The sequence below is a fragment of the Pezoporus flaviventris genome, unplaced genomic scaffold (assembly GCF_033815535.1).
Source record: "Pezoporus flaviventris isolate CSIRO_AGI_PZ_B2104156 unplaced genomic scaffold, CSIRO_AGI_Pfla_v1 ptg000013l, whole genome shotgun sequence".
Classification (NCBI taxonomy): Eukaryota; Metazoa; Chordata; class Aves; order Psittaciformes; family Psittacidae; genus Pezoporus; species Pezoporus flaviventris.
Window position 1 is genome coordinate 38,059,635 of NW_026892561.1, and position 144,179 is coordinate 38,203,813.

General features: G+C 40.2%; 1 protein-coding gene across 1 annotated transcript; it reads left to right on the forward strand.

Annotated features, from left to right (window-relative positions):
- The first annotated feature begins 11,218 nt into the window (after window positions 1-11,218).
- Window positions 11,219-75,118, forward strand: PLOD2 (procollagen-lysine,2-oxoglutarate 5-dioxygenase 2). Its single transcript, XM_061452886.1, has 19 exons — window positions 11,219-11,449; window positions 34,592-34,683; window positions 36,139-36,275; window positions 41,063-41,226; window positions 42,476-42,588; window positions 44,595-44,658; window positions 45,332-45,429; window positions 48,696-48,797; window positions 55,590-55,715; window positions 56,478-56,599; window positions 62,886-62,990; window positions 64,320-64,445; window positions 65,599-65,740; window positions 68,316-68,429; window positions 68,832-68,897; window positions 69,851-69,955; window positions 72,130-72,276; window positions 72,502-72,627; window positions 73,671-75,118. Exons 1-19 carry the CDS (start codon window positions 11,338-11,340, stop codon window positions 73,824-73,826), a joined length of 2,217 nt encoding a protein of 738 aa, XP_061308870.1. The 5' UTR covers window positions 11,219-11,337; the 3' UTR covers window positions 73,827-75,118.
- Window positions 75,119-144,179: the final 69,061 nt, after the last annotated feature.

Genomic DNA, 144,179 nt, shown 5'->3' on the forward strand with positions numbered 1-144,179 from the left:
ATCACCATGTGATGCTTAGGCTATGATCAAGTTTGGTCACCTTCTTAATTCTGCTTGGGATTTTATGAATACAGTGTAATTCCGAAATTACCCTCCCAAAGCCCAGACTACAGGACCAAGATGCACTGCCAATGTCAGGTTTTGACAACCTGACAAGTGATCGTAATTAGTTCATCTTCCTGAGCATTCAGACTACAGAAGCACAGATTGTAGTCTTTGAAAAATTATTTGAAAGATTCACGGTAGCTGTCCTGGCTTCTGTTGAGTGATGTGCTAAAATATAACTAAATTTCCTAAACTTTTGAAAAGAGACCTCTTGAGAATCTATCAGAAGTTCTCAGTTTATTCCAGTCATTCCTTGAACAGCAGACAGGTGAGTTGTCTTGAATGCAGAGTGGATCACATTTATCAAAACTATGCTGGTACTCAGAGCATGTCTCCTCTGTGCCCCTTCCAGTGTAAGTAAGAACAGTCAACCTCCTAGCCTTAATTTTCCTCACTGGCCTAAGAAGCACAATGGAGAAGAAGCATCCAGACTGAATGCATTTCACTTTTACAGTACACAGTCTGAAACTTAGAACTTTTTCATTGCTTCAGTAACTCCTGGCCTTTTTAGTGTTAAATGTCCAAATCTGGTCCACTCTCAACACCCTATCAGTTACAGAGTTAAGTGATTAAGTACACTAGTGCAGGCTAAGTTGTGAACCCTGCTCTGCAGAGAAACTTTTCTAATAGTGATCTGAACGTAACCTCCCTTCATATCCCTTTTTGCCAAATGAAACTATGTGCACAAGCAATGCAAGATGGAGAAGAGGATAAGGGAAAAAAAAACCAACCAAAAAACCCCAAACTCAAAGGCAGTGTTTAGTTCCTAAATGTTTCTAAGCTTCAAAGCATATTCTCCTACTGATTTGGTCATGAGATTTTCTTGCTTATGTCAGGGACAAAGCTCACAACCTCAACTTTCCGGGTAACTGTATTTAACTGTTCATTTAAAGACTGGATTGTTACTTTCCATGCCTTGTTTTTATTGGCTGCCACTTCTTTTCCCCTGTAAAAGGTCTCCTTGTCAAGTTAGGTATTGCAAAGCCATGTGGTATTTTGACCAACCAGTGAGGCACTAAATTAAGATCTGTAGCTATTAGCTTTTTCTTACCTTTCCTGTGTTCAGTCTGCCGCACAATTCCTGCTGAAAAGTGGAAGTCGGAAGGCTCTGTGCAAGGAGACTTCAGCAGCAGCAGCAAAATAACAGCCAGAAAATCTCCTTTCTTTCTGTCTCAAATCCAGTGCCCCAGAATTGCTGCCAGGAGCTCTTCTGGGGCCAGATTCCTCATTTAGATCATACAGGAAGTAGGAAATAAGACTAATTTAATAGCAGTTTTGTTATAAATCAAACTAAATTAAAATTACTAAAAGGACCTACCTGTCAAAATTGGGTTTTGTCAGACAGCAGTTTCTATTTACCTTATACAAGTCAGTTGGAGAGAATGAGATCATTGTGGACAGGCAGAACAGTCATAAAACTCCCAGAGCAGGGGCAGAAAAGAAACTTCGACCAAAACCATTCCAGTAACAGAGAATATGAAATCTGATGTCTTCCCGTAGAGGAATACTTGTGGGACATGCTTCTCTGCTCCAGTGGTTTCCCAAATTACCACTCCAGGAGTCTTCAGAAGGCTTCTTAAATCACACAAAAAAAGTAGGCTTTAGGGTAATTATTGTAAAACACATACTGACCTCCCCTCTTCTATTGGTCATACACGTGACATACTTCAGTCTGTTTAATAGCACAGGCTTACTTCAGAAGATTTTTTACATTACGATCATATGTTGACATAAACACAAACACTCCCAGACTCCCAGTTTCAGATAATTTCATATACACATTTTTCTACAATTTCCTATTAATCCCACTGTAAATGTTTAGAATTTTTCTTTCAGCCGGTTTTCCTGAAAAAGAAACTCTTCCATTATGTTCTTTTCTGCATTCCCAAACTATAACAAAAGCAAGACTTTAAATTAGTCATTATGATTAACTGTCCATTTCAACACCTCCCATTTGAGGCTCTGGGAAGTATTTTATAGTTTATTGGGTGATGGGACAGACAACTTTACAAGATCAACCCTGATCAGCAGGGTTTACAAGATACACTCTGCAGGATTTAATTCTCAGTTTCCTGTGCCTATAAAAATCCCATAAAAATGAATGCAAAGAAAACAAAAATGGAGGTCAGACCTTTGTGTCCATCAGAAGCAGCAACAGATCTAAAACATCTGTTTTGAAGCCAGGTCAGCAGGATTTATTCTCTTATGATGCTCACTGACTTCTGTAGTGCAGGATAGGTCCCTGAGGCTGGAGCAATTTTGTCATAAATACCGAAGGATGGACCGCAGACAAAAACTTAGCATGGCTTTTCATGGGCACTCCTGTCTTGCTGCTCCATCTTGGTAAAGAAATATAACTCTCCTTGTAATTTCAAAGCCACTCATCCAATCTTTTGAGTAATTATGGGATGACAGCTGAGTATACCCTGGAAATACTTGCTTACACTATTAATCTTTTGCTAGGATGTGCTGTTTATAGCTTTAATTGTAAATGAGTGTCGTGGTTTAAACCCAGTCAGGTAATTCGTTCGCTCACTTCCCCCCCTTTCTTGCCCTCCCCCTGCTCTCGGAGGGACGGAGAGGAGAATCGAAAAGAATGCAACTCCCACGGGTTGAGATAAGAACAGTTTAGTAACTAAGGTATAACACAAATCACTACTGCTACCACCAATGATAATAATGATAAAGGAAATAACAAGGGAACAGAATACAACACCTCACCACCCGCTGACCGATAACTCGCCCCCCAAGCCCGACCAAGCTCCGACCGATACCTCCTCCAACCCTGCAGTCTCCCAGCCCTTCCGGCTCACTCCCAGTTACATCCTGGGCATGACGTGCTGTGGTATGGAATACCTCTTTGGTCAGTTTGGGTCAGGTGTCCTGTCTCTGCTTCCTCCCAGCTTCCCCTCCTCCCTGGCAGAGCATGAGGCTCACAAAGTCCTTGGCCAAACCAAAACATCTCTATCAGCTCTGTTCCCGAGCCGAAAGTCAAAACACTGCACTGCACCAGCTACCAAGGAGGAGAAACATGACTACTACTGCTGAACCCAGGACATTATCCACCCCTTATTCCATACCATTCACGTCATGCTCAGATCCCACATTTTCAATATACCATCACTCTTATCTTGGTGCACTCTTATCTTAGTGCATGGACCAGTCCCTATAAAGCTGCTGCGTCCATCTGGTCCATGTCAGGCTCCATCTCTTGTAACAGTCTTCCAGAGCAGGAGAGACTGTGTGCAGTGTTCATACTCGTGAATAACCTGGGCAATAGTGTCCATTGTTAAGTCCACCCCTCGATCATGAGTCCATCTCTGTGTTGCATCTCTGCTCTGATGGCCTGAAGTGCCATGGGCCCACCAGGCTTAAAATAATTCACTGTCCCCTTAAGCAGTTTCTGCAGCTTGTTGCTGGGGACTCCATACAGCTGCCTTCCATCTCCAATGCTTCCAAAGCACTGGAGGGGCCCAGTGGACTAGATACTCGCCCATACTGTCCCACACACCCTGCCACTCATGACTCTCCAGCCTTGGGGAAAATCTCTTGGTCCCCCTATATTGTTGTCTGACCCCAGACAAGACCCAAACCTGACTCTGCTTAACTTTTGAGATCAGACAAAATGGTTGTGGGTAGAACACAGCCTGTGTGTGTGCCAACATGCTGATCCCCATCACAATCAGCAGGCAGGTCCCAAGGATACCCAAAGGCCATTCAGAGCCTTCAGAACTCTCAAACGATGCTGCTGTGCTTGTCACTGGGGCTGGTGTAGCTGCTGTGCTTGCCGGCTCTCCCACCGCCAGCTTCTCTTTTCCTGAGTCCAGCTCTTCCTCCTCTGCCTTGCTGGGAAATGCTGCGTGGTCTCCTGCATCCTCCTGGGGCTCGGCGGGCGGCTTCCGGGGAATGCTCTCGGCCGTCGCAGGGCTCGGCTCCTCCGCGGGGCTCGGCTCCTCCGCGGGGCTCGGCTCCTCCGCGGGGCTCGGCTCCTCCGCCGCCTTCTCCCGCTGCTCGGCAGCCGCTTCCTTCTGCTCCTCGACCGCCCCGACCTCCTCCACCGGCAGCCGTCCCCTCGCGGCCTCCGGCCCCGCTCCCGCCTCCGCCTGGTCCCCGGGGCCGCTCTCCCGGGCCGCTTCAGCAGCCGCCGGCTCCCGGGACCGCTCCCCCTCAGTTCCCCGCAGCCTCACGAAGATGGAGAGTAGGGTGAGGGCCACGACGGTGAAGAGCAGCCGGACGGCCAGGTACAAGTCCACGGCCACGTCCGTCCCGCCCTGCTGCTGGAGCCCACCCGTATTACAAGCCATTGCCATAAAGCACAGTGAGACAAGAACCTTAGCCCAGGCCCCACACTTGATAAACACTATCACAGCAAATACCGGCTCTACGTAAGTTACAACGGTCTGAAGCTGTGAGATCAAGAAGAACAACTCTGATACCCAATAAATCAGCATTGTGACGAATGACTATTAATCCAGTCAAATCTGTTGTTATCTCAACCCTTCGTGCCCCACGTTGGGCGCCAAAAAGAACTGTCGTGGTTTAAACCCAGTCAGGTAATTCGTTCGCTCACTTCCCCCCCTTTCTTGCCCTCCCCCTGCTCTCGGAGGGACGGAGAGGAGAATCGAAAAGAATGCAACTCCCACGGGTTGAGATAAGAACAGTTTAGTAACTAAGGTATAACACAAATCACTACTGCTACCACCAATGATAATAATGATAAAGGAAATAACAAGGGAACAGAATACAACACCTCACCACCCGCTGACCGATAACTCGCCCCCCAAGCCCGACCAAGCTCCGACCGATACCTCCTCCAACCCTGCAGTCTCCCAGCCCTTCCGGCTCACTCCCAGTTACATCCTGGGCATGACGTGCTGTGGTATGGAATACCTCTTTGGTCAGTTTGGGTCAGGTGTCCTGTCTCTGCTTCCTCCCAGCTTCCCCTCCTCCCTGGCAGAGCATGAGGCTCACAAAGTCCTTGGCCAAACCAAAACATCTCTATCAGCTCTGTTCCCGAGCCGAAAGTCAAAACACTGCACTGCACCAGCTACCAAGGAGGAGAAACATGACTACTACTGCTGAACCCAGGACAATGAGTGAATGAAACAAAGTAATTTCTGATTGGGTGGTTTGGGAAAGAAACTGTGACTACTATGAAAGAAAGGATTCACTCAGCGCTCAATAGTGAAAGGTGCTGAGCATCCACTGAAATCAGCATGGCATCAGCACCCCTGAGGAGTGCTCAGCACATCTCGTCAATGGGCTGGATCGCATCCATAATAACAAGACTGGGGCAGCATTTCAAAGAAATGTTCTTATTGAAGTTGAGGATAAATTAAGGGGAGGCAACCAAAGCAAAACTGTTTTCAGACAGAGAGAGTAGAATTTCAGTAACATTTAGCCTGATTCCTTGGAAATAAATTGTCTATGGAAGATTTCTCATTAAGGTTGAAGTACTTAAGAGGCCCTTATTAAAGGCTCACATACACTACAAAGTCTGGGAATGTGATGCACAATTTAAAGCTCTGTTATTGCCAGATGGGCCTTTCCATTCATATCGATGTACTTCAGCAAAAAAAAAAAAAAAAAAAAAAAAAAATCTTATTTTCTGTTTTGTTTTTTTTTAAATTCTGGTTTAAGTCTAGTGTTTTCTTGACTTGTCAAATTAAATGAACCACAAGCATTTAAATAAATATCTGAAGAACCTTTTTTCTCATGACTGAAAGGGATTAAAAAATTCTGTTAATTAAGAATATTGATTTCATCAGTATTTTTATATAACAACAAACATCTATTTTTAGCTAGCCTTGGCTCATGTAAAATACTGGTATGTATTTAATTTATAATTCAAATCTAGTATTTTCTTTTTAGAAATTACAGAAAGTAAATAATTTAACTGGAAAAATATGTATGACATATCCAAAAGTGTTTTACTAATCTAATGATGAACTCAGCTAGCTACTTTGATACAGTAAATTATATCAATGATGTAACAAAAAAAGCCAAACCTTCCGTTTAGTTCTGTAGTTTGTATGCACTTGACCCAGGAAGTGAAATGAATGGCTATGCAATTATCTCTGTACCACAGAGAGGACAAACTTTATGACACTAGAAAGATATTTAAGAGGAAAAGCTAGGATAGAATGGGAGATGAATTAATTTGTTCTTCGTAACAAATGACTAATGACTGCTGCTATTGAAAATATACGGAGAATGACTGACTTTTGTCCAGACAACATAGACTTTTGGTCATTATATGTCAAATTTATTGTCTGTCAGAAAAATGTTTATGATCTGTATTGAAGTAAGGGACTTAGGATACTTGCATGACTATGGTTTTTATTTTATTTTACTTTAATTTTATTTTATTTTATTCTTGGAATACTGCTGCTGGTAAATTGTTGACTATTCGTTTTGTCCCATGGCTCTCCACAGACCAATGTTGTTATTTTTCTTTTGTTTTTATTTCTGTATAATGAACAATTTCAGTATGATCTTTAAGGTCCCTTCCAACCCTTACTATTCTATGATTATAAGATTAGGGAAGTAAGCTTGTGCGCCCAACACTGCTCCATTTTAGCATCTGTGGAAAAAGTATTTTAGTGGGGCTCCAGATGCAAGGTGAGATGAGTTCAAGGACAGACACAGCACAGCAGGAGCATGGACCGTGTGGGTTTTTTTTCAATACAGTGAAATGAAGAGTAGTTAGAGGATGAGAAAAAGCTCTCTTATAAGAAGCTTCTCTAGTTTATAGAAGGCAGCTTGCTATGACAGGACTTACCTGCCTCTGGCTGCAGTGACAGGCTGGCGATGTAATGAACTACATCTGCTTCCATTCCATGTGGCACTAGCTATATGCATTTTGAAATAGAAAATTATTTGTGGTTTGGGGAAGATGGACATTGCCAACCCCATGATGAATCCTGACAGGCAATTAGGAAAGAGATGGGGAAAAGGAGATAGGGATGGGCAGATACAGACAGGGGGTTACTGAGACTGTAAAAGAACTGTTCAGACGTCTGAGGAAAAGGCACCAAGGGAATGGGGATTACTAACAATTCAGGAAGCTGTTATCTCCTGCAAAGGTCCTGTAGAATTTTGCCCAAATATCTGCTAGCTGAATTCCAGGTATTATTGCTGATCTGTAGAAAATGCACTGAGTCTGAAAAAAAAATTAAAAATTAATCTGGCACTTGACTGTGGGGTTGTTGTGGTTTAACCCCAGCTGACAACCAGAGTATCACACAGCTTCTCACTCATTCTCCTCTACTTTGGGATGAGGGAGAGAATCAGTAGAGTAAAAGCTGAGAAAACTTATGGGTTGAGATAAAGATAGTTTAATAGATAAAGCAGAAGCTGTGCACACAAAGCAGGAAATTTGCAGAAAAACAAGGAATTCATTCACCACTTCCTGTCAGAAAGCAGGTGCTCAACCATCTCAGGGACAGCAGGACTCCATCGCACATAACAGTTACTGAGAAGACAAATGTCATCACTCCCAACACGTGTGTGTGTTTGTGTCCCCTTTCTTCCCCCAGCTGTATATGCTGAATGTGATGTCATAAGGTATGGGATATCCCTTCAGTCAGTTGCGGTCTGCTGTCCTGGCTGTGTCCCCTCCCACCTTCTTGTGCACCCCCAGCTTACTCACTGATGGAGTGGTATGTGAAACAGAAGAGGCCTTGGCTCTGTGTTAAGTACTGCTCAGCAACAGTTAAAGCGTCCCTTTATTCTCTACACTGATTTCAACATAAATCCAAAACATAGCCCCATACCAGATACTACGAAGAAAATTATCCCAGCCAAAACCAGCACAGAGGTTAGAAATTACTTTTCACAGCGACTTTCTGAAGTGATGACTGCTACCAGTTGCTCCCTTCCTGGTTTTGCTCACTATTGCTGGATTTTCAGCACAAGAAAACCCCTTGGGCTCCAGTGTTCAACTAACAGTAATGAACTCGATTCCCTCCTCCATGCCTATTTAACCAAAGTGATTTATCTTTCATGAAGAAATTGCCTTGTTGCAAAGGAAAAGGAAAAAGGGTTAATAATGTCAAAAGTCAAAGGAGCGAACAGTGATAATAGCAAGAACATGAGACTTTTTTGGGATATTTGTAGGAATTTTTTCTGGAGGAGACCTCTGTAGCATATGAGCATACTTGCATATTACATTACACACTGTGTTATTCTTTAAAATTATTTTGATTTGAGGGTATCTTCCTACTGAGCACTTCAGAGATTTAAGTGTTCAGTACTCTAGAACAGTTTTTAAGTACTGAAGCAGCCTGCAACAGCATTAGGAGTGCTGAAGACTCTGCTAACCACCAGTTGCCAGTTCAGGCCTTGAAGCTGGTATTTCTGGACAAAAGTAGCTTTTCTAACCCAAGTGCCTGTGGAGGCAGGGCAAGACAGAGCCCTTGGGCACTGCACAGCTGGCGTTGCTCTGCTCTGAAGTTTCACAAGCATTTTCCCTTCCATCGGCCAATGTTTGACTAAAGCCTCTGGGGATAGGAGATGTTTTGGCCACATCTGTCACTTTGAAAGCAGTGTTTTGAGTAACTTTCAGCTCTGCTTTCTCTCTGGGAGCAAAGGCTGTATTTTCTAAGAAGAGCTGAAAATGACATTAGCCTTCAAGAGATCAAGAAAAACTATAAAACGTAAAAATTTATAGTCAAAAGTCTGGGCTTGCACTTACAGGTACGAGCTGCATTTGGATCACAGTTCTCTCAACCCATTTTGCTCATGCATTAGAAATCTGTCTTTGCCAGCTATTTCCTTTTCTTTCATTATTGCGTATTTACAGCCCTCCTTCACTAATGCTTTTCATTCGTCCTTGCTCCTTACATGTACTTTGTGATTAATAAAATGTCTTTTAGGGTTTCTCTCAGATGCTCCCTCTTCTGTATGCTTGTTGGTTTCCACCTAATAGGGCTGTTTCGGGACCTCTGTATTAGTGTCTGGTGAAACTAGCTGCTTATGACAGAGTTGAGGTGTTGGGCTGTGATTTCTCAGGGCCCTGTGCATGTGCGTGATACTCAGCTGATTTATTCTAAATTTGCAGGGCTGAAGCTTCATCTGCTTCCTGTCCTGTCCATGGGAGCCATGACATCATCACCATGGCATTCTGCAATGGTGCCAAACAGTCCTGTCTTTTTCCCCTCAGACTTTATTGAAGAAATCTGTCATTTCTTTCATAGTTGATGGTAGTAAGTGTGCTCTGCATGTCTCTTGGGATTTAATTCCTCCTCATAAGTTTTTATTTTTTCAGCCTTGTAATTATACTTTCTTTACATCTTCAAGTGTTACTGTTAAGCTGTTCTGGATCTGAGGTGAGGTTTGTTCTGTTGCAGACCTCTTTTGAAATGCTTGTTTACCTGTTTGCTATCTGAAAACTACAGCTGTGATTTAGTAACTATTCTTTCCACCTTTGTTTTTCATAGTCCCATTTCTTAAACTTGTTAAAAAAAATAATATATATATATGTAGTAGAAGAAGTACTTGCAGTATTGTCCAGTCACGGCATTGCTTGCTTTCAGCTAATGCAGTCTACATACCTATGTAAGTTGATCTGCAGCAGTAGTGCTGGTTCTTGGAAGAGTGAGCAGAGGCCATTCATGGATGTGTGCATAAATGTGGTCATCTTGTCTATGATCACTTTTGGTGTAGGGACCACACTGCGCATCCACAGTGCTTGTGGACGACTTGCCTGTCAAACACTCCTTATTTGGCAGATTTCCACAAAAGAAACAGTTCGTTGGCTTAATCTCAACACACAAAGCTGTTACACTTTTATCATTAAAGAAACGCCCAATGAATCACCAAATTACTGAAGACAAGCCCTAAGATACTGATGATGAAGGAAGTGTACTGGCCCACCTCCACTCTTTCTTATTGCAATACAAGGTAGATTCAAAATAAAAAAATACCATAAACAATAGCTTAGATGCTTGGAAGTCATATAAAATTATAAAAGCAGATGGCAGGTTATTGGAATCTGTGTGGATTTACACCTTGGAAATATTATTTGAGGACCAAGGGCATAATCCAAAACAAAAATTAGTGCTGAAAGCAGGATTCATGTATTTGAGATCCACCTATATAATCGTCAAATAGACACCTCATTTTTTATCCTAAATGCCTCTATGGGCCTAACAGATGTGCTTTTTTGGAGTCACAGAGGAAAGAATAAAGGGGAAAAGGCGGCAAAATTTGACCTTGGCTACTGCAACCATAAGAGCTCCATGCTTTTGTTTAGAACCCAGTAGAAATCAGAGCCTGCATTATGTGCCCACATGCTTTTACGGCTAATTGAGAAAGCTCATTCTTTCTGGACCAAGCAGCACACACAGCAGGGATGAAGGTAAAGCAAACCAAAGAAAAGGACTGAGTCCTCAGTCAAAGGAGCTCCTACAAGCGAGAAGGACTGTGAAAGCAGCAGTTAGGAAACACTGAAAATGTAATTGTGCGATGCTGAAGCTGCAGTTGCTAACTATAGGAGAAACAGAAAAGACCCTCCAATTCTTGCAGTTACTCATGACCTGCTTTCTCTGCCCATACACAAAAGGGTCAGATTGGTTTTGCTGGCCCATAGAATCATAGAATGAACTAATGGCTTCAGCTGCCCAATCTCCCGAACATTTTTCAGGAATATGCTTATCAGGACATAATGGTGGGCAGCGGAACCACTGACAAAACGCTTGCAGCGGGAGGCAAGTATTCCCCACGTATCCAGCACGTCGGGAGTGTTTCCAGCAGCGGGTCGGAAAGGCCACCTCGGCCCCTCTCCCCGACAGGTACCGAAAGTTGGCGGTTCCGCGCCGGGCCAAGCCAGACCCGACCGACTCCGCTTCATCCCTGCGGAGGCGCGGGACCTCGTGCAGCCCTGCGAATTTACGGCGGCGGCCCGGGCGACGGAGGCCGGGGCGGGGCTTGGCCGCTGGTCCCTCCCCCGGCGGCTGCAGCGGGAGCTGCAGCGTGTACCGGGAGCGGCGCCACAAGGGGCTCCTGTTACGCCGGCGGGTGCCCTCGCTGCCCGGGTCCTCCCACCGCCGTATAAAGCCTGGGCCGGGAGACAGCGCCCTTCGCTCCTGCCCGCTGCGGAGGAGGAGCGGCGCCGCAGGCACCGGGTTTTCCCCCTCGTTTTCCATCCCCCGCCTCCTTTCCCCCCACCCCTCCTCTCGGGGGGTGGTGGCGCGGGGAGCGGCGGCAGGCAGGCGGGTGCGGAGGGGGAAGATGGCGTGGAGCGGCGCCCGGTCGCCGAGCCTCCTCCTGCCGCTGCTGCTGCTGGCCCTGGCGCTGCTGGCGGCGGCGGAGAGGCACCCCGGGCAGGGCCCCGGCCCCGCAGGTGAGGTGCGATGTAGGGGTCGGGGGTGCGGTGGTGAAGTGCTGCGGCGCGGTCCCGCGCGGACCGGCCGCTTGTGAGAGGCGTGTTCGGGCGCAGCGAGGGTGGCGGCGGCGGGGATGCGCTGCTGGCCGGGCGGTACCGGCGGTTTTGTGTCTCCCGGGTCGATAACGTCTGCCAGGAAGGGAAAGACCTCCCGTCTCGGGTGCGGTGGCTGGGAGCCGCCGGTTTCCCAGTTAGTTATTTTTAACCCCGATTGCTTCCTTCACCCCGCACTTAAAAATGCTACGCGGGAGCGGGGCCGGCGGTGCGGAAAGAGGCTGCGACGCCGGCGGGAGCAGGGCTCCCCGGCTGCTGTCGGGGGGAACCGCTTGGCTGAAGGTAATTTAACTGACGAGGTGGGTCGTAGATGCATAATCCCCCCTGGGGAAGAAAATAATTAAAATAATGGGAAGTGAATGTCCATGACTTTTTTCCTTCTTCCCCGTCCTGCACCTCCTCCCTCCTCCTCTTCTTCCCTTTCCGTGAGACAAGGTGTTGATGAACATGTTTTTCCAAGGCTGGGGAAAGCATACCGTCAGTCGCTTCTTTGAACTGTAGCAAACGCTGATGAAGTTTCCTACGTCGTGCAAAAGTCAGCTGGAGGCTTCCGTGCTCCTTCCTGTCCCGTAGGGGCTTGTTGGCTTGTTGTGTTTTGTAGTCACTTTAAGGATTCAAAAGACAGAGGGAAATTTTATCTTCATCATGTAAATAAAAGAATGTATACAGGAAATTCCCTCAGAGAGGTGTCCAAGAACATGTATGCCCAGCTATATACCAGAACATATCTCTTGCTCTAATGCTGTTTTAGAATCTGTATTTCGTACAAAGGTATTTCATCCCTCTAGATCATTACCACATGAAATCCAAAATAGTTTAATTTCTTGGCATACTACTCAAGTAAACTACTCAAGAGTGTAATCAAGTTATTTTTAATACCGAGATTAATTTTCTTCTGATGTGCAAGAGGAACCTTTTTTTTTTTTTTTATTTTGAACAAAGCTTGGTTGATAATTAGTGAAAAATAAATAAATAAATAAAAAGGTGCTGATGGAGACCAGATTCCACTCAATGAATTTCTTATTCCCAGTTTTCTGAATGTTTTGCTGCTTTTGGTCATTTAGAGGATTTCTCTGAAGATTGCGGTATGTGCTGTAGTTGGTGGTCTGTTAGGGGAGTGTGAGCATTACTGATCAGTGTTCACTGTCCCTTGGTGGTGCAGCCTAGGGGGACAGTTTTGGGTAAATAGTTGAGCTTCTGTCTTCAGGGCAGTGGTATTGCAAGTCAGGCTCCTTTGGAAATCAGTTACTGCAGTCACAGTTGAGATTTCTTAAACATATCTATTAAAATAATGCATCTTTTTCAACCTCATACTTGAGATGCAGGATCTCAAGTTGATACAAGTAATAGCTAGCATGGTAAGGATTTTTCTTTAGTCCTGCATCTTGCTGGTGTTCAAAGGTGTGAAAAGTATAGCGTGTAGTCCAGACAGCACTGCATGATTCAGCAAACCCAAAATAAACTGCTACATCTGTATAAATAATAAATATGCTACACAAATTACGGTGCTAGGAAGCACTGGTACATTTATATATAGATGTTCACGCAGGAAGATCTTAGATCTTCTTAATTTAAACATGAGAAGCCTGAATTGTTGAAGGCCCTGAGCTGAAACCACTCCTTGAGTAGTTTCGTGACCCCAGACACTGCCTGCTGTGTTACTTGTTTTTATTCCAGTTTTAACCCTTAAATGTTTTCTCTGAGTCTGTGCTGTGTTACTTGAAGAAGGGCAGAATTTAATTTGCTTCCAGTTCTAGAAATCTGTGTTTTAATTTCTAGTCTTATAATACTTTGTCCAACTTGGTGTAAAGCAGCTGGCAAAGACATAATTTACATATCAGGTTTTAAAGCAGTCCCTTAATGTTACTGCTTGCTTCAGAAATAAGTTGCAACAAGAGTATCTGAAACCAACTGCCAGGCTGCATCTATGTTTCTGAATAAGGTTTTGCTGCTTAACATAGAAAGGCTTAGAAAAGTTAGAGCAAGAGAATAGGCTGTTGCACAGCAGTGGTTACTTGAACAGTGAGCAGCCAGAGGGGCCCTGTGGCAAACTATTTGCTGAAATCCCTCCTGTGCACCTTTCCTGCAGGTTTGTGTTTCAAGCGGTCACAGAGAAGAGCGTCACTGAGCTTTGAAACACTGACTGCTGTATGGTGAAGACACAAAAGCTTCTCTGTTAAAAGAACAGCGTTAAAATCTTTCTGTTGCACCGTGCTTGCTGCATGCGTGTTGCTTATCATGTAATGTAGTCCAGGACATACAAGAGAGCAAGGGGAAAAGACATTTGTTACTGTGCTAGAAGCAGACACTGCTCTTGGCAACAGATGCAAATGATGTTCCCACCTAAAATGTCTTATTAGTCAGCTGTTGGCATGGGAAATGGCTTCACTGCCTTTAAGTCTGTTCCCCAGAGCGGCTGTGGGGACTGGGCCAGGTGGATCGTGGCCGCACTGAGGCGCTGGGGCCGCCGGTTGTAACGGTGGCAAACGGGCAGGTTTTGAGGTGAGCCCTGTGGATCATTTCTGTCTCTGTGGTTTCAAAATGTGAGGGTGGGGAGGTTGGGCTGGGAGGAGGTTTGTCATGAAGCATGGCCAGACAGCATGGGTGGCTGTCCAGAGCCAGCGTGGCAGGCAGTGGGAGCAGCAGCCTTTCCTCCACCCTGGTATCTGTCAGATGCTGGTCACAAGTGCTTTAGGAAGTAATTGCTGAGCTGCCTAGTTGTGCAAGGACCTGGAGGTGTAGCACATACAGCCACTTCTGTTGACTTCTTTGGACTCAGCCAAAATCGTTGCTGTGAGTGACAGTGATTGATAGGCCTTTCCTTTTGAGGCACCTATGTGCAGACAAGGGAATTTGGTCATTCAACCATCTCGACATACTTATTAGAAGTACTAAAAGGCTTGGCCTGCTTGGTGGAGAAGAGGCTATAAGTACCACACTGTATGCCTGCTTCCGTCTCTCTGCCCAATTTTCATGCTGCTTCTCTGATGCAACTTTTGTCCCATCTTGTCACTGCGGTATCTAAAGCTGCTACATAAACCTGTGTTGTTGAAAAGCCTCCTCTAGAACACTTCAGAGTTTTGTGCCCGTTATGTGAGGACTGTATGAACTAGCTGCCACCTGCCCTTACAGGTGAAGAGTAAAGGCAGAGTGATGTACCCAGTACCTAACACACCTTTAAAATAAATGGTGTCCATCTTTGAAATAAGCGGTGAATAACAAACAAAACAGTGTGGTGGGCTATGTGTGTGTTTGGAAATTTGTTAAAAGTAATCAAGTGTGGGTTGGAGGTGCAAAACAGCAAAGTCATTCTTCCATAGTTTTTCCTTTGAAAATGAACATCCCTGAAGACAGCTAGAGTTGGCAGTCTGAGTTCTCCATAGCATCTGGTTTAGAGGCTGCACAATGCCAATCTCTGTTGAAAATATTTTTTTTGTTTGTTTTTTGATTTTTTTTTTTTTTTTTTTTGGCCAGGCTTTTCTTTCTTTCTTTCCTTAGGTGGACAGAATAATTAGGCTGTTGAGGTAGACCACAGTGGTGAATGTGACATTGCTTCTGAGATAATGCGGTGGGGTTGGATAAGATTACTGCAACTTTGACTCTACGGCGTATTTCTAATTAAAACCAAGAAAAGGTAAACCAGTTGTGACCTTTATCATCAGCATTTGATGCTGTAAATTGCAGTGTAAAGGTACAGTGGTATGACCACCATGGATATATGAAGCAGGGAGGTTTTGTGTGAAACACATTCCTGATCTAAACCAACAGATTATTTCTCAAAGTTTTCTTAATATTGGTGCCATGTTCTGGAAAGTAATGATTTATGTGCAGGTTCTTGGCTTTTTCCCTCACTGTTGCTTACTTAAGCAAAAGTGACTTAGTCTCTTCATGGACAAGGGTTTTGTTTGTTGAATTAACACTATTACATTGTGTAATCAAAACCAGTATCTTTCCATTTGTGTAGAGCTGCTAGTCCAAAATACAAATTACTTGACACACTGCTCAAGTGAATTCCCTTGTCATGAAGAGTAAGTACGGTCGTAATAAAGGCTTTTTTTTTTCTATTTATGATGTCAGTTTCTCTTAGTTTTTGAGGGACCACTTGCAAGGCCAGAGAAGTTTGAAAGTGAAGAGTATTTTTGTTCCCTCTTAATTTATACATAGAGGGTGTTTCTTTCCAGCACAAAACGCAACTTGACCAAACAGATGAGTAGCAGGAATGTATGTCTGTGGGAATGTTGTAGCTCTAGAGAATAAATGGCAGTTAATCATCAACGAGTACGTGTTTGCAAGCACAGCCTGATTCCACAAGTAGCTTTAGGTGGCTTAATGGAACTGCTTCTGGAGTATTTCCTCAAGGTGGATTCATTCCACTTTTTTTTTTTTTTTTAAATCGGGAGCTAGAGTTTAATTTACATTTTGCAGAAGGAAAAACAAACAAATGAAAAACAAAGAAATGAGAGGTCCTCTAAGGAAACAGTAAATCTTTCATTTGATGATCAGTGTAACCTGTCTTCATGTTCTCAGTGTGCGTGCATGCCTGTGTGCCTTTTTAATATAATATTTTAATGGTAGTGGTACCAACTCAGCACTGAGACTGCAGAAGCTTAGGTGCCTACTAGTTATTGAAATATTAAAGTTATTGACAAATTACACAGTTGCCATATTTGATTATTTCATTCTGCTTCAGCTTTAACCAAAATTAAAGATACTGTGGATTACTATATAATTTCTTTTAAAATGCATGACTATTTTTGTAATGGAGTACTAATTACAGACCAATTTCCTTAATAGCTTAAGGTTAAGCAGTACAACTCTTCCTTGGCTTAAAACATTCCATTTGAATGTATAGGTCAGTTCTGAAGAAACCCTCTTTATTTTAGTTGTTGACTCACCAGCTTTTATGGTCTGCCTGTTGAAGATATTCCAGGGTTTCTTCTTAGACAAGTGGCAAATCTATCAATCCACTGTGGATTTCTTTAGAAAATAGACACAGGGGAAAAAAAAGGGCAAGGGTGTGGGTATTTCTTTGTGATGATAGTACTGATTTTTGCAATGCAACTGCAGGCATGTTTGTTAAAGCTGACATAGGCAGTATTTGTAATTAAGGCAAACTGTAAAGGGAAAAATCAGAAAAATGTGAAACAAAAATAGGTTTGGCATTTAAATGCCATTCCTCTGACAGCTGATTATGTAACTGTGGGTCTAATTGTTAATGTACTGAATGAGTCCATTAGGGGTTCTTGATGAAATCATCTGTGCAGAAAATAATCGGTATCTGATAGAATTGGATTTTTTTTTTCTATTAGTTTTGTAGTTCACATGAAACTAATACAGCAATGTGTTGCCTTAGGCTATTCTGTAAGCAGTTTACCAATTCTGTTTTACATCACTGTAAAACAATTGTACACGTTAGATCAGCACCAGCCCATAAACTTAAGCAACTGAAGTTGCTGGGTCAAGTGTTTGATGTTAAAAGCATCTTTAAATATGCATCCATATCAGGGTGTCTTGTATCACAAGTAGGACAGAAGGTTTTTGGTGCTATTGCATGATTTGAAGGACTGAATAGTTCAAGTAGGGGCACTACACGTATCTCAAGTGTGGAGTTTAAGTCGCTTGGTCAGTCAGAAGAGGGATCTTTGAAAAGGATGTTTTCTTCCTTTTCCAGGGTTGCGTGGTCTGCGTTTCTGTTTAGAGAATTTTACTTGACTAGTATCTGGACATAGGGCCAGATGTGAAGCTGCAGGGCAGCTTTTTCAAATGAACTGACTAATCAGGGTGGTAGCATGTGCTGACAGCAGGAACCATGGTGCAGGCATGGACAGTTGCACATCATCAGGATGGTTCCAGTTCCCAGTTTCGGCTCCACTTTGTCTCTTTTTTAAAGCAAAGACTAGTCTAAATGTTGTTAGACACTGGTGTTATTAGACATTATTATTATTAGGTGTTGTGTTATTAGACACTAGACTAACTAATCTGTTATTGCAGATGTTACCTGCTGAAGTTCACTGATGGATTGATTAGCTGTCAGAAAATGGACTTTAACAATGCCTAGTGCTGTGTGTGACCACTTTGCTTTAAACAGCTGGAGTTGCTAAACAGCAGCTTAAGAACAGCATGCTGTTCTCTAGATATAAATTTGAGAGAGGGCAAGGCTGCAAAAACGTAAAAGCTGAGTAAACTTTCTCACTTAGACAGCTGATGTTAATTGTGTCCTGCTCTCAGCTGCACAGCCCTGATGACAGTTTATAGCAGGGCCATCCAGTCTGTGCATTCAAGCAAGACCCAGCCTGTGCCATGACTCCATCCATTCCCACTCTCAAGAAGATTTTTGTGGTTTGATTGCTATCTGTATACTAATAAACAGCTGTAACCTGATCTGTTCCCTGCTTGTCAGGAAGTTAGGCAGCTCTTGTTGGAGGAGTTGCTTCATGAATGGCAGCTGACTTTATTTTTTTTTCTTATGTGGGAACTAAGGAAAATGTCTTATCTTTGCTTTACTACAGAATAACTGATTCAGTAAACAGAGTCTGACTGCTGCTGCTTGTATCTGGTTTTGTTCAGCTATCAAAATGGGGAAATTTTGCATTAGAATAGATGTGGGCCTGAGCACTGCTCAGTGCTTCACCCAGGACTGACACGGGTGATTGATGAGTGCACATACCAGTCTTAATGAGCTCTTGTTGACTGTATATTCAGTAGTATTAAAAGAAAAGAGTAAATTGAGAGCTGAGACAGAATCAGCTTTCAAATGTTTTCTGAAATCAGTTGTGTATTAATGTTGGCAATAACATCTTTGAAAGCATGTGAATGTATATACAGAAATATAGTTACAGAGATACAGTATGTGGGAGGCTGTTTATTTTTTTAGAAATGGCTTTATTCAACAGTTGATCATTTCCATGTAAACATTTTAGATACTGTATCTGTGTGATATCAGAAATAATGTGATAAAAGGCAGAAAGCAGCAGCTCAACAGGCTTGCCATTTCAGTCAGTACGCATGGAAGAAGTTAACGCCTGTTTTCATCCCTGTGGGCTGTGAATTAAAGCATGAGACATTTTTTTTCATGTGAGAAAACTCTGGTGTTTTCCTAACAAACTTTAGATTCTGAAATGCACTGTTTCTACAGCACAGTTCACCTCTTCATAAATGGATTTAGATTGCAGATGGCATTTGACAATAATGGTGTGATAAGTCTTGAGTGATAAGTGTCTTTAAAAGTCTCAGAAAACTTTAGCTTGGATTCAGTTAGTAGAAAGGGGTGGGAAGCTGGGGAAGAGGAGGGGATGGTTAGCATCCTGTCCAGTGGCTGTGTGTCAGCAAGTGCTAATATAGCATAAATTTCTATATTATGAGAAAATTCAGAGCAGCTCTTGCTTAATATAATCATGCATTTCTGCTAACCCAGTTTCTTTGTTCCCCTAAAACACATGGGAAGAGGGAGAACCCTGTGACAGGCGACACTTAACTCCAGCTGGGGAAGTTGCAACAATACCAGTTACTCGAAAGTAACTGAAACTGCAGCCGTCCAGCCAATTCCTTATTTACCCGAGTGGTCCATCTGTCAAAGCCATGTTAAGACACGCGGATGTTCTGAAGAGCAGTGTCAAAAGCTTTACACAGGTGCAGGTAGATGATGTCAGTTGCTTTTCCCTTATTCACCAGTGCTGCCATGCTGTCATAGGCAGCCATCAAATTTATCAGGCATGATTTGCCCTTTGTGAAGCCATTTTGTTGTCACAGTCACCTCTTTATTTTCCATGTGCTTTAGCATAGTTTCCAGGAGGATCTCCTCCATGTTCTTGCTGGGCACCGAGGTGCGACTGAATGGCCTGTAGTTCTCTGGTTCTACCTTTTTTCCCTCTTAAAAATGGGGATCATATTTCCCTGTTTCCAGTCAGTGAAAACTTCACTGGCCTGCCACAGCTTCTCAAATATGATGGACAGTGGCTTAGCCAGTTCATCCTCCAGTGTCCCTCAGGACCTGCAGATGTATCTCACCAGATCCCATGGACTTGTGAACCTTCTGGTTGCTTAGGTGGTTTCAAATCTGATCTTGTCTTACAGTGGGCAGTTCTTCATGTCCTGGGTAACCAAGTCTCCCATGTTTTTCTGGAGCAGGCCCATATTTCCCCTTGTCTTGCTTTTATCCCTGATTTGCCTACAGAAGCTTTTCTTGTCCCCCTTAACATCCCTGGCCAGATTTAATTCTGTCAGGAGTTTAGCTTTCGTGAAGTTCTTATTAGGACTTTGAAATCAGCCTGCCTCTCTGAGAAGCAGTTAGATGTGGCATGAGTGGAGGTGTGCAGCAAAGTGTTTGTGCAGAACAGGTGTTGACTGTATAATATAAAAATCAGATTAAAAAAAAACCAGAACTTCCAAATATGAAGTCGTACTGTGTATGCTCCAGTCATCTTTCCCCCTCCTGCAATGTAAAGCATGTTTCTTTCCTGAGAAAAGAAGATGACCATGTTTGCTATTTCAGCGCATTGTCATGTTTCTAAAGAATCCTGGGGGGAAATAAACAACGGTTGGATAGTTCTGTGTTTTCCCTCTCTATGCCAAAAGTTTTATTTGACCACAAATTCTTCTGTTGGCTTACTACTTTCTTTGACCATATGGATATCATAGAAACTGACAGTGGGTAGATATATATGTTTGAGGTTTGTCTTTTTCAGGTTATGTTCTTAAGATCATTTTTGTATTCTGGATTGCATTAATGAAGTATATGTATGTATAACTTACAGTCATGGTTACACTGCATATGATGGGTGTCGTGGTTTAAACCCAGTCAGGTAACTTGTTCACTCACTCCCAGTGAGTGGTGCCAAGCTGACAACAATCAAGGTCCGTGTTCGTCTCCCCCCCCTCCCTGCACCGGGGCTCTCCCCTTCCCCGCTCCCGGAGGAACGGGGAGGAGGATCGAGAGAGTGCAACTCCTACGGGTTGAGACAAGAACAGTCCAGCAACAAATCACCACCGCTACTATCAGCTAAAACAATGATAAGGGAAAATAACAAGGGAAGAGAATACGATACCACCGGCCAAGAAAACGAGTTCCACCCGGAAGCCCCTGTCCTTCCGGGTAACTCCCAGTTACCCCCCACCCCGGGCATGACGTGCTGTGGTATGGAATACCTCCCCGGCTAGCCCGGGTCAGGCGCCCCGTCTCTGCTTCCTCACAGCTTCCCCTCCTCCCTGGCAGAGCATGAGCCTCACAGAGTCCTTGGTCAGGGTAAACATCACTTAGCAACAACCGAAAACATCGGCTTCACCAACGCTGTTCTCAAAACTAGAAGTCAAAACACAGCACTGCACCAGCTAACACAAAGGAAAAAACATGACTGCTACTGCTGAACCCAGGACATTATCCACCCCTTATTCCATACCATTCACGTCGTGCTCAGATCCCACATTTTCAATACACCATCGCTCTCCCACATATATACATCCATATACATACAGACCAAGAGGAAAAAAAATCATTTTCTTAGTGCATGGACCAATCCCTATAATGCTGCCGAGTCCATTCGGTCCATGATGTTCCAAGTTCATTCTCTGTTGGGATGATGGCTGGAGGGAAGTCAGGGCCAGTCACTGGTGACCTGGAGACATCTAGTTGATGGGCTATAAAAGCATTACACAGCAGGCAACAGCATACAATTGAGTTCACTGGCTGTTTTCCCCTAAAATCAAATCCCCTTGAGGTATACATTGGACTTCCCCATCTTCCCGCATTACCCACCAAGTATATCCAGGTCCCTGAGCAAAAGCAATCCCACGAGTGGGTTTGCCTTTACCTGAAGCAGGAATAACCCAGACTGTCTTCCCCAGCAAATTCTTCATATGCACCACGGGAACTTTGTCCCCCTCTACAATATGTAAAAGTTCTGACTGGGCTGGGCCGGCCCTGTTGGCAGATCCTCTGGTGTTGACCAACCAGGTGGCCTTTGGTAAATGTGTATCCCAATGCTTGAAAGTTCCCCCACCCATCGCTCTCAGTGTAGTTTTTAACAGCCCATTGTACCGTTCGATTTTCCCAGAGGCTGGTGCATGGTAGGGGATGTGATATACCCACTCAATGCCATGCTCTTTGGCCCAAATATCTATAAGGTTATTCCGGAAATGAGTCCCATTGTCTGACTCAATTCTCTCTGGGGTGCCGTGTCGCCACAAAATCTGTTTCTCAAGGCCCAGGATGGTGTTCCGGGCAGTGGCATGGGGCACAGCGTATGTTTCCAGCCACCCGGTGGTTGCTTCCACCATGGTAAGCACATGGCGCTTGCCTTGGCGGGTTGGTGGCAGTGTGATATAGTCAATCTGCCAGGCCTCCCCATATTTATACTTCAACCATCGTCCTCCATACCAAAGAGGCTTTAACCGCTTGGCTTGTTTAATTGCAGCACATGTTTCACACTCATGAATAACCTGGGCAATAGTGTCCATTGTTAAGTCCACCCCTCGGTCACGGGCCCATCTATATGTTGCATCTCTGCCCTGATGGCCTGAAGTGTCATGGGCCCACCGGGCCAAAAATAATTCACCTTTATGTTGCCAATCTAAGTCCATCTGAGCCACTTCAATCTTAGCCGCTTTATCCACTTGTTGGTTGTTCTGGTGTTCCTCAGTGGCCCGACTCTTGGGTACATGGGCATCTACATGACGTACCTTCACCACCAGGTTCTGCACCCGGGCAGCAATATCTTTCCACAGTGCAGCAGCCCAGATGGGTTTACCTCTGCGTTGCCAGTTGCTCTGCTTCCATTGCTTCAACCACCCCCACAGGGCATTTGCCACCATCCATGAGTCAGTATAGAGATAAAGTACTGGCCACTTTTCTCGTTCAGCAATGTCCAGGGCCAGCTGGATGGCTTTCACCTCGGCAAATTGACTCGATTCACCCTCTCCTTCAGCAGTTTCTGCAACTTGTCGTCCAGGACTCCATACAGCTGCCTTCCATCTCCGATGCTTTCCCACAATACGGCAAGAGCCATCAGTAAACAAGGCATACTGCTTTTCACTTTCTGACAGTTTATTATATGGTGGGGCCTCTTCAGCACGCACCACCTCCTCCTCTGGTGACATTCCGAAATCTTTGCCCTCTGGCCAGTCCATGATGACTTCTAGAATGCCTGGACGACTGGGATTTCCTATTCGAGTTCGTTGTGTAATTAGTGCAGCCCATTTACTCCATGTAGCATCAGTTGCATGATGTGTAGAGGAGACCCTGCCTTTGAACATCCAGCCCAGCACGGGCAGCCGGGGTGCCAGGAGGAGCTGTGCTTCAGTGCCAATCACTTCCGAAGCAGCTCGAACCCCTTCATAGGCTGCCAGTATCTCTTTCTCAGTTGGGGTATAGCTGGCCTCAGATCCTTTGTATCCCCGACTCCAAAAGCCGAGGGGTCGACCTCGAGTCTCCCCTGGAGCTTTCTGCCAGAGGCTCCAGGTAGGACCGTTCTCCCCAGCTGCAGTGTACAGCACATTTTTTACATCTGGTCCGGTTCGGACTGGTCCAAGGGCTACTGCATGAACTATCTCGCGTTTAATTTGCTCAAAGGCTTGTTGCTGCTCAGGGCCCCATTTAAAATCATTCTTCTTCCGGGTCACATGATAGAGAGGGCTTACAATCGAACTGTAATTTGGGATGTGCATTCTCCAGAACCCCACTGCACCCAAGAAAGCTTGCGTTTCTTTCTTATTAGTTGGTGGAGACATTGCTGTTATCTTGTTGATCACATCTGTGGGGATCTGTCTACGTCCATCTTGCCATTTTATTCCCAAAAATTGTATCTCCTGTGCAGGTCCCTTGACCTTACTCCGTTTTATGGCAAAACCGGCTTTCAGCAGGATTTGGATTATTTTCCTCCCTTTCTCAAAGACTTCTTCCGCTGTATCGCCCCACACAATAATGTCATCAATGTATTGCAGGTGTTCTGGAGCTTGCCCCTGTTCCAGTGCAGTCTGGATCAGTCCATGGCAAATGGTAGGGCTGTGTTTCCACCCCTGGGGCAGTCGGTTCCAAGTGAACTGGACACCCCTCCAAGTAAAAGCAAACTGTGGCCTGCACTCTGCTGCCAAAGGAATGGAGAAAAATGCATTGGCAATATCAATCGTGGCATACCACTTGGCTGCTTTTGACTCTAGTTCATACTGAAGTTCTAGCATGTCCGGTACGGCAGCACTCAATGGTGGTGTGACTTCATTCAGGCCACGATAGTCTACTGTTAGTCTCCATTCTCCATTAGACTTTCGCACTGGCCATATGGGGCTATTGAAGGGTGAGCGGGTCCTGCTGATCACCCCCTGACTCTCCAGTCTACGGATCAGCTGATGGATGGGAATCAGGGAGTCTCGGTTGGTGCGATATTGCCGCCGGTGCACTGTTGTGGTCGCAATTGGCACTTGTTGTTCTTCAACTTTCAGCAACCCCACAGCAGAGGGATCTTCTGAGAGACCAGGCAAGGTGGACAGCTGCTCAATTTCCTCAGTCTCCAAAGCAGCAATACCAAAAGCCCACCGGTACCCTTTTGGGTCTTTGAAGTACCCTCTCTTGAGGTAGTCTATGCCGAGGATGCATGGAGCCTCTGGACCAGTCACAATAGGGTGCTTTTGCCACTCCCTCCCAGTCAGGCTGATTTCAGCCTCCAGCACAGTCAACTCTTGGGATCCTCCTGTTACTCCAGAAATATAGATGGGTTCCACCCCTTGACAGCTTGATGGCATCAGGGTACACTGTGCACCGGTATCTACTAGAGCCTTATACTTCTGTGGGACTGATGTGCCAGGCCATCTGATCCACACAGTCCAGTAAATCCGATTGTCCCCTACCTCCACCTGGCTGGAGGCAGGGCCCCTCTAATGGTCGTCACAGCATTGGACACTTAAGTCGTGTTGAAAGGGATTATTCTTCGTTATCACAGGAGCTGGAGTAAAATCAGCTCTTCCACTCCATCTGGGAAACTGCTCACCAGAAACTGAAGCCGTAGCTCTCATGGGACGATCAGTCTTGGCCCTTGCTCCCCTCTTCAGTTCACTCACCCGTTCCTCCAAAGCTGAAGTAGGTTTTCCATCCCACTTTGTCATGTCTTCTCCGTGATCCAGCAGGTAAAACCATAGGGTACCCCGTGGCGTATACCTTCTGTATCTCCTCTCTTGAACAATAGGACGTCTTTTGTTAATAGCTGAGACGCGTGTTGGTACACGTGAGGAGCTGGATAAATCAGATACATCGTCCCTCAATTTGTCGAGGTCCTGGGACAGTTTTTTCACAGCTGAGATGATGGAAGGAGTGAGATTGTCTTCGAACTCTCGGAGTTTATGAACCATTTCATCCACTGTTAGTGGTACTATGTCATTCCAGGTCACTGTTGCCAATGAATGGGCATATGATGACGGTGCATTCCGTGTAAGTTTTCGCCACATGGGTCGTGTACATTCAACTTCATCTGGATCTATAGGTGTATCCCCGTTATTCGGCTTGATGTGATAGATCATCTCTACGATGGCCGATTCCCTCAGAGACTGGATGCCTTTGTCTATAGTAGTCCACTTGGCCGAACGACTCGTAACATCGTCCTTGTACGGAAACCTTTCTTTCACAGCTGCCAAGAGCCTCCTCCAAAGGCTGAGGGACTTTTTCTCTCTTGCAATTGCTTTGTCAATTCCCCCTTCTCTAGCAAGTGATCCCAGCTGCTTGGCTTCTGTACCTTCTAGTTCGTGACCATCGGCCCCATTGTCCCAGCATCGGAGTAACCAGGTGATGATGTGCTCCCCTGGTTGACGGGTAAAATCTTTTCGCATATTCCGCAGCTCGGTTGAGGTCCGAGGTCGAGAAGTTACCTCTTCTTCTTCTTCTTCGTCATGTGAGGATGACTCCTGATCAGATTCTGGACCGGGTGGTGAATTCATTGGTTCTTCATCTCGCTTCACCCTTTTTGCCTCCTTTTTGCTTGTTCTCTTGCGTACAGGGGCAACCGATATTGGTACGAATTGGTCCTCTGGTTTGGCTGCAGTGATTATCACTGTGGTTTGAGTAGCGACTGTACTTGTTGCTGGGGGTGGTGTAGCTACCGTGCTTGGAGCTGGGGTAACCGCGCTGTCTGTTGCAGTTGAAGTTTGAGCAGCTGCTGTACTTGCCACTGGGGTAGCTGCGCAGTTCACTGCAGCCAAAGTTTGAGTAGCGACTGTCGCTTTGCCCTCAAATCCGCCGACATTCTTTTCCTTTTGAAGGTGCTGGATAGTGTTGAACAAGGCCCTGTAAGCATAGGCCAAGCCCCAGCACGTTGCCGTGATTTGTCCATCTCTGGTATGGCCAGAATGACCACACACCTCATTTAAGTGTTTTACTAATTCTTCTGGATTTTGCAGTTGTTCGGTAGTGAAATTCCAAAATACTGGGGGGGCCCACTGACCTAGATACTTGCCCATACTATCCCACACACCCTGCCACTCATGGCTGTCCAGCCTCTGGGAAAATCTCTCGGTCCTCCTACATCGTCGTTTGACCCCAGACAAGACCCAAACCTGAATCTGCTTAACTCTTGAAATCAGTAGTGGGCAAAACACACTCTGTATGCGTGTTAGCATGGTGATTCCCATCACCATCAGCAAACAAGTCTCAAGAGCATTAAAAGGCCATTTAAAAAATTCGAAACTCTCAAATGTAAATGGTCTGGGGGGACGACTAGGAGGGTAAAAGGATGTCTCCTTCACAGGTTGAGCACCTGAGAAGGAGAAAAAAGATGTGTAATTGCTAAGCACCTCCATCATATACCTCCCAAAGTATAAAGGTGGTGACCACACTGGGAACATAAACCAGATCAGTTTCATGATCAATGATTCTATTGTATTACAAGTCATTACCATAAAGTACAATGGGATAAAAACCTTAGCCCAAGCCCCACACTTGAAAAACACTAATACAGCCAATACCGGATGGACGTAAGATATGGTATACTGAAACTGTGAGATCAAGAGGAAAAACCTTGAGAGCCAATAAATCAGCATTGTGACGAGTGACTATCAATCCAGTCAGATCTGTTCTTATCTCAACCCCTCGTGCCCCACGTTGGGCGCCAAAAAGAACTGTCGTGGTTTAAACCCAGTCAGGTAACTTGTTCACTCACTCCCAGTGAGTGGTGCCAAGCTGACAACAATCAAGGTCCGTGTTCGTCTCCCCCCCCTCCCTGCACCGGGGCTCTCCCCTTCCCCGCTCCCGGAGGAACGGGGAGGAGGATCGAGAGAGTGCAACTCCTACGGGTTGAGACAAGAACAGTCCAGCAACAAATCACCACCGCTACTATCAGCTAAAACAATGATAAGGGAAAATAACAAGGGAAGAGAATACGATACCACCGGCCAAGAAAACGAGTTCCACCCGGAAGCCCCTGTCCTTCCGGGTAACTCCCAGTTACCCCCCACCCCGGGCATGACGTGCTGTGGTATGGAATACCTCCCCGGCTAGCCCGGGTCAGGCGCCCCGTCTCTGCTTCCTCACAGCTTCCCCTCCTCCCTGGCAGAGCATGAGCCTCACAGAGTCCTTGGTCAGGGTAAACATCACTTAGCAACAACCGAAAACATCGGCTTCACCAACGCTGTTCTCAAAACTAGAAGTCAAAACACAGCACTGCACCAGCTAACACAAAGGAAAAAACATGACTGCTACTGCTGAACCCAGGACAATGGGTTTCTCCTGTTTCCAGCTTTTGACATCTTTGCAGAATGTGTGAATTTTCAAGTTTTATTTGACATAGAAGTTTAGGCTATAACCCCTATTTATAGGGGAAATAAAAATCTACTTTTTGAGTAGTCTCATATTGCCTTCTTGAGTGATAAGTGGAAGATCATGTGCAAAAAATTTGGATTTTGAAAGTGCTGTTTGATATTGAAACATTTTAGCTGATTAACAATTTTTTGAGTTTTGAGCATACAGCCTGAGTCCATATAAATAAGGAAGCTGCTGTTGCCACCATCAGGGATCCTCTAGCTATCTGCAGAGCTTCAACATAACTTGCAAGCATATGGAAAAGTTGTTTTTAGTACAGTCATCAAAACTTGTATGGATAGAGAATTGGCTATCATGACTGTATTGACTCCATATAGTGTTGTGTAGCCCAATGGTCCATTTCAGTTTTTTTTTTAATGTTTAATGCTTAAAACTTGTGCTGTATTCTCTTTAAAAGCTCTTCACAGTTTTTCAGTTAGTTGGGAACTCGGACTGTTACGTTATTCAGTTTTATGGAGGAAGCAGCAATTGCTCCTATAAATACATTTTCCAACAAGCTTTGTATCAGACACTTTTTTTGGATCTCGGTAAGCTTCATCTTGTTCAGAAGATACTGTAGAATATACTATATTTTCCAGGATATCTTCTAGAAATACAACTCATCTGTTAGAGAAATTACAGGAGGTTAGTTGTATAGCAACACTGTATTCCTAAATAGTTTTTAAAGTTTTATTCTTCCAAAATGTATCGGTTTTATCATGAGGATATGAGAAACTATATATTACATGCCTGTTACAGATCAATGCCTTAGCATACTGTAAGCTGACCCACACACAGCTCAAACTGCGCTAACTGAATATACTTATCAGGGCAGTGATACTAAAATGGCGTGTTCTCCAAACAGAGCTGGTGACATGCTGGAAAACACCCACCAGGCTTCTGGTGTGGAAACAGCTAGGCTGAGGGCAGAGCTGAGGATTGTGATTTCTCTTCCAGGCACAAAAATATTCCCCTTTCAGGTGAATATAGTGGATGGGGAAGTCAGGGAAACTCCTGCTTACATTTTGTTTCTAACGAGATTACTGTAAAAGTCTCGCAATGTGAGTTTTCTTAATGGAGCATGTGCTTTAGGTGAGCTGCGTAAGGAAGGAAAATAGAACTTGTTGAGGGCAATTCCTCTAGTTCACTTTCTGGTTACTGGCGCAGTGTAAAGTTGGAAGGGAAGGTGGAATGGCCAAGTCAGGGTTCTTAAGTTTGATGATTATACATGTGTAGGTTGCCCCTGCCTTGGATGTGAACAGCCATATGACAACTTTGGTTTGCACTCTGACATCTACTCTTGGTTCCGCTTACTCTTGAACAGTCCTCATTACTGTGCTGTTGAAGCATAAAGGGGAGGAATCCAGGCTGAAAACACTTTCAGTTGTATTGTGTGTTAGTGTGCCTTTCCAGTGATGGAGAAGGGTGCTCCTGTGTGGTGTAAAGGCAAGCTAAATCCAGTCTATGGGTTGGGTTGTTTTTTTTTTTTTCCCCTTTTTGGGTGTGTGTGTGTAACCTGTTGGTCTGCCACATCTCTGGAGGTGTGAAAGACATCGTAACAGGCACAATTACATTACTTAATTAATGGGCTTGGATGCATTCATATGCCTCTTCCAGGTATCTGTCTCTTCCATTTCTCTTCCAAGTATGTGCCCAGACTGTGCCTTAAGGTCATGCAGATCACTGCCAAAGTGACTACCTAACCTTCCTTTGACAGTGTGCATGTATGGGTTTGTGGTTTGTTTCTTTTTTTTAAAGCCACAAAGATATTCCCAGTATACTTCCACTTCCTAGGTTCTTCCATGCTCTCTACCAGTTTGTTGATTTGCTTGCTGGAGACCTTTGGTGAATTGTTTTGCAGGTGTATGCCTCTTTGCTCATTTAAAGGAGAGGTTGATGCACAGTTGTTACTCCATTGAGCAGTTCTGAGAGTGATGTAATCTGCAAAGGAGATAGTAGATTGTTTTATATAGATACTAGAACTGTAAACTGTATTTGTTTACCATTATAAACCACTAGTTTTGAAGGTAGAAATAGATTTTAATGGCATAATGTAGTACCATGCACAGATGTCCTATGATCTTACAGTTTACTCCTACTCCAGAGAAGTCCGTGGTGCTTGAATCCAAGGACCAAATGTCAACTCCCATGCGGCTGTGAGCAACATCCTCAGTTCTGGCTGCTCCGAATCTACTGTACTCGTGCCCGCAACCCCTGGTAGAAGTTATATAGTAATCTCTGTCAGTGTTCATTCAAGATAAATAAGAACCATGTGGGTGTGTGAGGAATGACTGCAGTTCTTTGCTTACTTCTTTGCCAAAGTACAAGGAGAGGGGTTACTGCTACTTAAAGCAATCTTGCCATGTCAATTCCTGGCTGAGACCTTGCCAGGCAATTCACTGACGACAAAGGCATTGGTTTATAGTTCTTATATGTGGAAATAAATATTTGTGATTCAGTCAGATCACTCATGGTAGCAGCACAAAAGACTGAATAAGAGTGAGATGTTTTGATAACCCTTCACTGGATTTCCTAGTAAGTTGCATGTGCTGTCTATGCAGTGTTGTCTTTCACAACTTGAGTGCTAAAGGGTTTCCTAATTTGCATGTAAAAATGAATTCTTTTGTCACTGGATATACTTTTCTTGGCCAAATGCATGCTCTTTCAGGCTTGTTTTCAAAATGGAACAGCTGTTTTGTGACTGTAACTATCAGAAAGCTGTCTGGAATAATTGCACTCTAGTAACTTCAGCATACTCATACCTGGCATGAAGCTCTTCAGAGATGTTTTTCATGCCTTCCCCTACTTCAGTAGAGGGTTTTCATTTCCTTTTTACACAAACTGACTTTACATGTGGAAATAAATGCCAAGCTTGGTAATCCCCCCCAGTGCCTGCCAAGATGCCTCTGGCAGGCTGTGTCCTGGGAGAGCCTGGTCCTGCCAGGCAGTCTGTACCCTCTGTGGCATCCCAGTGCCCTGCAAGTGTGGAGGGCTGTGACCGCCTGCTGTGTTGTTTGTTTCATGTAAATTTGCATTTTGAGGATGCTGTTATTGTTTGTTGAAAAATATTACTAAAAGTGTGTATTTGTCCCCTTATGGGGGGATAGGCAGATTTAAAGATAGCTCAAGTCTACATGTAACACCGTGCAGTACAGCTCCTTAGGGTAGACACCTATATGGAGCTTGGGGCAAGGGTTTGTGCCAAAGAGAGTGGTGAAACAGGAACAGTGTCTAGCTGCAGCTAGAATTCATTGTGGGTTTTTTGCAAACAGAGAGTTTTGTGGCTCACTCCCTTGGGGGTACTGGGCCACAGTGGTAACTTGGGGTCTGAGTAATTGCAGACAGCTTTCTGCTGCTAGGCCTAGGTCTTCATTGCACAGCTGGAGCCCTGGAGCTGGCACACTGATGCTCCTGGGGACTCTGGGCCTGTCACTCAACTGCTCAGAGCAACATATACATGCAACTCAGCCTATGGTAAGGGCTCTGGTGCTGCACTGAACATCTGTACCAGTGGGGCTCTTTGTGTGACCAAACCTGCTTCGCGCAGCAGGGACACCGTGGGTGGCTGCAGCGAAAATAGATATAGCTGAGCACATCCTGAAATGGAAATGGCACTTGGATGAACTTACTCCTCTGGGATCTGTGTTATACTTGCACGTTGACACTCCTGTGAGTTCGTGAAGGTCACTTCGGATTTATGTTATGAGACACAACTGGGACAAGTGTTCTAAGAAGTTGTTGTACCTAAATGTAGAAAATGAAGCATAGGTATTTCAAAGTGAATCAAATTAAAAGGTTAAAAAGAAATAAGCAGAAGTATTTGGTGGGCAGAAGCATTCTCTTCCCTCACTTAGCCTGGAAGAAACACTTACCTCCCATGCTATGCTTGATGGAACTCTGCCAGTAAAACTGGTGCAAGTTGTCACTTGCCTCTAAATAAAGTCACCGGAGCCTGCAGGAATTACATTAATATTTTTGTGATGTCTTACTAGCTAGAAGACTACAGTGCTCTTTCCTCATTTGGTTAATAATGCCCTCTGTAATGTTCCAAGGTAACTATAATTTAGTGCACTTTGCATTGTCTGTCCATACTCACTACAGACAGAGTAAAAAGGATTTTTTTTTTGTGCTCTTTGGTCAGGCACAGATTACTAAAAGCAAGCAAACAAAAAAACCCCAAACCAACCAAACAAAACCCCCCCCCAAATCCAACCACAAAATCAAACTGAACAACCAACCCCACTATCTCCCCAGAAAACCTCAAGAAAGACTGTCGTCTACAAAGGAAATCTAATTCTACATGGACTCTAAGTGCTATAATTACAGTTCTGCTGCACTTAAATAATTTTTAAGTGTCACATGCACCTAGAATTCTGTGATGCAGCAGAGACATGGAAGTAGAATCATTGAATAGTTAAGGTTGTAAAGGACCTTAAGATCATCTAGTACCAACCCCCCTGCCATGGGCAGGGACACCACACACGCTAGACCGTGTCACCCAAGGCTCTGTCCAACCTGGCCTAGATCACTGCCAGGGATGGAGTGTTCACTGCTTCCTTGGGCAGCCTGTTCCAGTGCCTCACCACTCACAGTAGAGAACTTCACCCTTATATCTAACCTAAACTTCACCTGTTTAAGTTTAAACTCATTGCCTCTTGTCCTATCACTACAATCCCTGATGAAAAGTCCCTCTCTGCCATCCAATCAGAGGCTGCTATGAGGTCTCCACGCAGCCTTCTCTTCTCCAGGCTGAACAGCCCCAACTTTCTCAACCTGTCTTCATACGGGAGGTGCTCCAGTCCCCTGATCATCCTCGTGGCCCTCCTCTGGACTTGTTCCAACAGTTCCATGTCCTTTTGATGTTGAACTGCACACAGTACTCCAAGTGAGGTCTCGTGAGAGCAGAGCAGAAGGGCAGGATCATACCCTTTGACTGGTCACACTCCTTTTGATACAGCCCAGCCTCTTCATCTGTAATTTTAAAAAATAGACCGTTGGCAAGTATGCTAAAAGGAAACATTTCCAATGTGAATCATACATTTATAAAAATAGCTTCCTGTTTTGTGACTGTCTGCAGACGTAACTGAGGCAGCCTACTTAGAACGCTTCATTGGCTGTGAGTGTAATACAGGTTCTTCTGCAGTTTCATGTCAATATAAAGGATGTTATTCATCTGCTCATCTTTGTCCATTTATATAGCTCAGCTTGCAAATCTATATGATTAGCACATCATTATCTTTCATCTTATTCCACAAAACTCAAGTAACATACCAGGATTCATAGTGAATCCTGAAATACTTGTGTAGGTGGAACTGCTTTGGATGCCATGAAAAGAGAATGACAATATCCTGTAAAGAACAGTAGATTATTTTTTGCTTGCCATACTGTAATTGCACATTGATTTTATACTTTCTTTGACTTAATGACTATAGGAGGAATCTGATGCAGCCCATGTTTTTTTCATTTGCATTATGTTGTAAAGTACAGTTTTGAAATCCTTGCTGTTAGCATTCCTCCGGAAGATGTAGGTGTGAAATGTCTACTCCAAACCAAATTCCATGGTTGGCCAGTGCTTGACTGGTTGGTCATCTGGATCAAGGACTTTTCAGTCTCTCATCATGGAAACTTTCGATAATGGATTTGCTTGGCTTGGTGATACAGCCTGGTATGATCAGATTTTTCCTGTTCCCTGTAATTTGAAAATGAAGTGCTTGGCAAAAAATTAATCATAACTTAACCTATTCCATAGAGAAAAATCCTATCCTCTGCCTTCACTTCTGTTTTAGTCATAGTCTAAGATATCATGTTCTTTATTCATTCGGTCGTGACTCCTGTAGAATTACTTTAAACTACATGACCTTTAGAATAAATGATTTTGAAGGTACTGAACCATTATTGATGTGTTTAAGTCTGTCTGTTAGTCAGTGTGTCTATGGACGTATTGCACTGGAATCCTCTGTGGACGTCCTTCTATCTTCCTGAGATGTACTCAAGAGATTTCTTAAGTCTGTCCATTAGTCAGTGTGTCTGTGAACATATTGCACCAGAATCCTCTGTGGAGGTCCTCCTACCATCCTGAGATGTACTCAAGGGATTTCCTTCTGATTCTCGCCTACAAAAGACTACTGCCACTTAAGTGGGATAAAGATGGAGCAATTAATCTTCTAAATCTGTCTTACCAGAATTCTTAGCCTGCTACATCTGTGGTGGTGGACAAAGCTGAAGGGTTAATAAAATGTTTTTCACAGCAGTTGCTTTTAGCACATGATACTGTGCTGATGAAGGTAAACCCAGAGGATGTTTTTTGGGAAAGTGAGGCAACGACAGGCACTGTATCTGGAATGTTCATTAGAGGCGATCAGTTTTACTTTCTTATAAGGACTGATCTCATGGGCTTTGTTTAGAGGGCAGCTGTTGCTTGCACTTAGACTAAATTGGGGAACTGCAATGTGCTCTGGGATCCAGGCTGGTCTGATTAAATACTTGATGTTGTATAGTGGTAGTGTGCTTTGATTATGCAGTATATCGCACAGGGTGCTGAATGTTGTTCAGTAGTTTAACTGGGAAGCTGGTTAGCGGAAATGCATGGCATCATTTGAACTATGTCAAAAGCCCAGGGATATGAAAGGAAATTGGTTGCAGTCATTTGCCTGCGCGCATTAAGAGGGCACTGCTGTAATTTACGGAGGCTCTGAATTAAAAAAAAAAAAACCACCCAAAACCCTTGCTCTTTTCTCTTGCCCAAAGACTTAAAAGCACTAAATCTGCCTGTTGGGGGACTGGTTTACATAGTTGGTGTTGTGGTGGTTTTTTTTTGTTTTGTTTTTTTTTTTTTCCCCCGCCCTGTTTTTATGAAGAATATGAACACTTTCTGTCAGGGGAATTGCCGAGGCTGGGTAATTTCTCTGGTGCCATTCAGTCCTGTGATAAGAGATCACAAGATTAGCTCAGACTGAAAAGTAACAGTTATTTTTGTTTTGAAGATTCCTTCCTGTCCAGTAGTCATACTAGCTTTATTTTCATGTCTTGAGTTAGTTGTTTACAAGAGTAGATAGCTTTCTTTGCTTCCTCTTCCTGCAGATAATTTTAGATACAGCAACCTTGTCAGTAGTAGTTCTTGTTTGATAATATCTCAAGCCTATAATAAGACTGTGTATTTGCCTCCTGTCTTGGAATGAGATGCAAGTCCCCTGATGCAGTGCTGTCCAGTGCATTTTTTTGTTATAAACTGTGGCCTGAGAACATACTAATACATGTTCCGTGTTTTTCTCCCTCAGATAAACTACTAGTTTTTACTGTAGCGACTAAAGAACCTGATGGCTTTCACCGTTTCATGCAAACTGCAAAGCACTTCAACTACACAGTAAAGGTATTGTATGTTTTCATACCAGATGTTCATACTACACAGCCTTTAAGACATTAACAGTGCAATAGTAACTGAAATTGCATTAGCTTCCTTGCATGCTGTGGCAAAATAAAACAACTACACAGCTCAGGGGCAGGTAGGGCACTTGTACGTGACCATGCTGCTCTCCCTGTTGCTTACCTGCTGGTTCCCATCTGAACAACCATGAGAGAGTGCTTCTTTCACTGTTTTAAAGATCAGTAGCTATCGTGATCGGTGTCCTCAGTCACTTAAATGTTCTGTCATGATTTACCATACAGCCTTGCTCTTCAGTGTGGCTGATTTTGTTTGAATTAATACTTCTGGAATCAGTACTGTTCTCAAAGGGCTTTGAATGTCTCCTTCCTCCTTAAACAAAGCCAGATCTCTGCTGTGGGGAAGGAGGATCCCAATTAAAAGTTTCTCTGTGTTTTCCAGGAACCTGTAATTCTCTGAGAGGACAAAATGTTTCTATCATTCTTGCTCCATATCTCCACGTCACATTCTGAGATTGGCCTCTGCATGACCTTGGGAAAAAGGGAGGGCACTAAACCTCTTCTAAACTTTCCCCACAAATTGGTCTGCAAGAGAAAATCCAGGAATTGGTGTTATAAATTTTTTCTGCTTACTTATGATGGTGTCTCCACCATAAATAGGAAATTATTTGAGTCTTTGAAGTTTGATTTGAACCGCTGAACTTGGGAGAATGAGAGAACCTTTCAGCCTGATAAGGCTGTACTGAGGCACCCAAGAAGCCTGAGCTCTGGGCATATCTATTTACTTTGCAGATTTGTCCAAAGCTTCATGCAGTGCGGATCTTCCAGGTTTTGATTTCCAAAAACATTATGTTCAAAACCCACAAAAAGTTTAAGTGTTTTTGTTACTTTTTGAGCTGTAATTTGCTATAGTGCTTGGCTAGGGAGGAGTTTTGTTTAGCTGATTTTGGCAACCACCAGAACCTATCCTTTCCATATGGGAAAGTGTTCTGGAGGGATCTGAGAAAGATTGGAGCTTGCGATTTGGATTAGTAATAACCTGATCCACCAAGCTCTCTTAATCTTCCTGTTCCCAAAGTGATTGCATTGACTTTTAAAAGTCTCACTCACTGCTTTTAATACAGCTTTTGAAACAATTATTAGTGTTTGTTTCTGTTGTGGGTCGTTTTTTTTTTTTCCCCATCTGAAGGAGACTCATTTGAATAAACGGTGGTAGCAGGCAATTGCTCAATTCTTACTTGGTTAAGAAATGTCTCATGTTTTTGCAGTGATGTCATTGTGCTGAATGCTGCTTCAGACATGGAAAACTTATGATGCTGGAAATGCTGCCTTGTTATGCTTTAATATGTTGCTTCTGCTTTAACATCTGTTTTCAATAAGGTCCTGCTTTAAAAAGCCTCTTGGTTTTGGGTACTAGCAAAAATGCTTTTTTTCCTTCTTCCAGGTACTTGGAAAAGGTGAAGAGTGGAAAGGTGGGGAGCTGCCTAATTCTATTGGTGGAGGGCAGAAAGTTCGGTTACTGAAAGAAGGCATAGAAAGCTATGCTGATCAGGAGGACTTGGTTGTAATGTTTGTTGAATGGTGAGCAAACCTGGCTTGTTTTCTTTACATTTTAGTTTGAGTAGGCATGCAAAAGTCGCTGCCTGACATGCTGAAAGTTGCATGCTGCTTTTCCCCCTTACTGTTTGCTTGAGAGAGTTTGCTTCCATTTTTCTTTATTTATAAAAATAGTAGGCTGCTCACAGTGCTGGAAATGTTGAGGGGCTGGAAGACTAGTTTTTGGGAGCTGACAGGCTTTTAGGCAAGCCTTTGTCCTCTCTGCTGCAGTGAGAGCTGGACGTGGCTGCAGGCTAGGAGTGTGGAATGACGGAGGGGAGCAAAAGCAGCTCAAGAAATAAAGTGGCTAGTAGGGACCAGAACATGATCTTGTTCCATGAAGTAACAGTGATATGGAGGAAGCTCAAAAATGGGGATCTGAGGAAAGCATTTAACAGGAAAGCTTCTTTTACATGTTAGAGGACTGAAACAAGAGGTGTGTTGCCAGATATATACCCCACTGGCTGCGTGATGGAAAGATGGGGCGACAGTGCTCCTGCAGGTGCCAGATTATAGCTCATAGAACAGCTATGCTTGAGCATCCTTACTGGAGGGCAGATGGGTTTCTCCCTGTCACAGAGAACAGGGAGCTCAAACGTGTTCAAATCCTACTTTTCCCATTGCTTTCCTCTGCTTCCCCTTTCCCTCCACCTCCTAATTGGTAAGTGGAAAAAGTATCTTTCTAAAAGTAAGTATTGCATGTTTGTTCACAGTGTGGTCTAACTGGTCATGCAATAACTGACACTTTTAAAATTAATTTGGGAGATAATTTTGTTCTTTACTAAATGAGATGAATCAGATATTTACTATTTACATTAAATGTCTTTGTTTTTGAATTTATTGTCCTGATTCATCACTGTTTTCTTCCTATATGGTAAAATGTGCAAATTTTTTAATCAAATTTGGGTATAGCTCAAATTCTTCTCCAACATAATTTATTCTCTTGAGGGACAGGCTGTCTTCTGGCATGGATGAGAGAATACAGAGGACCATGTGTGTTGAAGTGCAGATGCCATAATCTATTTTGTCATGAAAAATCACAGGATTTAAGACCACACAAGTTCTTGAGGTCTATAGTCCCAAGTACATATTGATTTAAAGTTGGTGGAACTGATTCCAGATAGAAAAAAAATAGGTTGCTGATTCTAGCCTTATGTTTTTATTCTCATGAGCTCTTTAATTTCTAAGAATCCTAGTTTGTAATTTTTAAATGTTGATCAATGTGTTTGTAACTTTGGGAAAGACAAATATAGTGAACTTCCTTTATTTTTCATGTGTTTTTTGTTATATTCATGGTGAAGCATTTGGAATATTAATCTTGGGGGCAGGGAGAGGAAATGTCTGTTTTACTTACTGTAACTAGGCAAGTAAGTTCTAGTGAACTGTTTACTTAAAGTTGGGTTCTTGCTTTTTTTTTTTTTTTGAGCAGTTTTTTATGTGGCTCACAATTCTGCAAAAAGTTTGTACAACTTCTGTTCGTAGCTTGTGTCTAGGTGCAGATAGCAAAATGCTTTGCCTGCAGATGGATTGCTATTTAAATTAGGCTTGTTTTTGCAAGAGCTAACTACTGGTTTTCTTTGGACCATTTCAGGTTGAACTGGCTAATGGCCAGTGTAGACTGGATAAAATGATTGATGCTTTGACTGTTCATCCAGAACTCTCACAGCCATCTGTTTGTGTTCTGGAAGATTTTTGAAGCCTCTGTTTTGTCTTGACCTTTTTTTTTTTTCTTCCTTCCCCTCTCCTTAAATATCTTTCAGAAAGTAAGAGATAACTACATTTTATACGTATCTCAAAGTGGTTGTCATGCCAGTGGGGATACAGTATAGATGACAGAATGGCTGTGTGGCTGAATAGTCCAATTAAATAAAATGAGATAAAGGACTTGAATTGCTGGTTACTAGTTATCCCTCTCCCACTTGTATTTTCAGCTCTTCGCTTGCAGCCCCAGTAGTAACAAGTCCTTGTTATAAAAGTTGTGGGTGAAAAAAATGCATTTACAGTTCCAGAGGACCTGAGCCACCTTTGACATTTTCTTGTGTTGTTGAGTGTGTAGCTGGGATGCTTTGCTACTGCAAGAGGAGGAGGGATGGGTGGATTCTAGCTTCAAACATCTGCCATCTGAGAGCTTCAGGAAATGGGACTGGAGTTGTGGAAACTTTGTTTTCTTTTTTCTCTCCCCCCCCCCCCTTTCTTCTTCTTGCTTTCAACTTAATCAGAAGGATTTATGAAGACTAAATAAAAAATTGTCTGAGCTTTTCCAGCTTGCCAAGGCAGCCTGCATTTTCCTGCAAAAATCCACATTTTTTTTTTCTTCCCTGTCAAATTTTGAAGCCCTGTTTAAAATAAGTCATGTTGAAGAGAACTGATCTGTAGCAAGTTCATCATCTTGTGTGTCTTAGTATAGGCTTTTTCCCTTTGTGTATAGCTAAAATATTTACAGTTTAAGATTGTCAGGCATTGAAACAGGCTGCCCAGGAAAGTGGTGGAATCACTGTCCCTGGAAGTGTTCAAAACCCATGTTTTGAACAAGGCCCTTAATGACACAATTTAGTGGTTGCCTTGGCAGTCCTGAGGTAACAGTTGGACTTGTAATATCAGAGGTCTTTTCCAGCCTAGCTGATTTTGTGATTCTTTGTGAATCACTCATAGTAACAGTATAAATTGTCAAGGGTAGTCCTGGAACACGTTTTGTGATGGATTTAATGGTTTAGACCTGCGTCCATGCAGGATTCTTACTCCTGCATAATATCCATTAGTGTGTAAAGTTTACAATAATTGCTAATGCAGCTTAATAGCTCTGTACTGTGTTTCTGTTACAGACTGTGCTCTATTAGGTAGTGTATCCCTTTCACAAGCAGATCCTGTGGCTAGCACAGCACTTTGCTCAACTTTGGCTTTCTTTTACAGAATGACAGTCCTTGGAAGCAATATACCAGCTGTAAGTCATTGCAGCAGCAGCGCTAAGCTGATCAAAGAGGAGAAGCACAGCCTGCCATAAGCTATTAAGTTAAAGCCTCAGACAGATTTCTGGTTTTGTCTGTTTTTGACTTGTCTCCTATTTCTTGCTTGTTCTTCAGGCTTATTCTGGCTTTGAATCAGGTTAGACCAATTGAATGGAAAAAGGGAGGGAAGTGTATTCCTGTATATTTGGGCAGACACAGGCAGTTTTTGCAAAACTGGGGAAGCTTCAAAATGCACAATATTTTTCTGTACATTCTTCTGCCAAAGTTACAGGAAAACATAGCAGTGAGTTTTCAGAAACCCACTTTCTTTATATAGACTACATAACACGCTTCCTCTCTAGGATTCATTCTTTTCTCTGCGGTGGAAATGTTCTTTTGCATTTGTAAGTCAGGTGGTGTTGAGTTCTCCCAGACCAATTGCATGAAATTCCCTTTGAAGAAAAGCCATTTTAAGTAATTTCAAAACTGTAGTAAAGAAGTACCAGAAGTCAATAATAGTTGGTCTGTTGGCACTATTGCTGGCTAACAAATTGCAGTGCAAAAAGTTCTGTGTACTGCAGGTGAAGGTACTGCTGTCTTCCTTAGTCCAGCTGAAAGACTTTGCAAGGACAAAATCTTGGTCAGGGTTAGATCTTTCAGTTATTGGTTGCTGTACCATTCCTTTGCCCTCTGTCAGGGCTTATGATTTTTAGTTCATAAGGTAGATGTGTGGAATAAGATGAATATACCTGCATTCAGATGAGGAAGCTGTGGGGCTGAGATGCTGCCATTCAATTTAAATATTCTGCTTCCTCAGCCAGGGTCTAATCTGGGACATAATTCCAGTATTACTTGTCATGGTTTCATGTTTTGTAAAATGAACCTTGAAGTGGTTTTCATATTAATGCTTTTATATGTAGATCTTAAGCACAAAGAAATGAACTTTATACTCTGAATAATTTAATAATTTATGCATACTTTGAGGTTTTGTGTTATCTCTTCAGTCTCCCATCCCTCAAGACCCATTGATTTAGATGTTTCAACAAGAAGAAACCGCAAGGCTTGTGATACTACATTCTTACATGACCTTTGCCAAACCCATGCATGTTTGTTTCTGTTTTGAGGTGATGTTGACCTTTGGCTATGGGTAACTGCTGTTTTTATAGATGAGCCCTCCAACTTAGGTCTTTGTCCTCAATAGGAGGCGAGAGTCAAATCTGACAAACACATAAAGGCAGGTGGAGTTTTTTATAAATACTTGTAAAGTTTAAAGCCTCCTGAAGACTTCAGCACATTAAAGAGGTTGAAGGAGAAAGCTGTATATTGACAGAACACGGTTTAAGTTTATGAGCAACTAGACTTTATTAAGAAATATCTAGGTACATTCTTGATAAGACTTTTCAGAAGAAAGTGCTATTGTGTTTTAGAACAAGATCGTCAAGTCTCTGAGTGAGAGATACCTAAATTATTTTTCAGTCCGACTGTACTTCATCTGCTGAGTTTTGACTTTTTTATTTTTTGTGGTAGTTGTTCGTGAACACATAAAAAGTTTTCCAAAGGAAAACATAATGTTTTGGTTTTTTTTTTACTTGAAATACATGATATGTGAAAATCGATTTCAGGTTGCCTAAATATGAAGGAGAAAGAATGTCCAAAATGTGTAAGGTTTAAAAATACATGGTGGTAAAACATGATTAGTGTAATTTTTCAGACTCCAAGGGCTGTTTGTACGATTTAAAAAACATGAATAGTCTAACCACTTGTTACTTTGAACTCAGAAGTATTAAGATTAAACTAGTGTAATGGGTATCTTTTCTTTGTTTTCAGTTATGATGTTATTTTTGCGGGGAGTCCTGAAGAACTGTTAAAGAAATTTCAGGAAACTAATCATAAAGTGGTGTTTGCAGCAGATGGACTAATTTGGCCGGATAAAAGGCTAGCTGACAAGTATCCTGTTGTCCGGAGTGGAAAACGATTCCTGAACTCAGGAGGCAAGTGCGATTCTTGAATATAATGAGTCGTGGAACTTCAGCATGACTTGTTTCTGTCACCTGTTTTATATATTTGCATGGGAAACTGTTCCTGAATTCTCCAAGTGTAAAATTGAGGACTAGATTTGCTAGCCTCCTCTTTGCTGTCTTCCTCCCCAGTGAAATAGCTCCTCTTCTGTGCTCAAGAACAGTTTTCATTCAAACTTACTAGACTTTGCTGTCAATAACTTGTAAAAAGCAGGTAAATAAAGTGATGGCCGAGCAAGCAACTGTGTCTTGCGATGAAGTGCTGTACAGGGGTGACCCAACTGACACTGATTGAATCCACTTCAGAAGCAATCCAATGTGTAAGTGCGGTCAAAGCAGTACATGGCATTTATAGGCACAGTTTAGCTGCATCACAGGGTTTCCTGACCTGTCTGCCTTGTTCCTGGTGATATGTGCATACATTGTAGATGTGCTGGTAGCTCTGCCTGGCCCATCAGCATGGCTGAGGCAGTTTTTTCCAAGAGAAATGCTAGTTACACCTGTTAATCTCAATGATGTGTTAATTCTGGAATCCTCCTTGATTTAAATGTGAGCTTTGGTAATAATTTTGCAGTTGATTAATACATGCGCTAACACTGATACTGTTTAACTGCTGCAGAGCACAGCGTATGCCACTTCCTAGGTACATGGACAAGGTGCAGATCTGGGAATGTCCCCGTTTCTTTCCCTCCCTTCTTTATCTCACCTATCTGCATGTTGCTTATTTTTGCTTAGGCTTTGTTGTTGTTGTGTGTTGTTTTTTTTTGTGTAGGTTTTTTTTGTTGTTGTTGTTGCTGTTTTGGCTTAAACATAATGTATATTGGTTTTGAGGTGAATTCTCTGTAGTTCTGGCTTAGATTTAGGTTCCTCTGCCAGCAAGAAGTGATTAATGAAAATGAAACTTTTTTTCCACATATGGGATCTTGGGGATAATGGTAATGTAATCTAATGCTTTGGTGCTCTCGGGCCATCCAAAACGGATATCTGTTTCCTACTTTTTCACTTAAAATAGCGTTTGTGTAAAAATAACCCTTAATTGTGAATTCTTTAAAACGGAAGCAATACATATGACAGGAAGAAAACTGGATTTTGAGCCAATTTGTATGAATTTCATACTTCTCCTTTGCTAGCACCAAACAGTAAGAATGAAGTTCCCGACTGGCGGATAACATTGGCAGAATAGTGCTTTTTATGGAAATAACTTGTGTGTGTGATATTGCAGGATTTATTGGTTATGCTCCATATATAAATCGTATCGTGCAGCAATGGAATCTCCAGGATAATGATGATGACCAGCTGTTTTACACTAAAATCTATGTTGACCCATTGGCAAGGGTAGGTAGTGACTGGCTTTCTCATTTGTTTCTGCTTGAAATAACATGCTGCTCCTCATAAAAAATCAGGAGACAAAAATAAAAGGAGTGCTGCCTCTTTATTCCTGGGTGCCATATTGACAGTTGTGTTTGTCCTCTGGAGGTTCCTCCTGTTGGAGTGATACACAGGCTTCCAAAGGGTCATGACTTGATATATTATTCAGGCTGTCTGCAGATCCAGGCAGGTTGTGCTTCGTTTTTAGAAATAATAGCTCTGAGGTATATGAGCTGGCACATTCATCTCAATGAGGGTCCCATGTACTTGGCAGTTTGACAGCTAGAGAATGTGGCATTTTGCCAGGGTGTCACTGAACTACTTGCTGATCCAGTGTTTTATATTTTGGCCTGCTGCCATTTCAGCTCCTGCCTGCAGCTGTCTCTGATTCTTCAGCTTTTTGTGCAGATACATTCAGTAAAGCTGCATCATAAATTTTTGGTGAAGACCTCTCTGTCCCCTAGCTTAACAAAGTTCTCTGCTGAGTAGGAGCATTAAAGCATGATAGATGTCAGAGCTATGGCGCTGATGCTGGAAAAAGGAAAGTTAACAATGTATTGATGCAGAAAAACCTTTAGAAGCTGATACTGCTGAATTTGAGGTTGATTTTGAGCATTTGTAAGCTTAAGGCAGATGTGAAGTTGCTGAATTGCATATATGTTTTTCCACTAAGTTATGCCTGAAACATCAGGCATGTTTAGATACAAGTGCAGAAATAGAGCAGAACATTTTAGTTGGAAAGGACCTGCAATGACGATCTAGTCCAAATGCCTGGCCAGTATGGGCTGACCAAAAGTTAAAGCATGTTGTGAAGGGCACTGTTCCTTAAAAACTTGACCCCAATGCTTGGGGCATTGATCACCTCTCTAGGAAGCCTGTTCCAGTGGTTGACCATCCTCTCGGTAAAGAAATGCTTCTTGAAAACCAGTTTAAACCTCCCCTGATGCAGATCTGAACCATTTCCATGTGTCCTATCCCTGCATCCCAGGGAGAAGAGTTCAGCACCTCTCTCTTCACTTTGTCTTCTCAGAAAATTGTAGAGAACAGTGAGGTCACCCCTCAGCCCCTTTTTCTTCAAACCAGATAAACCCAAAGTCCTTAGCTGCTCCTTGTAGGACATTTGTTTCAGTCCTTAATGTTTAAATTGATTTTATGCAAGTTAAGTCAGATGCTGCGTATTCAATTGAAAGGGCAGGGTGTAGAGACATTAAAGCTGACCAGAGTTAAAAGTAATATAATTACTTGTCTAAATAGATTGTCTTCTAGACAAAAAAATTGTACTTCACAGTACACTACTGCACTGTGATTCAAAATGCCTCCGTGGTGCTTAGCTTGGGATACTGCACTATACATCAGCACCAGTTCTCTGTACGGTATTGTCCAATGCTGTAACAAATTTTGGAAGACCAAACCAGAATATGTTACATATATAAGGGTTTTTAAGCATGTTTTAAAGGTTATGTACTTGTTGATCAACATGTTAAAACTTAAAACCATGATACTTTAAAGAAGAATCTAGGTAGGATTAATAATACTGTATTAGGAACATGTGCTAAAACCACTGGTGTTTTCTATTCTGACATGATACCTAGATTTGGCTTTTATATTTTTGAGACTATGAAACATAGTATGTTTTGTTGCTTGGCTAAGACTAGGCTTGCTAATTTATTTATTTTTTAGGATAAGACACAAATTTTCTTTGGCTTATATTCCCAAATTGTAGTTTCTTTGGAGAGTTATGACTTCTATCCTTTAAGTATAGATAAATCTTTTGCATTTATAAAACTGACTGCTATACAGTTACACAACTCAGAAATGAAGAAAAACTTAACAGTATAAAATTAATAATTATATCTGAGAGCTGAATATGTCAGTTTTGCCTGATTACTTGCTGCCACTGCAATGTAACTGCAACACTACTGTAAAAAACATTGGCTTTTAGAATGCTTCAGTAACTGTGAACTTTATTTCAGGAACGTTTTAACATTACTTTGGACCACAAATGTGCAATTTTCCAGACCCTAAATGGAGCTGTTGGTAAGTGTGTGATTTGCATGTTGTGTGTTATATTAAATGTCATTAACACTTCCTTTGCTTAACAATATTTATAATTCCCTAAGCATATGCTTGTTTTAATGAAATATTTGGATGGATAAACCTGGTTACCAGATCAGTTACAGGTCATTTGGGTTTAATATTAATTGATTTCTCCCTCTGATAAAATACTTGATTTAAAAACAGAAGATTTCAATAACTGAAGTAAACACAAAGTTAAGAACCATTTTTCCTTTTGCCGTTCACAGACTTAATTACAGGAGTAAGATTAGTAATGAAAATTGCATTTTAGGTATTCTAAAACAAATGACTATACATAATGACATGGAATGTGGAATAATGCAGGATTTCCTTTATTCAGCTGTCATGAATTTAAACTGAAGATGGCATCTGTGCAAACTTCCTTTCTTACATTTAAACTCTAAATATGAAAAAAGAGACCATACTTGAACTAACTATGATAATAACTATGATTCTCTATAAATATTATTTGCACAAAGTTAGTTAGTTTAAAGATCTAGTTAAAAAGAATGAACAAAAACTTCCAAATAAATAACATTGACAATGATAACAACACTGAAGTATATTGAACTTAACTCTGAAACTATAGCTTTTATTTATAAACTGTTACTACTGTATGATCTGTGATTTGCAGATGAAGTCCTTTTGAAGTTTGAAGAAGGAAAAGTAAGAGCAAGGAATTCAGTGTACGACACATTACCAATCACTATTCATGGAAATGGTCCAACTAAAGTGAGTGACAGTTTGTTTTACTTCTGTGCAAAGATGGCAACTTTAATAGAGGACTAAATAATGATGGAAGAGTCTGAAACAATCGTAGCACAACACCACTGCTCATTTCTAATTAAGAATTTCAAGGATAAACCCCCGCATTCTGATAGCTTTCTCCATCATGTTATTCTGCTGTCACTGTATCATTCTGCATCTTGTAGGTCCCCTTTAGGTACTGGAAGGCTGCTCTGAAGTCTCCCCAGAGCCTTCTTTTCTCTAGGCTGAACGAACCCAATTATCTCAGCCTGTCTCTATAGGAGAGATGCTCCAGCTTACTGATCATGTTTGTTGCCCTCCTCTGGACTTGCTCCAACCAGTCTGTGTTCCTCTTATGTTGGGGCCCCAGAGCTGAATGCAGGACTCCACATGGGGTCACACAAGAGTGGAGTAGAGGAGGAGAATCGCTTCTCTTGACCTACTGGTCATGCTTCTTTTGATGCAGCCCAACATCTGATTGGCTTTCTGGGCTTGCTGGGTCACATTGAGCTTCTTACTGACCAACATCCCAAGTCCTTCTCTGCAGGGCAGCTCTCAGTTCATTCTCCACCCAGCCTGTATTTTTGCTTGGGATTACTCCAGCCCACATGCAGGACCTTGCGTTTGACTTTATTGAACTTCATGAGATTTGTACTGGCTCATTTCTCAAGCATGTCGAGGTCCCTTTGGATAGCATCTCTTCCGTCCAGCATGTTGACTGCACCACACAGCTTGCTGTCATCAGCAGCTTCCCTGAGGGTGTACTCAATCCCACTGTCCATGTCATGGACAAAGATGTTGAACTGTGCTGGTCCCAGTACTGACACCTGAGGAATGCCACTCATCACTTGTTTCCACTCAGGCGTAAGGCCATTAACTACAACTCTTTGAGTGCAACCATCTAGCCAGTTTATTATCCAATGAGTGGTATATCTATCAGATTCTTGTCTCTCCAGTTTAGAGACAAGGATGTTGTGTTGTAACTTGATATCATGCTGAAACAACTAATTCTGCTCCCAGATTCATTGTAGTATGGGATATTAGAAAACAGTAAGCCTATGTTAATATGTTCACTGTCACAAAACATTTTTTGAACCTAGTGAAGAATGTTTATCTGATTATTAAACAGTAATCAGAAGAATAGGTTTTTAGGGGGAGAAAAGTCTAATCAAGAGTGACAGGCTGGGGCATGAAACAGTAGCACATCTGATCCTACCACAGACTTTGGTGTGTGTTTGTATATTCATATTTAGAAAATGTATGTAGGCAAAAAAAAAAAGTGTAAAAACAAAGTATAATGTATATACACACCTGTGGCTGGCTTTTTGCATCTCCAGTGTCATTGGTCACACTGCTCGCAATACACCCATGACTCATGAACTTTGGTTTCACGGTAGAGCACCATCTGCCCTGTGAAGTAGCTGTTCTGACAGATTCTGTGTCAGGATTCAGTGGTACAGAGCAACTGGCACAGTTATTATATGGCAAAGAAGTGTAAAGGCGTATCATTTGTAATAGCCTCTGTTGGCTGAAGGATTGGGAATGGGTACTTCCTGACTTCTTCTGAATACATGTTCCTTACTGTAGCTCCTTATTTTCAGAGGGAAAAGTTCTTCTCACCCAGGAGAATGAAATAAAAGTTTAAAACTCATTAATATCCCAGTGGCTGCTGCTTCATAGTTTTTTTGCACTCTATTTCATCTCTGGAATTAGAGAATATAATGATGCCATTATCTGTTTGGCTTACTACTACTCAGTAGTGGTGAAATGTATGATCAATTTCTTCCATGTTGCTGTAGTTATTTTTGCTTCAATTAAATCTTCAAATTATCTATCATCTCTGGCTTTGCTGACACTTTGCCAATGAAAAGAAAGGTACTGTATTTTATAGCTGGGCAAGCAGTTTAGGTTGGAACTCCTTATACTAGTCCATGAGTTACGCCACATTAAACAAAACTCCATTTCTGCATATATTCATGTTTTAAAAACAAAGAGGGAACTCTTGCTATATATATCACTTTGTCATCATGAGTAAATTATTTTGTTTTAAACATAGAATTAAGAGGAAAATAGTATAATAGGATTAGAAAAAGTTTTCACTAGTTGGTAAATAAAGTACCATTAAAGTAATTCCCAAAATTAACTCCAAGTTTTTCGTTTATAAGAACTTTCTCTTTTGTATTTTCTGTCTTCAGTTTGCAGATTACTAAATAGCATTGGTCAGAGACATTTCTTTGAAATGGATACTAAACTATCCCAACATGCAATATTTTTATTCTTTTCTTTTTCCTCAGGTGCAATGGTGTTTATTTTTTTTGTAAAATACTAATTTTTATGGAGTTTGTGAAATTAAGTGCAAGCAATTCTGTTTATAATCTGTCTAGAATGATATTCAGTATGTGTGAGCAAGCACCCAGACAACGATAAAATGCAGATTGAGTCCTGGAATGTGTTTTCTGTGCAAAACTGTACTTTATCCTTCCATTTTTTTGAGGGCAGTAGAGCAGGAACGAATAGCAGCCTTCCCTCAGACAGCCTTTCCCTGGCATAAGAGATCCTTTAACCATTGCAAATGGCAGTAGAGAGGAGTGAAGTTCTGCACAAACTTTTCTATGGAATCCAGGAGGACAGGGAAGCCCAGGCAGCCCATTGACTTGTTTCAAAAGTACATACTTTGTTCAGTGCCAAATCAAAATGTGTGAAAAAGCTAGATGCTGCTTTAAAATGTATACCTCTGGTTGGCTTCTGAATCTTGGCATGGCTTGTCAGAAATGCATCATCTGGGCATCTGTCTTCTACATTTTTCTATGTGTTTTTCATATGTCTGTGTTTTGTGTAGTGTTGGTGATTCTCAGCTTTGGGAAAAGAATTTCTCCTTGAAATTATGCCTAGTGGCTTTTGAGAGCTGTAGTCTGTATCTTGGAAGTCATACAAGGGTTTAGTTAGTAGTAGTTATACTTGCAATAAATTTCTGGTTTAACTGAAGCAATAAATGTAGATGCTAGAAGAATATAGTTTTTGTTTTGTAAATAAAAGAAGAAAGTCTTCTAGCAGCTAATTTTGTATGCTTGCTTGTTGTTGGTTTTTCTAGGGGTGTCTGTTTTTTGTTTTCTTTTAATCTTAAATTTCATAAGCCAAAACAATAAATTGCTTTTATGTATAAGAGATTCAGTGAGTAGGCCTGAACTCTTTTAATAAATCACCATGTGCATGCACCTTTAATTGATCTGAATTTTTCATTTATTTACCAGATTCACTTGAATTATTTGGGAAACTATATTCCTAACGCTTGGACACGGGAAACTGGTTGCAGTATTTGTGATTTAGACTTACTAGACCTGTCAACAGTAACGGTAAGAATAATTTTCACTAAAACAAAACCCCTTTTGAATGCAGTTGATAGGTGTATAGTGATTTCTATGAAGCAAAGTGGCTTCACTATGCCGTATTATGTTTTGCGGACTCATCAGAATATTTTTACTGCTATATGAAACTATAAAGATGGAATTTTAATGTACTTGAAATACCAGTACTTTTAGGAATGATTTTATGCATGCACTTTGATATGGACTTCCCCAGTATAACGAAAGATGATCCCATCCCCAAAAGCCCGCAGATCCTTACCTCTGTTCACTGGGGGTAAATGAATAACTTTTTGAATTGTGCAAAATCTAAGCAAGTAATTAGAATTTTTGGGAGGTAGGAAAACTTTTTAGGTATTTCAGATTTTCAACTGTAGACCTACAAAAAACTTGATATGCATCATATGCATCGGTTTTACAGGTTTTTTTACAAATAGAAGTTAACTGTAACATGGCTGAAGTTACTGTTTTCTAAAAGATTACTTTTCTTCATAAGGAATGGTACAGATACCTGTACTGTATATACAAATGTATTTATGTAGAACTAAATTGATGCATTTAAGATCATATATTAGTTCAGCCTTCAGAATTCTTATAGGACAGACATGCATGTACACGTGGTGTGTGTAAATTTGGGAACTTCAGTTCTTTGGCACTAAGCATGATGTCTTTAGTGTCTTTATGAATATTTCAGCTTATACTCAGTAAATATTAGGCAGACTAAATAACCATGTATAAATGTTAGGCTTGTACTTAAAAGAATACTCTGATTATTCTAAATAGGCTGGTTCTAGCAGCTGTTTAATTTCTGTTCTGTATTGAAGATTTGAATATGAACAGGTCTTAAGGTAGAGTTGAGGATAGCATGAAATGAGTAGTAGCTTACCTTTGTAATGAAAGGACAAAGCAAAAGAATTTCTGGACAGTAAGTAGCTTATGGACTAGAACATAAATTTGAAAAGTTATTGCTGGAATTGTAATAACTTTCAGATTATTATTTGTTTTTAATTTTGCTTTGAACATACAATATTCATATGGTGTTGTATTGAAATAATGTTTGAACTGCCAGCGTAAAATTTACCTGAGGAAAACAAACTGAGTTCTTCCTCATGGTGCTGGTAATTAAGACGTGATTGGGGAGCAGTTAAATACTAAAGCTGGTAATAGGGAGTAACTTGCAATAATTTACTGGATAGCTTCCTATAGTTTATGTACATATACTTGGAATGTGTGTTCCTTACAGTAATACATTCCTTGTACTTCATGCCTCATTTCCTCTGCCATCAGAAATAACGAGGCTTTTCCTTGGCCTCAGTGTTTACTTCGGGCATTTTTAAGTACAGGCAGTATTTAGTTTTCTGAACGTGCTTTCTGTTTAGGCCTGGATAGTTCTTACTTAACAAATCTTCAGTGGAAAGAGCAATACTAGCTCTGTGCCTCTAATAGTTATTACCATACTGTTTTTTAACTTTCTGCATTGATACACCCATATCTGCATTGGTACACCTCATTTGACGAGATATCTCCAGAGAGGAGCCTTCAACACCAGAGCGAGGGGAGACCCCATGGCCAGGAGCCTCAGTTCTGAATGGCCCCAGCCACTGAGGGAGCCTCTAGCTGCGGCCAGGCCTTGCCCAGGAGCCCGCAGCTCTGCTAAGGCGAGCAGGGACTCGCAGAAGGGTGGCAGAATGGTCCACACCTCCCTGAGTGGGTAAAACTCACCCCAGAGAGCGTGGCGACGAGAGAGAGGTGCGAGGTGCGGCAGTCAGTGCAGGCAGGGAGAGGGCAGGCAGTGAGTGGGATGATGAGCACTTGCGTAAGGGCCAGGGACCAGCCTGTAAGCTTTGCTCTGGCTGCCCTGGCGGTGTCAGCGTTGGCACCAGAGCCGATGGGAGGGGAGGCTGCAGCGCAGAGCTCAGAGTGCAGAAGGTGCCTGCACTGGTCTGGTCAGGGGAGGGTGCACAACAGGCAGGGCTGCACTCGGTGCGCCCTGGTGGAGGTCCTCCTGCAGCAGGGGGCTGAGCTGGAGGAGACTTGTCAGTAGGCTAAAAGATGTCAGGGAAGCTGAGAGGCAGCAGGGCTGCTTGCTCCAGGCCCAAACTGTGCAGGGGCCACAAGCGTCCACCATAGCGCATACAGAAAACGAGGAGAGCGTTAATGAAAGAAGCTGGGAGCCAGAAATAACAAAAAAAAACACCCCAAAACCAACAAACCACGAAGGAGGAAGAGGACAGTTAAAGGCAAGTGGCTTACTCCAAAATCCAACATCCCCACCCAGAACCACTTTGCAGTTCTGCAGAGGACTAGTGAGGAAGCACTCACTGCACCAAATGAACAACCAGCAGAGCTGTTCACCAGCAACAGTAAAGATGATCACTGCTAGTGCTTCCAGGAGAAAGTGGCGGGTCATAGTAGTAGGTGACTCTGCTTTGAAAGGCACAAAGGCACTCATCATATTTCAGAAATCATGGCAGTCAGGTGAAGTTCCCGATGACTGGAAAAAGGGAAATATAACCCCCATTTTCAAGAAGTGGAAAATGGATGACCCAGGGAATTACAGACCAGTCAGTCTCACCTCTGTGCCTGTAAAATCTTGGAGCAGATTCTCCTGGAAGGCATGCTGAGGCACATGAAAAACAACAAGGTGCTTGGTGACAGCCAGCATGGCTTCACTAAGGCGAAATCCTGCCTGACCAATTTGGTGGCCTTTTGTGATAGGGCTACGGAACTGATGGACAGGGGTAGAGCAGTTGATGTCATCTACCTGGACTTGTGTAAAGCGTTCGACACTGTCCCACACGACATCCTTGTCTCTAAATTGGAGAGACATCAACTTGATGGATGGACCACTCGGTGGATAAAGAACTGGCTGGAGGGCCGCACGCAAAGAGTTGTGGTCAATGGCTCAATGTCCAGCTGGGGACCAGTAATGAGTGGTGTCCCTCGGGTTGGTGTTGGGACCGGTCTTGTTCAACATCTTTGTCGGTGACACGGACAGTGGGATTGAGTGCGCCCTCAGCAAGTTTGCCGATGACACCAAGCTGTGTGGTTTGGTTGATATGCTGGAGGGAAGGAATGCCATCCAGAGGGACCTCAACACGCTTGTGAGGTGGGCTGATGCCAACCTTATGAAGTTTAACCATGACAAGTGCAAGGTCCTGCACCTGGGTCGGAGCAATCCCAGGCACAGCTACAGGTTGTGCAGAGAAGAGATTCAGAGCAGCCTTGCGGAGAAGGACTTGGGGGTGTTGGTCGATGAGAAAATGAACATGAGCCGGCTTCAGTGTGCGCTCACAGCCCAGAAAGCCAACCGTATCCTGGGCTGCATCAAAAGGAGCGTGACCAACAGGTTGAAGGAGGTGACCCTGTCCCTCTACTCTGCTCTTGTGAGACCTCACCTGGAGTATTGTGTGCAGTTCTGGTGTCCTCAACGTAAAAAGGACATGGAACTGTTGGAACAAGTCTAGAGAAGGGCCACGAGGAAGATCAGGGGACTGGAGCACCTCCCATATGAAGATAGGCTGAGGAAGTTGTGGCTGTTCAGGCTGGAGAAGAGAAGGCTGCGTGGAGACCTCATAGCAGCCTTCCAGTATCTGAAGGGGGCCTATAGGGATGCTGGGGAGGGACTCTTCATTAGAGACTGTAGTGATAGGACAAGGGGTAACAGGTTAAAACTTAAATGGGAAGTTTAGGTTGGATATGTTATAAAAATTTAGCCTTGGCTATGATCTGATTTAATTATTTTATTACAACTGATTAATATCAAAAGGCAATAAGAAAGCAGCGCTGGGTGCGCCGGGAGTCTCTGCTCCGCCAACAACGTACACCAGGGTTTTTGGGGTACAGTCTCTTCTTGGTCCAGGTTTCAGTTCCTGGTTTTGAGTTTCAGCCAATCCTGTTGTCTTCTTTGCCCGAAACTCGATGTGGCTCCTTTTCATTTGTTTCTGTTCCGTTGCTGGGGTCTTCTCTCCAGGTAAAGAAACATACTGAAACTTCTCGGTAATACATTAACAAAAAGATGTCTATTACAAGCTTAACCACAATCTTAGACCCGTATATTTAACAGGATATGTCTCCTTGGTTACCTAACCCCCTTAAAGCATTCAAGCAGCTAAACAAAGCTAAAAGCGTTCCTTATTGTTTTAACAGTCTAAATGGTTAAAGAGGGGACTAGCTTATTCCCCTGTTTCTTCTTCTTTCCCATCATTACATTGACAGCAACATTTATTATAATCAAGGTCGTTTTTATACATTCCACGCATGGTACACTGGTCACAGGTGCATTGGTAACAATGATTCCTAAGTTCTTGATACGAATCATTCTCTTATTGTTTACAGATATAAGGAGGAAATTCTTTCCTGTTAGCGTGGTGAGGCACTGGAATGGGTTGCCCAGGGAGGTTGTGAATGCTCCATCCCTGGCAGTGTTCAAGGCCAGGTTGGACAAGGCCTTGGGTGATACAGTTTAGTGTGAGGTCTCCCGGCCCATGACAAGGGGGTTAGAACTTGATGATCTTAAGGTCCTTTCCAGCCGTAACTGTTCTGTGATTCTATGAATTGTGCTAAACCTGGCCTAATTGTTCTAGACTTGTCTCAGCTGAGCTGGAGTGGGCTGGGCTGGGCTGGGCTGGGCTGTAAAATGGGCTGAACTGGGTTAAATTGGGCCTGGGATATGCTGGACTGGACTGGACTGAGCTGGCCTAAAGTGTGCTACGTTTGGCTGGGAAAGGCTAAACTGGGCTGAAGTGTACTGTGCTGGGCTGTGTTGGGCTAAACCGGTCTGGAGTGGTCTAAATTGGGCTTAACTTTGCTACAGTGGTCTAGAGAGACATGAATTTTGCTAAACTAGGTTGAACTGGTGTAAACTGTGCTGGTCTGTGCTAAACTGGGCTAAGGTGGGCTGAAGAGGTCTAAGCTGTGCTGTTTTTTTAGTGTAGAGCCAAGTGGTTCACATTTTGGTGTACTGAAGGAGTGATACTAATCCCTGATTGTCCGTATAACCTTTGCACATCCAGCCAGAACTTGCTTCTCTTTGTCCTAGAGAATAAGGGGAAAATGGCTTAGAATTATAGAAATACACTACATAAATTATTGCAGCAGTTTTAGTATTGGTAGCACATGTGCATGTTCAGCTCAGTAAGCCCCATTGCATGTGCTGCTTTTCTCATTACTCAAAATCAGTGGTACCAGGTACCATGACACTGGCCTCACTGGAGTGGTTGCCAGAGCATATTGCAGAGAATACTTTTTTTCAAGACACATTAATGTACTTGTCTTTATAAGCTATTTTGAAGTTATTGGGCTGTCTGCATGAGTACATATTCGGTTCGCCAATGAAGTTGTGAATCGGAGGTAGTCAGCATAAACAGTGGTGCCTAATGTTTCTGATCTGGTGCACTTGCCAGTATCTTTCTGGATTTCTGATGTAGACAGTGACACCGTGAAATCTCAACAAGCACTGATGGTTTATCCAGACACTTTTCAAGTGGCTGTTGGCTTACTTAAGGAAAGCTAACTTGCAGCCTTTTATATTTCTCTCTGAGCTTTATAGTGGGTTAGACATTTATACTAAGTGTTTTAGAAGTGGAAAATTTTTTTGTTCAAGCAGTGCATTTCTTTTTGTAGGAGTGAAGCCTTTGAAGGTTAAATTTCTTTGGCATAATGTAATACTGTTAAAAAACAGAAGTGCTGTCTAGGTTTGTTTTAGTGGTCATGATGCCTGTATCAAGCGCATACAGACAGTGAATTAATACCACTTTTCAAAACATGTGAATTCACATTAAAATAAAGTGGATAAAACTTCAGTATCCTTGGATGCAAAGATAGAAGCTCTAGTTAATTCATCAAAGGTCTTGATTAAAATCAGTGAGTTGGGAAGTTACTCAGAGACCACTTGTAGTGGTCTGGGGGAAATAAATGTAAGTGTATAGAAAGGTATTGTCATCTTTGGCTTAAAGTACAGATGCATCATAGAATGGTTCCGGTTGGAAGGGATCTTACAGAACATCTAGTTCCAGCCTTCCTGCCATGGACAGAGACACCTCCCACAACATGAGATTTCTCAGAGCCCCTTCCAGCTTGGCCTTGAACACTGCCAGGGATGGGGCAGCCACAGCTGCTCTGGGCAACCTGTGCCAGTGCCTTACTATCCTCATAGTTAAGGAGCTTCTTCCTTATATCTAATCTAAATCTAGTTTCTTCCAGTTTAAAGCCATTCCTCCTTGTCCTATCCCTACCTGTCTTAATAAAAATTCCCTTTCCAGCTTGCGTCTAGACCCCCTTTAAGTGCCAAAGGATATGCTCTCCGTGGAGCCTTTCTCTTTTCCAGGTTGAGCAACAAAATATTTTGTGGTAGTTATGCTCAAACTATTTTTAAAAATGTGGTCTTAGGTACGTATGTTACATTTACAAGAAAATACAGGAATACTTTCAAAAAATTAATTGCCATGAAGTTCTAGGCATATTTACGTAAATACATTTTTTTACCATTTTAATAATTTTTAATGTAAGAATTTTTAAAACCATGATACACTGTTTTCTAGTTTCTGTTACTGGAATTCAGAGTTTTCTAGCAATAATGAATCAATTTGCTTATTTACTGAAGTCAGTAAAACTAAACAAAAGGCATACCATTTTTTAGATAGTTGGTTTTAACTGTTTCAAAGCTGTGTGGCCTAAGTTAGTACAACATGACATTAATTACTTTTTATTATGGCTAATCTTAAAAAGGAGGCAAGTCTTACAAGTCGCGTCAAATTTTTTCTTTTTCTTTCTTTTTTTAAGGACTATCCAAGAGTAAAAATTGGTGTTTTCATTGAGCAACCCACTCCTTTCCTACCTAAATTTTTAGACAGACTGTTGACTCTGGATTACCCAAAGGAGGCACTCAGTATCTTCATTCATAATAATGTAAGTATGCTGCTACCATTCTGCAAAGCTTCAGTTTTGGAAATTATGATATAAATGAAAGTGTGTGAAGAAATATAAACTGCATAGGAAGAGGGGATCTTTCAGAATTTACTATGCAGAAGTAGAAAAAATACACAAATTCTGGCAGTGCTTGCTGAAATCTATTTAAAGAAACTGCATAGATTCTTTCTCTTTTACTAATGAAAAAGATTGTATGTAAAAGTGTCCTGCTTCTGGGAGAAGTACTGATTGATGCAAATCAAGTAGTATAGGATAAGATAGTTCCAATTGGAAGGGACCTACAAAGGTCATCTAGGTCAACTGCCTGACCACTTCAGGACTGACCAAAGGTTTTATAGCATATTACTAATGACTGTTATCCAGTAAATGACATTGGATTTGCTTATTGATAGCCCTGTGCACTTCTGAAGTGGCATAAAAACCTCCTGTGTTCCACTGAGGTTGTAGGATAGGTTTTGAAGATTGTAAGATAAGTATCTTGAGAAAATATTGCATAAACAGCCTGTGAATCTTGAATCATTGGTCTGGAAGTACAGCTTTGATTTACATTGCTGATGTGTTGGGTTATTTTGCTAAAATTTTGGACACGAGCTTCATTTTAATGACATATGTTGGAATATCTTCAAATACTGTTTGCCATCTGTTTGTTTGGGATAGAATACAATGTGCTCTTGGACTCTGTGTTTATGATTTCACAGCAACTTGTACTTTTCACTATAAACAATGTTAACATGATTTCAGGAGGTTTACCATGAAAAGCACATCAAGAAATTCTGGGAAAAAGCCAAGAACATCATCAAAAATATAAAAATTGTTGGACCTGAAGAAAATCTCAGTCAAGCAGAAGCCCGGAACATGGGAATGTAAATACTAATTGATACATCTGTTACAATGATGCATACATTAACATCTTTATCATCTCATATATATTGTTTGCCTCTTAAGCACTAACAACTTTACATCTTAAGATACAAAAGTGGGAGCTTTTGTGGTAGAACAAGATCTAGATACAAGATATGAATTGTTGAGTATTTTATGGTTTCTGTCTAACATAAAAAGCTGTTGGCCATTGTGAAAACATCTCTGGTTTGAACTACTTCAATAGTCTGTCATTTGTCTTTTAATGAAAGCATAGACAATAGTAGACTACAAAGAAATAAGGTATGTCAGGTTTTTTTTACATTATAGTTAAACATCAATATTAAAAAATACGAGCATAAACTGTAAAGTTATTTTTTAAGAATGCTATTGAAATTAAATAGATGGTACAATACAATAAAATTTTATAAGAGGTTTGTATAGAAAATTGTATGTAGCAGTAATTTAAAAAGGAATGTGTAAGCAAGTGTAAATGTAAATAGAAATCCTAATTGCAATGTATCTTCTGAAAAAAAGTATTGAATTGGGTTTTACTTTTTTATCCAAAACCTTTTCAAATTAACTTATCTCACAGAGTGATTTCACAGAAGTACCTCTTGCATTGAACATGCATTTAATAATTGCACAGTTGTTGTCCTAGTCCCTCCTTTGTTTGTTTTTTTGTTTTTGTTTTCACTTTGGGATTTTTGTAATGATACTGCATTTCAGTAAAAAACATGGTTAAAGCTTGATCTGAATGTACAGGAGAGAATTGTATTTCTTTCTGCAGCTCAAGGAGACAGGAATATCCTTTGGAAGTGCTCTAGCAGAAAGAAGTTTCTGCTTTCTGGAGGGTGGGGGAAGAAAGGACTTGCAAAGGCAACTGACTTGATCTTTAGTTTTGCTTTTTTAATCTTTTATACCTTACACTTGCCAGGCTTAATCAGAACATTAGGAGTATGTAGCCTGTGTCAGATTGCCTGTCTGAAGGGTCTCTTTAGTGGCTGCAGGGCTGGCTACCACCAGAGTCGATCATGGCTCTTCCAGTATATCCATCAGACTGTGGAGTTTTACAGACCATGAAGACCTTGCTTGTGACTTTTGAGCAGGCTTCATTCTCACATAATTCTTCCACTCTCTTTTCTCCCAAATGTACCATGAGTGTCAGAGTGAAGAATTTAATTTCAAAAGGCCCTTTTCTTTAATATTAAGAGGTTAAGAGCATAGCATAGGCTGTTCATGGCATCAGTCAAAAAAAATGAAGGTCTAGTCCTGATTCCCCGTGGTGTTCATTGAAATTTGTTTGAATGGGGTTTTGTTGTGCTGAAGCCACTGGGAAACTTATATTTGGCTGAGATCCAAGCCTCTCCCCTAGCTTTTCTAGGATGTCCAGATGTCCAGTGTTAGTGTAGGCAGCCATTCACATATTTATAAATCCTTCTTTCTTTGTTTCTAATAATCTCTAGAGCAAATGTATCATGTTTGCAAACTTTTTGTAGTAGCGTATGTTACATGTAACTAAGGCAGAATTTCTGGAGTTGCCTTTTCCTCTTTGTTATGTAAACAGCATAAGGCATAGTCTTTAGTGTAGTTAATTTCTATACTGTTACTAAATGTCACTCAAAGATCTTTAAATCTGTCATATTTTGATGGAGCCTACTGATTTTAAGACATGACAGGTTTTGATATATCTTTGAACTGTGGATAAAAATTAGTAATTTGAATGTATATTTGCACAAAGTAATTTCAAATTCTGTTTCGTAAGGCAGGAGATAATCACACTTGTGTTGTGTTCCACTGGATACACTACGCTGTGATTTGCTATCCATTGTCTGGGTATCATTTGACCTGTACTGCTCCTGCTTTCAAAGGAATCTTTAATAAAGTTTCTGTCTTAAAGAGATACCTCATATTTTCTTTATACATTATGTATGACACATGTGGAATCAGATCTTGCCAGAATACTGATTCATCTAGAAAGTATGATCTTGTAGTAGGATCTTCAATGTGAACAATGTGGATATAGATTGATAGCTCCTTTCAATTTGACTGAAGCAGGTTGAGTTCATCTGCTGTTTACTTTGCACTACTGTTGTGCTTGGCTACTTTTGTAAACATTACAAACTTCTCTGGAACAGAAGTACAGGATATTCATGGCAAAGGTAGTTACTATAAAAAAATGACCTGCTTTCAACCCTTCAGCTTGCTTCCAATGTAATAACCTAATTTGCTTCTCACTAATACTGTGATTGGAACGACTTGTGAAGAGTGATTCTTCAAAGCTGTTTAATGGTTTGATGTACAAATATAGATATATTCAGTCTTCTGATTAATTTTCTCCTGCCTCTATCTGCATTATTGACTGATAGTTTTGTTCCATCTGCCTCAAACACTTGCTTTCCTTCTTTTTCCAAATTAGCTGATTTTAGCGTCACTGTGAATTTGCAGTTTATCTGAAGCAGCAAAACAGGCTAAGAGAGAAAAAAAGCCAAAACCCAACTCTTAGGCATTGAAGGCCTGTTTTATTTCCAGCAGAATACTTCTGAGTACATAATGCTGTTGTGTCAGTTTTCTTTCTTCTTACCTCTTTCCTCCCTGTCCCCCTCCATTTTGGCTCAATAAAAAGCGGTGACAAATCACAGTGAGGTTCTCAGTAAATGAGACTCTTTGATGTCAGTATAAATGTGAGAAAATAACTTTTTTTTTTTTTAATTTCACCCATAGCCATGCAGCAAGCCTCTGTCTACTTTTCTCATTCACACAAAGAATAATTGAAGCATTTACTTTCTTGCTTTGCCTTGACATGGAAAACTCCTGCACTTGTGAAAGTTGGATAAGCATTGGAAAGGACCCAAAATTGTGCAGTCAGCAAAACCTTATGATTCTGTTACTGCAAAAGATGGTCAGAGAAGCTGTCTAAGACTTGATTTTTGGAAAAGAGTTTTAGAAAGCAGGCATTCCTTATTGCAGTGCTGGGCACACATGAAAATAATTTCATGAAGGTGAGCCGCTTGGAGTCTACAAGCAGCATCTATATATCCAGCAACTTGCACATATTTACAACCTTTCTGGGAGATGCTTTACATATTCAGTAGATTTCCTGGAACTAATTATAATATCTGTATTTTAATTACACGTGCACTTCCTTGGTGAGTTGTAGTCTTGAGGGGTCTCTGGTGGTCGAGGATAGCCTCCGCTATCAGTATCCACTGATTGAACTCTGCTTGTGCATGTGCAAAAGACTCTTAAGAATTACTAAATAACTGTGTCCATGTTTTAGGTCAGTTTGTTCTGATTATTTTTCTGCCTTGAAGAACTGGTCCCGTCTGTCTTGGTCACTCGTTTCTTATCTTCAGAGGCTACCCTTGTTTTATATGTACCCCAAGGCCATACCGGCCCCTTTTGCTCTCAGCAGTGGTCCCAACTTACAACCTAACATTTTCGCTTACCATTAACTGAGTGGTTTTAATTTACAACTTAGCATTTTAGCTTACAATTCAATAATACTGGCAACCAGGAGTGCAATGCTTTTGTCAATGTGGGCTGAAACATAATAAAAAGGAATGAAAATAAAGCAGTGTAAAGCGAAGGAAAGTTTAGTTGCATGTTGTCCGAGTATTTTCTCTGCTCGTACATCACTTGAAACCCTAAAATAGCATTTCCATGTTGTGTTCCCTCCCTCCTCAGCTTGTCTACAAGGACTGTATTAGAGTTCTTACTGTTAGTTCTTTTTTGTTTAAAAAAAACAAGATTTTGCAAGTTTGCTTTTTTTTGAGATGAGATTTCAGCTAGCTGTTACAGAATTTGTTATGACAGAAAATGTAAATAACAATATGAAGTATATTCAGGCAATAACAGAAGGTGGGGAAATACAGGAATTTATTTCATTCACTTCTCTGTGGTTTTATTTATAGAAAGCTTGTTTTCCATAATCTTTTTTCCCCTGGTACTTACAGACTTCAGGGTGGGTTTGTTTTCTGGGGGGGAGGGTGGAGGGTGTTGTTTTTTTCCTTACTAATAGAGCTAGTTAGGAATTTTCCTGGACTTTATAAAAAATGACGGTTACCTCAACTTTTAGTGGGAATGCACATATTCTAGTGAAATTTTCCATTGAAAGCTTTCAGAGGTTTCGGGAAGAATAGTAGCAAGATCAGAATCAGTTATAGAGTTTATTGACCTCACTGTTGAATTTTGAGCTGAATTTGGGATCTCCTGTGTGTTTTATGAAAGACGATGTTAAGTCATTGTCTCTGAGCTCTCAGGGACTTGCCTTACTCAAAGGACTGGTTTCAGTCCTTTGAGTAAGGTAAGTATCTTGGCTATGGTTGAACGAAGGTCAGGGATTAAATCTCTGTCTCCCAGATGTCAAGTGATTTCTGTTGGGAGTCTTGGATTTTCTGGAGCTGCTTCTCCTGAACACGTGAGCAGTTTAAGGTTTCAGCCTCAGTTGGAGGAGGAATATTTTGAACTCTGAGTGTTGCAGAAGGAAAAAAAACTTTCCCACCCATATCTGTTTTCAGTAGCTTCCGGCTGTGGTAACTGTGGTAATAATACTTAAGCCCAAGATGCAAAACTAAACATTAGTGCTTTATCTGTTTTGTGGCTACATGTGTTTGTTTTTAGTGATTGTTGGTAAGAGTTTCTTTATACTATTGTGGCCATCTGGAGAGATGCAAAATGTAGCCCTAAACGGCAGGCCATATCACCCAGTCTTTGAGTGAGTGTTGCAGATTTGTATCTGGGTCACCTCTTCTTTCAGAGGTTTGTCAAGTAGAGCAAGTGCTTTCTCTTTGGGTTCATAGTCCCCATTTAGAATTGTATTTTCAAACTGTGAGGGATATAAAAATGATAAATGCATTAATTTAAAATTAAAACTATGTCTAAAAAGTAAAAATTTAAGTGACTTAAGGGTAAAGAAAGTGGGCAGACCATATGTCTTACTGCTATAAACAGATAGACCCTTGGAATATCTTCATGGAAAGTTTGATGAAGAGCAGTGACACTTTCCATTTTCAGATGAGGTCACTGTTCTAGATGGGCTTGTGGTTTGTAAGCAAGGTTAAACATTGCTCTGATTGCAGAATTCTTTAAACTGATCTGCTGAACTTCACATTTCCAACAAAAAAAAACCTGGTTGTCTTCTAAATTTTTATTAGGAAAGCCACCAAAATGGCTTTTTTTTTCCTCCTTTGACCTTAGTTTGTAAGTAGGTGGAGTGTAAAGCAAGTAGATGAAAGGTTTTAGCCATTCAGTTTAGATTAGGAAGTATGTTACTTATGAGTATGCTAGAAAGCACTTTCCACTTGTTCTTTGCTGCAACTTGGATATACATAATAGTTTCATATGTAATCTGGTATTTCTACATCTGGCGAGGTCAGCACACACTGTGAGAAGGTAATACTTTAAAGCATGGGAATACCCAGGATTACTTCTATTTCCTTGGGAAAACTACTTAGCAACTTTGAAAGCCTAAAAGAGAAAATACATGAATTTCTTAAGAGTAGGCTTGCCTTATTACTTTTGACAGAAACTGTTATAACTCCTTCTGTATATCTGAAACATGAAGATTTTGTAGTGGTTTTTGTTAGTGACTTTAAAATGCAAGGGCAAAACTTCACATTTGACATTGTGACTTGTGTCTGTAAACGTGTAGAGAATTATGCTTCAAACATAGTTTTGCAGTTTGATCCATTCTTCAGTGATGTGTAGCAAGAAATAAGGAAAAAAAATGAGTCCAAGTACCGTCAGAATAGTAGCCTTGATTTTTTTTCTTCTTGTATCTGTATACAAACACACGCATACATATACATACAATATATGAACACATATTTAATATGTGTATATATGTTACTTATATGTATTGTATTATATATATTTTATATATTTAATATTCGTTACAGAGGTTAAAATCAGACTTGAAAGCAGTAATGCTTTCAAAGAGTTCTCAGGTTATTGAATATATTACTGAATGACTATGAATTGGACCAAAACTTAGTGCATAGTAGCTCTAACTAAACTTGGGGAAGACTAGGGATCACTTTTTTTCCTTTTATTTTTTTTTTTAAATAAATAAGGCATCTGATCCATGTTTTTAAATAATCTTTTAGTTTATCACACTGATATGATCTAAAGGCACCTTTCTTTTACAATACTACACTGCAGAGGGCTTTTAATGCAATGTATGAGTAGAGCACTTGGTTATGATTTGGGGTTTTTGAAGTTTTTGCTTTGTGGTTTGTGAATTTTTTTCTAGACATGTGCAAGTTAACCATTCCTTTTTGGTTTTTTTAGGGACCTTTGTCGCCAGGATAAAGCATGTGAATATTACTTCAGCATAGATGCAGATGTTGTGCTGACAAACCCGAAAACTTTAAGAATATTGATGGAGCAGAACAGGTGTAGTATATCTCTTGATTTTACAGAATTTTCTCTAGCTTGAAAGGATTCTCTGGAGCCATACAGAGAAAGTAAGATCCTGCCTGTTCTTGCAGTTTGGTCCTCCTTGTTTACCCGTGGTATTTGATTACTATATTTCATAACTGGCTCAGAGGCCAACAATTCACAAAGCATTTTGTTCCTGTCAAACAGCAATTCCTGAATTTCAAATGCTTCAAAGTTTCTCTAAAGAGAATGGTATTGTGTAAGCAGGTTTTATGAAATGAGTTATGATTTCACTGACTAATGGTTTGGTTACCTGCAAAAGGATAACAAAAAAAAATAATCCAAACCCCAAACCAACCCCAAACAACAGCAACAAAAACACCCCAAAACAAAACCTAACAGAAACTCCTAGAGTTTGCTACTCTGGTATTACAGTATTATTGTTTTCTTTTTAAATCATAGATGCAATAAAATAGTGGAAATGTGTTGGAGATGAAGCAGGTGTTTCATCTTGTATCAGTATGATCACTTAAGGTGTACAAAGCTGTGACTTTATCATCAGTAGCTTTCAGTGGACTGGGCCCGCTGTGAAGGCTGTACACTTTACTCCTGCCAATTTTTAAATTCACATTTGAGGTAGGTAGGTGGTGTTTGCCTGTTCATAACGTGTCTGGGCATCTCAGGTCCATCACAGGAAGATAAGTGATCAATGTCTGTTTCATTCTACCAGTGACAAAGGCTGAAACTTAAGTAAAGATCTGGCTGACAATCATTTGCATTATATTCCTTGTAATTTTTACTGTTACAGAAAAAGGCTAAAAGACAGGTACACTAGGTGGAAGAAACAGAAGCTTTGCGAATTGTATCTACCAGTAGGCATCCTCTGAAGCAAAGCACCTTTTTATTCTGGTCAACTTAGATTTCCCCTTTTTACTCTTAGAAAGTTTTGGGTTAGCAGAGTGGGTGGTTTGTTTGTGTTGTTTGTTGTTTGGCTTGGTTTGGTTTTTTTTTTGTCTTGTTTTTTCTGCCTTTTTTTTTTAAACATGTCTCTGACTTTGGGATGCATTTTGCCTTATGGTGTAGGCAGTATTTTTTTGCTGAGTGAAAAATCAAGCCACCTCAAATTTATAGGGATCTTTGATCTTGTTGCATGATGTTGTCTCCAGGCAGTGGGTACTTGGATGCTGTTTCATCCAGCTTAAATTCAGAATAGCTTTTGCAAAATTTGACAGTCATTGGTGATTCAACTACACTGTACTCCAAACTGAGTAAAACTGGTATGTTTTAATGTTTCAGTCTGTGTGTAAATGTTCGTATTTTCTTATTCAATATGTTGCTTCACAGAAAGATAATTGCTCCACTTGTAACTCGTCATGGGAAGCTTTGGTCCAATTTCTGGGGTGCTTTGAGCCCAGATGGCTATTATGCTCGATCAGAAGATTATGTTGATATTGTCCAAGGGAACAGAGTGTAAGTAACTGTAAGCTGATTTTTAGAGTTAAGGTACCTAGTATGGTTGTTAGCAGCATATTCTTACGTTTTCATGCACTGTGGTATTCCTAAAGAGCTTAGGTTAGTTACATTGTTTAGTTTTTTCTATTTCATAGACATGTTTTCCCATTTGTTTTTCCCATTCATAACTTGAATAAAAAAGCAGTGTTCAAGCCAGACATAGTCATTGCTAGTACCTGTCTGACTGTGTTTGGTTATTGTAGCAGTGCATAATACAGAAAGTGACAAGACAAATAGCAAACCCAAACCCTTATATCCCAGGAGCCTCAGTCAAAAGCTATGATTGTTGCATTCATCAGATGACTTCTTCATCTCTTTGGGACAAGTGTTTAATCAACAGCTAGAATTTCTTCATGTTTCTTCCTGTATATTCTGTTAGAGACCAAGATGCTCATGAGAAATACTTTTGTCACGTAGCCTTTTGGGTTTGTCCTTCCCCTAAACAAATGTGATTTAAGTTGTTCTAAGCTTGCCTTTCCCATATGGTGATGCCTCTTCATTGCCCTGGAAGAACAAAAGGTCTGAAACAGATTGAGTGCTTGAATAGAACTAGTTCATTTTCAGTTACACTGAAAGATGTGCTCATGGCGCTGGGTGGGAAGAAATATGCAGAGTGAGCATCATGACAGCAATGCTTTTTTTGTTGTTATTGGCTCAACTCACATAAGTACGTGGCCTGCTATGGTCTGTGAGTATTTGTGTGAGGAGGTCAGACCAGCTATGTGAAGCCTCAGTGAAGTCTTTAAACTCATTTAAAAATCTGTTTTAGAATTGCTTTCTCCATTTGGTAGTGTAGAATAATATTACAAAAGAATTTTTGACTAATTGTCTTCACTTAGGAAACATGAAGTAAATTTGTAGTTAAAAAGCTATTCAGAGAATTTGAGCTTTCTATTTTTTATAACAGTACTTCATAAAGGTTGAATTACGCTTATGTTTGAGATGTTCACAATGTCCAGCTGTAATTTTTCAAATGTCTGGGGAACCTTTCAGCTTCATTTCCTTGAAAGTTGCTTATTCTTAGCAAATACAGAGATGCTGATTTGATAAATAGGCAATAACTTAGTTTTCATGGCTTTAAATTATCTGCCTTTTTTTTTTTTTTTTTTAGAGGAGTGTGGAATATTCCATATATGGCTAATATATACTTAATTAAGGGACAGACTCTCAGACTGGAGATGAAAGAAAAGAACTACTTTATGCGTGATAAGTTGGATCCTGATATGGCTCTCTGCAGGAACGCCAGGGAAATGGTAAGGTGTATCTGTGCATTTAAATACACACAGACTTCTTTGTGTCCTGCTATGTTTGACTGCTTCACTTGATTGATCTTGAATATTATATATTTACTTCTAATTCAAAGTACTAGCCAATTTTTGTGACATAGAATGCTGTGGGTGTGTTTCTTTTAAATTGTTGAGAACAGAGGTTTTTTGCAAGGCCAGTGCACTGGCTGCATAGTGGCTTTTAGTTAAATTCACTGGAAATTCCTGTTGAGGTTAAAATATTTTACTCATTGGCACAACCACAGCAGATGACTTCAGACTTATCAGTGCAGTTAGAGCATCTCTATTATGTTTTTATACAGTGTGAAACTTCTAGAAGACTGAAGTTGGAATGTTTTGCAATTTTACGTTTAAGTAGATACATATTTAAACTAATTATGGGCAGTGCTGATATTAAAAGCCTTAAGTGATTTAAGAAATGTTAGGAATCTTTTTGGGAGCATGAATTGCTCATTACTTTTCCCAGATAGATTAAAACTGTATTGGAAATTTGTTACTTGCATTAAGCTGTAAGCAGTGAGAGAAAACTTACTTGTATTGTAAAATATGTGAATTTACATGTTCATATTCTACTGATATTTACACTAGTTTCAGCACAGAAACAAATTTAAGACCTAAACCAGACCTATTTCCAGACAGTATAACATTGAAAAATAATTTTGCTGAGTTGAACAAGAAAAGTTGGCAAGTATTAATTTTTTTATTCCCCCATAACAAGGCATGATCTCCTTTGTTTGTACTGATTCTTCAGAACATCCCCATCCAGTTCTGTTGTATTCAAACCTTTTCAGCATCAGTTATTGCAAACCTGTGCTTCCTATGCGCTCGTTAAACTAATCTGACTGGCTCATCAGAATATTGCTTTCTCTTTCCTCTTTCTCAGTCTGTGCTGCAAGATGGTCTGGTATGTGCTTGGTTTTGTATTGCAGCAGATAAGAAGGGGCTGGTGGAAACAGCTTTGACATGTGGATTATGAGCTTTGCTTGGAGATGCATGTTGTCTGTAAAGGCATATCAGCTTTAGATCAAAGGCTGCTATTTCCCTTATGTAACTGTGGAAACTTAATAGTAGTCAGAAAAAGAGAGAGAGATTATGTAACGAAAAACTGATGTGATAATTCTCCTTCATTTTAGAGTTTACAAAGGGAAAAAGACTCCCCTTCTTCGGAAACATTCCATATGCTCAGACCCCCAAAGGTGTTGCTTTACTTTTTATTCATTAGTTACTATTATGTGCAGTATTATCCTACCACAGGAAGATACTTCTCCTCTGTCCACTTACTTTAATGAAATACTGCTATAGCTTTCTCTTCAGTCTTCTAAGATTCAAGTTTTTGCCAGGAACAGGTTCTTCACGACCAGCTCAAAGAATCTTAGACAGGCTTCTTGTTTCCTCAGGGAGGTTTCTCAGTGCTCCTGAGCTCAAGGTGTGCCAAAGCTATGCTTCCATAGCTAAAATTGATTTAATATTCCTAGGAAGAACTAAAGCTCAAATCACTAGCAGTTCTGCCAGGCTCTCTCTGTCCTTTACAGTTCAGTGACTGCACAGTCACTTTAAGCTGTTTTTCTTGACCCAGACCCTCCTTATTCTCCCTGCTGCTGCAGCTATTTTATGATTTTGTAAGTGCCCAAAACTGGGCATGAGTTTAACATAATAATTATCTTTCTAACAGTTTAACTGTTTTTCAGATGAAAACATAGACAGGAATACCAGTCTTCATCTGCTGCAAATACAAAAGTCACAAATACTTCAGAAATGAAGTGTTAGTCTGAAAAACAGTAAACTAAAAAAAATCCCACCAAACCTAAGTTTCTTTTAAAAAAGACTATTTCCTGCTACTATTTCTAATCAAGTTAGTTTTCTTAGTATCTTCTCTTAATAGCTTGATAATAAATATGTATCTTACCATATTTGATATCTTGCAAATATTTTGCAATGTTTTCTTAGGTGCTCATACTTGGAAGTGCTCAGCTGTTTTGTACTCCTATTCTTATATGCTGTATTTGCCAATTATCTTTTTATTTCAGGCCAGTTCACCAGAAGGATTGTGTAGTGAACACTCTGAAATAAATTTATTGTTCTGACTTCCATTAGCCCTTTTATTGTTAGCTTGTTCTTTCAGTTTTTGACCAGAAACTAAACCCTAGATGCTGTTTTTCTTGTATGAGTATTTTCAGTTTGAGAACAGGTGCCTCCAGTATGTCTGGATAGGTTTTTCTGGAAAACAAATCATCTCATCACTTCTCTTATTTTTTCCTTTCTGTAACTGTATGTAGATTTATGGTATGAACAATATCTGTTTTGGTTTAATGTGCTTACAAAATAAATTCGTGTGCTTGTAAAGAAGAAATTATGAACATTAGTTGGTGATTATAATTAACTATTTGAAAATTAAAGATGTTAAATGAACAGTATGCGTATAATGTGCATGTACAGGTATGTGATAGAGTTCATGAAAGTGCAATCATAAGCAAACTTCTTTTAAAACATCATTTGTGCCAAGATGGACAGTCTTGCTAATGACATTTTCTCTACTTGGTAGGGTGTTTTCATGTACATTACCAACAGACATGAATTTGGAAGACTTATTTCGACAGCCAATTACAATACTTCCCACTACAACAACGACCTTTGGCAGATATTCGAAAATCCTGTGGTACGCATCTTATAATTGATGAAACAGTTATTTTGTTTGAAAAATTGTAAAGTTTGTGTATTATAAAGGACTTGGGATTTAAAGACTACATGGAGAATATTTGTTTCTTATGCACTTAATATTGGTTGTATACTAAAAGGTGTTCTCTACCGCCTATTTGAGCAAATGACAATATATCATATGAACAAGCCAACTGATGACAAGTGTAAGGAGTTGGAGATACGGCTCTAATGTAATTTCATGATTTTTGACATGATGAGAGCCAGTTCATTTATGGCTGTAAGAAATTGTTTAATTGTTTTGAATGATTTCAGTAGAGCAAATGAATAGAATATGAATTTGGTTTTGTCATTTATGATTTAATCTATTCTGTTTTTAATGTTTTAATATTATGCGTTTTAGGACTGGAAGGAAACCTATATAAATCCCAACTACTCAAAGATATTCACTGATAATATAGTAGAACAGGTGGGTATAAATAGTTCTCTTAAAATTTGTGGGCCTGACTGATAGTAAGTTGCCATACAGTATTTCGATGTAGATTCTTTTTTGGTCTTGTGGCTGAACAGCTTTTTGTATTGGAAAGTAGCTTTTGCCATTTTGAAAATTAGATGAGGCTAGTCCAAAAAATAATTAGTAGTAGTTGTGGAAGTAATTGCCTTCTCCAAAATACAGATATACTTAGCTTATTTATTTGAACTAGTTAGTACCACTAGCAGAAGGCCTAATAAAATGTCTGTAGCACATAGCTGTGTTTTCTGGTGTCCGGTAAAGAAAAGTTCATCTAGATTCTTCCCTTGGGGTTTGCCTTTCCCTATGGATTTCTAAGGTCTGACAACCAGGAATATAAGGTAAAGCCTTTTGATGGCTTTTTTTTCTTTTTTTAACTCTCTTTGCTGCTTGTTTCTTGTTTTCATGCAACTGATCTGGACAGAGCCCTTCTAAGATGGCAATTGTTGTACTGATGCTGGATGATCTGTTCTGTGTCAATTAGGTGATTTATTGAATTTTGCTTTCTTAAAAAGCTGTGATAAATTGGTTTTGTATTTAAAGCAATGTTGAGTTTTAAACTTTTTTTTAATAGCTTGTAAATGTAGATCAGGGTTGTTACTTAGGGCAACCAAGGCACAGAATATCTGGGTACACTGATACAGCTGTTAATATTGGGTCATGGCTTACAAGATAGCTCATAGTTTTTTATTCATTCTGTGAGAATGTGATTGTGGATCAAGGTAAAATGTAATTATTTGAATGTATCTCAGTTATGATTTGAATGAGAACACCTGGTATTCTCTAAGAAATAAGAAAAGTGAAGATGTCCTTTTTTTTTTAGCAGCTAAAAACTAAAAGCTGTTAAAGCTTAACTCCACTGAAAATATGAATGTAGTTAAAAAAAAAGATATTTTTTTTTTCGTTTGCAGCCATGTCCAGATGTGTTTTGGTTTCCTATATTTTCTGACACTGCCTGTGATGAATTGGTAGAAGAAATGGAACATTTTGGACAGTGGTCTGGTGGAAGACACCAAGTAAGTAACACTGGAACGGATTGTCCATGGAGGTTCTGAATGCTCCATCCGTGGCGGTGTTCAGGGCCAGGTTGGACAAAGCCTTGGGTGACATGGTTTAGTGTGAGGTGTCCCTGCCCATGGCGGGGGGTTGGAATTAGATGATCTTAAGGTCCTTTCAAACCCAAACTATTCTATGATTCTAAGTGTCACCCTATATATGCATGACCCTAATTAGTGAATACCTTTATAACAATAAGTTTACAGTTCACAGTGTACCGCAACAAGCAAGCGTTTCAAGAATTGCCAATGACCCAAGACATCTCCTTCATGGTGTACAGTGTGTATTTTAGTTTACCATGTAGCTTCTTGTTCAGTAGATTTAGAGGGATTCCTCAATGAACCCTGTTGTGGCTTGACCGTGGCTGGACATCAGGTCCCTCAGAAAGCTGCTCTGTCACTCCCCTCCTCAGGTGGACAGGGGAGAGAAAATACAACAAAAGTCTCGTGAGTCAAGATAAGGGCAGGGAGACATCATTCACCAGATGCTGTCACAAGCCAAACAGACTTGACTTGGGGGAATCAGTTTAATTTATTACTGATATAATCAGAGTAGGATAATGAGAAATAAAACCAAAGCTTAAAAACACCTTTCGCCCACCCCTCCCTTCTTTCCAGGTTTAACTTTCCTCCTGTGTTCTCTGCTTCCTCCCTGCCAGTGGTGCAGGGGGACAGGGAATGAGGGTTGTGGCCAGTTCATCATCATCTCTGTTGCTGCTTCCTCCTCTGGGGAGGGCTCCTCACGCTCTTCCCCTGCTCCAGTGTGGGGTCCCTCCCACAGCAGACAGTCCTCCATGAAGTTCTGCAACCTGAGTCCTTCCCACAGGCCACAGTTCTTCATGAACTGTTCCACCATGGGTCCCTTCCATGGGGTACATCCTTCAGGAACAGACTGCTCCACCATGGGCCCCTGTGGGGTCACAAGTTCTGCAGCAAACATGCACCAGCGTGGGCTCCTCTCTCCACAGGGCCACAGGTCCTGCCAGGAGCCTGCTCCAGCGCAGGCATCCCATGGGGTCACAGACTCCTTTGGGCATCCCCCTGCTCTGGTATGGGGTCCACCCTGAGCTGCAGGTGAATCTCTGCTCCACCATGGATCTCCATGGGCTGCAGGGGGACAGCCTGCCTCACCATCGGCTGCAGGCAAGCTCTGCCTAACTCTGGGATCACCTCCCCTCCTTCACTGACCTCGGTGTCTGCAGAGCTGTTTCTTTCACATTCTTACTTCTTTCCTCAGCTGCAGTTGTTGTTGCACTGTCCTGTTACTCCCCAGCCTAACCTGAGGTGCTATCACTGTCTCTGATGGGCTTGGTCTTGGCTAGCGGCAGGTCCATCTTGAAGCCAGCTGGCTTTGTCTCTGTTGGACATATGGGAAGCTTCTAGCAGATTCACACAGAAGCCACTAATATAGTCCTCCCCTGCTGCAAATACTTTGACATGCAAACCCAATACAGACCTTGGGTCAAAAAACCCAATACAGACCAAATTCAGACACTGACTGTGCATTTGCTGTAGTAGTTATCTGACAGTTATCCAAGGCTGATCTTTAATAGATGTCCAGCAAAGTTTTGCTTGTTTACCTCTTAAGTACTAATTTGTCACAGTCGTCCCCCTGTGTTTGCAGAATGTTCAAGGTACTCATTAACTATGGCTGAAATTGGAGGAATGTTTGTTGTATTCGCAAATGTGGTACCTTGGAAATGAGATAAATAACATTCATTATTTTACTGCAAAGAGGAGCCTCCAGAAAGCATTTTAACATACTTTTATCTTCAAGTTATAGTTATTTATTACACTGTCAAGTTGAGGCCTGTACTGTCTTGATCTCTGATATAACTTCAGTTATATCAGAGATCAAGACATCTATATCTCAATAAATAATATCATTACCTTAGGAGGCCCTTATTTACAGGGAACATATCCCAGTATTGACTCACCTTTTAAAAACTTCCAATTTTTGTTCATTCATAGCTCAGCATTTTTTTTCCACAGTTGTTGGCTGTTAAATTACTGTACAGCAAGCTCACATATGCCAGCTAAAGCATTGCTTTGTTGCAGTTTTCAAATAAATTTTGTGGAAGTGCCGGAAGCATTCCGTTTCCATATTTCAAGGTTATTTATGGTGTTTTCATTAGGACAGCCGTATTTCTGGAGGTTATGAAAATGTCCCAACTGATGATATTCATATGAAGCAAATTGGACTGGATAATGAATGGCTGCATTTCATAAGAGAGTTCATTGCACCTGTAACCCTGAAAGTGTTCGCTGGCTATTATACCAAGGTATGGGTTTAAAACTTATATAGGTAATTACTGGATGGCATGGCTGATTCTAATATATTATTGAATATGCGCTATTTGGTTTGGTTGGGGAGTTCATGCATGATGAAGTAGCAGTTATAGATGAATGTTGTGTTATAAATTCAGTTTTAAACAAAAAAACAACTCAAGAACTGTCTATGTGATGCAGAAGTTCACATGTTGAAGTCTGACTCTGTTTTGTTTCAGGGGTTTGCTTTACTGAATTTTGTTGTAAAATATAGCCCTGACAGACAGCGGTCACTCAGACCTCATCATGACTCATCTACATTCACAATCAACATCGCTCTCAACAAAGTAGGCGAGGACTTCCAGGTAAGTTGACAATTTATTGACTTAAAAAAGATATCCTTTGAGTGTTTAATATAATTTCAAAACTAGAGCCCAAAAGGATATACTTAAAGACCAAGTTGAAAAGGAAAAGATGTGTATCACTAATTGAGATACTCCTTGTTGTTTTTTGATAAGTACTAAATTTGCTCAATTGCAGGATCCAGAGCTGTTGATGCAGTCAGGCTGAATCGGTCAAAATGATTTCAGATGGTGAAGGAGAAGGGATTTAAAGAAAAACTTTGGAGATGTTAACCATTTCATTTTTAACATTTCTGACATGCTTCTGTACAGTGAAAACTAATTTTTCAAAACACTTTAGTCCCAAATTGACTCAAATAGCTTTTCTTTACAGCTTTCTAAATGATTCTCTTTTAAGATCAGCCACATAATGAAAATGTTCATTTGTTGTTCCTGTTTTTCTGTTTGAGGTTTTTTCCTGAGATATGAATTATTTTCTACTCTGATTCAAGTAAACAGGCAGGGCAGTGGCATTAATATCCAGCTTTGACTAGTAGAGAAACTTAACCTGTTTTGTTTATAAACCTGTATTGTTCACAGTCCTACTTAAGGCCCATAAATGTGTTTGTCAAACATTACTTTAGAAAACACACTTCAGTTTGAAAGCAATAGCCAGGTTAATTTATTTAAGATTTGTTTAAACGCTCTCCAGGATAGGATTGCAGTCCTGGAACAAGGCCTGTGAACATGATTTGCTTGTTTCTGGTATCATCTACAGTGAAGTTACTGAAGATCTGTTTGCCAGAGTTGCTGCTTGCAGAAGTTTTATCCGGAGAATACTAAAACAAAGCAAGGGAAATTGATTTTAAATGCATGTCTGTTATGTATTGCTCTGAAGATGGTGTCATTTAACAGCCTTGCTAGTAGGGATAGTAAAAAAAATAAATAATTGTTAGCAGCCTGTTAATAATAGCAAAATGTTTCAAGTTATGGATAAATAAAAAGGAACTTTATTAAAACACAAAGTAAATGTTTGGGGTTTTGTTTTGTTTCTATTTTTACTACAGGGAGGTGGATGTAAATTTCTTAGGTACAACTGCTCCATTGAGTCTCCCAGGAAAGGATGGAGTTTCATGCATCCCGGAAGACTTACTCATTTGCATGAAGGACTTCCTATCTTGAATGGCACAAGATACATTGCAGTATCATTTATTGATCCTTAATTTTTTTTTTGCCCTCTTCAACGGCAGTGTTTGAGTCTCTACATAAACATTTATTTATAGATTTCTTCTGGAAGATGGTGATAAGAGAAACTGTTTCTGTTCCTGGCCAACAAAGTTACTTTGGGCTGAAAGAATGAAAAAAAAAGAAAATGTTCCAAAATGTTTTGAAGATCTCTCAGTATCTGCTCTGAGCCTTGAGTTACAAAGTAAACATGTCCTGCTTGGTTTTCCATTCTGCTGTCTTAAAAAGTAGGTAAGGAGGGAAAATGGAAAAACATTTTATAATGAATCCATTTCTTTGTTTAAAAACCCCTATAAACTGTAATACAAAATTATCTGAAAAAAAAATTATTGTGGTTTTCATTCAGTAAATTAATACAGCTAAAGTTTTTGTGGTGTATATGTTTGGTGCCAACCCATTAAAAACCAATATCAAGTGAATCTTGTATGCAGTTGTTGGGGATAAGCAATAATGTCATATGCTGGTACATATTGAAGGGAAAGTATCAGTAAGCCCATTTTCTTAATTCATTTTCAATACTGAATTTAATACCTTTACATGAAAAAATAAATTAATTGTGTAGATGGAGCAAGGATTAAATAATTTAGCTAAGAAAACATGGTTTATCTTTTGGTTTGCGAACTCATCATGTTGAAAATTTACTTATCTTCACCAAGTGACCTTCATTTAAAATGAATTATTTTTCTAAAGGTATAATTGCACCCAACTGATACTGAAATTTAATGTTTATTTTAAGAAAGTTGCTTAAAATTTAATAATAGGATGTTTTATGAAGACAATTTTCTACTCTTACTTAAAATTACTTGAATTTTCTATCAGGAAAATGAAATTGTTGCAGTCTCTTTTAAAGCTAAGGGTCTTAACTTGCCATTTATTTTAAAGAAATTGGTTTAAGATATTCCTACTGTATCTACTGTTTGTAATTTAAAGAAACTTGAAGCTGACTGTCTCAAAGTCTACTGTGCCAAGAGGCACAGCGTGTTGAAAAAACTTGTGAAAAATAAAGGGTAATTTAAAATTAATATAACAGCTTTTGCTTTATTAGGTATTTTTTATTATTTTGCTGTATTAGGTAGTTTCTTTGGATGTTGCCATTGTTACAGAAATAATATTTACTGATGAATATTTTTTAAGGCGATGTCGATACATTTATATTGGAGGTTTCTCTAAGTGTCAGTTTTTGGTTTATTTGCTGTGTTACTTGAATTTTTTCTTACGTGAGTTTGTGCCTGCATACCAAACCTTGCATTACACTTTCAAAATGACTTCAGCAGGATGAATGCTTCTTGTTTTCTATACCAGCCTTGCTTTTTCACATAGAGGCTTTTTGATGATCAGAACAGTAATTTACTTTTTACCTGCTAACAGTTGAAGAAGCTTTGTATCGCATCCACTAAAAAGAAGCTTTATTTGGAGCTGGAAGGATTGGGAGCAGAGTTCAGATATTATTCTTTTACCATAAATAAGTGTCTACATGTATCCCTGTTATGCTGTTTTGCGGAATGGTTTGTAATTATACTTGAAATTATGCTGAAGTAAATGCATCAAAATGCAGTAACTTCAGTAATTTACTAAAATGGGCTGGCTTGAAAAATATTGGCTTTTAACAGGAAGTTGCTTTGTTTAATTTCTGTTTACTGTCAGCTTTTCTCTGTTTCAGGCTAATATTTGGAGATTGATATCCCTTGTCTTTGCAGACATAGAACATCTCTGTCTTAGTGGATGTCTCTCTCTATACTGCCTATGGTTAGGTAAAATTTATGAATAACAAGATCTTCAGGCCTTCAGAATGAATGTGACCTTTGTTAATCCCTTTTTTCTGAGCATTTGCCTTTGATCTCTTAGGCTAACTTGGAACAGAACAATATTTTAGTTTACTGTTATGAGGCGCTTTCTTGGGGAAAAACTCCACAGAAATACAATCCTGTAGCACACGGGAAGTTCTTTTGCATATTGTTTCCTCCCTCCCCCTGCCATCAATACCTTCCTGATGAAGATATCTACATCAGGAAGAAAGCAACAGCCTTAATTCCAGCAGCGTATTGAGAAACCTCAAGAGTACAAGGCTATAAAGGTGCTTTACAACAGATGAGATGTTTTTAAAGTATTTGATTTGTTCCACTTTCATCTAGCTTTATTATTCACTGTTAAGTACTTGAAGAGACTGTGGTGTGGGTAAGAGGTGGAAGAGCAGTATATGGCCAAAAGATTCCTTAATAGTTTTTACCAAAAGGAGACTGAGTATAGCTCGGTTTTATTTCTTATCCATGAACCATTCCAACTCTACTACTAAACAATGTTCAGAGTATTTGGTAGGTTTTACACATTTCATCTTCTTTAACATCACTGTGCAACAAATAATTCCGATATATATTTGTCACTTCATTTCGGATAAAACTATGACAAACCCCAAAAGATTTATTTTCAGTGAGGCAATAATAATGAAATGTGTTTGATTATGCTTTTTTCTTTTGTAATGGATTTCCCCCCAGATCTACTTTATTTGTTAAATAAACGTTAATTGAATGCAGAACCTCCACAACAGTTTCTCTTTTGCAGTATGAAAGCCATAAGGAGACCATGACATTTAAAGAGATGGAAAAGTCTAGAAAGGACCCTTGTAATTCCTTCTTCCCATGTGCAAGTACAAGTTTTATTTTGTTATTCTGCTTAAAAGGATTTGTTCAGATTTTTCTTTTCAGCTACCGTAATAAGCTTTTTAAAGAATATATACATTTCAGTTTCCTTTGATTTGTTTCTGATGTGGTCTTCAGTGGATTCAGTTCTGAAAGAAGTATTTTTTGAATCTTCACTTCCCTTGAATCCTCACTTTCTTGCATGGCAGAGTAGACTGGTCTGCTCTTTTTGTGAGTGAAAGGGACAGTGCCTGTCTCAGCAGCCCCCTGTGACTACGGTGTCAGATAAATTACTTGACTGCAGTTGGGTTTTTTAGTTACGGATTTATTTTTTTTTATTCCATGAATTAGAGGGCAGAGCCCTTATAAAATGCATTTGTAGAATTGATAGCTCTAAGAGCTGAGATTTGCGCTAGTAGAGTTAACAGCAGGGTTGCAGGAATAAGGAATTGATTTATGACTGCCAGGAAGTCACAGCTGTTCTGTTTCTTCCCTCTAGCTTGTGCCAAGAAAGATGGTCTCTGACAGAAAGTTAGTTTCCAGCCAACACTAAAACTGAAATGAGAACTGATGGTGCAGGATTTTGTTGTACCCATATGGTAGAAGTGTCACTACAAATGACTTTCCAACATGCCTTCCCAAGTACTTTCTTTGTCTTAATATAAAAAGTTATTCTGAATGTAATGAAGCAGATAGTCTTGCTCAGCAGTACTGAAGAACCTTGTTCTTGTGTACTATTCAATCTTTAAACACAACTGGAAACAGATGCGTCTATCTTCAGCTAAACATTATATTTGCTAGTTGTATTTTTTTTCTTTCTGTAATTATCTTCCCATTTGTAGATTTGTAGAAATACATCCCCCTTACAGGATGATGGCTGTCTTTTAATACATTTCATGGCTGAAGGGGGAGGGTGAAATGAGGAAGGGGCTGTGTCAAAGCTCAGGAGAGTTTGGGAGCTGGACTGAGACAGGAATCATAGCACCATAGGGTTAGGATTGCAGAGGACTTAAGACCATCTGGTTCCAACCCCCAGCCATGGGCAGGGACGCCTCACACTAGACCATGTCACCCAAGGCTCTCTGCCACCTGGCCTTGAACACTGCCAGGGATGGAGCATTTAGCATTTCTTTAGGAAACCTGTTCCAGTGCCTCACCACCCTCACAGTAGAATCTTAGAACCGTAGAATACCTAGTGTTGGCAATGACCTTAAGATCATCTAGTTCCAACCCCCCTGCCATGGGCAGGGACACCTCACACTAAACCATGTCACCCAAGGCTCTCTCCAACCTGGCCTTGAACACTGCCAGGGATGGAGCATTCACAACTTCCTTGGGCAATCCATTCCAGTGCCTCACCACCCTGACAGGAAAGAATTTCCTCCTTAGATCCAATCTAAACTTCCCCTGTTTAAGTTTTAACCCGTTACCCCTTGTCCTGTCACTACAGTTCCTAATGAAGAGTCCCTCCCCAGCATCCCTATAGCCCCCCTTCAGATACTGGAAGGCTGCTATGAGGTCTCCACACAGCCTTCTCTTCTCCAGGCTGAACAGCCCCAACTTTCTCATCCTGTCTTCATACAGGAGGTGCTCCAGTCCCCTGATCATCCTCATGGCCCTCCTCTGGACTTGTTCCAACAGTTCCATGTCCTTTTTATGTTGAAGACACCAGAGCTGCACACAATACTCCAAGTGAGGTCTCACGAGGGCAGAGTAGAGGGGCAGGATCACCTCCTTCGACCTGCTGGTCACGCTCCTTTTGATGCAGCCCAGGATATGGTTGGCTTTCTGGGCTGTGAGCGCACACCGCCAGCTCATGTTAGTTTCTTGTCAGTCAACACCCCCAGCTTCTTCTCTGCAGGGCTGCTCTGAATCTCTTCTCTGCCCAGCCTGTAGCTGCTCCTGGGATTGCCTCGGCCCAGGTTTAAGACCTTGCACTTTACTTCAACAACTCATCCCACTGTCCATGTCATCTACAAAGATGTTGAACAGGATTGGTTCCAACACTGACCCCTGAGGGACACCGCTCATCACTGGTCTCCATGTGGACACTGGGCTGTTGAAGCTTCACTTCAGAAGAGCTGTTTTGGCAGTGTTTAAAGCTATGCACCTCGGGATTATTTTGCACATGAATCAAATACAAGGTCAGCGATCTGATAAAAGCATTTTTGTTTTAAGATATTTCATAGAGTAAGGCAACAGTTCAAAAGCAGGATTTCAGTCAGCATGGTTACAGCCTTTATTGGCATCAATGCAACTTTAGAAGTAGCAAAGCTGAGAGCCTGGCCAGCGTGGAGGATATTTGCCATATTGTAGGCAGGGTTTGGGGCGATGCCACAGCACCTTTACAGTTAAGAAAACTGAATTTTCTTGGAAAAAAATCTCTTGTGTTTTGGGTTCTGAATGTTGTTCCCTTTGCGCTTGCCTGCACTACTTACTACTGGTTTACAGCTGTTGAATGTCTCAGGGTGCCTGAAGTTGGCAAGGAAGGTGCATAGTTGCATAGTAACAGATTTATTCAGGATCTAGTGTTTTGGCTTGAAACTAGAATTCTTCGATTTCCAAGAATTTTGCTTACTTGTGAAAAGAGTTGCTCAGCTAGTAATTGCTTTACACCATTTTGTTTCTGTACTCTTGGGAGTGAGGAGTAGAGAGGAGGAAGGTAGCAAAGCAAATTTAGTATAAGCCTCTTACTTCAAAATCTGTAGTACAGGCAGGGCATGAAAACATAGCATTTTCACAGTCTCATTTGGAATGCAGTTAATTTGAGCAATACTTTATGCTTTTGAGACTGTTTATCATCCTTAATACCTTAAGATATCATGACTTACCCTTCAGAGTGTGTTTGACTAATACTTAAGGCTTTAAGCTTTCTCTTACTTGGGTTGCTAATCTCTCATAACATGCAGTCATCCACTGGTAGTGTGTGAAAAGGTTTTCAACCTCACTGTTTTCCATTTTGTTTATGAAGTGGTAATTTCCCATTTTCAATGAAAGGATATTCTTCCATGCATATAAAGTGCTTTCACACTGTGTGCATACAGTGTGTGCATACACACATTTTCTGGGTGTGTAATAGCAACAGAACTAGCAGAATAACTGCTCAGGTCTTTGTTCCTTAAAGTAGCTTTATGGCTGATAACAGTTGTTACTCTATTGCAAGGGGAAGGTGCGTCCAACTGCTGCTGTTAATATGAGAAGGATAGGTCTTTGTCCATCTTTTTGTGGCAGCAGTGAGGATGTAGAGATGGAGTTGGTGAGGGCAGCTGTATCCTGCTCCAGTCACAGGTTGCACTCACCACACTGATTATGGAGAAATTTGGGGTTTGCTGTAGTTGGATCCAACTTTTTGCCTCCAGGATGTGTGTAAAAGAGCTTGGAGAAGATAGAGTGTGTTTTGTAAGGGTGAACTCCTCTGGTATTTTAGCTCCTGAATTCTAGCAAGTCTCTGAGCTTACAGGAAATGAGGATTTGGGGGGATTTAACTACCCCCCCCCCCCCCCCGAAGGACTTTTGACTTGGACATGGTGGTAAGTGAAAGCATTTCTGTAAGATTTGGTGTCCCTTAATGAGTTTCAAGTGCCAGAAGTGCAAGGTCATTGCATCATTTTAAGAATCGTTCTCTAGCATAACCTAAGCACAATGTATGAGAAGCTGAGGCAAAAAGTATTATGTATAACCTGCTAAAAGCTAGTTTTTAATCTTTGGAAGTACTGGGTGAGTGTAGGAGGCGGGCAGGTACAAAATGCAACAACTTCTGGCACATCCAAATTTAGAGACTTGTCATCTCTGAATCGCTTTTGCAAACTGATTCACCAGGGAGCTATTTCAAGTGTTTGGTCCTTCTTTAAAACCTGTGCCATGTAAAGTAGGACAGGTCCTGGTATGTGAAATAGTGCTTTGCCTTAAAATTTCCAGATCCGACTGTCTCAGACTTGTCTTCACTGTGCAATCATGAATTGTAAAATGGAGATATTGACAGCATTGCAAAGAATCTTTGCATTGCTTGCAAAAAGAGGAAATTCTCAGTTCTTGTACTTCAATCACATTTGTTAATCTGTATGAGAGCATTTTGGCCATATGAGGTATGAATTTTTTATTCTCCTAGTCTCCTTTCCCGTGCCCCCATCACTCAGGCATACACATGCATGTCACTTTTCATCCAGACTGCTCCCTTCACATCTCATGTGTTTGCCAAATGTCAGCTTTCCAGCAGGGATAAAAAAATAAGTCAAAAAAACCCCACAAACCAGGCATGGGTGGCTAATGGCATTTGCATAAATGCAGGCAGGAGCAGGGAAGGCAGAAACAAGGGAGCTTTAAAGTGTTCTTGAAGTGTAAATTTTAAACTACAGTGGTAATGAGAGATGCCTTAGGATCAGAACTAGGGAGCTGTTGTATATCAAGTACAACTGTGTTATTCTCTGTAAAAAACACAGATTGTGTTTCCCAGTTAAACTTTTTTTCTTGTAGTTTATACAGCCAGTGGTCTGAGATGGAGATAGAGGGCCACTGATGAGTGCAGTTTCTCAGATCTCGTAGGTGAGTCTTTCGTCCCAACCTGTGGCATCGCTGGTGGCTTTTGGAGTAGGTGACTGCTTCAATGTTTCGCTGTTGTCATATATTTAATCAGAGCTTTTTAGCCTTCATCATTACATATATGTGTGTGTGCATGTGTGCGTGTGTGTGTGTGTGTGTAGAAACAGAAGCTCGTGCCTGATGTTTTTCATAGCCTGTCTGTATCTTGGCCTTGCTCTACAAAGAGGATGTTTTTCACTGGGTTGCTCAGAGTTGAAAAAAAGTGTTTCCCTTATTCTGAAAATAATGGTGCATGGAAAAATATACAGACAAGGCTTGATATTTCTCTAAATATCATTGACACAAAGGGAATGTGAACTTTCCATGAACTGAATTGTTCCATATAAGTAATTCAGATGGCAAAAGCAGGAAAATGAGATGTTCTTTAGCTGAACATAGGGGTATGGGAAACACTGCATTTTTCGTCATTAGGTAGACATAATCTGCCTGAAGTTGAATAAGACAAACGTAAAAGGCTGAATGAAGATACCGGTATGTTGCCAAAACAGCTGTGCAGGTGTTCTTGAAATATTGGTTGAGCAAATAAATGGACCAATTTTTTGGCAAGTTATTCTTATTTACTTTTACTCTTAAGGGAGCAAAATCATATTATAAAGCTATAGCAGCATTCAAATGCTGTGAATCAGAAGCTCATAAAAAAATGAAAATAAATTGAGATTATGTTGCAGAGGAGAGAAAAGCTTTGCAGCTATTAAGACAACAAAACTACTCCCTGCATGAAGTATTTTATGACCAGAACCCTAAAGAGGCACTTGAGGAATGTCTTCAAAATACCGAAGCCTAAAGACCTATTTTAATTTCAATACACGTTTAACTTTCCATAATACTAAAAAAAGAAACAAATGGGAAGAGTTCCTAGTTGCAGAATTTGTTCCTGAAGGGTCTTCATGTACAATCAAAAATGCAAGGTAACATTAAAGCATACATATTCAGAAAGAAGGCCAAACTTCCAACCTGGTCACCATTAGCTGAGAGGGCCCCCAGCATGCAGTACTGCATGTAGCTCTAATGCCTACCAAGTCTTATGCTTGGCATTAAAACTCTATGGCAACTAAATTGTGGAAGTTAACAGGAAAGAAACAAGTATATGGAGAGGTAGTTTTTTGACAGATTTCACGTAGGAATTGAAACTTACTGCATTTGTGAATGGAAGTTACTGATGTAAGTATTAATTTCAGCTGGAGTGAGAGTGTGTGTATGACTTCTGAGTGTCCTACCTGAGAGCTGATAGCAAATTTGCAGAATATTTGCACCTAAAGAGCTAATTTATCTCCTTCCTTCAAAGCAGGTCTTGCAATTTTATGTTGAAACCACTGAGGCCAAGGATTGAGAGAACATTATGTCCACCATAATTTTCTCATGTTTTTCCTGGACAAGCTCCACATTTATGGTAAATAAGACAGTTGTTGAATGAAAGACTTATCCCAAAGGATGCTGACATACCACCTGGCTCTTACAGGTTGGAATTCTCCATCCTCTTTGCCTATGGGAGAGACTGTAGCTTTTCTTGTCTTAGTATTTTAGAAATCCAGTGAGGCCGCTCTGTTTCTGATGCACAGAAACATCAGCTGTTTCTGCGTAGGAGCAGCCTGGCAACTATAGAATAGACATAGGCTTGGTGCTCATCCAAGTGGAGGTGCTGATATGGAGCAAAGCCCCTGGGAAAGAGGAGGCTGATAGCGTATTCTGTGTGGTTCTTCCACAGCATTGATGTGGAGTGTTCTACCACACCCTTTCCGTTTTTTTCTTTGTTTTTAACTTGGGGAATGAAGGAAGTTAATGCAGTTCTTGAGCAATGTAAATCAATACAATTACAGAAATGTGTTAATATACGAGAAGTGGACATTTCTTTCTTTCATGGAAATAGATAAAATACATAATCTGAGTGTTCCAGTATAAATTTCCTGTACAGGAGGTCTGCAGTTAGCAAAATTAATTCTGTAAGGAAATTTCCAGAAAAAAAATTCCTTGAATAATGGAGCTAAACATGCACAAAATAAAACTGTAGCACTTTGCTAATGCAAAAGGAATTGGTCTCACAAGGCTGAAAAGTATTTCCTTACTTCACAAAGAAACTTTAGAGAAGGATACCCTGGTATTTATTACAAGTAGCTCATGCATAAAGACCACTACTGTACAGTTAGTTTTATTTTATAAACGTGGGTTTTTTTTTATCTTTCCTGTATGGAAAAATACTGCTGTTCTTTCAGTTTGATGTGTTTATCTTCAAGCTGAAGATTTTACGTGGAGCATGCTGTGTTAAAATGCTACTTCTTCACTTCAAAGACAAGCTAAGGAAGCTCTTCCAGACTGAATGTCTTCCAGACTGAATGTCTTCCATAGCATATTTGCTCAGGATAAAAACTTATAGCAAGCTTTACTGGATTTTTATCCTTTTAAAATATCTAAGAAGAGATAGAGTATTTTTTGCTAATCATGTTTTCATTTTTCATTCTGCAAATGAAGTTTGCACATCTGAAAAAAACTACCAAAGAAAACTGGTTTGGGATTCAGTTTTGCTTTTCACAAGAAAAGAAGTAAAACTTTTTTCCCCATAATGGACCTAAGTGATTGTACACAAAATATGAAGTTTAAATCTTCATGTATAGGTAACAAGTTTAGAAGAAGTGCAAGGCAGTGAAATTGAGTAAGCTAGTGACAACATTACATATTATGATCTACGATTCATGATAAAAATAGCATTAAGTGTAGTGTCTTTTTTCAATCCCATTGCCAAGCCATAATGGACAACAAAATATATTGATTATGTTAGAAGTTATCAGATACGTTGCTGTCTTTTATTTTCTGCTCTAAGGGGCTGAATTCCTGACAGACATCTCTGCTGTCATTTGTCACATTTGGCCACACAAAACACAGGATTATTTGAAAGGCAACTGATAGGAACTCCTAGGTTCCTCCTACCCCCAACTTAAGCTTACTTTTTATGTTTCATTCTCATCAGCTTTTAGATAACTTTTATTTGTTATTTTCTGACTTTACAGTGCTGACTTCTGTATGTGTTTTTTGGTGGAATGTCTCATGGTACAAGCAGAGTACTCAGACATGGCATTTATCCATGCTTTTTGCCAACTTCTTTCTTGAACCCACTATTTTCCTAAATGCCTGTGGTCCACTGGTAAAGTGATTACAGAGATGCCTGCAGTCCTTCCTTACCACTTTATTAAACATTTCACTTCTCTCGGATTCCTGGAAATTGGTTGTAGATACAGAGCTTCTCTCTGTGTTCCCACCTGGCTTTAGTTCAGCATGTTGGTAGGTAGCCCTCTGTGTAAAATGTACCTTGATAAAGAGGATATTCATCCTTTTCAGCTGGCTTTCCAACCTCCTTCTAAGTTTTGAATTATGAATGTTTTTCTTTATAATAGAGTGTTGTGGGAAAACAGAAAACACTCCAATAGCACAGCCAGTACCATTGGCAATATAAATGCTACTTAAATGTGGAATGTGTTTTCTTCATGGTATGCTTCTTCAAGCTCCAGTTCCACTCTTTGTCTCCATCCCTCTTTCAGTTCAGAAATAAATATGTTGAAACCAAATACAAGAGAAAAACTGTCCTCTCCCTTTAGAATACTAATATATTCAGGACTGTGTAAAGACTTGCATAGATAATGAAGTAATGGATTTGCATAGTGTCAATCTTGTACTTATTTATTGCTCAGGAAATTATTTGAAGGAGCATTAGAACTCTATGAACTGTACTGCTGCCCTCTACAAATTGGAGTGCATTATGGTTTGGTTAAATGATAACACATAAAGCTCAAAGAAAGCCCTTTATGGTATTTAATGATTCTTTTTGTACTCATTTTCTTTAGAAGCTGGGGGCAAAAGGCTGTTAAGAATCTGTTAAGAAGTCCGAATTCACTGAACTTAAACCAAGAATAATAACAGCAAGAAAAAAAATCTTGTAATTTAGGAGTGAATTTTGGGTAGTCCCTCAATAGCCTTCTGTCTGCTAAGCTTCTGATCATTTATTCTGCCGTCTGGGGTATATGTTGACTAAATATATGGCAACAACATAATTTAATTTGTTTGGTGGTTACTTAAGGCTGCTTGCAAGAATGATTTTTAAAACTCTTAAATAAAACAGAGGTAACATTACTTGTAGCATAATTAAAATAGCGCTATGTATGAGCAAGAGACTTGTGAGATCTATTCTAGGGACATGGCTGCCGATTGCTGAATTTCTGCACATCTGGCTTGAGACTTGGAAATGGCCTTTCTCAATTTAATTTTTTGATATGTCTGTTTAATAAACTCTCTTCTGTAATTTGCTGGGGAGGTTAAAGTGTTTAACCTAGTGAATAAAAGTATTAGCAAATGGAGACAGTGGAACGAAAAAATGCTTATATATATATACTTCTTCCCTGGTGAGTGGAAGTTGAGGATAAAATAGTGTCTTTATACTCTGTCTGCCATCCTGCATCCAAAATCTAATTTTACAGATACTTATTAAAGACGGAATGGAGCGTGGATAATAAAAATTAGTTAAGATAGAAATAATAGGTGCAACAAACCATAATATTTAAGGTATAATTTTAGAACTCAAGTCTAGTAATGTTTATATTTGACTGTGTGCATTCATACATGTATACATAAAAAACCTATGTACACACACATTTTTAAGTAGAAGTTGCACTTTATAACCTGAGAGAGAATGAAACTGTCTGGTAATGGGGCAGTAGTTGTATAGCCTTTCATCTAAATGCATCAAAGTATTTTGCAAGTAGATGGGAAAATTGAGGCTCAGAAAATTGATTTGTTCATGCCATTTGGCAGCAGATCTGGGAAGAGACTGCAGAGTCTCCGTTTACAGTCTTGGCTTTGACCTCTGGCTGCGTGACTCAGTAGCCAGACGAGCATCCATGATTCATCAGACCACCTTCCCAGCAGTCCTGCTCCAGTCTGGGGGCAGCAGGACAGGAGGGGGCTGCAAGGGGGAGCGTGCTTCAAATACCAGACAGAGCTCTCTGCCAGCTCGATGTGCAGAGCAAGTAGTAAGACAAAACGTTCCCAACAAACCGATGTCTAGTGTGGGCTCTCTTCCCTGGTCCTATTTTGTGTGTGTTTCTAAAACTGTCTCCTGGTATGAAACCAAGATCTCATAGACTCTGGGAGCCAAGAGTGACGCCAGCCAATGCAATGCTGTGGGAGCATCTCTTCCATTGTCTTGTCTGCGTGGAGCCCTCCAGCTCCCTGTTCTGCACAATCTCTATTACACCTGGCATTTATGCATGTGTTTGACGTTTGAATGAAATGTTATTTCTGAATCATATACTGTTTGAATATTAATATATAGTGGCTGAGTTACTACATGATGGAGTAAATAACTTGCTTATTGTTTTCCTAGGTGTCAGTTGGATATGCTATTTCAGTATGGTGCTGGTGGTTAAGTATGAAATACCTGGAAGGATGGGACCCGTTTTCCAAGCCTTCATGCTAATTATTTAGATGTGACGAAATGGCTGTTACTGCGTGGAATTAAAATGTCATCCTTTCTGTTTCTTTGAAATTGTTTATTGTTCCAAAAATTGAAGCTCAGGTTTTAGTTTTTGTTGTTTCATTGCGTTTTTTTTTTCTGGTTTGATATCTCTAGTCCTGAAAAAAACACCGTCAGCTATTCCAAGTGACCACTGATGTGTGTTTGGTTGTACCTTGTCAAAGCCAGGTCAAAAAAGCAATCTAAAACTTCTTAAAACTTTATTAAAAATGTATTTGCACAGAATCATTTATTGAAGTCTTTTAACCACAGGAGGTAGATGGATTTTTATCAGCTCTAATTTGATGGATTTGCCTACTCATTTTAGTCAAAATGAGTAGTAAACTTTTTTTTAGTCAACGTTATAGAGAAAAGTCAAATGGAAACTCTTGGTATACTTCAGTAAGTATATTAACTGCTTATATGGTTTGCAGGCTGTAGAGGAAAAGACAACATGGAAAAATGATTTACATTTTAGACCCTAAAACTGTAAAATGTTGCTATTATGTTTTATAAATATTCATTGTTAATAATCATTCTATTTCCCTCACCTGCTCTGGACTGGATCTTAAGCTGCCAACTCTGATAGCACAGAGATTTCACTTTCTATCTCATAAATTCTCTGTTGGCAGAGTTCAGTTGTTTCAATGTAATTTTATTGTTGAATTCTGAAGAAGAGGCAGTTTCTCACTGAATAAAGCCAGGTTTGAGTTTTTTGGATTGGCATTTGAATTTATGGGTGTGACAGATCAGAAAATACAACTGCAGAATTGTTTTCTTATTAGAGATTATTAACTTCCTCTTCTATGTGAGCTGAAAAGTTACTGTTTCTATCCACATGGAGCCTTTTTGTGCTGTGGGATTTCCTTTTTAGGTGTGAGTAGGAATAGCATTTTTAAAATACTGACTGGGAAACAGAGAAATTCCTAAACTAGCCTTAAAGACTAATACAGCAGAATATCCTTATCTTGTTTAGTGGTTACTTAAGGTTCTGCTCCTTTTAACTGTGCTAAAATCCAAAGGACCATAAAGGGTTAAGAATCTTCTTTCATATAAGAATGGAAATTGGGCATGTATCTTTAATTACCCAGGGATTTCTGTGGTTGCTTGTACTGAGTCAGGTTAAAGCAGACTTCTAGAGGGAGGGGGAAATAACTGTTGCTGGAATTTGAAGGTACACATTGTTGCTCTTGTGCCACATGTCAGCACTGTTTCACAAATGCTGCACAGCTGGTCTTCTCCAGTGTCCCACTGGATGCTCTGGTTATCCTACAGCATTCTTCAACCACAGCTGGGCTGTCAGCCTGGTAAGTCATGCTGTGTTTATCTGAAGAGGTCATTCTTGGCCAGGAATGAATACAGATCTGACAATCCAGATAGTTTTGAAAGCATGAAGCAGTTCTGGAGAAACCAGGGTTTCATCAAATCGGTGGAAAGTTTAGAGCTGCAGAGCAGGCTTGGTGTGCGTGTGGGGCTGCTGGGCAGTCGCTGGGAAACCTGTTTGTTTTCATGGCTCTGCTTTCTTTGGCAACCATCCCTGCTGCAAGGGAGGAGGTGTGGATGTGAGCAATAGGACTGCTACACTGCTGCCAGAGGATCCACTTCCTTTATCACGCACTCAGCTTCATTGAACTCGGGTGACATGTTTGGGAAGCTACAACAAAAATGTCCTGTTGCTATTTTAGTCCTGACGGACATGTATAGCACCAGGCAGAGGTGGTGTTCCTCAGCTCTGAGTGAATGAGGCCTCTAAATCAAGAGCTGTATGGCTGCTAGTAAAACAGCTGCTTACTCACTGGATCTCACCTCCTCACAATTTCTTCACTTCTTTGGTCAGGTTTCATTTCCCAGATGTATGGGAAGTATATATCCATCAAGAAAGGTGCTATAAAGGACAAATAAATGTCTGTGTGTAGTATATTCTATTTGAATTGTCATTTGGTTGAAGGCACTTTCAGAAATGGCTTTTTAACTGGAAGATTCTCCTAGAGCTGAAGTGATTCAGCTCAAGAGTAAAGCCTGTGAAACTCACTTGAAGGAGGACTGGAAAGAGGCAGTAATTTGTCCCTTGCTCCATTATATAGTTTGACAGTAGGTTAAAAGGACTTTGAGTTGCAGAACCAGCTCTTCTAAAAGCAGTTTGTATAGACAACATATTTTCCTGTATCTTGACTTTTGTGTGGGGTCTTAGCTCCTGCATTTGCAGCCCATGAGGAAGAATTTTAGCTCAAAGACATGCGCCAAAGCATGTGTCCTTGGGGGCACTTGCCATGAGCCCTGCCTGCAGCTGGACAGGAGCTCTCCCCACCCTGATGGGAGCTTTGGCCTCCTGTAGAAAGGTGTTGGGAGCTGGGAAGTGGAAACCAAGCCTTGGCTGCTCTTGGCAACATGAATCTCTCTCTTTTTTTTGACACGTAACAGGCCTCTGTTTTACTGCTCCTCACTTTCTCCCTCGCAGAGCAGAGTAAATATTTGTGCTGCATCTCTGTCACCTCCTAATATTTGGAAGTCTGCCCTGAAGGGGTGTGTGTGTAAGAACTGGTTGGGGAATATGGAGCAATGGTACTGTTGAAGCTGCTGCAGGAGAGTGAAATGTAGCTCTTTTCTTTTCCCCCCTCTTTCTCTCCAGCAACAAGCCTGAGCAAAATTACCTTTTGAGGAAATGCAAAGATTTGCTTTAAAAATTTCCATCTGCTTCAACATACTTTCTTTGCCAGGCGGTCTCTGGATTTCATTTAAATTCATTGTGTCAGCAGCCACTATAGCCTGAGCGTTAATGTAAAAGTTTCCAGTGGCTTTCATTGACAACTCGCATTATTCTCATACTTGATCAACACATTGATTGTGGCAAGAAAGATTTTAGAAATTTTACTTTTTTTACTAGTTTGCTGGTGCATGGTAATTTCTAATATAAACTTGGCTATTGTTAAGGAAAAATGGTGGTTCTTACAGGCTTTATTGGACAGATGTACATGAATGTTGATCATGCTATTTACTGTGGAGATCTCAACTGACTGCATGCTAATCAGCTGCCTTTTCCTTAGCTACTCTGGAGTTGTTTTTCTAGCAGTTTCTTCTTTCCTCGTTCACAAACCACATATGTACTTTCTCTCCTAGTCTTTTATTCTACACAGATGTTCTGTTGGTGATATTTAAACACAGGCAAGGAAAAGCCCCTTGTCATAAAATATTTTTTTTTCTTCCTTCTTGGCAGTGAAGCATTTGGCCTCATCTCCATTTTCTCTTCCTACCAGTATTGCTTCCAGATGTTTTCTTGCTGCTTCTTTCTTGTTTGCATTTGGATTGTTGCTTGGTCATTAGCACTCTGTTTTCGAGAGGGGAAGCCTTTGAGTTGGTAGCAACTAGACATGAACCCAAGCCACAACTGTCTGACCTCAGTTTCCTCAGTTTGAGGTTATGTTTGAATTTGAGAAGTTGGTTTGACTTATACCAACAGTCAAACACAGCCACAAATTCATTTCTGAATTCAAAGGTGCATTTTGCCAGTAATCCAAGACTACTCAACTTCTTGCTTCATGTTGGCTACATGTAAAGTCAAGCTGTTGCTAAGGATTTAACCCCCTTTTTAATTTGGAGCAATGCTATGGGAAACTTGTATTTTCAGTAAAAATAAATTACCTGGATATCTGAGCCTTTTCCAAGGTGATTATGCTCCAGGGTGGCATAAATGTCATCTTGGGAAGGAGAACAGCCTCACTTCAGAGGCTGGAAGTAATCCCATCTCTCCCTGAGGTTTGCAGTGACCCTGGCACAGAACTGAGCTGTGCTGCTCTGATAACAGGAACTGAAGCTCAGTTTCTGCCTGTGGCTGCCACAAGCCCTATTTCCTTCCCTTAGTACTATGCAGGCTGCAGGACCTAGAAAAGTCTAGGGGAATTAACCTTATTGGGGTGACAACAGTATGAAAATTTCCCTAGGGGCTTTGATGCAGGACAAATAATTAATTATCAATCTAAATAACAAAACAAGCCCTACTTTCTGTGTTCATCAGGGTTCTCACTAGTTGTGCATCATGCATAAGAAAAGGAGTACTGTTTTTTTCTTACATAGCCCAGGTATTCCCATTCTGTCTCCTGGCCATTGCTTCAGGCATGAAGAGATCAATTATTAGGTTACCAGTATTTAAGTGCTGTCTGTGTTTCACAGGTTGCTGGGTTTGGAGCATTTCCTACCTCCTTCTGGTGGGGAATTTGCTCCTCATCACATTCTTATGAAGTGGAACACTAACTGGAGACCAACTTAAATACCTGCCATCCCCAAATCAATTTAACCACAATTCAAAATTCACATGGGTCCCAAATGCAGTCTGTTAGATAAATAGGGACCTACGGTTCCCAAGTGGCAAAACACGTGGGAAGTGTATGAGTGACAAACATTTAAGTGCATTATAATGAGGCTGTTGCAGAGAAATCCATCCCAGCCTAGGCAAGGGAGAGTCATTCATCAAACTGGAAGCAAAAATGGATTTTCTTGGGGGTCCTCAAGACTGTGGGACTGTGGGTGTTCCCTGCTGTGGGACACCCATACTATCATTAGGCAAAGGATGCGAGGAAAAAAAGAATAAAAACCAGTCTGCCATTCAAACCAGAGTAGTTGGGTTTTGCTTTTTTGTTTTTTTATTTTTTGTTCCAGCAAACTTAATGTATCACCTCTTCCCCCAGCTGGAAGAAAGTCAGCGTGAGTACTAGTGTAAGTTGTGGCTGATTTGGCAAGATGCAGATACTATGGCTGATCTGGAGCAAACTTTTACCAGAAGTAGTCCAGAAGTGATTAAATGTGCAGAACAATGTTACATTTACATGATTTACAGGGACACAACTCATCTGTGCTTACTCTGTCTCGGCTGGAAAGGAGTGGACCATGCCCAGATTTCTCTTGGTACGGTGAAGGTGTGAATCAACACAACAGCTCTCCCTTTTTTTGCCCGCAGGAGGGCAACATCGAGCTGCAGCTGAAACGAGCAGGCTTTGCCAAAGCAGATGTACAGTTTGCTAATTTGAGAATTAATAAATTGAAATAGCCTATTCAGAAATGTTATAGACTGTGGCTATTTAGTGGTGTGTCAGTCTGCATCCACTCTTTGTGTTTTTTTGTATTTGTGGTTAATCTGTAATTGGCCTAAATTGCTTTTGTCATCTGTGGCCAAGGAGAATGTGTTGTGGAGAATAAGGCAAAGATAGTTGTTAGATGGCAGCTCTGTTTTTTCCTTCATGCTTCCTTTCCCAAACTGTATTGCATTAGTTAAGTGTTGTGCTGAAGAAAATGACTATTAGGATTATGTTTTTTTGAATTTTTGAGTTACCTGAGAGTACGTGTAATGGACTATGTTACAAGGATTGCAGGCTAAGAATTGCATGATACTAATGGTTTGAAGTTATTTGGGCAACACATCAGCTGTATTGTTTCATGCAGGTATTTTTCAGTAGTCGTGGTAGTATAGCAAATGTAGCAGCACAAAGGGTTCTTGTTTTGCAATAACCTGTATCTCCATAAATTCTGACCAAAGTATGGATCTGGGTGCTTTGAGAGAAGCTTGACTCCAAAGGAGCTGAGACATCAGTACACATTCAGATCCTAAGAGGCTGAGAAGACAGATCAAAGGGAGCTTGGCACTCATGCTTTCTAAGACTCTGGATATGTGGTGTTTTCATGTTGCAGTCAGTAAGTAAAATAAAGCTTTTCTTCCTCTCTCCAGGTAGTGGAACATTCTAGAAATAGTATGCAAGTGCAAAGGCACATCAGGTCAGGAATGGGAGCAGATGTTTGGTACCTTTGCCTGCGTTACACACAGGGGTGAGTAGGCTCAGGGCTGGAGCATGGCAGAATAGTCCAAGAAGTATGTACAGCACCTTACCTACCTTGAAGTTCTGTGCTAGCCAGGTGGAATGAGAGCGCTGGGCATCATGCTGATACATGAAAGGGTGCAGAGACCTTCAGGAGGGCAAGACAGACAGACTGCTTTAAGCACAGAACCTCTGAGCCATGGCCTCAGGCTGAATGAAGAGGGCAGAACTGAGGTGTTTTGCTTATTTAAAAAAAGGTTCATAGAGACCTCTTCATCATTATTGCCGCAACCACTCTGTATAGATGAAATGGGGAAAATAGTAAAAAATAAGTGACAAAAGACTTAGTAAGGAGATGCCTAAGAAGATGTGGTTTGCAGGGCCTTACTCTAGAGTCTGGAACCCATTTCCATTGGAGGATGCTTGGGCCCAAGGTGATGGCTGAGCTGGTGGTCAAAGATAAGAAAGGGAGGGCCAGTGACTGCAAAAGGAACATCACAAGCCTTTCTTCAAACCTCACCTCCCTTTGGCTGGTGAAGCTGTTTTTGCCAGGGGAATTGCTAGGGTGCATGAACTTTCAGGCCTTTTTCTGCAAGGGGCATGGCGACTGAGGTGAAGGTTGTGGTTTACCAGGCACTAATAACATTGGTGTTACTATCCAAAATGACCTGGGGGACAAACAAGGCAAAGTTATTTACCAAAAAGTGGTGTCTTTTATTGGATTGACTGATCCATAGCCAGGTTGAGGGAGCTTTCAGGTTTTACTCCCATATTCCATGTGTGGTAATGGTATGGTTTAAAGATCTTCAGTCAGGTGCCTTGCGGTTTCATAGAGACATGTTGCCAATTCAAACAAAATTAATAGTTTGGAAGATGTTCCCCCTCCACCCCCGCCATATAACGTAAAAGCAGTTTTGAAAGTGAAACCCAGGAGTCTGCAACGAGGCATGGATTTTGTGCCAAGTTCCATCATTCTGCAGCTGGGTAATATTTTAAGTCCCTTTCTAATGTCCAAATCAGGAAAGAATGAGCTAAACCTCCTGCCCCCCCCGCCCCCCTGTTTTTTTCCTTTTTTTTTTTTTTCCTATGGACTTCCAAAGTATATTGGCATATCTTAAACTAGCTTTTGACGAGATGTTATGGAGGATGGATTGCTGTGTGAAGGATACCTTCTAGTATTTTATTAGAAAAGTAATTATTTGGATGTGTATCACTTCTAGTTTAGCCAGAGGCAGATATATAGTTTTGTACAGCCACTCTTTGTGGATTAACATTTTGGGAAACTAGCAGCCTTGCAAAGACTCAGAAAAACTCAAGTAGAAGAAAATGCCTGCTTCCATTTCTTTCTTTAACAACAAAGGCAGTTTTGGATACTTGGGAGCCAAACACATTTGAAAACCATTCCAAATCATTATGTTTTAATGAAGGGAAAAAAAAAGAAGTCTGGAAGTGATGTGGCCTTCTCTGTTTGCCTTGTATTGTTGGGCTGTGTAACAGCAGATTTGTTTATGATGTCCTGACCTTTCCAGTAAGAACAATAGGTCTTCAGATGCATTTACTCAACTCATTATCAATAAACGGTAAGTACAGATACTATTAATCAGAATGGTCTGCTTCAAGGTGAATAGTAAAAACACATAGTGTTATGTAAAGTTCAATTATGATAATAAAATAACTTAAAAGACAAATGCCACCAAAACAAAAAAAAAACCAAACAACCAAACAAGCCCAGGTGCTTAGCAGGAAAAGTAATTCTAGTTTCTGCATATGCATTTGACTTATTTTTGATGGTTTATATAGAGAAGTTTCATTGGTGTTGTCCCAATCCATATTACCTCATCCTACTGCTTTGTCAAAATCCAGTAAGAGCAAGATGCTCCGTCTGTCTTTACAGGGGGAGGACTGACCAATAAAGATGAGAACAGTCAAGTATATCAAGTCCAGGAGAAGGAAAAAAAGGGTGTGGAAGATGCAAAAGAAGCACATAAAGGTATACACACGGAAATATGCAGGTGTGGACATGCTGTGGACAGGTAGGTTTGTGCGCTCAGGTTTGTGTCCAACACAGCATTTTCTCTGTCCCCACAACAGAGGCAGCCACCAGTGCTCAGCCAGCTGTGACATGCTCACACAATAGGTGAAGCGATCCCAGGCCTGCAAAGTCCTCCCTTTCACTCCTTGATTTATTTTGAAACCCTGGGTTAGCACAAGAGTAGGTAAGACATTCATTCAAATGAGCACAATATCTGCCCTGACTTGCCTCAAACTGAAGTACTACAAGTCTTTGCATGGGGCCTTGAGTAAACTGGTCTAGCAGAAGGTGTCCCTGTATGTTTGCCAATGACACCAAGCTGTGTGGTTCTGTTGATACCCTGGAGGGAAGGAATGCCATCCAGAGGGACCTTGACACACTTGTGAGGTGGGCTGATGCCAACCTCATGAAGTTTAACCATGCCAAGTGCAAGGTCCTACAGCTGGGTCGGAGCAATCCCAGGCACAGCTACAGGTTGGGCAGAGAAGAGATTCAGAGCAGCCCTGCGGAGAAGGACTTGGGGGTGTTGGTTAATGAGAAAATGAGCATGAGGTGGCTGCAGTGTGCGCTCGCAGCCCAGAAAGCCAACCGTATCCTGGGCTGCATCAAAAGGAGCATGACCAGCAGGTCGAAGGAGGTGATCCTGCCCCTCTACTCTGCTCTTGTGAGACCTCACCTGGAGTATTGTGTGCAGTTCTGGTGTCCTCAATATAAAAAGGACATGGAACTGTTGGAACAAGTCCAGAGAAGGGCCACGAGGATGATCAGGGGACTGGAGCACCTCCCGTATGAAGACAGGCTGAGAAAGTTGGGGCTGTTCAGCCTGGAGAAGAGAAGACTGCGTGGAGACCTCATAGCAGCCTTCCAGTATCCGAAGGGGGCCTATAGGGATGCTGGGGAGGGACTCTTTATTAGGGACTGTAGTGATAGGACAAGGGGTAACAGGTTAAAACTTAAACAGGGGAAGTTTAGATTGGATATAAGGAGGAAATTCTTTCCTGATAGGGTGGTGATGCACTGGAATGGGTTGCCCAAAGAAGTGACAAATGCTCCATCCCTGGTGGTGTTCAAGGCCAGGTTGGACAGAGCCTTGGGCAACATTGTGTAGTGTGTGGTGTCCTTACCCATGGCAGGAGGGTGTTGGAACTAGGTCATCTTAAGGTCGCTTCCAACCCTAACGATTCTATGATTCTGTAAACAGGAAGGATTTCTGTTCCTTATTCCATACCTTTGATAAATCAAAAGCTTCAGATAACATCTTCTTAAACAGCAATCAACACTGACATCCTCTTGGAGAAAGCTGCACAAGTCAGACGTACCAGTTAGGATGTATCCAGCCCAGTAGTTTGCTGCTAGCAAGTACTTATGAATACTTTCTGGCCTAGTTTGATTTTTCAATTGAAAAATATAAATGTATTTCAAAGTGAAACATGTGTTTTTGTGTACATGTATGTGTGTTTCTGTATAAACTCACTGATTTCAATTATTTCCTTGGCCTCTGGGCCCATGGTTTGTATGCCAGAACTAGGCTATGATTCACTGCTCTTGAGACCTTCTTCAGTAACTAAGGATGTGGCAGAAATCCACACAGCTGTAGTGATTGCCTTATTCAGGATATTCAGAGTCTATGGCTACGTCAATGAAGTAGATGAAAGGATGAGAAAATTTAACCAATGTTTCCAAATTTTGTCGCTGAAAAATTTGCTCAGGACACCCTGCACTTGCACACACAATTATTCTCCATGAAAAGTGCTCAACATTCACTGTACCCTCTATATGTAATCTCTGAGACACCTGACTTCCTACCCTTTGAACATTCATAAATTATTTGAAACTTATTCCCCAGCAGTGACTTCCTATTGTGGAGGAGTCAGGTACTCTACAAAATATTCTGGGACCAGTACTGAGTGACCATAGGCAAAACCCTCAGATATACCGTTGAAGCGCTGGGAATATGAAAAGAGCTTTTTATAGCAGGGCTGCAAGAGGCTTGGGATGACACATTTGCTGGTAGGAGGCTGCACATCATGGCCACAGTGAACCTTGTGGCAACAGTGAGAGTGTATAGAGCTTGTACAGCTAAAAAGCATGGACCCTAGTAATGAGATAAAAATGAAATCACCATTAGTTCTTTACAGCACAGGCTGGTGTTGCTCAGTTGTATCTTGTAAATCTCATAAAGCATCTGTGCTTCACAAACCAGCGAGCCTGCTCCCTAGATGAGTGTGGTGACACGGGACGAGGCAGAAACAAGCCCAGCCTGGTGCAACCAGCTGAGAGCTACAACACAGTATTAGCATGGCACTACTGAACTAGTAAGTCCTGTGGAGAAACAAGTGTGGGCTCTGTGCCACACTCATGTTGTCAGCTGGCTTTTAGATCAGGGCTAGCTTGTGTCCTTCCCCTCCAGGGCACAGGTGGAGTGAACCCAAGCTGGCTGTGATGTCATATGTAGGTAAAAGACAATCTGTTTAATTGTAAAAAAGATGGGAAGCTCTCAGGTGAGAATAAATACCTTAATTCTCCTGAAATGGCTGGCTATGTATCTCCTACAAACCTCTTGCTTTGGGACTTTGGCACTTGGTGTATCATGATGAGTTGCAGTCCAGGAATTCTAAAATTCCTAATGGCACTAAAGAATTAAAATCTAAGCTCTGGGCCATCAGTGTAAAGAAAGTACTGTATATCTTAACTTCATAGAGTTCAGAGCTTTCATCCCCATCTGCAATAGTGGAAATTTCATTAAGCAGAGGGAGAGGTGTCCATTTTAGGTAAAGTACATGTCAGAAGAGCAGACAAGTATGCATGGCTTAGGAGCACGATTGATTAGTGGATGGAGAATAACTATTGCTCTGATGTTTATTATTACAGGCTAGCAGAAAACAGAAATGAATGTTTTCATTACATTTTCTGTCTTCAAAAGATGGTAGATTAAGGGTGGTCCTAGATAGCAAGGTGCTTTTCAAAAGAAGGGAACAGGACTGAAATTGATGTATTAGTCATTCTGCTCTTTGTCCTCTGAAGGATGAAAATGCAGCATGCCAGATTATGGAACAGTGGTTATGGTGTAATTAGTCATGAAAAACTGCTTTCTTTCTCTACCATCTTTGCTAATAATTGATACCTATTCTAAGATCAAAACAGTTAGCATTTGTGTAAGGACAGAAAATAAAACCTCCAATAGAGGTCCACAGATAATAAACCAGCCTTCTCTTATGCCTTTTCTACTGGTATTTTGAGAAGAAATGTTACATTGGAGAAAATGCTTATGCAAACATTTTGTGAACAGTCAAGGAGCCAGTATATCGAGAAATGGTAATTACAAGGAGCATGTGATGTTCTCATTTTGGGGAAGCAGCAGTATAGATGGTCCTATATGTTTGGTTTAATTTATTCAAAATATCTGCATTGATAGGTGAGAAAGCAAATTTTCAATAATAAGTATAATAAAGGAAAGAAAATAAAACCACTACTATTTTAAATTTCAGATTATCTAAAGTTTTTTTGAGGATCTGTCAATCTGATTGCCAGGAGCAATTCTCTGCCTAGCAAGTATAAATAAACCCATGTTCTCAATTGTCAAATTTGAGTCAGGAACCATTAGATACAGCAATACACTAATGCTGTCTTGAAGAGCAGAGGTCCTCAGAGCTGGTGTTTGTGTTTCTCTGGGTATTCTAACCACTGGGAGCAGTGACCATAAATCAGTTCTTGACTGCAGGATCAAATATTTAGTGCCAAACTCCTTTATTGAACAAGGAAGGGGTCCATCAGGCTGCAAGTTGTAGTATTCGTTTTGGCTAGACAACTAATACCACTAACCCACAAACCTGGTATCCCTGAAGACCTTGTAAGGACCACATGCTGTTGATTTGAACTGACTGGATCCTTTTGTCTTAGGTGCCTCAGTTTAGAGTTCCTGAATCTAGAAAGCTGTGCTAGATTATATTTTTGTTGCTGTTTGAAAAGCTGCTTTTCAGATAGTTCATCGAAAAAAAAGATTTCTCTTTCATTTCTGTTCCTAAAAAATTCTGCCAAATGTCAGCAGTGGTGGAAACTGTGAGTTCAGTGTATGCACAAAGTGAGCAATACCAGCACTGGCACTGAGCATTGGCAAATGGTGCTCAGCTGTGTTTTGAAAGGGCCACCTCCAGGAGCAAAAGACAAGTTCAACTACACAGCTCTCATAATATTTTCCAGTTTGCTGAGAGTGCTGATGATCTTCATACATCCAAGATGTATTCATTCCATCAAGCCGTAGAAGGAAATACCACCAACATAAACGTCAGAGTATTCTGGTTTTATCCAGCTCTCCTTGGGTATGGCTGGTTTGCATTTTTAGCATCACAGCTATAATGGTTAAAGCAAGGCATTCCGACTATCATAGCAGTGGAATTATTTCCAGCAAACACTTTAAAAGGCTCTGGAAAAGGATAAGCAAAAGGGGTGGATTGCTAGCAGTTCTAAATGCATATTAGAAGAGTATATTTTAAAATTCTCAAGACGGATTTGGATGTAAGCAAATACCCTAATTCAGAGTACTATTAGCAGAAAGTACTGCATATATTAATTTTAGTTAGTAACAGGAACCTAGTTACCTTCCTAAAAAGACATGTTATTTCAGTGTATATACAAGAAGGAACTGCTAATCCTGTCTCTTCAGTAAAGTAAACAAGGGGCAAGCATTCATTTCCCAAAGTTTAACGATTACTTGTCCTATGCATTTCATTGGTCTTTATACATGCCCTGAGTTTACTCTCTGCTTGCTGTCTATCTTTTCCACACATTTATATGGCATACATTTAGCAACGAATGGGTTTTGGGTAGTCTCAGTATAGTAAAATTGTGTGAGTACTACCCTTTTTTCATAAGTACCTCTCCAGCCCCTTAAAATTAACTGTACAAACCTTGCTCATTAAAAATAATTGCGTAGCTCAATCCATTATTTCTTTTGCAAGGGGATGCTATGCTTTTTCCTGTAGATAGAATTCAAATTAAAATATTAAAATATTAATGTGCTTTTGTGGGAGACATACATTATACAACAGTATTTCTGCATTTGGTACCTTAGCATCAAGCCCTTCTCTTTTATTAAACTAAATGCATATGTTGTCTAGTTTGTACTGCCTGCTGTTAAATATCTTTGACTTTCTTTGTATATACCTTATGTCTTGAAAGTATGAGAGTTTGAAGAGAAGGAGAGTTTGGCTTGTAATTATTGACCATCAGCGAACTTCCATACAACTGATTAAGCAGTCTCCTTCTGATATAAAAAGTTCTTACAGGGAGCTTTACAAATTATGAATGAGTGGTGTTTCTATTAGCTGTGACTTCATAATCATTCCTATTTCACATTTAGACAATGTATGTGTACATATGTAATAACAGTGAAAATAATAAAAGCAAAGCCCAGGAATACAGAAAACACTCCTACTGGGCTATGTTTGGAGAATAGCCTATTTAACAGAGACAAGTCAAAACCATGTTTGTAGTAGCTTTATCCTTAATTCACTACACAACTTAAACTCTTAGGTTACAGTTAAATGCAATAATATTGAATAGAAAGCAAAGTTAAGTATTAAATAAAAAAAAAAAAAAAAAGTTTTACAAAACCAAAACAGCAGCGTATTTCTCCTGTCAGTTATGTTAGTTCCCAGGAAATACTTAACCATTTTCACACCTCGTGACGTGAAAGAGAAGCCACATACGCAGATTTGCATACTGTGCATGTGTACTTTTGGAGGAAATGATTAATCCAAAACTCTGAAAGCTTTCAATTTAATATCAAATCTATTTCCTTCTCAAGCAAAGAAAAAAACAACTCAACCCCCCCCCCCCAACCCAATAACAAAAAAAAACCCCAAACCCAGCCCCCCCCCCAATCCCCAACAGCAAAACAAAAACCGCCAACAAAAAATATCTAGAAATGAAGTTTATTATTTTGGTTGAATAGACTCTGTCAGCATACAAACCTGGAACGTAAATTCAGATTTCAATTATTCTGAAGATAGCACACAAAATTTAATAGAATTTTTGAACAGAATAACTGTGTGTGCTTTTTTTTGTTGTTGTTTGTGATATTATAGGCATCTAAAGTCGCATGTGTGATTTTGTGACTTCCTCTATAGACCTATACTTGTGAATGTGAATATTTGTATTGCAGATTCCATATAAAAAATAGAGAAGAAACCTCTCCCACTGAAGGAAGAGTTTGAGGGGATGTGAACTGGTTGTAAGGTAAATATAGTGGATCTTGCTATAATGCAGAAGGGTGGAGTTTCCTAACTTTCACCATTTCTGTGCATGTGTTACTATTGCTTGCTGTACTTTTTGGCGAAGAGAAGATAAATAGATGCTAAAGAGAATATTCAGATACCTTTCTGAGATTATGTTTGCCAAATGGCATTCAACATTACTCAGTCTGCTTGAAAAGAAGTTTAGTAGACACTTTAATTTCAGCAATTAGGGTAATATTCATGTTTAAGACATGAAATTTAAAATGTTTAACTGAATCATGTATTTCTTCAATGTGCTCTGTAGATCTTCTGACATTTTTCAATTACTTAAAAGTCCAAGTATAATACTGCATTAGTATTCAGAAAGAATGTTTGACTCTTCATGCCTTATTTGATCAGGCTAAGTATGCATCCCGCTTTGATTAAGACTTTGCTGATCCTGGAGTAAAAATCATTAAACATTCATAAAAGACCATTGCTTTTTTCTCCACCTCAAGAATGTACTGACATATTTTATGCTATTATTTGCCTAAAGTATCTTACTGAACTTTTAACCCCCTTTACAATCTCTTATGCCTATTTATATGAAGTCCCAAACCCTTCATTTCAAAGCATTTTTAAAAGCTAATATACAATTCATTTGAGTTCAGTGAAAGTAAAGTTATGAAAAACACCCTGTCATGGAAGGACTCATTGCTAATTAACTCCATGGGCGGCTTCCTTTGAGGAATAATTCCTCTCAGTTCTGTAATTCCCAGGTTAAAATGCCTTTGGGTCTAGGCTCATCTTTTTTAAAGATATTTCTGAAAGTGATAGCCGGATGCTGCTGTCCTCCAAGGTAAAGTGTGATATCACATCTCCTGCTCGCACAGCTCAATGGCATGAGGATAGGCAGGGAATTTAATCCACCAGAGATTTTTATTTATTTATTTATTTATCTATTTATTTACTTTTAACCTGGATTCTTACATACACAATTTTTATTCTTCTTTTAGCACTCCTCAAACTCAGTCTCTCCATTCTTTCTCATTATTTGTGCGTGGTCTGATGAGAGAGAGAGAAAGAGAGGGAAGTTTCCAGGGATCCAAGCTGTTCATTGGAGCATTGAGCCCATGTTCAGCCCCAGACCATGCTACTGCTGCCAGGCACCATTTTCTGTTCCCAGGGGCAAGATGCAAGCCCCCATGAACTAAGCTTGTCTTTTTGGTGTTCATGGAACTGTCTGACTACATGCATAAGCCTATGTCACCGTTTGGTGATTGTCTGGCACTGTGTGGAGTGGTATGTAGGGAGAAGTGCTCACAGTCCTGCGAAACCCATAGGCATTGGCCTTTCCTTAATCCTATGCTTTGTAGTCTCATGCTCTAAGTCTGAGCTGGAGATGTAAAGGCCCAGAAGAAACAGATGTAAGCCATTATATTCAGAGTCTGCAATATTTTCATGCTGGAATACTTAGAAAGGCATTTGAATTGGTAGGTATGCAAAGCTGGGAGAGTAACCAGTCTTTTTCCATCATCTATTCTAAGCGTAAATATTCCACTGTAGAAATCTATATAAAATGCTCTTAAATATCCAGTCTTTTTATTAAAACTTTTTTATTTAATGTGTTTAAAAATTTCAGACGTGTGCTTATTACAATTCAAATTGATTATAAACCGCCATTGGCTGCAAGAGTAGGGATTAATCAAAATACTTCATTATTTATTACTGGAAAAATGCCTGCACAGAATTTTAAGTTATCATCAGCTTATTTACTTTTGATGCCTTGGTTTAAATGTAGTGTGTATTGAAGCACAAGAAAGATTTTGGTACAAAATAGGAAGGATATGTCTATATTTAAGGAAGACATACAATTTATGTTCTTAGTAAAAGCTAGATGGGCTTCATTTAAAGGTGAACTTAAAGCTCCAGAAAAGATGTTTTTGTTAGTTCTTTTTCTTAGAGATTCTTTGCTGCCCCCTCTTTTTCTGCTGTGTGCTTTAATTAAAAATCTAATGCATTACTGACATCAGTGATACCAGGAAACAAACTGTTAGTCACTAAGAGCAAGCGAGAGTTTTAATCAAATTATTAAATAAAATTCAGGGTGACTTGTTTTTTAAATAACTTTTTATATCAGAAATCAAGAATGGAACAATTTCTTATGTGTCCATGCATTCACAGCATAGGATTTCAAGTTGTAATAGTCATCCTTGATGCTGAAATTTCAAAAATGGGTATTGCTGATATTTGTAATTCCTGAAAGAGAAAAAATCTGCAAATAAAAGCCACACAATATTTTTTCAGTCCTCCTTTACAGTGATTAAAGCTATGAGGCAATTTTTTTAACTGTCTAGCTTGTTCTTACATATTATGTTGCTTACAGTCACGTGTAATCTGAATATAGCCAGAAGTAGCTAAATAAATGAGTAAAAGGGTTCTAATTTCTGTTTCAGAATGAAAAGCGAAATACGTCTTTTGGTGAGCCGTGACTGAGACTTGTTTTCAAACATTTTGCAATGTTTTTTGCCATTCATTGCTTTGCTACCTAGATGTATATTTTGTATTTCATATTTGATTTTTTTTATTTTTGCTAAGCTGTTAAGCAGTCATTCTCTTGAAAAAAGTTTCTAGAAACTACTTGTATTATTTGACTTTCATACATGTATTTGATGGGCAACCGGTGGAAATTTTACCAACAGAATTTTCTCCTGATTGTAGTCTTCAGTATTACAGGCAAAGGAAATTTAGGAGTCTTAAAATTTACCATTCTTGATAGAGCTGTGAAAAAATAGCTGTTGTCTAAAAAAAAAAACCCCATCAGGTATTCTGACTCCCTTCATTATCCTCAAGGTTACCTAAGAACAAGCATGGGCAAATCAGAAAAGGCACGAAAACCTTGGCTTTAGAAAAAGAAAAAAGTTGTACATGATTTCAACATCTTTTATAGATGAAAATAAAACCTGAGTGCTGCTTTTCCAGGTTTTCCTCATTTGAATCACAGAATTTCCTGACATTGTTATTTATAACTATAATGTTGTCAGCTAGATCTATATCTATGTATATAAATATACAAGCTCAATTTAGAGTAAATATCTGCAAGTATAATTTTCTAGAGTACATTAAAACATCGTAAACCTTCTCATATTTCAAAGCACTCTTGCATGTTTATTTTTTTTAATTTGCCACGTTCATTACAAAGAAGTTGTCTATAATTTAGCTCTTGATGGAAACAAATTCCTTCTCAGTAAAATTTTTAGCTTATAAACCGTCAGGGTCTATACAGCAAGAGTAGACTAGAAAACTACAGGGAATGATGCTTGTAAAACCCTTTCACTGTTAATATTAGAAATCTGTCAAAAGCTGTAAAGCTGAGTTTCATTCGTTGACAACCAGTGAAGCTGCTGAGACCAAACAAAGGCAGGTTTCAGGTAGTTTTGTCTTTAGAAATTGCTCTGTGATCTTTGATGATTATAGGTTATGACTTTGGCAAGACTTGTGTTTCACTTCCACAGGTGGTTTGCTGTGTAGCCAGAACCCTTATCAGAAGGTTCTTCAGTGGCAAAACAAAGAGATCTTGGTCTTGAAGGGTGCATGTATCAAGAGGTATGCATCTTGTCTCATGTTGCTCCATGTAACTATAAGAGTTGTCTTCTTTTCAGTCTATCTTAAGAGCAGTACGACCATCTAGTGCAAACCTCTCCTTTGCTGAAATGGTGGTGCCAGGTAGTGAAAAGTGCTTGAAACCAACAATGCAGTAGGCAGCATTCCCTGCTATCATAACATAACCCAGCTACCGTTCCATGATGATAATCTAGTTTTCTCAGTCATCTCTGATATTATTACTGCAGTTTCAGAACTGCCTTCCTAAATACAGAAGAAAATTCTTGCTACGCCAAAAGTCTCTGTATTGCTGTTGAACAGAAAACAGTTTTTTGTAACATAAGCTGTTGTGCACTGAAAACTATATCCTCTTTCTTACATAAAGCTTTCTAGGAAGCTTTGGGGGGGGTGGAAGCTGTTGTGGCAGTATTAAAGATACATTTATTCCCACTACTCCATGCCCAATCCATTCTTTACATTACTCGTTTTGCCGCAGAAGTTCAATGATGCTGTGTTATGCAAATTGCTCCATCACTGTTTCCATGACAGTAGAAAGGATCAGTAAAATGTCTGTGGGTGTCTGTTGGTTTTCCTTTAGCAGCATCTACAGCTCATAAAGCCCATAATGTTTAGGTGGATTCTGTGGCAGACAGAATTACTGATTATTTAATAATGAAGACAAGATAGAGTCAAGGCACAGAATCTTTATCATGGTGAAAAAAAATAGCACTTAGGTACCAAATAAGCATCATAGTGCCCTCAAACTGCCTAATACAGCAATTTCAGTACCAGATCAATAGGCTGGGACATATTAGATCTATTTTAGTAGTATAAAAGGTTTATTGAAATATTCTGAAAGGGTTGCAGTAAGAAGGCTTTAAAACATGAACCTTTTATTTCAGGATCAATATTGTAAATGAACTGTTAGAAGCCAAACTGTTTCTGTCACTGCAGCAGTGAGTTACACAGGTATGTTATACTCTGAGTTAGGTGATATTACACAGCACTGGGAAAATATTCTACAGTAATTCACATTTACTTTTAGATGCTGCCATTTGGACACTCTAAAACATCCACAGTGCTGAGAAAGAATCTGGTGCTTGCTTTGAAAATCTTCAGACAGAAGGCATTCTGTGTTGTGTACAATGTCTAGTAAACCACATCATTACCTGAAGCTCTTTCTTTCTGAAGCAGAGATATTACTCCTTTCTTCCTGAGGAGCTGCCTGGTCTTCAGCATGGAAAAAAAACAGATTGGAAAAACACCTGAGACTAAAAACAAATTAAGCATCTCCCTGTTTTGGAGATTGGTCCTGCCTCTCTGAAGTCAGGAGTGTTGCATTCTGCTATGGGTGCCAAAACGTCCCCTCTTTCTCTGTGCCTTGAAAGAGTTAGGTGCAGATCTAAAATATTGAACTCTGTACGTGTAGCTGCAATGTGTATTTGGGACAGTCATTTCAGAGGCAATAGGTGTGTGGCAGTCTGAATTCAGGGATGACCACTGTAGCTTGTTCTCATCTGTGCCCTCTTATGCTGCCTATGTGATAGTGCAATTATTAGCTGCAGATGTAGCAGGAAACACCTAACTGCAAATCATCTTTTTTTTCAACCATTCAAATTTTTATTTCTTTTTTTCACAAAAAATGACCTTTAGAAATCTGCAAGGAAACCTGAGAAACCTGAGTTTTGGGGGCTAAATATTGAACAGATTTTGTCATTATACTTACTAAACTGCATCATTATTGTTGAAGCTTATGCTAGTGTTGCAGAAGCTACTCTACCACTTCAGTAAATTTAGTGGAGGGAAACTGGGAGGAGAATTAAGTCCTCTGCTTATGTCCATTGACCTGGAGGCATAACTACATAACCCCAGTGCACTTAATACCTTGCCAAATACACTGTAAAGTCCTTGTGATTTGGCAGACCACAAGGGGCCTTGCACTTAACATTTTCCTGCTATTTCATTTTATATTGTTTAAGTGATCTATTTTTCTGTGTAAGCTCCGTGTTGTTTGTATTAATGTTTTGTTAAAGCTGTGGTTACAGACCAGTGGTGATAAGCAACTCAGTCCTCAAACTGTTCACAGCTGGAACTTTTTGTTATGATAAGGATAAGGGAGGGTGGGAGCAGAAAATAGATGAGAATCTCAGGAGTTCCCTGCTTAGGCACCATCTTGCAAAGATCAGATCTGGAATCAAAATAAAATCCAAATGTACTTTCTTGCACATCAGTGGTCTGTTATTAAAAGTCAGTATCTGTAGTTCAGAATTAATTAAATTAGCCTAACCTTAATAGGATGGTTTTAAATATTCATCTACATTGTCCAAGGACCACCTACATTAAACTAATTGAAAACTGCTCATAAATTGCAAACGTACATTGATCCTTTCTGCCCACCCTTGCTTTGGAGTGGAGTTCATTTGCAGAAAACCTTCTCTCTCCGAAAGTCTATTTGTATGTTTGGAGCAAGTGCAGTCAATACATTGACAGCACACACCATTTGTAAATAGATGAGGGTAACAAACAAGTCAAATTTGTTTTCATGAAAAATACAAACTGTCCTGGATGAAACCTCACCATTACTGTGCTTATAACTTATCAGGGCCCAGTTAGTTTTCTCACAGATTCAGCTGTATCCCTGTTATCAGTAGACCTGACCAGAATTTTAACACTGAGATAAGCAGAATACTTAAATGCAGTCCTGCTTCCAAATCCATCAATGACGGTATTTAGTCTTCTTTGGGCAGGAGCATAAGACTCTAGAATAAACCCTATCCCATAAGTATGGATCTTTAAGTTTCTTGAACCACGTCAGTATCTACTCTGAATACCCTCATTAGAAACACTAGCTGCTTAGACTGATCACCTTTGAACTGAGGCAAGTTATCATTATGGTAGAGCTTGCTAAGATACAGCAGCAAAGGAGCAGAACTTGTTAGACAGAAGTCTCCTCTGGTCTTATTTTCTATGGAATAAAGAGGAAAGGAATAAACTCCTAAGGCTACCAGAGAAACAGGACTTCTTGAGTCCTGTTAGGTTACAGCAGTCGCCTTTTGTGTAAGAGCCAGACTTCAGCAGATGACACAGGAATGTCCTGGGTCCCAAGGCTGGAGGACTGAGCTCTGGGTTAGCTTCCACAAGAAAAGTAAATGCCAGCCTGTTGGGGAATTGCTGGCATGAGCGCAGGGGTGTGGGAGGGAAGGCCATTAGTTTCTTCCCTAGCATGTATTTCTTTTTTTCTATTAGACCACAATGCAGCTCCAAGCACTTTGAGTACTATTAACTCCTTCATGCTGCCAGAAACAGCACAAGGAGTAGTTCATCAGGTGTGAAAGGAGAAAACATCCTGTGTATAATAATAATGCGGGACCAAGATACATAAACAGTATTTTCAATAATGAGGTCATTCAAATATTTCCAGTTCTTTCATATTTATTTATTCTAGGTAACCATTACTGCTTTGCCATTCTTGCTGCTTATGAAAGATTAGCTATTTTGTGTTCTTTAACTTTCCTGCTTGATTTAGCCATTTGGAGTCATGATGACTTAGAAAAATTAGGTGAAAAATCCCATAAAACAGTCATAAAAATCCCAGTTGCACATCTAGAGGCACATAGTATTCAGAGCCAATATTTCTGCTGGAATAAATTGGCAGAGCACATTGCTGTATTTTCATTTGGTCATGCTGACTTTCCAACTTGCTGACATACACTGCTATTGACAACAGCATTCCTACTGCTTTTTTGTGTGAAATCAAAAGGTCTATTTTCTATCAATAGATTTTTCAAGAGGCTTTTTTTTTTGTTTCAAGTTCATACATCCAAAATGTAATTAAATCAATTTTCTATACTCCAAAGTGCCTTTCTGTCAGGAAGAAAATAACATTCAGTCTCCAACGGTAGAATGTCCACGTTCTTGGTTTAGCTGTCTACTAAAGCTAAGCTCATATCAGAAAAGAGGTTTTGTGAGAGATTCAGAGAAAGTATTTAAAAATAAAAAAGTCTACTAGTTTTAAAAACAGATGTGATAGGTCTCTATGAAATCATTTCCTACTGCTATTGTGCTGATTAGCTGCAGAGATTGTATTACTGGTCTCTTGAACAGATGGTCTATACTTCTCTTGTAAACTCCAGAGTTATTGGCCGACAGAGGTATTTAATTTTTAAGTTCTTTAAGAAAATAATCCTCTTTTAGATTTATTTCTTGATGAAGATTCACATATTTTTACTGCTGAGTAGATTTGTCCAAAGCTTAAATCCCTACCACTTTATTTCTGGAATTATTCACAGGCTTTGCCTCCAATTTTTGCTGCATTATATTGGTCTGGCTCCCAGTTCTGAGTGCTTTGTTTTATTTTCTGTCCAGTGACATCTACACTCCACCCATCTCCCTATGTGACTGAAAAGAAGGCAACATTAAGCAAGCTTTGCTTGTAGTAGCATCTTCCAGAGGATCTTCGATACTTTCAAACTCTATGTTTTATTGAGTAAGAAAAGAACTATTGTTTCAATAACAGTCTTGAGAACTTCTAGATAAACATGAGTAGTTGTATGAACCAACTTTATAACTACGACTAGTCTCAGTATGACACAATCCAGCAGTCAAGTACAGTCAAGAATCCAGCAGTCAAGTACAGCAGTCAAGAATACACAGCTCTTTCCCAGCTGTCTTTGTGTAGCACATATGTCTGGCAGAGTGGATCATGCATATATATTTAAGTAAGTTTAAATACTTCCTGGCTGTATAAGACAGCCCTGTAACAACTATCAATGCTGCAAATTGCACTGACCATTCTATGAACTCAGAATTTATGTTGCTGTTTTGTTTTGTTTTGCTTTTCTGCCATGGGTTTTCTTAGAAAGACCTCGAGCTGAGAATATATCGAGTGAGCTCTAAGTTAACAACTTTACTGCCTTATTTTATATTTCTAAAAATTATGTTGGAGAATTTAGTACCTGTGAAACTCTGATAGCTTTAGGGCTAAATTCAATACAAGGATCTATAGCAGCACAGCTAACACACACTATGGATAAAGAAGCTGCAATTCCATTTGCTCAGGAGTTGCATAAGTTAAACCTGTGTGCAAAATCTGTGACTTTGTGGTAAACACAGAGTCATACCAGGCACAGTCTCATATGGGCTGCAGGGCTCATCTAAGCACTCTTCCAACTGCTCCTGCATGGGGAAGGGTGCCTGGTCCCTAAGAAGCTGCTTTCTGGACATAGGGGCATCCACACAGAAGAGTGTGACTAAATGTCTCTCCAAACTGAGAGACTGAGTAACTTGACTATAGCCTAATTCCAGACCACAGAGTTTCCTCACCTATCATCACCTCCATGTTGGCTGGCAGCACCACTGCTTTTCTGGCTGTTTGTCTCAATCATGCAACAAAAATCAGTGGCAGATATATAATAGGATATTCTCATCATATTGTTTACAAGTCTGAGATCATCCATCTTTCATAGATCTGACATAACAAAATGACAGATCTGACAAAATAAAATCAATTTTAATTTTTTTTTGTAAGTGACTTTCCTGACTTACCATCTATGTGAAGGTCTAGCACATGGGATACTGAAGACAAGCACTTCATCACGGAGATTGATACTGAACGTCTATTCACACTTGCTTGAAGGAGTTGTACTTTTACACTTCTTGCTGAGCACATAATGGGACATAAATTCCCTGACTCACCATGTAGAAAAATGGCTTACACAAGGGTTTTTCTCTTTCTCTGTCACGTAATTCAACAAAGCTAGGTCCTTGCTTGCTCTTTTACCTGATTTAGTACCCTCTTACCCAGGAGAAGAGACCAGAGAAGGTACCTTTCTTGCATAGTTTTTGTTACATTCTCCATTAATTTCTTACCATCCTCCCTGGGTTTAATTTTTGACTGAGATAAACCACTTGAGGAGGCAGATCTGAAGACAAATTCCTGCAAGTGAAAACTGACCCCAGAGTCTAGGGAGTCCTTAGGGAAAACCTTGCTCTCCATATTCCACAGGATTACCATCTTCCTTCCTCTTCTGTCCTGTAAGCACTTTTCTCAGAGAATTGTAGGAGTTGTACATTGTCTGATGTATTTCTTCACAGAAAGAGAGGACATGACTTTTATTGCATTCCTTTTCCACTTTGTTAGTTACCAACTTAAAAGCTTTTCCTACAAATCAGTAAGTCGTTATTAGGTAAACTGAGATGCTGGTTCTGCAGAAGAGGACCTGTCTGTGCTTGTAATCTGTGAGAACTTATATTCTAGCATCCAAACAGTTCTTTTTTTTTTTTTTGTAGGAGAAGCTCTAGGAATAGATGATTATTCCTGTGAATATTCATTATATTCACAGTGGCTATAGCGTGCTCTTTTGTACCACTGATGCTCTCTGTTCTTCTCCATAGGGAAGGAATTTTAACTGTAGAGAGGTGACTTTATGTATTGTTATTAATTAGCACTTGCACATAGAAATTAGCACCTCTATCATAGCATGCAGAGAGCCTGCTACTTGAGATGCAATGCAGGCAAGGAAGTTACCAGCAACTCTGTCCAAAAGTGGGCAGTTCCTTCCTGCAGCTTCTGCCAGACCAAGCAGAAGTATATGCACACATCAGTCCTCAAGACAAAGCAATATTCCTGAAGATGTTAATGAGAAAGTAAGTTATACTGCCAGAACATGTGATCTTTAACACAAGTCACATTTACTGGTCTCCCGGCATACCAAGGGCTTCCCAACTGCAGGAAGCACATAGACTGAAAACTCTTCTGGGATGTCTAAATAAGGGCGAGTTAATTTTTTTTCATCTCCAGGACCCAGAAGATTTCATTTAATCTCAAACTTTTTTTTTATTTGCTCTGAAAATCTATATGGTTATCTGTTAACATTAGAATATTTAGAAGTCTATGGGATTGCTTTACAGTATTGCTTGAGTTTATATGCTTATCTAGCACAAAGTCAGACTCTAGAGGGTCCAGTTAGCTTAGAAATTCTCTCAAGGTTGTAGCAAGAACATAACTAGTTATTTTTTCAATATAGCTGTTCCTTGCACCTTCAGCTTGATTGCATAGTGTGGATTTATAACCTCCTTGATGCTAAACCAGCTTTTTCAATATTGTCTGGAGGAGGGCCATGGATCTGCCTGCCACGGGATTGATCAAATTAACTTTCTGATTAATAGTAGGCAGTTAGACTGCCAATAGCCCAAAGTAACAGTCAGAAGACAAAATAAAGCGTGTGTAGAAAAACTTTACCCTTTATTTCATCATAAATGACAAAATACATGTGTTGAATATCAATGCTTCTGGCAGTAAGGCCTTGTTTGTAAAGATAAAAAGTTTTCCGGCATGTAACAAGTGCTATCTAAGAAAAATTTAACCTTTTCTCTTCAAATACTTTTCCCCATATTCAATGTCACTGTTGAATACTGAAAGGATTGGGTGAGCTGCTGAGGATGGTATAACCAGCTGGCACCTGGCATTAGGCTTCTTAAGTCTCGGTGTTAGGGGGCCATTGGAGATCCCTCACAAGTTTTCTTCTGAGCAATTAATTTTCCTCTATCCTTCTTTCACTCAGGGCTCCTCAGAGGCTTTAATTGCAGGGGCTTGGCTTTGCTGTTTCTGGAGGCTTGGCAACACAAGTCAAATCCAGAGACTCAGGTACCTGAACCTAAGGGCCATGAAGGAAATATGGCTAGTGGAACCTTTGCTCAATTGAGTCTATTGGACCTGGGTGGCCTCTGTGTTCCCTTGGTGGTTGTTGGGGGCATCTTAAGGAGACACTTTCTTGAGGCAGAAATAGAAGCCCTATGCTAGAAGGCATCCCTCACGCTGTGAGGGAGAGACATGCTCCTGAAATGGAAGCTATGTCTATTCTCCTCCCAGAGTGCCTCCCAGAACTCAGGGTGCTCCAGTCTCAGGGGCTAAACTGATGGCTCAATTGCTCAATCAATGCCAGTGCAATTTTTAACTCTGGCTGCAAGAAGTCTGTTTATTTAATGTATATTTAGGCCAGGGAATAGTGCCACTTTTCTTATGTAAACAATCTTGCTGAACAAGAGTGAACGGCACCTATAAAGTTGGCATTCCTAACATGTGTGGCAGGTACACCCGCTCTGACAGAAGCCCTGTCAGGTACAGTCAGCAGACAGGAGTGAGGAATTTGGGTTGAGAACCCTCCTTTTTTAGGTTAGTGGTTGCGCATTTTGGATCATTGGCCATAAATGTGAAGATTCAGCCGTGAAGTGACAAATCCATGTGGCATCCTGAATCTGTAGTTAGTGTTGGTTTAGCTTTAATTGAGTTTCAACGATAAATTTTATTTAGCCTCAATTTTTTGGTTCCCTGACAAAAATGTATCACAAATGGGTAGAAAAACGTTTCTAGCAAGCTTCAATTCATTCAGAGGAGAAACAAGTTTGTGGTTAACATATATACAATCCTGAACCCTGTGAGTTTGGCATTTACTAGCTTTATGCCAACAAGAGAACCACAAATGTACATGTACCAACTCCTTTAACTGAAATGTCATCTCCTTCATCCTCCCAGAGACAGAAATGTTTCCATTTACGAAAAACAGACCATCAAGTGGTGCGGTGAAACTTACTGCCACAAATGAAGATCTTTGATGAAAATCACATGGATAGGTTTGTTCAAACTCTACAGTATATAATTTGCCTGCTCCACAAATGGAAACAAAAGAACTCGGTGTCAGATGGCCCTTGCAGGTGGGTGTGTGTGATATTGTTTGTTTAAACAGATCAATGGTTCTTAGGATCCATTGCACAGCTTAATTGATACAGTAAATAGAAATGGAAGGTAAATAATTCAGCTTTACCCTTTTTTTTCCCTGCTTGAGGGATGTAGTTAGGAATAAACATTTCCACTGGGACGTAGTTACTGTAGCTGAAGTGTAAACACTTTGCGCTGGTAGTGCTAGGTCCCATCTAGAACCAAGCTATTTACCAGTTCAGCCTGAAGCAACTCTCCTTTTGGGAGAATTCATCTAAAAAGATATTTCTCAGGCAAAAGTATTTTAAAACAATTATTTAAATTACTCTTGCTGTCAGTTTTTCCACAGAGCCTGTCAGAAGTAAAACTGTAATTTTACTTCAGGAAAACCCATGGAAGTTTTTCCCCTCAACTTAGAGCTGGGCAGGTTGGGAAGCTTCCTGGCAGTTCAGGATCTCATGGCAAGAGGAACTCTGCAAAATCTCTCACAATTCCCTGCACTGAGTGCTGTGAGTACTGCTCCACGTTTTAGCCCTGCATGTTGCTGATCTTCAGATATATACCAGTCAAGGTGTGTAAGAGACTTAAACTAATTTTGCCAGTCTTAGGAGAAATCTTGTAGAGAATATGTGTAAAAGTTATTAGAGACTAAACTTTAGGCAGAAGAGATTCTAATGTAACTTAATTAAACTAGTAATATAATTTAGCAACACGAGTGGGTCTTGGTGAACAAAACCATAAAAAATAATTCAGAAAAAGCACGAAAGTTTTTAGGTAATGATCAAGGTGTTACCCTGTTGTGGATGCAAACAATTAATACCTAGTCTTGATGAAGTACAGTGGGTTAGGTTCTGTAAGTCAGTGGGTTAGTTAGGTTCTAGAAGTAAGCTTGGGAAATGCACCACTGGATTTGAATTTTAGTGGAAATTTTTGTAGCTAAAACCAGTATAAACATCATATATATACTTAACTTCTTTTTTAAGTGCCCTTGCTACTTATTTCTTTAACGTATATTATTTTTGTCTATGTCAGTAACTAGACAGAAGGGCCCAAACAAAAATTTAGCTGTATACTTCATTCCACTTCTGATGCGTAAATTTTAGAAAGCAACAGCTCCTTACGTGTCCTTTGGGAACTGCCTTATGTTAAGCATTGAGCTGATGGAACTTTTCTACTTTTGCTTTTATTTTATGAAGATGACAGACATGAAATGTGGGTCACTTGAACAAAAGTATATTTTTCAGAGACAACTGTGAGGTGGTTTTCTATTGCTACCTTTAAATGTTTCTAAAACCTCTATGCAGCTTTGTTAACAAGTAGTCTCTCATCAAACAGACGTCAATAACAGTGAAAGCCAGTTTTGACTTCTGCCCAGTAATGACCTGAATGAGCTGGTGTTGTGGTTTAAGCCTAGCTGGTAACTAAGAACCACGCAGCCGCTTGCTCACTCCCCTCCTCCATTCATCCCCCCACTTCCAGATGGATGGGGAGGAGAATCAAAAGACTGTAACTCCCACGGGTTGAGATAAGAGCCATTCAGTAACTAAGGTATAACACAAATCACTGCTGCTGCCACCAATAATAATAATGATAAGGGAAATAACAAGGGAAGAGAATACAACTGCTCACCACCCACCGACCGATACCCAGCCTGACCCGAGCAGTGATCTAGCCCTTCTGGGTAACTGCGCCCAGTTTACATCCTGGCCATAACATGCTGTAGTATGGAATACCTCTTTGGCTAGTTTGGGTCAGGTGTCCTGTCTCTGCTTCCTCCTGGCTTCCCTTCCTCCCTGGTAGAGCATGATTCTCAGGAAGTCCTTGGTCAGACTAAACATTACTGTGCAGCAACTAAAAACATCGGTGTTATCAGCTCTGTTCCCAGGCTGAAAGTCAAAAAACACAGCACTGCACCAGCTACTAAGAAGGAGAAAAATGACTGCCACTGCTGAGCCCAGGACAGCTGGGATGAAAATTATCTCAGGCTAAGCAGAAATATTAAGTGCTAGAGGCATGATATCCCTGTATTTATTATTTTTTAAATCCTCCTCAGTCAAGAGGCTTTGGGCTAAAATTACATTTGAAAAAAAAATAAAAAAATCCATAAGAGCAAGTTAGGAGGGCCACGAGGATGATCAGGGGACTGGAGCACCTCCCGTATGAAGACAGGCTGAGAAAGTTTCGGCCTGGAGTTAAGAAGGCTGCGTGGAGACCTCATAGCAGCCTTCCAGTATCTGAAGGGGGGCTATAGGGATGCTGGGGATGGACTCTTCACTAGGGACTGTAGTGACAGGACAAGGGGTAACAGGCTAAACCTTAAACAGGGGAAGTTTAGATTGGATATAAGGAAGAAATTCTTTACTGTAAGGGTAGTGAGGTACTGGAATGGGTTGCCCAAGGAAGATGTGAATGCTCCATCCCTGATGGTGTTCAAGGCCAGGTTGGACAGAGCCTTGGGTGACATGGTTTAGTGTGAGGTGTCCGTGCCTGTGGCAGTGGGCTTGGAACTAGATGATCTTAAGGTCCTTTCCAGCCCCAACTATTCTACGATTCTAAGTTCTGGTTCTAAAGAACCCTCCATAAGGGCAAGTGAGTTCAGGAAATATTGGTTATTATTTGTCTCTGTGTTTAAGACATGAACTGTATTGAAGGAACAGAAAACATTGTTTTGGATCCTGTCACAAACTAAACAGTGCAAGCAAAACCAGTCTTTCTCTCTCTGTTTTGAGCAGATGTGGGACTGCCACACTGGACCTGAGCCACTCTCCCATCCCGTGGGGACAACCAGGGAAAACACTGATGAAGCCTCTCAGATGACACAGACCATGAAGGCAGGGGTCTCTGCTTATCCCTGCAGTCTGACTTCTGAATATGAGGAGCTGTGTACATTCAGCTTTCTCCTTCATTAATGGGAGTTTTCTCCATAGAGATGCTGAACAGCAAATCTTGAAATAGGAATAACTGCTTACCTTTTAAATTGCAATCTGCTGCAAGACCTGTTTGGTGAAAATGTAATGAGAGCAGTTCCTAGGGGACACATAATGGAACCACAGTAAATCAGAAGCACAGGAGACTGAAAGGGAAAAGAAACACCCTCTTGTGTACACTGAACCAGTTACTTGATAAACTGGAGCTGTAGCAGAGCTGTGAACTTTGTCAAGTAAAGCACACCACAAGGCCTGAGATTTCACCACTGCTTTTCAGTACACCATGCTTCAATCAACTGAATAAAGGCTTAGATGGAGCTGGTAGCAAACCAGAGCCATGACAACAGCAACCCAGTATTGTGCCCCACTGGGCCAGCATGCAATCCAAACTTCCCAAAGAGACCAGGTGGCTCGGGGTGCTGTCATGATGTTCCATTGTAATTATGAGCTTCAGCACCTCTGATGAATGTCTCAGCAAGCTGGCTGCTACCAGCATTATGAAATGTATTTCTGCACAGACACAGGAGAACAAAAATAGGACTTTCATTTCTTGTTAGATGTCCATGGCCAGAATATTCCTGTCCAGATTAATAAAGTCATTATTAATTTAGAAAAACATGCCTCTTGTATCCCTTTATATAAATCTGCCTCTGTGGTGATAGCTAAGCAGCAGGACATCTTAGTGCACCACCTGCGGCAGCCTGCTTAACAACCTCCCGCTTCATCAACAGAAGTCACAGGCAGTCTCCAGACAACAACTGTAGTCATGCGGGCAAAGCAGCTGACAGTGCACCTCTAGCTCTACTTAGAGGGACTTGGAAATGTATAATGCTATATTAGTAAGTAAAGCCTCTAGTTAGGCTAACTTAAAGTAGCTGTTAATCTTTGCTAATGAAAATCTGTGGCTATGATCCTAAGTCTTTTTCCTGTTTCTCAAATACTTCTGAAGCTTTGGGTGCTATCCAACACCTATTGACTTTCAAGCAAAAATCTGACTAGAGAAGGCCACATCTGCTGACAGTCCTGTAACAGTTCCAGAGGCTACTCAACATGGGAGGAGTCAGAATTCAACAGAGGCTTCCCTGACTAGCCTGATACTCCTGTCATACTCACATGAGCCTCCTGCATATGTCACTAGTGGTGCAGTCAACTGGCACTGCGCATCAGACTCTGGCATGGGATGGAGTGTCTACAGTTTTTCTTCTTTACTTGGTGAAAATCACTGTTGTTGCAGCTCAAGTGCTCTTGCAGGTAGCTCTTTCCCTTCTAAACTGATTTTGAGGTTTTTGCACAATCAGAACCTGGGTTTCTAGTTTTCACAGTGGCAGAAGTTACATACTTGTGGGCTGAAAAAAGACTGATCAGATTTGTCATTTTTGCTCTTCTGCTTATCCAGAGTAGAGATGAGCCTCCAAGCAAAACAATCTGCAGCCTCAGGGGACCTTTGGACTTGGCACTTGAGCTTCACTTTGTAAGCATCTCTTTTGCCAGCATGTCTAAGCTAGAAATGGCAACCCTGGACATGACAGCTGAGGAAAATGAGAGCAGGTTAGGAAAGCACTAATGACTGCAGTTCACTTTAAGACTCCCCCTTAACCTGGGAGAACTGACTAATGAGTTTTGACTAGTGAAACATTAATGCCTTTCTCCCTTCTGTAGCCCCGAGGCTGCCTTGCCCAGAAGCAGAGTGTGGTGAGGGTGGGCTCTGCAGGCACTTTGCCACTCATGTAGTTTCCCTTACTTTGGGAAGATGTCTGTGCAATTTGTTAAGTAAGTAAGTTTAAAACTGCTCAGCTTTGCAGAGAAAAGCAGAGGAGCCTCAGGAGGGCCAGTGCATGCTTGGAGACTGTCAATGTGGGGACATGGCATTATGCACAGGGAGTGACTGAAGAGTGGGCCCCAGGATGGGAATGAGCTTCTTCAGTGTGAACATCGACAAGCCTCTGCGTGAAACTTACTTTCATTAGTGTCACCACTGTATCCTTATGTCATATGTAGAGAGACAGTGACAGGCAGGAAACCTGACTTAAAACTCTTCAGGAAGACACCACCTCTGCTAGTGAGACAGGACCTCCATTTCTGCAGCCTCTGTACTCAAGTCCTGAGGTAATATTTCAGCAGGCCAAAATAAGCCTATTTAATGAGGTCTGGGGGGCATTGTGCCTCTTGCCAGGTCCTCATTAGTAAACTGACTGCGCTACAAATAGGCAAAACCCATCAGGCTATTACAGTCAGATACTGCTGCTGGGCCTGTTGCTGATTTACAAAGATCAGCTGTTCTGGGTTAAGCAATAGCATATGGGAACTTGTCAGGAACTTCCTTGAAGTAAGCCCTAAAGTAAGTTACATCTTTATGGGAAAATATTTAAAAATAAAACCATATGAAGGGGCATGCAGGAAAAATGGCTCAAAGTAGAAAAAGCTCTGTTTCTATTTTGCTATAACTCACTGTCTGCATCTGGTAAAGAAAAAAGAGGAAGAAGCAACTTCACTAGAAGTGAAGTTGCTACTTCAGGGGTGAAGAAAATGGTGGTTATTCCAAACTTAGCATCAAAAATTTTTGTTGATCTTGGAATTATTTAATCTTTTTTTTCCGCTCCTCTATCTCGGCAGCAGAATTTAAGGTTTTTCTTTTTTGCCTTCATTTCTGTTTCTTCAGTTGTGAGAAATTGTTGTGATAGGGGCAGGCAGTGAAAATAGCGTAAGCTGGAGGTGTCAACACTCTCCCATGTCCATGAGTATTTCAATACTAAGTTTTCATCTGTACTAGGCTAAAGTAGATCCTCTATGTGGGATGGTGATCCCAGCAAAGGCAAGACTTACTTAGAAAAAAATGAGTTGGTTTCAGTGAAAGTATAATTGTAAATTTGACCATATGAAAAATACTGCATATATGACTCTAGGACAGCTACCCCATCAGTAAACTCCAGTAGCTGAGAAGTTATGGTACATAGCCCATAGTAGAGTCCATCATACATGAACTGTATATGAAGGACATCAATTCATACAGTTTGTTCTTACCCTGATGCTAGCAGAGCACCAGGGTAAGTGTCTTTAGGTAATGCAGTTGCGGTTTACAAGAGATTTGGCAGAGGCTTCTCAGGAATGATGGGCTTATGGTCCACAGAAAATTAATTCATTGTCTAATTCATGAAATGGCTTCTGCTGGGCAGGCCCAGACTTTCCCTTCCTGCAGTCTGATTTGCTGGCTTTCACACCTCTAGGAAAAAGGCCCATATTTATCCCCTCACCAAAAATTTATTACTGGACACTTTTAGCCTCTGTTCTATTTCAGTGTTTCGCCTCAGGATTTGGTCTGGAGTTGTTTTCACAGTCAACAAGGCTGAAGGAAAACATTTCGAGAAGTTCTCAGAAGCATGCTAAGAATTTAGCAGGAAGCTGAACACTGTATTTCCATAGAAAAGTGGATGAACCAAGATCTTTTTATAAGTAAGAGGAAATGAAGCTTATGTTTTGTGGGTTTTAAAAATAAGTTGTCGCATCTTCCACATATTACATGCAAATAAAAGGTCAAGAAAGCTAAAATTATTCACATATGCACAAAGCAGCACACACAATTTAATCTTACAAGTATCTGGATTTGATACATACTGATACATTGATACATTTGATACATTTTGATACATCGATAACTAAATGGTATCTATGACCTCTTAAATTTTGTTTACCTTAGTGGTCTCGTTTTTCTACTTCTCTCTTCTAATTAAAGGGAAGGTGTAGCCCTCACAGATCTGCAGAGCTGCCCAGTGTGGAAGAAGGCGATTGCAGGACGTAAGAGCAGATGGATGCAGAGGGTTCAGCTGCCTGGCTGTGATGCTCCTGGATTCCACACGCATTCTCAGCAGCCCCAGGAGACTCCTCCAGAATACGGAGTGCAAACCAAGGCTACCCCATTCTCATGTAAACACCATGGCTGCAAACAGTAGGGGATATGGCATAGCAGTTACAGAGCCTTTCCTGAAACAGGTGAATGTTCCTTGATTTCACATCTTTAAGGATGAACATTTTCATTTCAACGATCATGACATGTTTCTTTTCCCTTTTTTGTAAATTCAAGTTTTATTTTTGCTTTCCCCCTATCACAAAGCATCTCAGGTTTGACCCTGTGCAGTTCTTTTAGTATTCTGGATGGAGATTCCTTGTGCGAGCACATAAATTTAGGCCTTAGATGAACCATGGATATGGTAATTTTAATTTCTATAGTCACAGTTCATTAGCCAACCACAGTTTTGTCCCCATATTCTACTTTACTATCTTTATTAAAAATGTAAGCATATATTACATTTCATTTTTGACTTAAAATTCTTTAAACTTTTTACCATCCTTACTGTATAACAGTTCTGCTCCATTTTCTTTTTCCTGTGTCGTGGTTTAAACCCAGTCAGGTAATTCGTTCACTCACTTCCCCCTCTTTCTTGCCCTCCCCCTGCTCCCGGAGGGACGGAGAGGAGAATCAAAAAGAATGTAACTCCCACGGGTTGAGATAAGAACAGTTTAGTAACTAAGGTATAACACAGATCACTACTGCTACCATCAATGATAATAGTGATAAAGGAAATAACAAGGGAAGAGAATACAACACCTCAGCACCAGCCAACCGATAACTCGCCCCCCAAGCCCGACCAAGCTCCGACCGATACCTCCTCCAACCCTGCAGTCTCCCAGCCCTTCCGGCTCACTCCCAGTTACATCCTGGGCATGACGTGCTGTGGTATGGAATACCTCTTTGGTCAGTTTGGGTCAGGTGTCCTGTCTCTGCTTCCTCCTGGCTTCCCCTCCTCCCTGGCAGAGCATGAGGCTCACAAAGTCCTTGGCCAAACCAAAACATCGCTATCAGCTCTGTTCCCGAGCTGAAAGTCGAAACACTGCACTGCACCAGCTACCAAGGAGGAGAAAAATGACTGCTACTGCTGAACCCAGGACACCTGCTTCTTTTTTCTATTTATTTGTCTCATGACCCTTTCAGAATGCATGTTTTAAACTGAATTTTCAAATTCAACCTGACCATGTATTTTGGCAAATTTCATTTTATTAATTTGGTCTTTGTCCATTACAACTTGAATTTTTTTCCAGCCTGTCTCTATTTACCTATGCTCTAATATAAACAAGACTCATAAGTACAGCAGAGCCACGGTTCTGCATATATTTACTGGAAATTTGCACTTAATACATTTTGAAAATGAAAATCAACAGGATATTAGCAGGAATGGGTAGCTGTAGAAAAGGCACATAGAAGCTAAATGCTTTTTATATGCAATTGGTGGATACCATTTCACTAAGTATAAACAGAAGAAAATAAGAAAAACATTAATTTTTTAATCTTGTTGATGGACAAGGACAGAGCTTTCAGAATACAAATTTAAGGCTCTATTAAACAGGGAATATGTCTTCTCAGTTCACTAAGGAGTTAAATTTCTAATTAATATTTTTACAAGTGTTTTCTAAAGCCTTTTGAGAAAGATGACAAGAAATGCTGGCACTGCATTTGTAATAGAAATACAGAGGTACAAGCTATACTATAAAAGTTGACATTTTTGCGAATTTTGTTTGTGAACTACTTGATAAAATTGTCTAAAAAATAGCTAAAAATAGCCTTTCTGGAGTTATGCAAATAAACAATAAAAGAGGGCATTCCCCCCCCCCCCCCCCGATTAATACTGGGCATAAAAATTATTTTTTTTAAAAAATAATCACAATAAATATTTTAAGCCTGACAGAATGGACTCAGCCAATGGACTTAGAATGGACTCATGCCAAAATCCTGTCAGCTGCAAAGGTATTGCTCATTTTTAACACCTGCGAAAGGCTGAAGAGAAATGGAGGGGAGAGGTTTGAGGTTTGTGAATTCACTGAGAAGTGACACAGTTGTAAACAGATACCAAATTAGCCTCTTTTTAGTGAAAATACTGTTTACTCTCTCCAGTATTTTCTTACAGCTCCTGGATGTTGGCTAAGGGCAGGAATCTTATCCTTGCATAACCTCTCAAGGATTATGCTGGGCTTTTACCAGTGTCCTCTGGCCAGCAGACAAAGACGTATTCAAAAGCTGGACCTTCCCTTTGGTGCCAGCAGTTACTAGAATAACTCCTTACAAAAGCAACTCTTCAGCAAAATGTCAGAGTTGTAAAGACATATGCTCTTCTCACTGTACCTGAGATGACTGCCTGCTTCTCACTAAAACGCACAGCAATGATTTTACATAGTATTATCTTGTATTTTCTTGAAATGTTCACAAACACACCTGACATTCTCAAAACAAATTTGTTGTTTATAGCTCTGACGATCTGCTGTGGTAGATATTAAATATAAAAAAACCCAAGGTTTCCAAGAAAAGGCCAGTAGAAAAGTCATTAACTGAGTTCTAGCTCAAGGCATGCAAAGAAAGTATGTAACAAAATAAGGTACAGCAGGGGTGATATGAAATTGTGAAATTATTATTAAGACCAAGAAATGGGGCTGTGATTTCTTTGTGTTCTTAGAAAGACTTTCCCTTTGTGATTCCATACCCTAAGTCCCAACATCCTGTTATTTCTTACACTATACCTGAGGCAAAGGGACAGTCGTCTTGTCTGAGGTCTCTGAATATCACTCTAGTCTTACCTCCTGGGCTTCAGTACTAATGCTGACATTCACTTTCTGTGAGCCTGAGTAAGCAATCTAAATGTATCTAAGTTCAGCAAACTATAAACTGATGAATATTATCTTTATTGTAATCACAGAGAGCTTTTCACACTTTCAGTTTCATGCAAAATTTGATACAGAAATACTGTCATATTTGTACTAAAGACATAAGGACTCTCCTGCTCTTTTACTTAATATCACATTAGTAACTTTTCTGATCCATACAGTAAAGAGCAGCTAAGACCATCTATTTCACTGTCAGCTTTTTCACTTATAAGTGAGTCTTCTACAGTTTCACTTCAGGAGTCATATTCAATTTTTGTTATTTGAAGTTGTCTGGTCTGCCAAATTCTTTTTCTTCTTACTCAGCTGATTGCCTCTTGTCTGCTGACCTGTTCTTCAACATGGATTTTTTTCTGCACCATTGAATGCACTGGACTCAGGAGCCAGTGCATCAGCTTTTACACAAATATCTTTATTCCCTCCTAGCCCTTTCCTGTTTTGGCATTATCACATAGTGTTGCTGCTCTGAAAGTTATGAAAGGTTAATCATGTATGACAATACTGGTATCAAGCAGAAATGTTAACTAGCCTATTGCCTGCTTATGCATACTCTATATATAATGTTTTTACATAACAGTTTTGCTTTACTAATGCCTATTCAGCATTACAGAGAGAGTGGAGAGAAAATCCTTTACAGAGTAGTGGATTTCTTATGACAAATTTTAGGCTGTGCTATATGAAAGGTGCTGGAGGACAAAGAGAAAGTAAGTAGAGTCTTTTGGCATGACGTTCTCTGGGCTTCCTGCCTTTGGTGAGGTTTAGTGATAGTTTTATAACCTCTGTAAAGAATCTCGGAGTACATGGAAGTATTAAATAATAGTAGCAGCAATAAATAGCCCAATAATTGACTGGAAAATGTTGTGTTTTTCCAATGATTTTCAACTAGATAACACAATAAATTCATCACTATTTTGTGATGTTTTAATTTTGATATAATTTTTGCACTGAAAGAATTCTTTTCTACACAGGGATATTATAAAAAGCAGCAGAACATCTACACTGCTTATCTTTCCTTGGTTTTTGTTTTGATTTACTCCCAGTGCTACGAAAGTTGCCAATCAGATATGTATAATAGCACCTTCTAGGCTTAGCTAGGCCAGAAATGCAAACATTTCACAATGAGCCTGAAGGAGTCTGCTTTAGATTCAGATTGCAACCAAGTATATTAAACTTTTCTGCCAAAGGTCTGTAATTCTTTGTCACAGCTGTTATCTCCTTTTCCACCTTGTTTTCTATTTCTTTAAGAGAAGCTCTTTTCTTTCTTAGAATGTTTTCCTGTTTTTTCTGTTTTCTCTAGTTAATGATTATCATGCTATTCTTCAGCAGGTTTATGTACCCATTAAAACACTGCAGAAAGACTTTGACTTTCTTACTATATTTGTTGAACTATTTAAGCAAGCAGACTGAATTTGTTTGAATCACAATGTTACTGAAATGGCTAAAAATGTATTATTTTCAAAATACTGTGAGACCTGTTTCTCTCACTACTTTGTTCAGGTCTAAAACGTTTTAGATCAGTGCTGAGCTATGTGAATTCATTCTTTTTTCATATTTCGGGAACTTTATAATCTTACAGTATGCTAAGCTGTCCCTGAAGTAGGCTGACAAGAGGACTGGAATAGCTAAATGATTTAGCAAACATTACAGAGATCAAAATCCATCCAGAGGCTTGAGAGGTGGGTGAACCTCATGAAGTTCAACAAGGCCAAGTACAAGGTCCTTCACTTGGTTTGGGGCAATCTCAAGCACAAATACAGGCTGGGTGGAGACTGGATTGAGAGCAACCCTGAGGAGAAGGATTTAGGGGTGTTGGTTGATGGGAAGCTCAATATGATCTGGCAGTGTGTACCTGCATCCTAGAAAGCCAAACATATGCTGGGCTGCATCAAAAGAAGCGTGACCAACAGGTCAAGGGAGGTGATTCTCCCCCTCTACTCCACTCCCATGAGACCCCACTTGGAGTCCTGCATTCAGCTCTGGGGGCAATGAAGATGCTTGATGGCTGAAGCACCTCTCCTATGAAGATAGGCTGAGGGAGTTGGCCTTGTTAAGACTGGAGAAGGCTCCAGGGAGACCTGAGAACAGTCTTCTAGTACATAAAGGGGGCCTACAAGAAAGCTGGAAAAGTACTTTTTACAAGGGTATATAGGGATAGGACAAGGAGCAATGGCTTTAAACTTAGAAAGGGTTGATTTAGATTAGATACTAGGAATAAATTCTTTACTGTGAGGGTGACAAGATAGGTTGCCCAGAGAAGTGGACAGGGCCTGGAGCAACCTGGTCTGGTGGAAGGTGCCCTGCCCATGGCACAGGAGTTGGAATTAGAGGATCTTAAGGTCCTCGAACACAAACCATTCTATGATTCTATGAAAACAAGAAAGCAGTAATAAACAACCAAATGAGACTATGCTGTAGACTATCTTAGTCTCTGTACATTACACTTAGAAACAAATGCTTCTTTGGCTTTTGAGACTCAATACACTCAATATACTGAGAGATGCTTGCTGTATTAGGTCCTACATCTGTGTGGTTGTATCTACTCTTGTACCCACTTTAGAAAGCTGCTTCTTCCATATTATGTCTATTTTGATATTTACTTATTTTTTAAGCAAGTGGTTTAGGCACTGGAGTATGGGAAGATGAATGCTTAGCTATTTAAATATATTGCCAGTGTTTCTTCTTAAAGCAGTTGGCAAGACACTTTCCTTTAACATACTTTATGTTCTAAACAGTTAGCCCATGCATTTAATTTTAACAGCTTTTCATATTGATGTCTCAAAAGACAGTGAAGTATATTTTATGTATATTTTTATTAGACTTTGGGTTAGCTGTAGTCCCTTGCATGTTTACACATGTATAGCACCAACAGTGTATTTTTTTCAGTACTTGAGAAAGCAGGGTTGAAAACGGTATAGTCAGTGACAGCCTGTAAACACTATCAGTGTCATATGAATAGGATTACAGGGAATAATGCTGGAAATATGTGATTTGGCATGCTGAAGCTAGGATAGAGTAGTAGCCCATGGAGTGGTTCTGAGCGATGTAGGGACTATGTAATGTCTTAAAATTATTTTCTTCTACTCCTTTCTTTCAGTCAACATGCTGTCACTTAGAAAGACCAGGATTTGCCTCAAATGAAAATATTGTGGCTCTGTTTTACTCACAGAGAATATGTTTCTCATTTATTTAAAAATATATGAGTCATGGCACACTGTCTCACTCAGCTCACCATCTGCTAACCCACTATGGAGTTACTACAACGCACAAGTTACAGAGAATGTGCCAACATTTTAGCACTTCAGCAAAAATGCGTATACTATTACACTTATCAATGATACTGTACCCATGCATGGGAGGTTAATGATCATTGTTAGACAATTGCTTTCTCTCTGTCCAACGGTCCTTTAGGAGAAGAGGGACCAGGGCATATGATCTCTGTTTTCCAAGGCCTTGTTATGGGTTGGGCTGCATCATATTTGAAATGGGGAAGGGGAACCAAAATGAAACTTTGCCAATCAGGGACTATTCTGTCCATCCGCAAACTAGTCCTACTTCTTTTAACACATGATCAGTTTAGCATAGCTTTTTAGAAACCTGAAAATTATGTTTTTTCATTATAAAACTCAAATGACCAAGATTTCCCATAGCCTTTGTTTTCCTAATTTTGCCATTTTTCAATTAGGTGACAGTGGAAATCTTTGTCTTTCCCAGGCACCTTTCTGGAGGAGCACCTTTCCTCCCCCTTCATTTTGTCCAGTCTATTAAAACTTTAAAAGGATGGGAGAGGTCGTACAGGGCCTTGAGCAACCTGGTCTAGTGGAAGGTGCCCCTGCCCATGGCAGGCTGGTTGGAACTAGGTGATCTTAAGGTCCTTTCCAACCCTAACCATTCTATGATTCTATGAGACTGGCTGCATTCTATTTCATGGCCATGGCTTTGCCCCAGGGAGTTTCTAATGTCACCTGGAACCCTTTGACCTTAAGACATAGTGTTAGCTGTGGCATTTCTGGGTAACAGAAGCAATTAGCTGACCTTGAGTGTGAATTCCTGTTAGGGAGGGAATCCCCAGAAGACGTGTATACCTGCTGTAATACTGCGTGTCAAATATTTCTGTTTAGATTCTTGTGGCACATTTAACTGTCTGAGGATTATTCACAAGAAATAATAAGCAAGCACATTTATCCATACTTGAGTTAAATGGTTCTCACTTTGAGAGTTAAACTTTTTGGATGAAATTAGAACTGAATTTTAATTTACTTCAAACGTATTTATTTTTGTAAGCCTACGCAGGCCACTTCTGACCAGTTTCTAGAAGTGAGTTTCTATAACTAAAAAAAAATAAAAATATTTAAGAACAAGTATTAGACAGCCTAAGCTGTAAGCAGCACTGAGATCTGTGCAATGAATCAAAACTTCCCCTGTGACACTCATTTGCCCCTTTTACTGAATTCACAACTCTAATATACTCGGCAATATGAAGCTCAGGATTGTCTGCAGTTTGTAAAAGACTTGTGCACAGTGAGAGAGACTGACTTAAAGCACTTCAAAGCACTTCAAAGCAATTAAAGCACTTCAAAGCAACACTATGGTGGGCTAAAAATAATAAAGTTAGCACACTATAATGGACTGTAATGATAGGAAGGGGTGAGAGTTTGCTGCAGCAAAAAGGGGAAATGATAGGCAAAATAATATCAAGTGAACAGTGCAGGGTGTAAAACTTCATCATTCAGTACATCATTCACTTTATGGTGTGTAACATTAATATTTACTGATTGCACTCATACTCCATGCCTAACTCTCTTTTAACACATTTAGCAAGTTTTGCAAGTTTGCTTGTTACTAGTATGCGCGTTACAAAACCTTGCAGAGGAGGCAGGGTTTAATGGTGTGCAAGGACCGCTTAATGAAAAAACCAAACCCACTCTTTCATTCTTTCCTTAAGGGGGGCAGGGAGGGGGAGTAAGAATTAATGGGATGGGAAAGCTTTTGCTAAAACTTTTTTGAAATTCTCTATAATAACAAAGTCTTCAGTGAAATTAGTCTCAGAGACAAAGGACTGGGATAGTTGCTGTCTCCTCTCAGGATGATAGCATTTCAAAGCAGCACACTCTCCCAAAGTCTTTCAGTTCTTTACTAGTAATTGCACACACAGCCATTGCTATTGTAAAAGCTGTTGTATAAATGTAGGCTTTCTTTAAATAAAGCAGTCTCTTCTTCTGTCAAGTAACAAAAATAACTGTAAGTCCAATAGTAAGCGAAGAAGGAGGGAGGCAAACAATAGGCTTTAGCAGCCTTGGCTGCTGGCTCCAGCACTGCCACAATCGCGCATGCTGCCTTTGGGTGAGCTGAAATTCTGTGAATAACAGTGACGACTTTCACAAGGGAATAATGAGGGTGACTCTTGATCTCTCTTTGTGAGAACATTTTCATGAAGGTATTCTGCACCAGTGTATCTTGGTAAAATTTAGTATGAGTAACACTATTGCTAACATACCAATACTGCAGTTACCCATGTAATGGAGGCTCAGGGATCTGGATTTACTATCTAATTGGTCTTCATTATCTCTCCTTCATGAATTCTCAGGGAAATAAATCACCCTGACAGGGTCAGAAACCACAGATGTCTGCTCTTCTTTGTCCCTCATGTGCTTTGCCAAGAAATCACATGTATGCCCTGGCTCAGTTTATTTACACTGTATTGGTCAGAAGCAGCCCTGTCTTGCTAGGTTTTATTGCAGGAAAAATGAAACGTGCAAAGCAAGTTTGTTCCCCTAACAGGAGCCCCATAGACAGCTACAGTTTAAAAGGCTGGGAGGGCTATTACATTAGAAATATTCTGTTATCTAAACACATTACTTTGTGACCTATGAGCTATTCTGTTTGAAAAAGAGCCCATTTGAGATACAAAGCCAAGTAATAAGGCACATTAAGAAACACACTAAAGGCAAAGATATATCTCATGGTTTTGTTAATGTCAGTACTATTGAAATACTAAAGAATGCTCAGTTTTTCCTGAGTAGTTAGGCAGGAAGCTTCACACAAGACTCATCGCTTTCAGTATGTGCTGCGAGATCAATGAGCAGCTTTGACAGGGTGTACTACCTGGGCAAGTGAAGGAAGGTTTACCTTATTTTGGTCAGTTTGGGAGTGGGATCATGGGGTTCCACAGAGCAGGCCGCTTGCTCTGTAGTCCTTCTCTAAATAAATGGACTAGTTCAGGTTGTCCTATTGAATTTAACACGTTTCTGTTACAAACATCTGATGACATAAATGAAGGTGATTTAAAAACAGCTTACTCCAAACCAAGGATTATTTATTGTCCAAGTTCTGTAATGGAGCAAAGGACTGAAACAAACCAACCCAGAAATATTTAGGTTCCTGCAAACAGTTACACAGTTCTTCTGCTTTGAGCATGGTTCTGTAAACTGGTCAATATGAACTGCTCTGCTGCCTTACCACCTGGGAAGCTTGCAGCCTACATTATCTTTAAGCCAGTGATCTTAAACAAAGCTTGGGAAGATTTCCAGACAAACTGGACCCAGGCCAAGGATTTTTTTTTAATTAAACAAGCTTAAATAGTAAATGGCCAGCTATAATTCTTTGAAGTCTGACCGTAGAATGTCACAAGATGAAACAACTACTGAGATGCCCATGCTAGCTAATGAAATAAATGAGTAAAAATACCCATATAATCCCAATCACTACTGTATCTGATTAGTGTGTGGTTCTTGTCTCCAGGGGAAATTGTTCAGTGAGCATGTCTATCTCTAGAGAGAAAAGCAAGACCTAAGGAAGATGTGAAGAGTGCCAACTAAGGTGGACTTTATAACAAGTAAAGAAGAGCTACTAATAACAGTTTATAGTTTTGAGGTATTAAAAGACATTTGTAAATGGCTGAAACTTCAATAATTTCAAAATTATAGTTTTTTTTTAATAGCTTTTTGACGATAGCTTTTCTTAACACACAGAAGAAAAGAATAATTTTAAAGATACAGAGTAACAGCCACAGAAGATGGAACACCATATCTAGAGAATGAGAAGTCGGTTGAAAAGAAAACAAAAGTTAAGAAATAGGGATTTGATAGTCATTTATGTTCAGCTTGTCTGTGATAATTTCTGTGAAAAATCCCAGGAACAGTTCTTCAGCAGACTAATATAAATCCTGACTTGACTGCTTCCTTTTTCAGAGCTGCTGTGTCACCTGTTTCATTAAACTACCCTTCTGCTGGTTATGCAGCAAATACTGCTTCCTCTAAAACCCTACAAGGTTTGTGCAGCAGTGGAAGCTTCTTCCAGATAGCATAAACTTCTTTTTGAAAACATACAATTCATGAAACATTAAATGCTTGGTGGGAGAAGGAGTGTTTCTGTAACACAAGATGGGAAGTCAATGCAGGCCTGAGTTGGACCAGGCATGGTGTTGAAGAGCATGAAAAAAAGTGTGTTTGGGGCTACCAGTACCTAGTAAGTGAAGCATCATTTGGTATTCCACTGAAATAGAAGGTCATGGGAGCAGTTTTCAAGTTTGATTTTCAGTAAAAACTTACTGAATGGTTCAGGTTTCAGACAGAAATTTATTGAGGTCATGTTACTCAATTCAATCTGTGATCAGTTCCTTGAAATCCAATTTGCAGAATGGAATAAGCCTGAGAAAAATATGATTTGTGCATAAATGCCTGATTTGAAATCCACGGTGGTTGATGGCAGTCTTCATTCTCACTGCGAGGTAGTTCTGGAAATCATACTATTTTTTTAAATAACTGTTCTTGTTTGCTCTGTTCTTGTTTGCTCTTGCCCACAAAGTAAAAGAGACATCAAAAGGGCTAAATGAGTAAAGAACCTAATCATTAAGCTAAAACTATGGCAGATTCCTCCCAAACCAAAGAAGTGTTTATTGTGAAAGCTTTATAATGTCCAAAGGTTTAAAATAAATCTAAAATCATATATTTATGTCCTTGCAAACAGCTGCAAATTTCTTCTGTCTAAAGCCTGATTCACTAAAATAGGAAATGTGGACTGCAGCACCTCAGCTCTGCTCTACTAGTTGATATTTAAACCTATGCATATTTAATCAACACACTTACACTGAAAAAAAATGGCTCCACTAAATGATATAATTTGGTCTGGAAGCATATGTTCTAGATTCAAAACCAGAATTTACCTGCTCCCATATTTACTTTCTGGCAGTATCTGTGTCCTTTTTTTAGTAATACTTGGAAGCATATGAAGTGAAAATGAGGAATGGCTATCTCACCAAAGTCATGTTCACCATGTCCACATAATGTTAACTTTAAGGCTCAAAGTGTTAATATAAGGCTCCAAAATGGTAATATTATAATTTAGTAGATTTATATTATATTATATTAATTATTAATTTTCCTGGGGTAACAGCTAGACTCTATAATATTAATCTTAATTCCAACCTAGTTGATTCTGTGATGAAACTATTATTAAAATAGTAGATTAGTGTTCCAAAGTCCTCATTTTGATGTAAACCAAAATGATATTTCATATAGTGGTTTCAATCTAATTGCATGCAGTTTAGCATGACCCTTACATACAGCTGTCTTTATTTTAAGGGCAGAGAACAGGTTCCCTGTGACCTCTTTCCAGGAGCAGTTAATGCTAAAGTCATAAAACTAAGTGAGCTTTGTAGCAGAACACACGTAAAGGTATATCCCAGTATGGTTTACTTTTGCAGAAGAAACAAAACATTTACAGTCAAAGCCAGCCACACAATATATTTTCAAATGTTAAATGTGCTTTATACATTCACAAAAAAAGACCAAATGTCAAAATGATTTAAATGCAGTCTATGGGATTTTTAAGACATAAATGAGATCAGATGAATAAGTACTTTGGAGAAAAACTGTGAAACCTTCTAAGTTGAAACAGAAGAGCAACTCTGTGCCAGTCTGAAATTTGACATGTATTTCTACGGAGATACATATAAAAAGCCATTTTTGACACCTTATTTAAAAGATTGCACTCTGTATGAAACAATTCTGTATTAAGTGGAAAATAGTTTAAAATGTACTCTTGACTTTCCTGTTGCAGCAATGATTTCAGCAGATGGTTGAAATTTTGTCATATGTTCCTGTGATTTCCATAACCCAAAGGCAGCTGAGGAACCATGCCACAGTTCAACATCCTTTGAAGTCAATATGAATCCTTCCATTGAATTCATCAGATTTGGGAGATTTCTTTTTTTATACCTCACTTTTCCCAGTCAGGTATTAGCATCTCTTTTTGGCTTGTGGTCAGTATTTTCTAAGGTGTATTCAGACACTGTTATAAAGTCCAGGAAAATGGACTTTGTAACAGTGACCTCCTCGGGAAAATGCCGAACTCAGCCAGGGGTGCTTTCACACAGGTGATATAAATGGGGCAGTACACACTTAGATTTGGATGCATCCAGTCTTGAAAACTAAGTTTGGGCTTCATGATCACTAACTTTTATATATGGAAAATCAGAGAACTGAATACATCTCTGTCTCCTGTGAAATTTCCAGGTATAAAATTACTGTATAACAAAATAGCTATCATAAATAGTTTCCTGAAAAACACTGGGCCACAATACTATTATTAACATAAATTATATCCTATGAGTTAGCGTGATACTGCTCACTAGTCTCTTTTGTGAGAGACATTAATGGAAATCCTCCTTCTCCCATTAGGCAGAGGAGGAAAAGTCTTTCTTTAAGGCTGTTGTACAGCAGGACTCGGAATAGGCCAGCAGAGCGTAGGTTGTTTCTACTTTTCTAGGGATTTGCTAATATGAGAATCTCCTTTATTCCCAAGAACAACAAAAGCCCTCTATATTTCAGTTGTCGGCCAAAAAAGTTGAAAACCATAAATACAATGAAAATGTAGACATGTCTGCTCAAGTCTGTTGAACAATGAATGAGCAGGTTTTTTAATCAAACAATCTTCAGTTTGATCTTTCATGAAGAATGTTGGGAAAATTCTGGTATCATTCCATTATTTCCTCCCCCCCCCCCCCCCCCAAAGAAACAAAAGTAGTAATGTTTATGGAGATACTTTGCTTGATCATTTCATGATTTTATTTTTTAAATTGGAAATCAATAAAAAGGGGTGAGAGGGAGAAATGTTTAAAATATTACTTTCCAGGAGAAATAACATGACAAGTATTAGGAGCAAAATACCCCCAAAACAGTTGTGTTTCTTTTTCTATTTACATGCACTGGGTTCTTTAAAGTTTCTTCTTTGTCATGTTCCTGATTTTCGTTTCATGACAAAGAAAAAAAGCAACTATGAAAAATTGAAACAACAAAACTCCAAATATTCTTATTATAGGAAGAATTTCCATTTCTATTTTCATATTGTTGAGAATAAGCAGTAAAATGAGCACAGTATCTGGTCATAAAATTCTGGCATTACTTATAAAGGTGGCTCCAGCAAAGAAGAGAAGGGATATCGAAGTCTTTGAATGCTCCACAATTTCCCATGGTTAAAGCTTCGGTGTTTGCAATGTACGGAAGTTGCACTGCTGTTTCTGTCTTCTGAGTCAATCAGAAAAGGGTTAAAACCTAAGTGATTATTCAACACTGTCAGCACAGCCAAATCAGAAGAAAGCAAATGCCAGCATCAATTCATGTTCAGAAAAATACATATAATCACAAAATGGGTGTCAGCAGTGACATACAAGGACCATGTTTTCCTCTCATGTACTGCCCAGAGAAGTACTATCTCCTTATTTTCACTGATATTTCAACCTTTGGGTGTTGCTGTCTTTCTGCTTTCTGTAGCCTTGGTCAAGACATGATTTCTACATAAAATACTTTGAGGGTATTATGGTGAACTTTCATTTGATATTTCTTCAACTATGAGAAAGAATTACTGGATTTACTGTAATGGTGAAACCTTCTTGAAAATACCCTGGCACATATAGGAATAGTTTATTTTGTTCCAGTTAACATGTGGAGCTATTTGCATTATACTGCATATTCATTTAGCTGTCATCACTATGGGTGGGTTTCCATTTTCCACTGGATATCTGAATAATGAGTTGCTAGAAGACAGCTACTTTGGAAACACAGGAAAAAGGTGATCTATAGTAGCCATAAAAACAGGCTAGGAAATAACAGGCAGGAAATCTGTCTTGCTTGTGGGTATTGATATTTCTTGCACACTTCAATCCCTATTGATCAATTGCTCATAAAAATAAAATGCTGTGCTTTAGCTGGCAAAAATTAGAAATGCCATATATACTGCAGACTGGAGTCTTGGGGAAGTAACAGTCCATCACTCAATTAGAGTCCCATTGTGCATGAGGTGTAGGACTTAGACACCCCAGAGAGCATTCCTGGCCTGGAAAATGGGAGTGCATAAATGATAAATATGACAGAGGAAGTAAATAGATAACAGAAAAATCGTTAAGTGTGAGGATCCCATATTCTGAAATGGAAGTAAAGATGGCATGTCTTAATGAGTAGTTTCTATTACCAGAGGGCAAAAAATCCAGCCCTCCAAGCCCCTAACTATTGCCAGTATTTCAATGAATTCCTTGACTGCATGGTGTTCTCTTCTGAATTACATTACTGCTAACAAATGGAACAGAACCAAAATAGTTGCTTGAGATTTAATTTTTGATATTCCTCAGTAGTATAAAGCATATGCATTTAGTTGATTGAATGATACTTAAGTTGCCATTTCTTTTGCTGTGTTTGTCATTTATTGTCTGTGCACACCATGCGTAGTGTACATGCAGTGCCTGTCCCTTTTGTGCCCATACCACTTGGGCAGTACTTATATATGGAAATAAATAAGCATTTCCCTAGAGTGAAATTTTTGTACCAGCAGATTGAAATGTTACAATGAAAGCACTGAAGCAATACTTTCTTCTGAAGATTTATAGAGTTTTATACTTCAGATTCTATTTTAGCTGTGACATTTTAGAAATTGAAGGACAAAGATTTCTAGTTTTCATGTGGGTTTTGTTGTGTTTTTGTTTTTGGAAGAGGTATTCTGAACAACACGAAGCATTATTCACTAAAGCTGTATGTGGCTGTAGAACCCTACAGGATATTTGGATTCCTCCCATAATTACATCACTTTTCTGTAAGCCTTCTATATAAACATCTTGCTGTTTGGAAAAGTATTTATTTTGGTCTTCTGTATTCTTTGCCTTTATGATACTTGCGTGACTGAAAATCTTTCCTGAACAGAGCAAATTACAAAGTGTAATCGGAATGGCTAAATTCCATGGAAAAGGTCCCTAAATAACAGACTTAGAAGAACCACGAGATGTTGACAAAAAAGTAGTACCTTGTCTATTCTACAATAAGCCCTACTGTACTAAGGAAAGAAGGTGGGAAGCAGAGAAATGTAAGAGATTCACTCTGCGATCAAACTCTTCTGTCTGAATGTTAAGCCCTGTTCCACAAATGTATTACTTTATTAAAAAATATTGTTCTCTGCTTGAGATTCAGAGAGGATAAAGTTGAAAAGTCTTATTATTGAGTTAAACATAGTAATTGGGAATAAACAGTCTGGGACAGACAAGCTCATTTATCTGTGTTTGCTCATGTACAATCCACCTAAAGAATGGCGCAGACCAAGATAAGAGCATTTGCAAGCACTCACTGCTCTTTCCAAAGCCTAAAGGTTTTCTCTTTGGGTGGACTTGAGCTCTCTTACAAAATCTTACCAGTCTAGTAACAGTGACTACTGAGAGAGATGTAAGAGAACAAAAAAAATCTCCGAAAATCCTGTTAAAGAGAAAATGTTACGAAAGCTCACATGTATTTAAACTACATTTAACAAACATCAGAACAATAAGCATGGATGGCATTTTTACATTTTCAGGGAAATACTATTTTCAAGTTCAGCCATGTAGGAGTTGCTGACCTCTCTTTTTTGTTTGGGAATTATTTTCATTTCTTACTTTGTAAGAACAAGTCACTAAAATATCTCTAACCACACTTCAGACATGACCTTAGAGATCAACCTCTGATTAGTTTACTGACCTCTTTAATTTATGTTCCTTGTTATTGAACTTGTCCAAATCCCAGCAGAAAGGGCTGGCTTGAGATTTGAAAGATCTGCAGCTTGATTTTACCTCTGTTCCTTTTCTGCAATTGGGTGACATCACCCCGACATCCCTGCATCATGGCAGACCCAAAGGACACAGTCACAGACATAAGGCTGAGCAGATGCACTCACATTTGCAGTCTGATATTGCTACAATTTCTGCTGAAGAAATGGGTCCTCTAAGTGCTGTGTATACCTCTTAAACCGTGTCTAAGTTGATAAACTTGAATATTTTGGGGATGACTATAGAGTGTCTGTATGAAATCTAAAGGTCTGGATTAAGAAAAATGTAAAATTCTCTTCTCTGTCCTTGAAATCTATAAATTCTCTGATGCTTAAAAAATTGTAGCCATCCAGTAAGATGGTGAGGAAGGACCTGAAGAGGACAAAAGAGCTGAATGTTGCAACTGAAGAGGAGCTGAGCTGAGGGACTGACCTGACAGCAAATAAACCTGAGGCATGTGGGCTTTGACAAGGTAAAGCTAGTTTGTTCAAGTGCAGAGGGAAATAGATGCATAAGAGAATATCTGTGCCTCTGTGAGAACTGCACAAAAGAAAAATTACATCTCAAAAGGCCAAGGGAAGATAGAGAACAACTTGGCAAGAGCCAAGGTAGACCCTGATTTATTTATTATTTATAGATAATGTTCTTTGGCAACCTAAAGTAAAGTGATGAAGAAATTTTCTAGTCTGAGACTTAATTTTATACTAATTTTTCAATTTGTTTCATTTTGAGCTTAGCATATGAAGGAGGAAGACACTATTTGAAGGAGCCCAATTTTCTCTGTGATTCGTATCTAATAAAAAAATTGTGATTTTTATGAGTCATTATATGCTAACAGCTTTCCCCTATCAAACTTTATTTAAATTGTCACTCACATTAAGCTGTTCCTAGCATATTTTCAAAAGATGTATGTGATATATTATGCTGTGCAAATTTCTTCCAAAGTAGCTGACGAGGAGAACTAACTTATCTAGAAATAACTTTTTTTACTTCTGTTGCAATGCTCTTCTGAAGCTGAGTAGAAACTCATTAAAACACTAGTGATTAACCTGTCTCACGGAAAGCATCATAATGCAAGTGTTGCTTCAGGGAAATTTCTGTTGTAAAATCAAAAAGATACACAGGGAGCAAAATAATATTTAAGGCAAGCTGCCAGTCAAATTATATTTGGACAAATTCAATTCAGTTGATTTAATGTTCCTTTGCTTGTTTTGAAGAACATATTAGGAGCATGTAAGTAGACATAAATATAGAGGATACAAGGTGGAATAGAACTAACATTATTTAATTAATAAAAAATTAAAAAATAAATAGAAAAAATATATACTTGTGGGAAATAAAAACAAGCCTGATGTAATTAGGCTTAGATATATTATTTATGGAGCTCTGTTTTTTATACTTCTTACTGAAGAAATTGTTTAATTTACTGAGGCATGTTGGTAAAAGCATTAAAAAATATTGGGTAAGACCAAAGTTTCCAGTATGCTGTTTCAAGCAATGACCAGAAGAAGACGTCTAGGACAGACCAAAGATGAAATCAGAAAATACATTGGCTAGAGAAAGCTGTTTTGTTTGTGTTTTTTTTTTTAAGTTTTTTTTGTTTATTTTTTGTTTGGTTTTGGGGGCTTGTTTTGTTTTTTTTTTTGAGTTTTCGGGGGTGTGTGTGTTTTTTTTGTGGGGGTTTGTAGTTTTTTTTACCTTGTTCTTGATTGTCCCTGACATTTGGCTTTATTTTTCTGCTCCCTGAGCTGATGTTCTCATAGATTGTGTATTACTCTGTAAGATGCATTCTGCAGTAATTAAGAGCCCATCATGTTATATATGAAATTATAATTTATCTTTCCCTCATCTGTATAATTTCACATTTAACTTTTTTATCTGTCAATGACCAGTCACCCACCTCAAAGCTGTGGGGCGTTTTAATTTATTTCATGAAGATTCAATCTCTACTCCTGCTCTCTGTTTTCAGCTATCTAATTCTTTCCTTTTGGTAAGGGAGGTTTTTGAGAGCCTTTTGGAAAGCCAAATACATTATATCAAGTGGATCTTCTTTATTACATACTTTTTATCTCCTTCAAAGAACAGTACAGAATAAAGACCCTCATCTATATTCTAGTTCATATATTTCCATTTTTCTTTCACTTCCCAATGATTCTTAAGGTAAGGCCATCAAATTTACTGGCTTGTAATTATGTGGCTTTCCACGACACATGAAATTATCACACATATGTGATATTTTCTGTTTTTCAGGCCTCAAGTACCAAGGTGATTGCAAGCTAGAGGTCATAAAACAGACACAATTTAGTTATTAAATGCCAGAGGACTTTTAGAATGCCTGGAGACGGTCCTGGCAAATCTGCCTCTTACATAAACTACTCCCTTATCTGGACCAAACTGATTTTATTGATGCTTATGTTCATAAGTTCTTAACTAGCTTTAGATATCTCATATCTACTGTATACTTGAGTTTTGACTGCTCTGATTCCACAGACAGGCAGTGAACCCAGGAAATGTCATAGTTTTATTCTGCTGGGCTGTTACTTCTTCCTTAAACCAGCAGAACTGGAGACATGCTATAACGCAAGACAGCCCTCTTATACTCTTAAGGGGAGGTCTGGCCTCTGCTGACTGGAACTTTTGCTGCTAATTCTCATGGATGTAAGTTGCCAGATTCCAGAATTTAATTTCCCAACTCAATAGCTGCCAACAAATAGAAGCAACGGGAATATCACTTTTACAGGCAGAGGAACAGCAAAGTGTTCATTCCCTTTCTCTGCTTGTTGAGAAAAAATTGCCTGCACCTAGAAGCACAAATACTGAGGAATGTCTAGTACCAAAAATCTAGTCTTTTTCATTCAAGAACATGGACTCTTCTCTCCTGAAGTTCTGGATTATCAGCAAGAGTCCCCACCTCTCATTCATCTGCCTTACTTGAACAATATTAGGAAGCATAGAGTGGAGACCTGATCTAGCAGAATCTCTCACTGTATGCACTTTAATCAAGAAAACTCTTCTGCACCTCTTAAAACACATAATGGCTTTCCAAGGACTCAGAAAATATTCAGAATGCCACAGCCTACAGCTGCACCAACTGCATGAAAGATAACAAAGGATTCCTGCTAATATAAAAACATTAATATTCAGCAGCAGAGACCATGAGCTGCAATGTCATACAAAGGTTCAAAGAGAAAGAAATAACTGAAATATTTGGTAAAAAAAAAGATTAAAAAAACCACAAAAAAACCCCAACCCTAGGAGAGTAAAACAGGAATTAGAGTTTCTGCTTCAGGATGAGTCAGGTATTGTAGTGACAGCCAAATCACTGCCATGACACATGCACATGGGCTGCTGGCATGCACGGCTCGAGACACTGGTGAAAGCTGGAGAATTTACCTGGAGCCAAAGTCCTTTAAAAAATACTGTAGATTCATTTCTGTTGGTATTGAAGGTGCATCTGTCCTAAATCTTTTGCTTGTTATGAGTCTCCTTTGCTCAAGCAGACTGGAAAGGCATAAGGTTGAAAAAGACAAATATTACTAGGGAGACAAATACTGCTGGGATCTATACCATCACGAGATACTTCAACTTCCCAAACGAACAGCAAGTATTACCAAGATGATACAGTCACTGTGGGTTGTAACAGATGAAAGATTTCTTCACCATTTATAAAGCAAAAGATACTCTTCATTCAGCCATGAATTTTGGTGAAGTTTGAAACTGATAATGGCAGAAGTGATGTAAATTGAGAGCTCACACATTAATTTTGCATAAACATCATCAGCAAATAGTAAGCTTCAGTTGCAAAAGGAAAGACTTTTAGAAAGTAAGAGAACAGTTTATGAAATTAGATGGAATAGAGAGGTTGGGTTATTTTTTAAATAAAGGCAAGAGCTGTCTGAAATTTTATCCCAACTACTGATGTGAAAATCAGTAGTTGAGAGATTACTGGACAAATAATCCCCTCCAGTAGGACAGCAAAGAGCAAGTAAAACTTAGAATAGAAAGAGAGATTTATTTGTAACAACAGGTAAATACTGGAGATTTAGGCAGAGAAAGGAAGATCTAGAAGAAGAAGAGAGAAAGTGAAAGCTGCTAGACTTTGCAAATAAAATTAAGAATTCCCAGATAGGCAAATGAAAGAGAACAGCAGAAGATGGGAGATTTAAGGCAATGCAGAGAGACTCTACAGGGTATGAGCACATTATATTTTCAATAGGAATATGTAGTTTAGTGTAGTTTAGTTAATACAGGATTGTATTGGCTAGAAAGTGTGACAGCCAAGCTGGCAGTCAAATACAAGGACCTCAGTACACTCACAGTGAAGGACTTACTATTCCACCCCCACAGTGCTGAAAAACCTGGCACATAATGTTGCAAGACTATAAAAAAGAAGTTTAATTATTATTTCAGATGTTGGTACAAGTGGCAGAAAATACCTCATAGCTGCAAACATAAAACATAGAAATGACACTGAAGAATGGAAAGGGATAGGGAAATAGGTGGAGGAGAAAGTTATGTGATGAGAAGGAAACAATGTGAAGACTGTTCAGCCCCTTGCCTTTGCTTTTGGGTGGAATTTTCAGTTGTGTCTCAGGTCAGGAAACTAGCCTAGTTTGGAGAGTGAACTCTCATTTTCCACTTATTAAAGAACTGCACATATTCCCATGCTACACAATACCATGCATACTTGAATGCGTATTCACATGGACTATTACCCACTTCTAGTGATACATGTGGGTGCTAGGGATGTAGATAGTAGTAGACTGGGGAACATAAAGAAAGACTACAGAGCCCTGGGGGAGGTGGTTAGGGGCTCTGGAGCTCAGACAGTCCTTTCGTCAATTCTCCAGGGTACAGGGGAGGACCTAAAAAAAGCTAGGATGATCAGCCAGGTTAACAAATGGTTAAAAGGGTGGTGTCATAGTCACGGGCTTGGGACCCAAGCTTGTAGGCCAGGTCTAGTGGGGGCTGGTGGAGCTGGTCTGATAAAGAAGGGAAAGAGCAGTTTTGGTAAGAGGCTTGCCAGACTGGTCAAGGAGGCTTTAAACTAGATGTGTTGGGGGAGGGGGGCATCATTCCATTCCAACACACCCAGTCAGTTGCCAGCACCTATAGTAAATGCTTGGAGCAATGTAGAGATATCCCAGCTGCTCCAGCCAATGAGCCGGCTTCAGTTGGAGCTGGGCTCAGATGCCTCTATACAAATGCCCGTAGCATGGGGAACAAATGAGCAATTAGAGATGCGTGCACATCTACGGGAGTATGATGTAATAGGCATCGCAGAAACATGGTGGGATGGCTCCTACGACTGGAGTGTTGGAATGGAAGGTTACAGGCTCTTTAGGAAAGACAGGCCTGGCAGGCGGGGAGGGGGAGTTGCCCTTTCTGTTAGGGATAGGCTGGAGAGTATGGAACTGTGTCTGGGGACAGGTGAGGAGTCCACAGAGAGTTTGTGGGTCGGGGTTAAAGGGAATATAGCTATGGGAGACATTACTGCGGGGATCTGTTACAGACCGCCTGATCAAGGAGAACCTGCGGATGAAGCACTCCATAGACAGATAGGAAAAGCCTCACGCTTGCAGGCCCTTGTTCTCATGGGTGACTTCAATCACCCTGACATCTGTTGGAAGGATGGTACGGCCCAGCACAAGCAATCCAGGAGGTTCCTCAACTGTGTAGAAGACAACTTCCTTCTGCAAGTAATAGAGGAGCCGACAAGGAAAGGTGCCATGCTTGACCTCGTGCTCACCAGCAGGGAAGGGCTGGCTGGAAATGTGACTCTCCAGGGCAGCCTTGGATGCAGCAATCATGAGATGGTCGAGTTCGAGATCCTCAGGACAGTGAGAAGAGCATGCAGCAAGCAACATCTTCGTCGGTGACACGGACAGCGGGATTGAGTGTGCCCTCAGCAAGTTTGCCGATGACACCAAGCTGTGTGGTTCGGTTGATACGCTGGAGGGAAGGAATGCCATCCAGAGGGACCCTGACACACTTGTGAGGTGGGCTGATGCCAACCTCGTGAAGTTTAACCATAACAAGTGCAAGGTCCTACACCTGGGTCAGAGCAATCCCAGGCACAGCTACAGGCTGGGCAGAGAAGAGATTCAGAGCAGCCCTGCGGAGAAGGACTTGGGGGTGTTGGTTGATGAGAAAATGAACATGAGCCGGCTTCAGTGTGCACTTGCAGCCCAGAAAGCCAACCGTATCCTGGGCTGCATCAAAAGGAGCGTGACCAGCAGGTTGAAGGAGGTGATCCTGCCCCTCTACTCTGCTCTTGTGAGACCTCACCTGGAGTATTGTGTGCAGTTCTGGTGTCCTCAACATAAAAAGGACATGGAACTGTTGGAACAAGTCCAGAGGAGGGCCATGAGGATGATCAGGGGACTGGAGCACCTCCTGTATGAAGACAGGCTGAGGAAGTTGGGGCTATTCAGCCTGGAGAAGAGAAGGCTGCGTGGAGACCTCATAGCAGCCTTCCAGTATCTGAAGGGGGCCTATAGGGGTGCTGGGGATGGACTCTTCATTAGGGACTGTAGTGACAGGACAAGGGGTAATGTGTTAAAACTTAAAACAGGGGAAGTTTAGATTGGATCTAAGGAAGAAATTCTTTCCTGTTAGGGTGGTGAGGTACTGGAATAGTTTGCCAAGGGAGGTTGTGAATGCTCCGTCCCTGGCAGTATTCAAGACCAGGTTGGACGAAGCCTTGGGTGAGATGGTTTAGTGTGAGGTGTCCCTGCCCATGGCAGGGGGGTTGTAACTAGGTGATCTAAAGGTCCTTTCCAACCCTAACCATTCTATGATTCTATGGACAATAGATATTTAGATACTGACAGGCAGCAGCTAATATAATTTCTAAAAAAGTAATGAGGGAAGTTCAGTGCCTTGTCTCATAACATCTGCCTACTAAGATGGAGTGCTAGTGTTTATAGACAGCTACTGTGTAAAACATTCTTTTCGGACTAGAGAGACATTTATCTATTACATTTGTCTATTTAATACGGACATTGTGTTGTTAAGCAAATACGGATAAGTGACAGTAGCAAGTTTAGTAATTATTTTCATTTTAATCTGTGGATTTCAATCTATTTGACATTTTCCGTTCTGTGGTCAGCAGGACACAATCATTTTTATCAGCACTTCAGGTGCTACAATATGCCACCAAGACTGGAGAAAAATGGGTATATAAAAGTAATCTTTGCAACAGGTAGGTTTTTTTACATATAGATAGCATGTTCAGTTTGATAAATAATTCTTCATGTAGTCAGATATTTTTCTAAATATCTGCTATCAAAAAAACACCCAGAAGATGCCAAGTTCCATTTCTGTTTTCTCTGTACAACAAAATGGACTGAATTTATAAATGCCATTTGTATGTCACTTTTTTACTGATATTAGTATTAGATATACTGAATTAATATTAGTATTAGATATACTGAAAATTGTGAAGAAGGACACCAAATGATAGGCTATTTCATTTTAATATAGAAGTGATGGTTCTGTGACCTTTTTATGTCATGTTGCTATAATCTTACCAAGCAGCATGAGCAAAAATGACATTTGGAATGAGCGTCCAGCACGGTGAATGTAGACACAACTGATTGGTTTTTGGTTTTTAGAGGTATCTGTCTTGAAAAAAAGGGGAAATCAGAAAGCAAAAAAATAATAAATTGTGAATACAACATAAAACTGAGTTAAACTTTATGACAAAATTTACTGTATTAGTTCACCTTGCCAAAAAAAATAACTGGGTTATTAATTTCTTTGTTCTTTGCTTTGTTTTGCATTTCCATGATGACCTTAATTTAAAATAGGAAAACATATATAGAGAGTTTGTTCTTCTAAAAGAAAACATATTAATATGAAGACACAGTGTTTAACATGGTAACAAAAGCCAGACTCCTGAATTTACCAGCTGCTGGTTTGCATTTTTTTTCCCCCCAATGCAGATTACTATTGTGTCAGATTAGAAAAAAAAAAGAAGACATCAAATATGATGTAAAACACACACAAATGTTTCAAGACTGTTTTTAAGCATAGTGTTGGAACATGGTGTGCAAAGTACATGGGTAGGATAAACTGACTACACTGTTTTTAATTCCATGTGAATCTGGATCTGATCCCCCACCCATAGCAGTGATGACACATCTAAAGCCTAGGAGGTGGCTTACACTTGATCAGCATCTGGCCTCAGGTTCCTCCCAGTTCTAGAGATGTGATGCTGCAAGCAGGTCAGCAGAATTTTCATAGCTTCACCCATGGGTAGCCATGGGCCAGTCCAACATTACATGAGTAGCCAAGGTTAGGCTGAAGCATGCTATAACTGAGAGCTATGCATTTCTCCCAGATCTCGGTTCTTCTGCATTATATATATATTTATATATAACAATGCACACATCACAGTATCACACAGTATCACAGTATACTAGAGATTGGAAGGGACCTCAAAAGATCATCTAGTCCAATCCCCCTGCCGGAGCAGGAACACCTAGATAATGTTACACAGGAATGCGTCCAGGCGGGTTTTGAATGTCTCCAGGGAA

What these genes read in the sequence shown, in the direction of transcription:
- PLOD2 (XM_061452886.1), top strand. Translation starts at nt 11,338, where the DNA reads ATGGCGTGGAGCGGCGCCCGGTCGCCGAGCCTCCTCCTGCCGCTGCTG. An exon ending in ACTTCAACTACACAGTAAAG is followed by an intron (nt 34,684 to 36,138) that starts GTATTGTATGTT and finishes TCCTTCTTCCAG; the next exon opens with GTACTTGGAAAAGGTGAAGA. An exon ending in ACGATTCCTGAACTCAGGAG is followed by an intron (nt 41,227 to 42,475) that starts GCAAGTGCGATT and finishes GTGATATTGCAG; the next exon opens with GATTTATTGGTTATGCTCCA.